Raw genomic sequence first — 144,179 nt, forward strand, 5'->3', positions numbered from 1 at the left:
AACGGCTTCCTTTTCTTTTGGGGTGGTATGTTGGGATCCCTCCAGGGGATGTGTCACAGCCGTAAAAGGGGCTTCAAACTCCCACTAGCGACAATGTCTCTGTGTGCATGAATATATAAATGAGCCCTTATGCTGGATCTAGTTGACTGGCCAAACCGAAGTCTCCAGAAAACCAACAAAACAACATCCCACTCCTGTTGCTTATCTTCTAGCAGGTGGTTTCAGTGCTAGCTTCTCTCTGAATCTGGAAGTTGTATATATCTGTAATTTAAAAAAGGTAGAGGTAAAGGACCGCTAGATGGTTAAGTCCAGTCTAAGGTGACTGTTGGGTGTGGTGCTCATCTTGCTTTTCAGACCGAGGGAGCTGGTGTTTGTCCACAGACAGCTTTCCGGGTCATGTGGCCAGCATGACTAAACCGCTTCTGGCACAATGCGACACCGTGATAGAAACTAGAGTGTACGGAAACGCTATTTACCTTCCCGCCAGAGCGGTACCTATTTATCTACTTGCACTGGTGTGCTTTCGAACTGCTAGGTTGGCAAGAGCTGGGACAGAGCAACAGGAGCTCCATTGTGGGGATTCAAACTGCTAACCTTCTGATCAGCAAACCCAGGAGGCTCAGTGGTTTAGACCACAGTGCCACCCGCGTCCCATGCAATCGCTGTCAATCTTATTCTTCTCTTCCAAGAATTGTTGTCATCCTCTTATAACCCTGTTGCAGCTAGTAGTCTTTGCCACATCTTGGATATCATAAACCAATTAAGACTTATGTGAAGGAGTCCCTGCCCACGTTTTAGGTGACCTGAAGAATCTCCTTGTCTATTTGCTTTCTCTCCAAGCCCTCGATCCTCATGGCTGTCTCCTTTCCTAGTTGTTCTGATATCCTACAGTTCAGTTAACTGCACAGGGAATGCATGAAATCAAGGCTACCATCATTTCTGTTCCTGCTATTCTGCAATAATTCTTTTCCATAACCCCCTGGTACATGAAATAAGGCTAAGACAGGGTTTCTCAAACTTGGGTATCCATCTGTTTTTGGACTACAATTCCCATCATCCATGACCGCTGGTCCTGCTAGCTAGGGGAAATGGGAGTTGAAGTCCAGCAACAGCTGGAGACCCAAGTTTGAGAAAACCTGATCTAAGTGGAACCCAGCTCTCCATAAGGCCAATTGAAGCAATACACACTGCAATCTTTAAAAAGTGGGGAGGAGCATTAGAACATTAAGTCTAGAGGTGCTCCTGCCATAAGAACAGTGAATTCAGAGTCCAAAATTATCAAACCCCACCACAATAAGGTAGGGGGTGATGGAAGATCTGGTGGTGTTGCAGGTCAGAGTAGGTAATACTCTCAATAGTCTCATCTGGTTTAAGGGAGGTATACATAGCGAGATCCAGGATTTGTCTTTATTTATTTTTCTCCTTGTGTGTGAAGCAAGCATGTTTTTTAAAAAATTAATTGCTGTGGATTTGGTCTTTCAGCAGTGTAACAAAGAACCCGGCTTAAAATAATAGTGAGCTGCCATCTGCTGGTGTGAAAGTGTTATGTGGGTGATAAGACTGGATTTTGTTTATTATCCTGGATGTTTATTTGAGAGGCGTATTACAGTGGTACCTCGGAAATCGAACAGAATCCATTCCGGAAGTCCATTTGACTTCCAAAATGTTCAGAAACCAAGGCACGGCTTCTGATTGGCAGCTGGAAGCTCCTGCAGCCAATTGGAAGCTGCGGAAGCCGCGTCGGACGTTTGGGTTCCAAAGAACGTTCACAAACTGAAACACTCACTTCTGGGTTTGCGGCGTTCGGGAGCAAAAACATTCAACTCACAAGGCATTTGGGATCCAAGGTACAACTGTATTATGCTTTTGTAACTGGCAGGTTACACAGTGAATTAGAGGCACCTTGCCAATGTAGCTCATAGAATGAGGCAGTTGGCCCAGCAGTTTCCGTATCGTGAGGGACAGTATGTGTTACGTGAGGAAATAATGAGAAATCTAGCGAAAACAAAAGCATTATTTTTACTTCATTTTTGTCCAGTTTGGATGTAGTTCTCATGCGAAATCTCACTAAGGGTTGCAGTACAGTGGTACCTCGGGTTACATACACTTCAGGTTACAGACGCTTCTGGTTACATACTCCGCCAACCCAGAAATAGTGCTTCAGGTTAAGAACTTTGCTTCAGGATGAGAACAGAAATCATGCTCTGGCGGTGCAGCAGCAGCAGCAGCAGGCCCCATTAGCTAAAGTGGTGCTTCAGGTTAAGAACAGTTTTAGGTTAAGTACAGACCTCCAGAACGAATTAAGTACTTAACCCGAGGTACCACTGTAGTGACCAAATACTCCTCCCTTATTTGCAATGGTGGCCACCTGAGAAGCGCCAGAACTGATTTCCAGTGGCTTCCAGCTGAAAAAAAAAAGCCCTGGCGATATGTGCGTTTTAAACCCATTTTTAAATTTAATAATATTTAAACCTGAAACGCGGCATTCACTGCGTGGTTTATATGAGTGGCTACAGAGAGCACTGTTGTGCCTTTATTACCTTCAGTTGCAGTATAGAACCGAGGTACTGAGGTGGCTGTTGAGGGAAACTGCTTTGTTTCCCACATTTCTTTGCCTTTTGATGCTTAAATTTCTTCCCAGCAAGTGGTATTCAGAGGCATACTGCCTCCGATAGTGGAAGCAGAAAAATAGCCATCATGGTTAGAAGCCACTGGTAGCCTTATCCTCCGTGAATTTGTCTAAATTCCATTTACAGCCATAAGAGTTGGCGGTTATCACTACATTTGATGGGAGCAAATGCCACAGTTTAACTGTAGGACTCAACTGTCAGGAGAACGTGCAGGAGCCAGGCCCTGTGACCAGTAGGGCTTCGCAGGACTGGGGCCTTCCTAAGTTTGTTCTGAAGAGGCAAGGCGTGGCCTCACAGGTGAGGCTGATTGGTAACTCACAGCACGTGGTGGCAAGAGCCAGGAAGGCATATAAGGTCAGCATTTCCCTTCAGCTCTTTGCCACAGCAACACGCTTCCTGCCTTGCTGCATTTGGCTTTTTGCTTCCTGATCCTCGGACCCTTGTTTTTGTGACTCCCTGCTTCCTGACCCTTGGACCCTTGGCTTCTTGACTCCTGGCTCTCGGACCCTCGGACCCTCGGCTTCCTAACTCCTGGCTTCTGGACTCTTGTTCCTGCTCCCACCCCGCTATCTTGCCCCCGGTCCTGACGTCCTCAGCCGGGGCTTCGATCGCCTGTAGACCGTACCATGACATCAGCAAAGAAAAGGTGTTTTAAATGCGTTACAACACTGTAACACCAGATGGCGATGTTTTGCCAGCGTGATTTCCCATTACAGTGGTACCTTGGTTTTCGAACAGCTTAGTTCTCGAACAACTTGGAACCCGAACGCTGCAAGCCTGGAAGTAAGTGTTCCGGTTTGTGAACTTTTTTCGGAAGACAAACATGCTACGCTTCCAATTTGAGTGTTACGCTTCCCTTCTGAGTGCTATGCTGAGGTCTGTCAGCTGGTGAGTCCCGAGCACAAATGCAAGACGGAGGTGATATTTGGAACTTCTATTTGACGCTTTTGTTTTTGCTTTTGATTTTGCGTTTTTGTTTTTTGGGCTTTTTCAGTTTTTGTGACTGTGCGGAACCCAGTTCAGTACATTGTTTATTGCTTTCATTTTATGGATCAATGGCCTCGTTAGATAGTAAAATTCATGTCAAATTGCTGTTTTAGGGGTTGTTTTTAAAAATCTGGAATGGATTAATCCATTTTGCATTACTTTCTATGGGAAAGTGCGCCTTGGTTTTAGAACGCTATTGAGCATCACCCAAAACACCCCAACTGCTGAACAAAACTAATGGCTTTTCTTTTTAAATGCCTTCTTTAAAATGGCACAGCTAACCCTCTCTTATTTGTAGCTTATTATTATTATTATTATTATTTGTTCCTATTGTAGCGACATCAAAGCAGTTTCAAAGGAAAGGGGCAAGGGGGAAAAAATAGGTCAGCCCTTCATCTGAAATTGGAGATGAGCAGGTATTTGTAATGTTTCTCAGGTTTGTTTCCTCAGAGCGAGGTTGGCAGGTATGAGAGGAAGTTAAAGATTTATTTTTGGTACTACTTACCAGATGTCACACTTGCTCTTCGGAGACAGTTGCTTTCATCTTTCGCAGTACCTGTTCTGGGAGCGACGAAAATGTGATTTTCATCCCATTTTAAGCAGTGTAGCACATACTCTTTGCATGCCATTGAAGGCAGTGGTGGTGGGGGCCTGGATTGCTTGAGAAGGCTTCAGGCAGAGACTTTAGGTGTCATTTAAAAACTAAACACATCTATACCAGCTTTGTTGGTTCTGGAATAGTCATAAAGGAATCCTATATAGCAGGGGCTCCCAAACAATCCCTCCGATGGACCACTTGAAACTATCCGAGGGTTTTGGCAGACCGCTTAATTTTTTCCCCTTTTCCTTTTTTTGCCTGTAGTAGTAGTAGTAGTAGTAGTAGTAATTTTTTTTTATTTATACCCACCCATCTGGCTGGGCTTCCCCAGCCACTCTGGGTGGCTTCCAACAGAATATTAAAAACACGATCAAACATTAAAAACTTCCCTAAACAGGGCTGCCTTCAGATGTCTTCTAAAAGTCAGATAGTTGTTTATTTCCTTGATATCTGAAGGGAGGGTGCCACTACCAAGAAGGCCCTCTGGAGAGCCAGTGTGGTGTAGTGGTTAAGAGCGGTACAGCGGCGTAGCGTGGGTTGTCAGCACCTGGGGCAAGGCAAGTAATTTGCGCCCCCTAACCTGGGGCAAGGCAAGTAATTTGAGCCCCCTAACCCCTAACCTGCCGCCGCTGCCAGCTTCTTCTTACTGCTGCCTGGTCTGGTCTGATGTGGTTCTCTCCCGCGCTCAGCGCTGCGCTGGGCGGCTGCTGCACTGTCCCTCCCCCAGATAGTCCCTCGCTCTCTCTCCGCACCGCACGCCTGGCACCCACCCCCTCCACAGTGGGCGGCGACCTGGTGGCTCAGATCGGATTCGCACAGCCAGCACTGCAGTGAGAGTGAGTGAGCCAGGTAGGGGCAGAGAGCTGCAAGTGCGAGCGCGCCCCCCAGATGTTGCGCCCGGTGCGGCCGGCCCCCCCTGCACCCCCCACGCTACACCACTGGAGCGGTAGTCTCGTAATCTGGGGAACCGGGTTCGCATCCCCGCTCCTCCACATGCAGCTGCTGGGTGACCTTGGGCCAGTTACACTTCTTTGAAGTCTCTCAGCCCCACTCACCTCACAGAGTGTTTGTTGTGGGGGAGGAAGAGAAAGGAGAATGTTAGCCGCTTTGAGATTCCTTAAAGGGAGTGAAAGGCGGGATATCAAATCCAAACTCTTCTTCTTCTTCTTCTTCTCTGCCAGGTTCCCTATAACCTCAGTTATCGCAGTGAGGGAACCGCCAGAAGGCCCTCAGAGCTGCACCTCAGTGTCTGGGCTGAGCGATGGGGGTGGAGACACTCCTTCAGGTGTACTGGGCCGAGGCCATTTAGCAGCCGCCCTGGAGAGAGCATTCCCCAAGCGCTGGGCCACCACTGAAAATACCTGTTCTTGTGTCATCAGCCTCTGAATCTCTCCCATGGAGCGGGAAACACAAAGATGGATCTCGGAGGATGATTGAATGTTCTAGATTGGGCCATGTGGGGAAAGGTGGTCCTTGAGCTCCGAGAGTCCTAAGATCAAGATGTACACTTTGAATTGAGCCTGGAAAACAACTGGTAGCCAGAACTGATGTTATATGTGCAATATAATTCTCATGGCAAGGAGAGACAAAGGAAGCTGCTTTTGAGACTGACAGCAGTTTCGGAAACAAAGACATTCCCTTTGATACCCATACTTTGTCAGTATTCATGACAACATTAACTTATGGAGACCTTGGGTAGCGTGGGGAACGTTTAACAGCAAAAGGCCCAAACTCCAGGCATTTGTCAAAGTGAAACTTTGTGAATGACTAATATCCTAGTCCATCAGGCATTGCATGCAAAAGAGACGCTGAGCTCCACTCTGCCTGCTGATAGGAATTTGGCCCATGAAGGTGCAAGATGATTAATCGGTGAGGGATTCTTCCCCCCCCCCCCAACTATTAATGTTATGTTTGGGAGCGGCTGCCCGCAGCTCATTAAAGCGTAGAAAATTTGAATTCAAGTGTGAAGGACAGTACAAAACATATTCTCTGCGCATCCCCTGCTTGAGCCTTGGAGATTAGAAAAATGAAGTAGTGAAGGAAGCTCGTCCTGTGATAACACTGACCCAGTGTGGTTTCGTGTGGGTTTTTTGTTTTTTTTTAAGTGTCAGGCCTGTCAGGAGTTATTTAGATAGGTATGGGCAAAAGGCGATTGACTATAAAGCTGTCAGGAACTTGTGAGGACAGGGTGAAGGTAAGCAGCTGCTAATATAAAAGCGGGTGATTTAGATTACATTCATGCTAGAGGAAGAAGAAGAAGAAGAAGAAGAAGAAGAAGAAGAAGAGGAGGAGGAGGAGGAGTTTGGATTTGATATCCTGCTTTATCATTCCCCTGAGGAGTCTCAAAGCGGCCAACATTCTCCTTTCCCTTCCTCCCCCACAACAAACACTCTGTGAGGTGAGTGAGGCTGAGAGACTTCAGAGAAGTGTGACCCTAGGTCACCCAGCAGCTGCATGTGGAGGAGCGGGGATGAGTATGTGCCTCTTTGAAAGGTACAGCTAAGTGCAATTTTAAATGGGCTTTGTTCCATCTTAACTACAATAGCCTCTCCCAGAGGACCCCATTCTAGCTGGGGTGCCAGCAATGATGTTAGAGATCCATGGATCCTGTAAGAAGTCTCAGACTATGGTCTCCCTCACACACATACCCAGGAGTATAGAATGGAGTATATTAGGAATGCCGTCAGACTGCAGCATACCCTCCAACATTTCTCCAATGAAAATAGGGACGTCCCATTCCATAATGATAATTTTACTATTTATACCTCATACATCTTACTAGCTTGCCCCAGTCTCTCTGGACAGCTTCCAACATATATAAAAACATAACAAAACATTTTTTAAAAACCCTTCCCTATACAGGATTGCCTTCAGACGGCTCGGGGGTGGGATTACTCCTTAACTTCCCGTCTAACATTTCTCCAATGAAAATAGGAGATCAAATTGGAAACCGTGATGGCTTCTCTAAATCAGGGACATCCCTGGAAAATAGGGACACTTGGAGGGTCTTCTGCATTTCTCATAATCCCTGACCATTGGCCATGTTGGTTGAGGCTGATGGAAGTTGGAGTCGAACAACATCTGGAGGGCAACAGGTTGCCGAACCCCTGATATATGTGAACAGGGGTGCCATGCGGGGGGACAAGTCCCCTCAAATTTTCAGGCAGGGGGTCAGGTCCCCTTATTATTCTGCGACCCGTCAGGGCTACCCTATGGCTGCGACGCGACACACCCAGTGTTAGAAACTGAGATATGAAAGCTAGGAGCTAAATGGCACCTTCAACCAAGGTTATGGGCACAACAACGGAACGTCTAGTCACGCTTTTTTATAACAAGAATACAAAGCTGAAAATGAATGAACTGGAGCTAAAATATCATGTTCATTTTTCACATGTTCTAGTCCTCCCCCTGCTCACCCCCCTACTATTCTTGAGGGTCTCTTCTCCAGTTCGGAGAGTGACCGGAAGTGGGGAGGCAGAAAAAGGTCCTCCTTTCCCTTCCACTCTGCAGTTTTAATCTGAAATCTTAGGCGCAGTACGGCTCGCGCTAATGAGATTCCCTGTTGCAAAATGCACGTAGAACAATGGGAGTTTCGAACACTGGCCCCGTCAGGTTTACCTGCAGTCATAATAAGCCTTGAGGGGCCTACCCACAGCTGGCCCCATCGGTCCTCCACCCACTGCGTGATGTCACATGCATGCTGCCCCCCCCCAAATTGAGCAGAACCTAGCGTGTGCGAATTAGTTATATTTATATTTACACCCCATCTTTCTTTGATGTAAATCAGGGCAGACATTGATCATGCTCAGACCCGCTTAGCTTCAGCAAAGTATCTAGGTATGCCTCAGGTGCACCAACTCTAGGGGGGCGGAGGTGTTTGTCAGCCCCCCTCCATATTCCTTAGTAGTCTCCTCCCAATGATGTGTGTTAAATGTTTGGAAAAAGTCAGAAGCCCAAGGCAGTATAAGTTCCTCAACTTCGTTTATTCAACATTTGTCAGTGACAACAGCTCACTGATATGAAAACAAGAACCGAACTCACAGGACTACACAATGAAAAACTGCAGCATGAACTGGCCGTTGACAGTGGATAGCTGAAAGTCCATGCGCTTACTTGCAATTAGAACGTTCATCTACCAATGCTTATACAATTGGTTAGAACGCGCCTTGTAACATAAAAAGTGTTAAACCCAATACATAACCAATAACAACATGCCTCCTCTGGACAATGCATGCCTGTCACAAGTGTGACATCACAGATGTACATTGGATGTGTGACGCGCCACTGCCCTCCCCATCTTCCGCCCAAGGCGGCCCCTCCAGTATGCCTCGTGACCTATATGGTGTAAACTAAGCCACTCAGGACTCAGCTACAATAGTCAAATGACAACGTTATAAATGTGTTATAACACGGTGACACCAGATGGTGCTGTAGAGCTGAAATCGCAACTCAATTCTATTTTCCACTATGAGCTTTAAAAGGGATTTGTTTTTTCCTCAGAGTTTTCAGAGCATTTTTTATATGTAGATCTAGCCCCAGACTATATATGCATTAAGGAAATGCTGGGAATGAGAGACACGTCCAAGTGTCTCCAGCGTGCTGTGTGCATGTGTTAAAGGATGCCTGAATTTATAGAATTCAGAGCATTTGTTCAGAGGCAAATTCTTTGTCTTAGTGCAGGGGACTCTTTTTTTTAAATGTATCACATAATTAATTATTAATTGATTATATTAATCGATGTTATTGTTACGGTGTTTAAATTAATTCCCCTCGTTCATTAAGTTAATAAATTCCCTGCCTCCTTGCAATTCCTAATCCAGACTTTCACACTCTCTGATCTGCATTGAACGTTAACCTAATTCACTTGATATATTCCTATTGCCGTTTGTTCAAACCAGCCTTAAAAGCCACACACACACTTCCAACTTTTTATATTTGATTTACTGTTTCAAATTCTACCATGCCAATTAAAGAGAATTTAGGTGCAATATATACTTTTCATCCCAGACTTATAAAACAATAAGACAGAAGCGATTATTTTAAAATCTCTTTGTTTTTTCTTTTATATATGTTTTTATCTTTGATCAGTTGTAGATAAAATAACTATCTAATGTGGCACAGAGCCTTGTCATTTGGATTGATAAAATTATAAAGACATTCAAATAAGATATTAATTTCTTATCCTGATGCAGTCACAGGTTGCTTTGAGAAACTCAAAATGCACCTCTGAAACAGCAAAGAAAGCCTCCAGTTTTGACTGTTCTGATTTGAAATTTTCCAGTCACCTAGCAAGATGAAATCCTCAAACTATTTACTTAGATGAATTGATATATCCCTTTCTGAAATAGTGGATATGCAAGATTTAGCCATTAAAGTGTTGGGGTAAAATTAAAATCCTCTCCAGTAGTAACTAAAGACAGAGAAAATCTTTCAAGAAAATTAAACACTTCATCAAAAAGAAGGAAGGGTTATTGTTGAGATTATAAAGATTATATAGGAGGGTTTTTTCTGATGATAGCCACCAGCTATAAATAGAAGACCCTTAGTAAATCTGCTCAGGGAATCTTCTTTTTCTTACAAAGCTATGTCCTTTAACACAAATATACAACTACATTTCATTCAGTCAAAGTATAACATAGCTCTTTCTCTCCATCTATGGGAGGAAGGAATAAACCTTTTGGGAAATGTAAATTATTATATTCTAACAGGAAAGGTAGGTTTGATACAGGAGCTGAAAAACAAACAATTAGTACATGTTACCAGTAACTTCATGTATGTGTGTATCTGTGTCCTCTGATTTGTATGTCCATCTGTTCTGAAAGCTCATTTCTATAGGTGGGTTTACATTTTTTAAATTTTTGATTACCTATTGACACTATACTTTTGTGCTTTTAACTCTGAGTGGCTTTAAAAAGAAAAAAACAGGAATAAAAATTAAAGTGTATAAACCACATCACAGACCCTCCAAGTGTCCCTGTTTTCCAGGGACATCCCTGATTTTGAGAAGCCATCCCCGTTTTTTAAATTGATTTTAATTTTATTTTATTTGAATGTCCCACTTTTCCTTAGGATGTCCCTATTTTCATTGGAGAAATGTTGGAGGGTATGGAATTATCCGACCTCCCCAGCTGTCTGAAGGCAACCCTGTATAGAGAAGTTAAAATTTTTTAAAATGCTTTTAATATATGTTGGAAGCTGCCCAGAGTGGCTGGAGCAACCCAGTCAGATGTGTGGGGTATAAATAGTAAAATTATTCTTATGGCATGGGACCGCCCCTATTTTATTCGGAGAAATGTTGGAGGGTATGACATTAACCTGAGCAGGCTTGTAAATGGATTTAAAAGGGCTTGGCAAGTGAGTGGCTTAGTGGTGAAATGAATGATTTATGATAAAAGAATGCAACATTCTAAGTGACCCAAATAAGTGTTGTCTTCACTCCTCCTGGTGACTTCACTAGAAATTCTTCACTAGCAATTCACTACAGTGGTACATTGCTTCTCAAATTTAATTCGTTCCAGAAGTCCGTTCCAAAACCAAGGCGCACTTTCCCATAGAAAGTAATGGAAAATGAATTAACCCATTCCAGACTTTTAAAAACAACTCCTAAAACAGCAATTTAACATTAATTTTACTATCTAACGAGACCATTGCTCTATAAAATGAAAGCAATAAACAAGTTACTTCAGTCGCACAATCAGTCAATAGCTGAACTGGGTTCCACACAGTCACAAAAACGAAAAAAGAGCCACAAAAACAAAAATGCAAAATAAATAGCAAAGACAGACAGACCTCAGTGTAACAATCAAAACAGAAGTGTAACACTCAAAATGGAGCATGTTTGGCTTCCGAAAAAGGTTCGCAAACCGGAACACTTACTTCCAGGTTTGCAGTGTTTGGGTTCCAAGTTGTTTGAGTACAAAGGCGTTTGAGAACCAAGGGACCACTGTAGTAACATCCTTCACTATCAATTGTGATGGATGCTTTCCACTTCTTTGTCTATATGCTTTTAAAAAAAGGTCTATTCTGGGTGCCATTTTCCAGAGCAGATAGGATGATTAATCTCTGGCTCTGTGTGGGTATTGTTATAAAACGGGGATGGGCAACGTTTGGCTCCAGAGCCACTTGTGGCCATTGGCTTAATTTCATGTTAATGAGGAGAATCTGAAGGTAGAGAAGGGGAGGGGAGGAGGAGAATGAGAGGAGGGGAGAGCCAAAATGGATGGAGAAATTGAAGGAGGTGGTGGGGCCAGGGGGAGAAGGAACCTGCCTGTGATCAGTTTAAAAAGATAAAGGGACCCCTGACCATTAGGTCCAGTCGTGGCCGACTCTGGGGTTGCGACGCTCATCTCGCTTTATTGGCCGAGGGAGCCGGCATGACTAAGCCGCTTCTGGCGAACCAGAGCAGCGCATGGAAACGCCGTTTACCTTCCCGCTGGAGTGGTACCTATTTATCTACTTGCGCTTTGACGTGCTTTCGAACTGCTAGGTTGGCAGGAGCAGGGCCAAGCAATGGGAGCTCACCCCGTCGCGGGGATTCGAACCTCCGACCTTCTGATTGGCAAGTCCTAGGCTCTGTGGTTTAACCCACAGCACCGCCTGTGTCCCTTGTGATCAGTTTAGAGCTCAGCAAAAAATAAAAATAAAATTTATGTACCGGGCAGCGAGGAATGTTGGGTGGTGAGAGAGAAGGTAATAGTCTTGCTCAGTCCTATGCAAACTCACCTGAAAATCATCCCTAGGAAGAAATTGTTTCAAGAAAACATTTTAAAATTTGGAGTCTATACGCATCTTTGAAAAATAAATAAGGCAGGAACTTGGTTTGGACAGCGTTATGCTGGTTGGCTCACACAGATTTTTTTAATAAAAGGTCAGCCTAGAGCAAATGTGGAAGTGGTAAAGCGGTTAAACTTTTTAAGAAGTTTGATGCACAAAACTGGAGTTTGGTCTCCATTCCGGAGTGTTTAGCTAACCACTTCTGCATTCAGTGCAGGCTGGGAAAAGTCACAATTGAAGAAACGTCACTCTGAAAAGTTATAGGTGTGAAAGCGAGTTTATTTGAGCTGCGTGTTTTGTTGGTCATCATTATATTCCAAAATTGTTGACACCTGGCTTGTGCTTAAAGGAGAGGACAGGTAATAATAATAATAATAATAATTTATTTATTTATACCCCGCCCATCCGGCTTGGTTTCCCTAGCCACTCTGGGCTGCCTCCAACAAAATATTAAAAATACAATGAAACATCAGACATTAAAGACTTCCCTAAACAGGGCTGCCTTCAGATGTCTTCTAAAAGTCAGATAGCTGTTTATTTCCTTTACATTTGATAGTTCAGTTGGTTGAAGCCTGGGGCTGAAAACACCAAGGTCACAGGTTTGATCCAGCTGCATATTCCTACATTGCATGGGGTTGGACTAGATCAGGCACTCCCAAACTTGGCCCTCCAGATGTTTTGGGGCTCCAACTCCCATCATCCCTAGCTAGCAGGACCAGTGTTCAGGGATGATGGGAGTTGTAGTCCCAAAACATCTGGAGGGCCGAGTTTGGGGATGCCTGGACTAGATCATCCTCAGGGTCCCTTCTAGCTCTACAGTTCTAAGATATACATAGAAAGCATTTTAACATTCCTATTTACAATAAACACATATTGTCAGTTTCCCAAGGTTCATCTTGGAACAGGGACGTTATTTCTTCCCAGTAGTTTTACTACAATTGCAAAGATTTTTAAACAAAGACATAAAAAAGAATCTGCTCCTTTTGATATCTTTGTCCTTTGACAGCGAGAGTACTGTCTGATAGACTGACAGTGGTACTATCGCACTATCAGAAAGAGCTGCGGCGCCTGGGCATATTAAGATGCAGCAGGAGAGTCTGGAGAGAAACCCATGCTGTGTCCGGTGTATTAGGGATGAGAGTATACTCTGATTATATTATATAACTAGATCATCTTTGAAATTTAGTGAATTTCAAAGCTACTTTCAGTACTGTTTGCTAAGCTAAGCTGATTATGGATCCCTAGCGCTTACTTGGGTTTCTGCTACTACACTCTCAAGAAGTGGAGGTTCAGAATGTAGTCTGCTGCTTTCGCTAGGGGCTTCCGTTCATTCAAATCACAAGGTTATTGCAACCCTCAATGGCACAGATTAATGGTCAAGTTAAAGTTGGCACGAAAGCAGCACGAGACCCAGTGTGAGGCCTTTGGTTGTGATAGTTGTACCCCCATCCTGGCTTGTTTGTACAGGTTGTGGGGAGGTGTGTACATCGAGTGGTGGTTAACGCATCCGTGCAGGAAGGAGCCATCCTTTCCCTTCTGAAAGAGGTGGCAGTATGTCCACTCCTGGAAAAGTCCTTGCCAGTGTGGTGTAGTGGTTAAGAGCAGTGGACTCGTAATCTGGTGAACAGGGTTCGCGTCTCCGCTCCTCCACATGCAGCTGCTGGGTGACCTTGGGCCAGGCACACTTCTCTGAAGTCTCTCAGCCCCACTCACCTCACAGAGTGTTTGTTGTGGGGGAGGAAGGGAAAGGAGAATGTTAGCCACTTTGAGACTCCTTAGGGTAGTGATAAAGCGGGATATCAAATCCAAACTACTCCTCCTCCTCCTCCCTCTTCTTCTTCTTCTTCTTCTTCTTCTTCTTCTTCTTCTTCTTCTTCTTGCTGGACTCTGCGGTATTTGACAACTACTGCCTGGTCACCAACATGCCCCAAATTATTTTATTTATTTACGTCTTAACATTTATATACTGCTTGATTGTAAAACAAAAACAAAAAACTCAAAGCAGTTTACAAGAAAAGGAGAATAAAATCATCAGTAGAAACAGCTCAAAACTCAAAACTTCTGTTTAAAACATTCAAATAACCAGTGATTTTTTCTGGGGGGGGGGGAGGGACGCAGGGGTATGCATACCCCTGAACATTTTATGAATCTAAGTTTGGCCTCATTGAGGGGCAGTATTTCAATATGAGTAGGAAAAGGAGAGTACCCCTAAACATTTTTTAAAGAAAAAAAGCACTGCAAATAATAATTCAAATCTGTAATAAGCTGAACAAAGATGAAAACACATGCAGGCATTCCACATATAAAGGTAGGCTTGTCTAAACAAAAATGTTTTTAGCAGGCTCAGAAAATAGCACAGTGAAGAAGTATGGGTGCTGTTCCACTGAAAGACCGATTCCTTACAAATGATGTGGTACTTGTAACAGTGTTAGGTGTGCCAAGTGGAAATGCTGTATATAATAATATTGATGTGTGAAAGGCTGATCATTTGCCATCTGACCTCCTTTACCATATACGGTAATTGTATGGCGGAAGAGGCAATGATAATGTTCATATGTATAATGGATTATAAGTGCGTTATCTGCGATTTGCTCAGGTTAGCGGAATAACTCGAGTAAGGCAAGTAGTGATTTGTACACATTGTGTAATACAGCGCCATTGATGCCAGAACTATGAGGTGTGGACAACTTTTACAATGCCCAGTCATTTCAATATGTGCTGGGCTATATAGATTTGCCCATATGTGTTGTACACTACACTGAAGTTCAAGGACATGTGGTGACATTCCCCGAGAACCCAGAATAAGCGTGTACGCAATGAAGTTTTCTTTCTGGAATGGTTTGGCATTTCAATGCCAGGAAATATTTCCAGACATACTGGAGACAGAACATCTTCACTGATCACATGACAGCCAGTGTGGATGGTCGAAAGATTTATATATGGGCCCAATTCAACAAGCTGGTTAATATTACCTTTAAATCCCTGAATGTCTTAGATGAGGTTACCTAGAAGTCTCCCTCCTTCCGTATGAACTGTATTATGACCTTTTCTGGGGATGCCTTGCCTTGTGTCTTAACAACAGAGAGTAGTTGATGGGAGAAACTCATGGGTAGGCAAACTAAGGCCCAGGGGCCGGATCTGGCCCAATCGCCTTCTAAATCCGGCCCGCGGATGGTCCGGGAATCAGCATGTTTTTACATGAGTAGAATGTGTCCTTTTATTTAAAATGCATCTCTGGGTTATTTGTGGGGTCTGCCTGGTGTTTTTACCTGAGTAGAATGTGTGCTTTTACAGTGGTACCTCGGGTTAAGAACTTAATTCGTTCCAGAGGTTTGTTCTTAACCTGAGGTACCACTTTAGCTAAGGGGCCTCCCGCTGCTGCCATGCCGTGGCGGCACGATTTTTGTTCTCGTCCTGAAGTAAAGTTCTTAACCCGAGGTACTATTTCTGGGTTAGCGGAGTCTGTAACCTGAAGCATCTGTAACCCGAGGTACCACTGTATTTAAAATGCACCTCTGGGTTATTTGTGGGGCATAGGAATTCGTTCACCCCCCCAAAAAAAATATAGTCTGGCCCCCCCACAAGGTCTGAGTGACAGTGGACCCAGCCCCTTGCTGAAAAAGTTTGCCAACACCTGCTCTAGAGATTATGGAATACCCTTCCTAGAAAGGCCCAGTTGGCTTCCTCCCTGATGATTTCTACTCTCTCGAAAAGCCATTTTTCTCAGCAGGTACCCAGCCTTTGGAACTGCTTGTTTTTTTGTGGTGTTCTTACATTCCCATAAGTGGTGTGAAGCTTCATCTGCTGCTTTTTTTAAAATGTAAACTATTTTAATTATTTTATTGCCTTGTTAGGTGGTGAAGAGTTTTCATCCGCTGTTGCGCCGGCAACGTTTTCTGGCGACACCCCAGGTGCCTCTTGACCCCATCGCCCCTGCTGCTGGAGATGTGAGGAGAAGCCCTGGCAGCACCGAGATCTTGCCAGAGGATCACAAGATATCACTGGAATCCAGAAGCTGCCACTGTCCCTGCTTCTCCAGTGCCATTGGACCCCTCCTGCCCTTCCCTTCAAAGTGTTGGTGCTGACCTTTAAAGCCCTAAATGGCTTTGTCCTAGTATACCTGAAGGAGCATCTTCACCCCCATCGCTCAGCCTGGACACTGAGGTCCACTTCCAAAGGTCTTCTTCTGGTTTCCTCATTGTGAGATGCGAAGTTACAGGGAACCAGGCAGAGGGTCTTCTCCGTAGTGGCGCCCTCCCTTCAGATGTCAAGGAGATAAACAACTATCTGATGGCAGCCCTGTATCGGGAATTTTTTAATCATCTGATGTTTTATCGTGTTTTTACTATTCAGCTGGGAGGCGCTGCGACAACAGCGAGATCTGTGGAACTCCCTGCCTCTGTGTGCTTCATAGGCATGCTCACATTGCAGCCCAGAAAATTGCTTCCGGCTCCTTTCAGACCATGATATCCAGCTGAGATTGAACTTCAGGGGAATTCGGTCCTGAGCACCAAACCAGGCAATTGATCCTTGAGAAGTTATGGCGTGGGGAAGACTGTGGGCCTGCCTGACATCCGCTTGATGGGTTGCCATACTTTGAAAAGTGAAAACCAGAAAGCCCTGAAAGTTGTCTTTAAGCCTTTTTTAAGGAAACCACCAATTTTTTTATTTTTACAAAAACACCAAACACACCAAATAACCCTTGATGGACTCGCCTAAAATTCAGGGCAATTTCCCCTGAACGTCAATCCCACCTTTGAAATGCGGTGTCCGGGAACATCCGGAAGCATGGCAGCCCCCATTGTAGGGCGAAAACTAGATGATGGCATAGTGTCAGAAGAAAGCGACGGGCCAGATTCCTTCCTTCAGCTCTTTCCGTTTGCATCAACTGAGACCCAGGATATCAGCTGGTGACAGTCCTCTCCCCGACGTCGATCCGGAATCCCAGCGGCGTCCGGCCAAACCCGGACGGGTGGCAGCCCTAGCCAGGCCGGAACCCGGCAGCCCAGAGGAAGCAAGTTCGGGAAAGGAGGGCAAAAGCGGGCGAGGGGCGGAAAGAAGAAGCAGCAGCAGCAGCCTCCGCACATGCGCCTTTAGGTGGGTCGGCGTGATGCCGTCACGACGCCGCACGCAAGAGCCCCCACCTCCCCCCGCTACCTCCCTCGGCGTGACGCACGCCCTGGCGAGCCCGTGAGTTTTCCGTTATGATTATTATTCATTACGGGAGGGGTGGGAGGGAAGAGGGGAGGGGGGCGGTCCGGGAACGGGCGGGGAGGGCGCGCGCGGGAAGGAGGGAGGGGGGCCGGAGAGGAGGGGGAGGGGTCTCGTCTCCCTCCTGTCGCATCAGGGAACATGGCGGCTGCCTCCGGTGCGGCAAAGGGACTGCGGCCAGGCCGGGGTGAGTGGCCGGGCGAGAGGCGGCCTCGCAGGCGGGAAGATGGGCTCGTTCTTCTCCCCTCAGAGCGAAGCCTCGGACGGGGGGGGGGAGGGGGCGGGGTAAGCCGCCGCTGCCGGCCTCCTCCTCCTCCGGCCTCCTCCTCCTCCCGCGGCTCCGACTGGGCCGGACACCGGAGCGCCGGGGCCTCCTCTGAGGAGGGTTTTCGCTCGGAGGAGGCCGCGGGCGTGGGGAGAGAAAGCCGGGGCGATCCCCCAGCTCAGGAAGGCCGTGGAAATAGCGAGGTCACCCTGGCAGCGGATGGGGTGGGGGAAACGGCCAGGTGAAACCAGGGGCTCCTTCTCGTCCATGGGGCGCCTTGGCTACTTTTGTTTCCCCACTCCCAGGCCAGGTGAAAGTACCTGGGCCTCTCGGGCGCCACTTTTTCCAGCCCCCCCCCCCAGCTTGGTCCCCGTTGCAAACGGCTCCAGCACAAGGCCGCCGAGGCTCTAGCCCCGCTGCGCCCTTGAGTTTCGCGATCCGACCGAGTTCCGCGGCTTCTCGCCGGTGGAAGCGGAGTGCTTTCTCTCCCCTGAAGCTCCCCTTTCAGCTCGCTGGGTCGGTAAGGCTCGCCTCGTCCCGCGAGCTCGGCAACTTCTATCAACGTGCCAGGGAAGTTCTGGAACTGGAACGTGTGAAAACGCACTAGGGACAATAGTAACCGTTGGTACTAATCGGCAGCGGACTCCCTGCACTGTCCAGTTGCCTAGGGATGGATGGTGTTCCGAAATGTTTCCAAGCTCTTGTACACACACTTGTTGCTCTTCTCTTGGTCTGGCGCTCACATTGCAGGGCGAGAAAATGCCTCCACCGGCAAATCTTGACGAGGCACTTGCGATGTAACTGTTAGGCTACCAGAATGTGTGAGGGTGTAAATCACCTGCGTTGTGTTTTGATGGGAGAACTAACGTTGGGAATTCCTTGTCCCCAGGTTGATGAATTTCAAGATGTGAAAGAACTTGGGCGGAAGAATTTTGCTGCTTTAGCGTAGGTAAGGCTTCAGGAGACTACGATTCTACGCAGAATTAGAAACGGATATATGAAAGCCTGGAGCTGAAGGGCGCCTTGAACCAAGGTTGCAAGAGCAGCAACAGAATGTCTGGGCTCACTTTTTTTATAATACAAAGCTGAAAATGAATGAACGACGGCTAAAATCTTACGTTCATTTTTCACATGGTCTAGTCCTTTCCCTGCCCGCCCCCCTAATATTCTTAAGAGGGTCTCTTCTCCAGTCTTTGGAGAGTAGCTGGTAGTTAGGAGGCAGAAAAAGGTCCTCCTTTCCTTCCACACTGCGGCTTTAATCGGAAATCTTAGGTGTAGTACTGCTTCAGGAGCTCAGAAGCTGCTTGCACTAAAGAAATTCTCTGTCGCAAAATGTGCCCAGAACAATGGGACTTTTGATCACTGATTCTACGTATTTCCTGGTGTGAAAGTCCTACGGCAAGGAGGACTTGAAAACACTTGACAAAACAAAATAAGCTAAAATGTAAATTAAAAAAGCTGTCAATTCACCAAAACAATGCAGAGTACAAAGAAAAGGTCAATATGACAATCCTTTTGCAACAGTAGAGGTGGTACTAGTAGATCAGTAGAGTTTTTAACATAGGAGATCTGGTTCATACTCAGGTCACTTCATGGGCTTGGACACACTATTGGGCAAGTTACTGTTTTCTTTGCATGTTACTTTACCCTAAGTAATATAAGGTGTGAGATAAGAAGTGGAAAAGTTAAAAAAGGGGCTGAAAACATGAACCTGTATCACATCCATATTATCAGGAGTGACACATGAAATTTGCCAGTCTTTCAAAAGTTAATTCAAGAAACGAAAAACAGTCTTAATATGTAGCTTTTCAGTTATTTGTAAAATGAGAGTAGTGGTGAATCTTTCTCTTATTTACATTTTGGGGATTAATTTAATAATGACTGCAAATAAGGTAATACTATTTAAAAGCAGTATGCAAAATTAAGGCTCAAAAGTGATGTGATATTGGGCCCATTTGTGGAACCTTATTCAGAAATACAGGACACAGTTTCAGATTAATGTATAAGTAGCACACCTTAAACCAATGACTTGGGAATATTGTCATGGTTCCCGTAAGATGGCTGCTAAAGCATGTGCTTGATTGTAGTTTATCACATCAAATTGTCCCCAAGATATTGAAGTTCTTAAGACCCTGGATGTACCAATACTCTTGACATATGAGTATATTTCAAAATACTGGTGCTGCAAGGAAAACTGCTTTTCCATACTTGATGGTGCTTTTATTTTTTAATTGGTCTGGGCAGGTAAAAGAGATAGCATTGTGCAGCATTAATGTGTCAGAAAGGCTGTATTAAAAGTAAGAAGAGTTGTCCAGAAGTAGGGTAGATAGACTAGGTAGGTCTGGATTTGAGTTCCCACTTAGATACATAGAGATGTGATTGGGAAAACATACATCTCAATTACACTTTTACTTACTGAATCATTATTCATTTTGAATGTGAACAGAGCCTGCTTTGCTCTTAAGAACATACGAATGTAAGAACAGCCTGCTGGATCAGGCCAGTGTGTGGCTCATCTAGTCCAGCATCATCTAGTCCAGGCCGGATGCCTGTGGGAAGCTTATAAGCGCAAGATGAGCACACAAGAACTTTACCTTTCCATTTCCACCAACTGACATTGCTTTCTCCAACAGTGTAGGTAGAGCATAGCTATCATAACTAGCAGCCATTGATAGCCCTCTCCATGAATTTAATTCTATCTTAAAGCCATCCAAGTTGGTGGCTATTACTGCCTCCCGAGGCATAGTTTCACTATGCACTGCATGGAGAAGTACTTTCTTTTATCTGTCCTGAATATTCCATGAAAGTGACAAAAATATTTGAAACCTGCTATTCCAGGAAAAGTCATCACTGGTGAGGCTTGCTGCCACCTTGCTATCTGCGGCAAAGTCATGATTTGCCTTAGTGTTGTGTCTGCATCTGGGTTTGTAGTTTTGCTCCTTCAGAAAAACCACAAATGATACACACGAAACAAACTTCATGGTTTGTCTTGAGTGAGATAAGCCATAGGCCTGAATTTGGATGTAATGCTGAGCTAATCCATGACTTGGCTCACATCAGTGAGGGAGGAGTGGGAACCCACATTTGCTTGTTCTCGCTATACCATGATTTTGCTTAGTGTTAAATGTGAACGGGGCCAATAACTTTAGCATGTGTTGGGATTAGCAAAAACCAAACCACAGAACTAGTGAGCGCAATCGCCAGATAGGCTTAGTACTAACAGTATTGATATTGCCTCTAGAAGGTAAACCAAAAAAGCAGTTTAGGAGTCATTGTTGTTGTTAATGTTTGTTATATCCCTCGTTTCCTCATAAATTATTGATTATTTATCCCTAGTGTTCAGAAGCATTGGAACATTCATTACATTTATGGGACTGTGAACCAATTTTTCCATATCGTTAAGTCAGGATTTGGTTAAAGTCATGTGATTTTTCTTTAAAAAAAGAGGAGCATCAGAAGATCATGTTTTCAAATTTGCATGGCTTTTAAAAAAAGTCAATTAGCATTTCTAAGAAAAAAATAAACACTCTTTGTGACTTTAGTGCTGATAGGTGCTTACTTACAAGCTAAAGTATTAATTACTTCAAATGACAAATATAACGCTGATTCTTTTATTTCAGTGAAGGACCTGAAAAAAAATATTAAGACATGGCATATACTTTCGGACAACTTTGTATTGCGCTGGTGGACTTAAGTCTTGCTTAAGTATTCCGCCAATACTTTACAAGCTGACATATCTAGGAAACTAGGAAGTTACTGATAATTCACATTTAAAATTCTATCTAGAAATTGGTATCCCACATACTTAGGGCATACTGTTGGCTGACTAGTTTTGTTCAGTATTAATCCTTGGCCATGTTGGGGCAAATTATGGGACCAGAGGACAAAATTATGTGGCGTGTAGCAAAAACTTATTCAGTTAAGTGTTGTAGCACCTTGGCCCAGTTCCATCCTGGCTAGCAGCCATCTGAACACCTTTGCCATGCACTCTGCAGCTATGCTTTTCTTCTGTATGTAGAGAGGGGAAATTTGCTGAGGATCCAGTGCAGAAGAACTTGGGCAGCTGCTACGCCCAAGCACCAATGGTGGCCTTCTTGGCAGTCTCCGTGCTCTCCAGATTAAGACAAGAAGGCATAGAGAAGGGGAAATGGTTGTAGAATTAATTGCTGGGCATCTGTCTCCATACGTCTTTAACAGGAAGAGGGAGGGGACAAGAGATGCCAGCCAGAAACTCCATGCTGAGGCAGCTCCTAGCCTCTGTGTTGCCACTTTCTTTTCTACCTGAAGCAGTTCCTCTGTGTATGAAACTTCGCCTTTTACTTTCTTAACCTTTCACTTTCAGGCGTAGACTTCTAGTTTTAGGACTGATAAGAAGAAAGAATCACTGTACACCTGTAATAAAGGGGTGTGTTTTGTAGGTAGGGCTCAGGACTTTTTTTCTCCATCGCAGAAAGGGAGAGAGCCTGGGATGTAGTCTTCTGGCATGCAAGCAAGGAGTTCTTCAAGGTTCAGAGGAAGAATTGGGACACAATAGTTGATTGCCTGGGGACAATTCTTTTTCGCCATTGACAAATGACTGTCACAGCTGTGGTAAGGCAGTGGCAGCCAGAATAACGGAAGCATCTATGTCATCAAAGGAGGGCAACCATGGAGAGAGGCTTGGATCAAAAGTGCCATTCACAGTCTCCTCTTATCTTTGGGGGCTCATTGGTTCCCCCCTTCAACAGTAGCCTCTTGCACCTCCTGAAAAGAGCTTTTGAGACCCTCCGAAGGAGGGCCCTGTGAGGGGCCTCTATCACAGGAAAACAGGCAAGCTGCCTCATGGAAGTGTTTTTCCTGTGTGTAGAGACTTTGGTTCTCTGCCAGAGACTTGAATGCATGCATGTACCATGTTGGTTTTGCTGCACGCTCATCAGAGCTTAATATTTATAAGATTGTTTTAAAAGCTTTGGCTGTTATAAAAAGTACTAAATACATTGTCCAGGAACATCCCACTGTTAATAACAAACTGTTTTAAGTTGCAATGAAATGTAAAGCTTTATACTCTTAGGCCAAAATATAAAAGCTGAATAGCTAATCTCCAAACTTTCCATCATTTTATCTGCTGTTGTGTTGTCAAGGTGTCAAGTTACCTCCTGCCTGGAGGCTGGAATGGAGCTTTTTATGTTTTTTTTTCTGTCTCCCAGCTGCTGCTAATAGATGGCAAATGTATTTTCAAGAATCACACAATTTGCAGATGACTGCTTTGTGGAAAGGAGGAGAATGATTTTCTGTTGTACCACTTTCTGTCCTGTTCTGTGTAAATATCCCTTCACTGAATAGCTCTAGAGTTAGGCAGTGTTTCTGATAGTATTTGTAGTGATTGTCTTGATTCTTGAAAATTTCAAGCCATGGCTGTGTATTCAGAAGTAGCTACAGTGTTAATTAGTCGTTGCATATACTGTAGGTACTATGACCAGTTGTAGTGGTTACTTGTGGTACTTTATGCCTGAGGTTTTCGACTTTTTTGGGTCCACAGTTCCCTTGATGAACTGCATTCTTTCTGCGGCACCCCTGTGGGGCTCAGGAGCCCAGTTATGTGTCCCCCTTTGTCTGCAGAGCTGGCAGCCTCTCACCCTTTTTCAAACACCCTCCCTTGTGTGTTCCCTCAGCCTCCTCTTCCCTTTCCCTTGTGTGTCCTCTGGGCAGTCCCTGGTGTCTGAGCTGCTCCATCCCACTCCAAAGAGAGGTGCCTCCTCACAGGGCATCAGAGAAATGGGGGGGGGAAGGAAGAGGGACAGAGGGATAGTATTGCCTGTGGCACCCCTGACCATCATTCAAGGCACCCAAGGGTGCCTTGGCACACTGGTTGAAAACCAGTGCTTTATGTTTATAAATCTACACTTTAAATTTTTTGTTGTTGTTTAGTCATGTCCGACTCTTCGTGACCCCATGGACCAGAGCATGCCAGGCACTCCTGTCTTCCACTGCCTCCCGCAGTTTGGTCAAACTCATGCTGGTAGCTTCGAGAACACTGTCCAACCATCTCGTCCTGTCGTCCCCACACTATAAATTACAGGATGACTAATGACTATCTCCTGTAGATCTGTGATGGGGTGCCAAAAAGAGAGCTGGGTTTGCCTCCTAGAATTGTAGAATTGGAAAGGACCCCGAGGGTTATCTAGTCCAAGCCCGTGAAATGCAGGAATCTCACTTAATGTTCCCATGTCAGCTGTGGAAAATTATATTGGCATCCTTATTCACTTTAGAAATGAAGAATCCTTGTTGAATCCTTTAATGAAGATACAGCTTCAGGAACACCCATCCTTTTACCTGTATATATTTCTGGGAAGAGGTCTCCCTTTCAGTGGTAGTAAATATAGATGACAGTGGTTGGAGATGGCACTTGCCTACCAGTCATCTCACCCTGCAAACACTGAGCTTTCATCATTGCACACTTAGTTTTCATCTAGGCTTTTGCAGCAGCTATTTGTTGGGTGTGGGGCAGAGCTGTAGTAGCTGTCTTACGCAGGACAGCAAGATGGGTGAGTGCTGAAAGTGAATTCCAACTGCTAGCATTTGTACAGGTGTTGATGGAAGGCAGTTTGCTTACTTCTTCTAGAGGTCAGACCTTGGTTATGTAGTGAGTTAATTCTTCATAAGCTGTGATTGCAGGTTAGTCTAAGGTTCCCAGATTTTTTTCAATGAATCCAGGGACACTTTTCAACTTCCTACTAAATAGATGGATTTTGTCAGGGGACTGATTAGTAAATCCGGGGACTGTCCCCGGGAAACGGGGACACTTGGTAACCTTAGGTTAGTCTTCTACCATAGACAAATCTTGGAAACTTTTCCAATATAAGGATAGTATAAAAATCTGATAAATGTCAGCAACTAATTGCCCAGTAAACTAGCAGTGTGGATAAATAAGAATTCTTCTTCAGCCCATTCATTTTCTGTTGATCATTAGCAGCCAGAGGTGATTTGACATTTACAAATACTATTGATTTCAAGATTCAGATTTTTACTGCAGAATTTCATCTTTGAAATGGATAAAATTTAAGTGTGCCTGACCTAGGAAAAGGTGAAATCAGGCCTTTGCTGGGAAGCCTCAGGAGACATTTATAGTACCCTATTTGGCATCATGGTGCTTTCGTTATGATACATGGATATATGGAGGCCTGGTTTGATTGCCAGAGCAGAGAAACCTGCTTGTGTGGCCTGCCCACTTTTGGCAGCCTGGTACACAATTCATCATGATATTCTTGCTTCATACTATATTGGTGTGTTTTTATAGCTAAGTAGGAATGAACTCTGAAATCTATGTTTAAGTTAATCATATAGTTATTGAAATCTGGGCATTAAAATGTCAGGAATTGTACAAGGATAAAAATGAAAATAAGTTAGGATTTATTTAATCAGATATCGCATGTATGGTTGAATTTAAAAAAAATACTATCATTTGGAAGGGATAAACATCAAACTAAAGCTTAATACAGAATAAGCACTGGTGATAGAATCTATTCACAGCTCAGCAGTATCTAAGGTGGAGTGCCTTTTGGAAATGAAAAAGAACATTTTTTGTAGTAGTTTTTTCAGCAGTCCAAGTTGGTAATTCAGTTGAGAGAAGCTGAATTTTAATATTTAGAGCAAAATAAAGTCATGAAGTGTTTTCTTCTACTACAGATAAAACATTAGTTAAATCTTGCTTTGTCTTCTGTTGATTTTGTAATGAATTACTTTCAAACTTTACAAACTTTTGTCTCAAGCTTCCTACAGTTTTTAGATCCGCTGCCTGTTGTCTTTAGTGTCTTCTGGTTGCCTCATAATTTTCCACTTTGTTCTCTTGCTTGGTTTTCATTTTTATATTTTTATTTTACCTTCTGATCAAACTTATAAAGCATTTTTCTCATCGCTTCACCACCTTGTTCATCACATTCCCTTCACTCTGCTGACACTCTTCTACTTATCAAGCCCAATATTTCTTCCTTCTTGCCATCCTTTTCGCTGTTTCCTTCCACTCAAATGCCCTGCTTCCTGATGTAACAGACATCTCCCTTGGTCTCTATATTTTAAACAGCTGCTTTTATCCATCTTTGCTCAGAGTTGTCCTTCTCCCTTCTCCTCCATCATTCTCCCTTTATCTGATTTCTGTTACTCTTGGGTAGTGCGTTTGTAGGCAAAATATACCAGTTTTGTTTGTATTCAAATGCAAAGTGCTGTACAGTTAATGCATATGATTAATAATTTCACTGTTGTTACAGCACATTGGAGTGTTCATAGCACTCAAGATACATTACCTTGTAATTTGGATAGATCTGTATCTTGTGTTAGTTAGCTGGTAATACTAAATACTAATACTGAGTTTTTGTGTTGTTCCTGGGTGTTGATTGGAGGAGTTACTTTGAGTGTAGGAGAGTGAATGTGGTAGCAAATATGGCATAGACTTGCATAAAATGCTGCTTGCCAGTCCCCTCTCCCCAATTGTGCTGGGCTTGGGCATGCTACAAGCATTTCCAAAGGGATGAAGCATTCTCTTCAACTCAGAGGGAAGGGGTGGGGCCTCAACCTTGCAAATATGCTGGGACTTGTAGGCATCCTGAAGACATTGGCTGAGCTGTTGGAACATGTCAGAACAATCTGCGGAAATCTCATACCAGTTAGAGATTGATGGGTCTATTTATGGCTAGTGGGAAGATGACTGGAGAAGCAGGAAGGCCTGAAAGCATAGGAAACTTATATGGATTTTTGCAAGCTTCCAGTTGTAAGTCAGATTTTTGAGGGGTAATTGTAGCCTACAATAGGGTAAATGAATAGTTATCTTCAAATTTCCTAGTTTACCAGAAGGAAGGAAAGTGGGTTCATTTTAAAATTGGAGTAGTTCTGTTCTGCAGTAGTGCGTAGTTGAAATGCAGATGAAAGTTGCGTTCGATGGCAATATTCTTTGGTGTAAGCTTATAGAAAAATAGAAAAGAGCACAAGTTAATTATTGCCACCTTCAGGTTTAAAGGGAGAGTGCAGTAAGAAATGCAGAATCGTCAGTGTTTGATACAAAAAGAAAATGGCTACCAGAAATGAGTGCTGGTGCAGCAACATGGCTTGCTGTAGTTTTTTATGTGCTGCTTCTACATCTTTCTGATGGTTTTGTTGTAAATTCTGATATAATTTGAAAAGAATTACATATATGTTTTGGTATTTTGAATTTTGTAATAAATGACTGATTCTACTGTAGAAATATCTGATTCAGATTCATTAATTTACATAAAGTACAAGGATTTAAGTCTCAACCCTGAAAGATGCTGGATATCCATTTTTAATCCATTGCTCTGAAACAAAGCTAGATGCTGATCTTTTGGACACATTTAAGTATCTTAGGAACATCATAAAGTTTCTGTGGCACTGTACCTAGTTTATTTCAAATATATAGTTAAGCTTAGAAAATGTTGATGGTGAAAATGAAGTTACTTTACATTACTACAATCAATGAAATATCCTCTTCCTTACTTGCAAATGGTGTAACCTACCGTTCAGTGCCTTCCTTCCACCTCATTGTTGAGGATTTTTTTCTGGAATATTTTCCATTGATTCATTCCCCCCCCTGAAATATGCCCACTTCTAAAAATAAATGAAATCCATCCATAACCATAAATATGGATTCCAATACAATATTAGCAAGCTTGGCAGCTTCCAAATTAATAATTCCCAAGCAGTTATTCTTAGGAATTTTGTGAGAAAGTACGTGTGTGTGTGTGTGTGTGCGCGCGCGTGTACTTTTTGTAGATATCTAAGCAGGGATGAGATACACAGAATAATCCAAACCAAGTAACGAACTCTCAGGACTGGCTGTGCAGATAAAATGAGAACCAAGTGGAAACTATTAAAGTGGTGCCTCGCAAGACGAAATTAATTCGTTCTGCGAGTTTTGTCGTCTTGCGATTTTTTTCGTCTTGCGAAGCACGGTGTCGGGAAAGTTTTGGAAAAGCTTCAAAAATCACCAAAGTCTTTAAAAACCTCAAAAAAGGCTACCACACCGCGTTCTATGAGTTGCTCCTCGAAGTCAAGTCGCAACTGTATTAATGGTGTTAAGAAAAAGGAAACAAACTTGCAAGACGTTTCCGTCTTGCGAAGCAAGCCCATAGGGAAAATCGTCTTGCGAAGCAGCTCAAAAAACAAAAAACCCTTTTGTCTTGCGAGTTTTTTGTCTTGCGAGGCATTCTCTTGCGAGGTACCACTGTAACAATTTCCTAACTACAAGTGAAAGCAAAACTGAAACTAAATTTGTGATTGCTATTGCTTTCACTTTCAGCAAACACCATGGAAAGAAATTGACATTCCCAGTGTCTCTCTTTAGGGCCTGTCCCCAGACTTCCCTTTAATGTATTTGCTGCCACCACCTAAAGACTTTGGGAGCTCCAGGACTTTCACTCTGTAATATTACCCATATACCTTTTGAACTATTGACATAAGTTGAGACATAGTTTGGTTTAGAATCTACCTGGACTAGAGCACAGATCAGGAAACAAACATTTATTCAGTTAGTGAATGCAATAAGCAGTCATTAAATGCAGCATTCTTATAGCTCTAGTTTTCTGATTTAACCAACTAAACACGCTAGCAGCTGTTGTCATATATTTTATATCTATCCCAGTTACCCCAACTCTCCCTTAATTAGCCCTTGTGCTAGCCAGCACTAATTAACTGTCAATTCCTGCCTGCCACTCCCTGCCAGTCATTCCCTTTAGCTCTGCTTAATATTTCATTCCTCCACTGTTAAGTCAGCCTTCCACTTAGATGTCTGGTACAGAAACTGCTATGTGGCCATGCACATAATTCTGCAGGTAGTGACTGTGGATTATAACTCTGAAGTAGAATTGTGGACAACCATGATACATCATGCACAATTATTTTGGTGTGCTAAAATTGTTGTGTTAGTAGTTTTCACTGCCTTCATCCCTCCCCCTCTTAAACAATGTAAGGGAAGTGCAAACTATCATCTTTATAATTTTTTTCAAGTTATTCTTTGTAAGGTTTTGAGTTTCTTTAACATTTAAACCACTTTTAAGTATAATAATGTGCCTGATAAAATATGTTGATTCAAAAACTTAAGAATTACCTCATGCTAATTTTATAAGTCACAAGATGTTCATGTTAGAATTATGAATTTTCCAATTCAAACTCCCTACCACTTTAAAAATCCGTTCTATTTTAAATTCAACTATGCAAGAAACTGGATATCTCTCTGTTTGCAAGTTAAGTTTTTCATTATTGATGCAAAATAAGCATGTTTTAAGAATGGAGATGCCAAGAAAATATGCCACTTTTAAGAGTTTTAAGCACAAACATATAGATGCATCTGCTTAGGTAAGCTGACTTTGTGTAGATCAACAGTGGCCACGTGGGCATAACACTAAACCATCGTTTCATATTTTGTGAAGAAATTAGCTGTCTCATCTCACTTAGCCAAGAGTTTGTAAGCTTTTGCCTTGCATTACAAGAATCTTCTGATGTTGTCCAAATTGGGGGTAGTGATTTAACACTACATATGGTTAGTTTTAGAAGACTCTATTACAGCATGTTTTAGGTAACTCTTGCTATAGACAATGGCCATGTTTGGATATAATGCTAAGCCTTGGTTTAGTGCTACATGAATAAATCTTCCAGACTTGTGTGATCTCCACTTTGTGGTTTGAAGTTAGCTTTTTCTAGAACTGGTTAGTATTTTAAACCATGGTCCTTGGTTTTGCCAATGAAGAAGTTACACTTAAGGGGAAGCGGTAAAAGTTTTGAATTTTTCTAGACCACAGAGGTGATGGGAGGAGTGGAGGGAGAAGGTAAATTGACATTGATAGTAGGTTAATTCATGTAGAACAAAACGGGGGGCAGGTAAAGATAACTTTCAGATGGAGGACTGGATTCAAACCTGTGGGTAGCATTCTTACGGTGGATGGAAACTGGGGGGCCAAAAGAAATACATACGTTTTATGTTTAGTCTTGAGGGAAATGTATGTAAAATATATAACATTTTAAGTCTAACCAGCTGCTGCATCAAACCATGATTTAGCATTGCCGCCAAACATGGCAAATGTCTATGGCTAAGTTACCTAAATCATACTCTGATAGATCCCTTTAAGTCATAGCCAACGGGAAATAGTGTTGCCTTAATGGGCACAGTAAGATGAGAGAATACTATACAGTGGAAGCTTGGTTCTCGAACTTAATCTGTTCTGGGAGTCTGTTCGACTCATGGAACCATTAAAAAACCAAGGTGCGGTGTCCAGTTGGCTGCGGGAGCTTCCTGCACTCAAGCGGAAGCCGTGTTGGACGTTCAGCTTCCGAGAAATGTTGGAAAACTGGAACACTTCTGGGTTTTTGGCATTCGGGAGCCAAAACGTACGAGAACCAAGGTACAACTGTATTGCATACTCTTTATTCTCCATGTATATCGGGAGTAGCCAGTTTGGTGTACAATTCCTGTCATTTCTGATCATGGGACTTGCTGGAGGGGCTGATGGGAGTTGTAGTTCAAAACATATGCCGTATACCGCAGTAGCTGTCCCTGATCTGTAGCTTCAGTCTCGATCCTCTGCTCTGTGTCAAAGCAGGATTATTGCTGATTCACTGAATAAAGCTTTGAAAGGATTTTAATTCTGTTGTTGCCACTGGTATCTTGATTCCTTTGTTGCATTCTGGAACATTGTGGTTTTTTTCGTCCTAGCATTTGGTTAACAGGTTTCAATTTCAGAAAAACTCTGAAAAGAAGTACTTCTGTTTGTAAAGAAACGTGTATGTACTTCAGCAGGGCTGAAGAGTGATGGGTACTCAGGATACTTGAGCATTAATCACCATATTCTTCTATAAAGTGTAGTCATTGGAGAGTTGGAGGACAAACGTGTATATAGAGGTTTCAATAATGGGATAAATGTTTAGGTATAAATATTAAGAAAATAACTTATGTGGTGTTTCATTGTTGGTGAGATTGAATGATTGCATATCCATTTGTACAGCCTGGGTGCCTATCAGGGGTATAATAAATTTGCTTTCAGACAACTTTATCATAGTCTTTTATTTACTGCTTGTAGGTTTGTCTTGGTATTGGATCCAAACTTGCAGCTTGAAGAGGGAGAAGGCAAACACAGGTAAGCAGTAAAAACTTCTACAGGTTTGTATCTCAGTTGGAATAATAACTAATGATTATTCAGAATCATAACTGTAATTTCTTTTCTCTTGTATGATGTTATATTTTAGGTTTACAGATTTCCCCTTTTTCATAAATAAACCATAGTGAAGAAATCAAAATGCATGAAGTTTTCATTAAAGCAAATGTCCTTTCATATGATCATCTCTGCAAGAAAGCCATTAGTTTTCATTATGTGATTATTTGTATACTGCCCTTTATGAAGATACAGGGCAACCCAAGCAGTTTCTGTGCCAAAATGGTGCCTAAACCCTGATTGTAATGGATCTAAAAAATCAGTTTCCTCCCAAGAGTGCCTGGGTATGGTCTGCGACCACCTGTTCAAGAACCTTGCCCAAGAAAGGGAAATTGGCCACTGGGCACTAGTTTCTTAGATTTTCCAAATCCAGGGAGGGTTTCTTGAGCAGTAGTTTTACCACTGCCTCCTTCAAACAGGCAGGGACCACCCCCTCTTGCAAGGAGGCATTAATCACCTCTCTGGCCCAGCCAGCTGTTAGATCTTATCTGTCACGAGGGACAGGGATTCAGAGCGCATCAGTCACCCTGACTGATTGTCCACATCCTTGAGCCTTGCTAACTAAAACTTGAAACAACACAACAGGACTAGACAGTGTTCCAGGTACCCCTTGAGATTAATCTGCTGCCACAGCAGATTTACAATCCCAGTGGATGCAAGCGATTTAATTCTCACAGTGCTTTGCAAACAAGTCACAACACTACCTCCAATTCTGCCACCTCCTTCAGACCAGACTGTAAGCGGCCCACACTACCTGGAAAAGCTGTGCCAGAAGGCGCAAAGAGGATGCTATGGAGGCAGCACAGTATGCCTTCTAAAGTGGACTCTATAATGAGCCCTCTCCAGTGTTCAGTTACATTTGACTGGAGTATACCTCCACTTGTGTTCAAGCTGTCTCCCAGCTTGTTTCCTTGCCCTGAGCTCTGGACTATTACCATGAAGCCAAGCGGGCTCCGTGAAGTGGGAAAGGTCGCTGAGAGGTCATTGTGTCAGCATCCTGAGCAATTTGGATGTTCCAGAGGTTGGCCAGGGCTTTGACAGGAGTGCCAGTCATATCAGCAGGTAAACCCTACAGACATGTCTGGAAACCCATTGGCTCCATCAGCCTCTGAGAGTGGAATAGCCTAATTGGCCCATTGCAGAGGGGAAAAGGTGCTGAAAGCCTAAATCTTGCAAGAAGTGATCTGACCATGCCGAGGGACTGATGTCAATATCCCCCGCTTTCAGATCACCCCCTTCCTGCCCGGTTGAGAAAACGTCCCGAGTGTGGCCTGCTGCATGCTTTGGGCTGGTGACATGTTGAGATAGCCCCATGGTCATCATGGCAGCCGTGGAGCCACCCCAGAGCCAGTTGTCTCAGCATGAATGTTGAAGTCCCCCGAAACCGGCAGTCTGGGAGTCCTCAGCAGTACCTCTGAGACTGGCTCTGTCAGCTCAGGCAGGTTGTTAAACAGCAGGGTGGGTTGTAAACCAGCAGAATCCCTAATCTGTTCCAGTTGCCCAATGCCAGGAACACACACACAAGATTGCCTCCCCTCCACTACCCAACTGGACAGTGAGCCTGGAAAGAGAAAGAGAGAGAATTTCTATAGACCACAAGAACTCCCTCTCCCCAACCTTCAAGCCTACCCTGATGCTGCGTTGAGTACCCAGGTGGGCATAGCTGAGTGAGACTTGTTCCACCCACCCAGGTCTCTGTGATACAGACCAAATCTGAGCTAACCTGTCATTCAGCAACAACAGCCCAGTCGCTGATCCAATAGCTGGCTGATAGGACAACCACAATTCCCCATGTTGGAGAAGGGACTGGCACACAGCACAGTCACTAACTGCCTGTGCTTTGTGCCCCTTTCCCACCCTCCACACCATACCTTCCCCCAGAACCACTGTGATTGGGGTTGCTCCTGCTCTTTCTAGCTCCTCTTTCCATGCAGATCTAATGTTCCCTTACTTTAAAAAACAGCAAACCCTCAAATGTAACAACTTAGAAGTTAAAAGCAGTTAAAAACAATTTAAAACATTTTAAAGAGGGCAATAAAAATAGCAATAGAACCCTGCAACAAAAACCCCTGTTTAGCCACTTTTCAACTTTTTGTAGCTGCCTCCTCCAGCCAAGGAGCAGGTCATCCAGGACTCACAGCAAGATGGCAATTTGCATTTGGATGGCAAGTGCAAATCCTTCTGCAGCATCGTCTTTCAAGCTCATTAACCATGACACCTGCTTCCATAAAACTTACGTCAAGCTATAAGTTCTGAGGTGTTCCAACAATAGTTAATGTGATAAAGCAAAATAATAAAATTAAAAGCCAGCAGTGCTTAAAATGTGTAGAAAAGAATAAATAACTGGGGTGTGCGCCCCAAAATAATATTTGGCCTGACACCCATGCATTCAGCAGAATGACCTCTACTAGATAGCATTTACAGTGGTGCCTCGCAAGACGAAATTAATCCGTTCCAACGGCTTAGCGGCTTTAAGAAAAAGGAAACAAACTCGCAAGAACTCGCAAGATGTTTCGTCTTGCGAAGCAAGCCCATAGGGAAATTCGTCTTGCGAAGCACCTCAAAAAACGGAAAACTCTTTCATCTAGCGAGTTTTTCGTCTTGCGAGGCATTCGTCTTGCGGGGCACCACTGTAGTTACATATTGCTCTGTGCTTTGCTTTGGCACTGACCCATCAGTGGACCCAGAAATCCTTTTAACCTGGAATTGCTGAAGTAGTGTACTTTTGAACATACCCCCCCACCTTAGTTATAAATGCCAATAGTTATTGATGCCATCCAGGAATTTCTCTAATCCCTTGTTTTACCAACTGTTGTTAGAAAATTGATCGTACCAATTTGGTATTGTAGTGAAAGGTACCCAGGAGGGCCATCCAAATAAAATAATTGATGGAAGTTATTAAGCCATTTGCATTTTTAAAAAATCCCTTTATTGAGACCTTCCTTTGTCCAATAAAACAGTCTAGTTATGAATAAGTTACTGTGGTCAACAAGGCTCAGAGTAAAGTACAAAAACCCACACAAACTATGGAGGTGTCTTAGTTATCTCAGTTGTTAAAATGTAACATATTGTGCCATAAACCATGCATATAAGATAGTTATAGCAGCTGCAAAAGTATAACAGTGCAGTAATCTTGAGTGTAAACTTTTAGTGACAACAGCAAATCTAGCATACTTTGCAAACTTATTGCACATGACCTGAGCATTGTCTAATCACCATGACTGTTTGAGCTGGGTAGACAGAATTGTTAAATGAAATGCATTATTGCTGTGATCTTCTCATTGCATTTTCTGAAGAGACATCATCTACCCCTGTCCTTTATATCGGCGGCGGCAGCAGACTTTACCAGTTCTGAGGCTATCTCTCTTGACACCCTAAGAAAGCTATGTGTGTTGACTCAATCTGGTTTTGATCTACCGTAGATCTACTGGAAAGAGACTTCTTTTGAGATCTTCACATTGTGTGTTGTCTGGCTTCTATAGGCATGAAAGCAGGCCTTGTCTACCAGTGTTGCTGCTGCTGTATTTATAGTGTGTAATGATTTTTATCTTTTGAAAGCTTTTGGTACTGTTTTACAGTTTTTCATAATTTGTGTTTTCTTCAGATTATAATGTTTTTATATATGGTACTGGGTCACCATTTGAGGAAGGGTTGTTTAAAAGTTGAATAAATAAATAAGTAAATATTAAAACAATATGCTGCTTGATCATGAGCTTAGAATTGTTTGTGGAGACCATTTGGATGCATGAGTCCATATCACCATTAGTTTTATTGTAATAAAGAAGTAGGCAATTCTGATTTATTTATTTCATAAAATTTATACACCACTTGATTGTTAAAAAGAACACTATCAAAGTGGTTTACAGAAAAGTTAATCTGAGATTGCTTGTATACACTACCCTTTATTTATTTGCTATATTGCTTAAAAGGGTCAAATCTTTTTGAACTTCAAAAATGTTGTAGTTGGCACTAGGATTTGAGGGCAAGGAACTTTGGGGATATTTCTGTTTTTTTGATGTGCTGAGTTAGGTTTTTCTTTGCTAAGCCTCTGGCATACTGGTGATGTTATCAGTTGCTATATTCTATTCAGAAAATAATAAATCTGCTGTTAGATCTTAGCCTGTGTATGGCCTTGTTTTTGAGCTTATGGGGCACTTTTCTTCACCACATTTATGTCTGTAAACCAGTTATGTTCAAGATACAATCACAACACATGTATGACGTACTTTGTGGGTTTGGATGGTATGTACACCATCATTTTCATTCAAATGGAACAAATCTGCTCATAAACGGTAACTCGCAAAGCATTGTGGGAGAGTGCAAACTTGTCTCCTGCATTGGCAGTTTGGCATTGACGATTCTAATAAAATATGAGGACTTTCTCTATTGTTTCCTTTGAAGGATGCCAGTGACATTTGGCCCAGAAGTGTTCAGGTCAACCTTCAACAACACATTTTGCAATGATCTTTCTGTGTGTGGAACAGAGAAAGATCCTTTACTGTATTAGAAGTTGCCATTAGGTCTGGCTTTCAGTTGAGGCGAGTGTGCTGGTTGCCCAAAAACATCTTTGCAGATACAGTTACATTCTTAAGGATTCTAAAACGTGGATCAGCACGTTTTGCACAAAATGAAAGCCATGATGAAATAAACCCCAGTATTGCTGGGTCAGAAGGAAGGTTGTAACTGGAAAAAGGTTTGTAACAGGTTTTATAAACCCATGAGGTATAGATTAGAAGGTAAAGGTACCCCTGCCCGTATGGGCCAGTCGTGTCCGACTCTGGGGTTGCGCGCCCATCTCACTTAAGAGGCCAGGGGCCAGCGCTGTCCGGAGACACTTCCGGGTCACGTGGCCAGTGTGACAAAGCTGCTCTGGTGAGCCTGCACCAGCGCAGCACACGGAAACGCCGTTTACCCTTCCCGCTATAAAGCGGTATCTATCTACTGGCACTTAAGGGTGCTTTCGAACTGCTAGGTGGGCAGGAGCTGGGACCGAACGATGGGAGCTCACCCCACCGTGGGGATTCGAACCGCCGACCATGCGATCGGCAAGTCCTAGGCGCTGAGGTTTTACCCACAGCGCCACCCATGTCCCTAAGGTATAGATTACTAGTAAATAAAAACTTTAAATACATTTCACAGCATCACTTTGACCCAGCACCTGATGTGCATGGTGTACACGGGTAAAATTGACCTCAAAAATCACAAAAGTAAAAGCTTCAGTATTTCACTGAAGTATGGAGACTCCACCCGCCCCCCCCCAACACCACATGTAATTATGTAATTCCCAGGTTCACATAGTTGAGGACTACTTGAAATATGGAGTTGTGGAGAACAGACACAAAAGCTTTATGTAATTTCCAGTTCTATTGGGATGTATATAGCCCCATCTCTTGGCCAAGGGGTAAAGCTCTGTACGCTAATGGTTATCTCCACATTAGTCCTTTTCACACATTATTAATGTGTCGGGCTCTCACAGTTTCAGGGTGGAGTGCAGCTACTCATTTTGCCTTGCCAGCTCTGTCCTCTGATTGTGTGTCTGCAAGGAAACCCCCTACGCTTCATCAGCTTCTCACACATAGGAAATCCGTGGGATTGGGAACACTGGTGTCCGGAATGCATCAAGCCTCTGTGAGATACTGCTTTTGCATAGAGATTCCTCTGCATACAGCCATTAACGTGGTCATTGAGGGCATTGCATAGTTAGAGTGGAGCTTGAAACCATGATTTTCCTATTTGCAAGTAATATGCGAATAGGGCTATTGTGGTGGGCAATTCTGTATGTTAAGTAAACAAATACAGTAATTAAAAGTAATCAAGTAATTCTTGCTTTCATGGCACCTATTTCATAGGATGATATTCTAAGGGATGTGTTGGTGGAGAAGGATACATTCCTTTCTTTTCCTTCCATTGTATGTATCACACTCCTTGTTCCTTTTCTCCCATCCAAAACAAAGCATTTGTTTTTCATATAGAATGTGCTCCAGTTATGTTTATTTCCCCCTTTTCTAACATGCATCTAACACCATGCATGGCTTAAACTGTATGTTCAAATGTGGCGAGGGCAGTAAACTTTCCTGTTGAGAAGAACTATTGGTGAAGATTTGTTCGTCCAGTGTTGGAGCATGAGTCTCCATAATCATGAGGTCTTGCAAGATCCATTTTGGTTGATTATCTCAGTGCTTGGGAAATAACAGTTCTGATATTTGTGAACATCGGTGAACTTCAATTAAGTCTTGATAACAGAATTAACATGCAAGCAGACCTCCATCCAAAAGGAAACTACTTTGGGAGTGTGTACACAAATTGTAAGTGATTACATGAAGAGTTTTGTTACATCAGAGCTTTCCAAACTGTGTCGTGACACGTTAGTGTGTTGGCTGCAGTGTGTAGGTGTGTCGCACAAATGCTCCCCACGCTCTTCCCGGGGCTGGAAAGGGTTAGTTTAACCTCCAGCTTGCTAGTCAAACGGAATCACTGTATCGCAAAATGATGCAAAACTGAATTACTGTGTTGTGAAATGGTACATGCCCCAAAAGTATGTAACCAACTTGAAGTTTAAAAAGCTCTGTATTACATGAATGTAGTTGGTTTTTTAATGGAACAACTGGTGACTTTTAACTTAATGGGATGTGGTTGAGAGAGAGAAAGATGATTAGTAGATGTCACAATACAGCTTGATATTGCCTGCTACTGGATGATCACCTTGAGCATTACTGCTACTATTTTATATATTATTATGGGGCTGGAAAATAGTCACAAATACTTGTTGCTTTCCATTCTACATGGCAACATTTATGTGTTTATTTGCTGTACCACCCTTTCTTCCTTTAAACCTTTGCATAAGGTCTAAGATCAAGTTGCAAGTTGAGAAGGCCTGCCTTATGTTACACATTTCTGGTTTTTTTTAGTTTAGAATGCTTTGTTATATCAAATTCACACTGCTGCTCTTTTTCAGAAACAATTTTAGGTGGGTGTTAAAATCATTAACTCACTTTCTAGGGTGTTTATTTCTGAAATGTTGCTAGTTTAATTTGTAAGAAATTTGTCTCAAGAAGCATCATAAAACCTTAGCAGTCAGAACAAAGATCCATCCAGTTCATTATCCTGTTAACACCAAACATCTCTGGAATTCTTTGAGGGCATTTATAACAGTATATTACTACTGCTGTAACTGCTACTATTTTGTTGCTGACATTAACTAAAGTGCAACGTCCCTTGGGTCCTCATTGAGCTCATTGGGGAAGCCAGAGTATCTAGTTGTATAGTTAGTTACCCGGCCTCACCATAAAACATATCCATGGTAAACCACTGCAATCACTTGCAGAACTACACAGCAACAAGACTCTCCATAAATATGTTTGCCTTTCTAGAAATGTGGGAAAAAACCCTTTTACCAGTACCATATATACTCGAATATAAACCGAGGCACCTAATTTTACCACAGAAAACTGGGAAAACTTATGGACTCGAGTATAAGCCTAGGGCGGGAAATGCCGACAGAAGCAAAGGTGGAGGAGGAGGAAGGAGCAGCCCGAAAAGGCTGCTTTCGGGCTGCTCCTTCCTCCTCCTCTGCCGACAACAGCCTCTGCCGCTCGCAAGGGCAGGCACAGGAGCTGCGCTTGGCAGAGCGGCGGTGGTACAAGCGGTGGCAGCCAACAGTAAGTGGGACCCTCACTCAAGTGTAAGCCGAGGGGAGCTTTTTCAGCATAAAAAATGTGCTGAAAAAGTTGACATACACGAGTATATATGGTAATTTTCAAATCACTTTTTAAAGATTTTGCAGCAAAACTGTGTTTTACACACCAAATCCAAATTTGAAAGCTAAATGAATTCAAATCATAACAAGAGCCGCTCAGATACGCATTTTGATGTGAATGAAATGCAGAGGTGATGAAATATTTAAAATGAAACGAAATAGAAATGTGTTCAAGAAAAGCTATGAACATATGTATTTTCCAAAACAGTGTAGTTTTCAGTTTTATTTAGATTTAAGAGAGTTGTTATAACATGATCTACCAACGGTATCTTACATGTTGGAAAAATAAAAATATACAGAGACAAAAGGTAAATGTTAATCTTGCTCCAAAAGCAAAGGGAACGTTATTCAATTGTGGATATGTGAAAAAGGAGATGATTTTGGAAAATCTTTATAGATATTGTTTAATATTTGAAACCGTTTAATATTTAAAACTAAACTAATCAGTCAACTGATTGTCATCTAGAGCAACTTCCTTTGGTGCTGAAAACATGTCTTCAATCAGGATTGGTGCTGGAAGTGTACCTTTGAAGAGGCTAAATCTCTCTTTAACTGATGTGCAGTTGATTGTTGGTTGGAGGGGAGCTCCTTTGAAGCATCTGCAGTGGGGAAGATATTCCTTTAAAAAAATGGAAAAAAATATTTCCAAAGGAAGCTTGAAAGTCTGGTAAATTTTATGAGCCACTTTGCTAAATATACTAAATATATAAAAAATATTTTTAAGACGACTTAAGATAATATCAAAGCACAGAGCATACTGTAAACAATTGTTTTATTTATTTCCCCCAACAATTATGACATTTAAGTTTAAAAAGCAGATTCACTTTACAGATAGGAAAAAATGTAAAATGCAGTGGCCACAAGCAAAAGCAGCGTTGAGTTGGATGAGAGCCCTACATATAAATATTATTGAATTGAAATCAAAATTAATTTAAAATTGCCCAAACTTCCACTGCAAAAGGAACTTAATTCACCTGGAAATTATAGGAACTACTTTCAGGTGTAAATATTAGATTTTTGAATTCAGTGAATTAGTTAATCTAAATTAGTTCATCGCAAGCCCTGCTCATATCTGAGAACTGAAAAGCCAGTTAATGTATGTGGTGCTTAACAAACAGTTTATTGGCAAGCGCTGAAGTTATGCAGTAGCAATTTCAGTGTAGTTAATGCAGGAACTACACATGTATGAAATATAGGGTAATTTCAAGAGAATATCTTGTTCTGTCAGCTGACTTCCAGCTTCTGAACACATTGACTGGGATCCGAAGATCCATACCATTAGTTCTGCATGTCTCAGCAAACTTGGGGGTTATTTTTCCTCAAAGATCAGTCACCCTTTTCATGGCACTGGGCAAATTACATGAAGCTGAAGGGACTCTCGAAAGCTGTTTGATATGGCTGAGGAGTCTGCTACTAAAAGAGAGAGAGGTCAAATATAATTCTGGATGTGCCCAAGCTGTTTGACCTGCTTAAAGTAGTTATTTGGATAGAATAATAGAATTGTAGAGTTGGAAGGGACCCCAAGGGTCATCTAGTCCAACCCCTTGCAATGCAGGAATCTCAGCTAAAGCATCTATGACAGACGGCTATCCAACCTCTGCTTAAAAACCTCCAAGGAAGGAGAGTCCACCACCTCCTGAGGGAGACTGTTCCACTGTCAAACAGCTCTTAATGTCAGAAAGTTTCCTTATGTTTAGCTGGAATCTCCTTTCCTGCAACTTGAAGCCTTTGGTTTGAGTCCTACCTTCCAGAGGGGGAAAGCAAGCTTGCTCCATTGTCCATGTGACAGCCCTTCTGATATTTGAAGATGGATCTCAACTTATGTTCTCAGATTTAGGTTTACTATACACTTAGTACCAAATCAGCCTATTAGACAGTGCTATAGTTTAATGGTGATAGTACAGAACATGTCATAATGTACAGAATATGTCATAATGCAGTGTGTCTCAAAATTTGGTCCCCAGCAGTTGTTGGGTTTCAACTCTTTTCATCCCTAGGGATGATGGAAGTTGTAGTCCAACAACAGCTGGAATTTGAGAAATAGTGTCATAACATTCCCTTTGTGTTTTTTCCTGAACCAAGTTGTCAAAGATTCTAAGTAGTAGTGTCAGTAGAAAGATTCTAGCCGTATAGTAAAAGGACAGGATTAACATGTAAACAGAAAATTTAGCTTATGCTAGGGATGAGGTATGTCATCTTTTTCACTTTGGATGTTTAAACAAACTGATTTAATTTGCATTTTTCAAACATGGATTGGAATGCAGTTTTCCTTCAGAATTTTGAGGTACAACTACACTCAGCTCAAAAAAGTTCAAAAATGCATAAAGCAACTATTTTGGAGTACAATATGTCTAGAAATTGATATATTGAGATAAGATAGATATTTAAATATGAATGTTCATGTGGACTTAAAAAAAATCATTGCAGCTAAAAGGAGAAAAGGTACTGAACAGATTTATGCAAAATTGACAGACTGGAAATAGGCTGATCCAGTCATCCATACTTGCCCCTTGAGCTAGAGGCGGTGAACAGAGTTGGCAGTTACAGAATATGTTGGATGAGGGAAACAGATACTAGAAGTAAGATTGTCTGTTAAGTTAAGAGTAGAAAATACAGTCGTACCTTGGTTTTCAAACAGCTTAGTTCTTGAACGTTTTAGCTCCCACCAAATGCTGCAAACCTGGAAGTGACTGTTCCAGTTTGTGAACTATTTTTGGAAGCTGAACATCTAATGAGGCTTCCAGGACTTCTGATTGGCTGCTGGAGTTTCCTGCAGCCAATCAGAAGCCGCACTTTGGTTTCCGAATGTTTTGGAAGTCAAACGGACTTCTGGAACGGATTCCGTTCAACTTCCGAGGTACGACTGTACATTCATCTGATTATTCTGTGTTCAAGTGGAAATTTTTGTTGGCTAGTAAAATTTGCATCATTTAGCTATTGACTGTGATATGGAACAGGAATTAAAATTTTCAGCAATGAGATACTATCAAATGTAACTGACTGAAATATAAACCTACCCAAATTTTGGTATACCTTTTTGTATGCTAAAAGACTGATACCCTGCTTCTTGTTTTAGGTACAGTTAACATCTATTCCAATGAATTACAGTGGTGCCTCGCAAGATGAAATTAATTTGTTCCGCAAGTTTTTTCTTCTTGCGAGTTTTTCGTCTTGCGAAGCACGGTTTCCCATAGGAATGCATTGAAAATCAATCAATGCGTTCCTATGGAAACCGCCTTCAGACCAGGTCCGGGGACAGTCTGTCCCCCGACCTCTTCTGAAGGTTGGGGGGGGGGAACAAGGGCTTTTCTTCCCACCGCCAGCCTTCAGAAGGCTGTTCTGAAGGCTGGCGGTGGGAAGAAAAGCCCTTCTCCCCACCTCCCACCCCGCAAGCTCCGGGGACAGGAGGGCTTTCCTCCCGACTGCCAGCATTTTAAAAGCCCCCAGGACAGCGGAGACTTCTCCGCTGTCCCGGGGGCTTTTAAAATGCTGGCGGGCGGCAGCGAAGCGTTCGCTGCCGCCCGCCAGCAGTTTCAGATCGCCCGGGACAGCGGAGAAGTCTCTGCTGTCCCGGGGGCTTTTAAAATGCTGGCGGGCGGCAGCGAAGCAAGCCCATAGGGAAATTCGTTTTGCGAAGCACCTCCAAAACGAAAAACTCTTTCGTCTTGCGAGTTTTTCGTTTTGCGAGGCGTTCGTCTTGCGAGGCACCACTGTACTGACACATTTAGAGATCAGTCATGTTATGAACATTTTAGTTGGGCCTTCTAGTGTTCATTGATACTTTCTTATGAAAAATCCCTAAAAGCTATTTAACAATCAGAAAATAATAATAGAGTATTAGCCACAATAATATGTAAATTAATGTTGGCATTTTAAAAATAATTTTGGAGTGAATGAGCCTGATAAGATTTTTTTTGTTACAACTACTGAAATGTCATCTATTTGCATCTATTTAACTATTGGCTTTCCCCTTAGAGGCCTTCTAAATGAATGTTTTAACTTAGTGTGTCTATCTAACATGTATGGCTGTTTGATGTCAGATTGTTAAGGCTGGTGATGAAACATTTTCAGACTTAATTTGCAGAAGGTGAATTCCACTCTGTGAGGTGGTTTGAACTGAATGTTGGATACAGAATGTGACTACCACTTGGTGGCAGTGCCTTGCTTCAAGACACAAGTCTTCATTAACATTTTAATTCTGGAACTGAGTAGTGATTTGTGCAAGGGGGAGTTAGATGTAGGTTAAAATAAAACCAATATATATGTTAAAAGTGCAGAATTCTGTGAATTCAGAGATGGCCTTGAACATGCAACATCATGGCCACACACATACACAAACCCCAGTTCTAGGTATAATGGAATTTGTGGCTTATCTGACTTGGTAGTCCACCTCGTATGGTTTCCAGGTGTGGTATCTGACTAAATAGAACTATCTGAAGAAACAGCACCCCGCCCCCCCTGCTGCCCAGAACTGCCATGATAAGGAACTGGTTCATGTTCCACAAAGACTTAATAATCAGCATGGTCATTTCTGCTAGTGCTTTACTATCATTAGATGGACGAGTTTTTGTAAATTGCTTAGAGGTGTATTTTTTAAAGAAATATAACAATCAAGTAGTATATAACTTTTTAAAAATAAACAAATTAAATAAAATTGGGAAGCAAGTAGTCTCTTGTCTGGGTATGTCTGGCAAATGAGGCTTAAAAGTAACCTACCAGAACATTCATACCTCTTACAAGTCTTTTTTCTGATTTTCCATTTCTGATTAAACGTTTAGAGAGAAATCGTTACAGTGGTACCTCGCAAGACGAATGCCTCGCAAGACAAAAAACCCGCTAGACGAAAGGGTTTTTTTGTTTTTTGAGCTGCTTCGCAAGATGATTTTCCCTATGGGCTTGCTTCGCAAGACAGAAACGTCTTGCAAGTTTGTTTCCTTTTTCTTAACACCGTTAATACAGTTGCGACTTGACTTCGAGGAGCAACTCATAGAACGCGGTGTGGTAGCCTTTTTTTGAGGTTTTTAAAGACTTTGGTGATTTTTGAAGCTTTTCCAAAGCTTTCCTGACACCGTGCTTCGCAAGACGAAAAAGATCGCAAGACGACAAAACTCGCGGAACGAATTAATTTCGTCTTGCGAGGCACCACTGTATTTGCGTATGCAGGAAGTTTGGGTTGTCTGCATCTGCAGGAAGGGCTGCTTTCCTAGTGGTAACAGGCAAAATCACACCTGCAATAAGTTTTCAGTACCCCTTCCTCCTTTGGAAGCCAGTTTGTGATCAGTATTGTAGTACAGCGCTAACTAAAAGCAGTTCTCATGTTCTTTTCCACCATTCTTTGCAGTGGCTGTTTCACAAGAAACATTTAATTTGGACATGGCGGTAGTAGAACTGATAAGTCCATAGAAGTTATAAGCATTCCCTACCACCACCAAAATAACCCCCACCTATTTGTCTGTTGAGGGATCACAAAGATACTTCACATTTTCCCCTTGCCTGTTGCTGATTGGCACCAACATTTAGCATCTTTGGGCAAAGCTGTCAGTGTTGCAGCACACTGACAGGGTTTTATAATGCTGCATGCTCTGCCCTCTGACTGAGAAGAACTTGGTGGCTGGGTCAAGCTACTAGTAAAATTTCTCACAGTGCCTCTATGTAGCATCAGTCAGGGACTATGTGGAAATCTAAAATGGCAGCCTAGCCAATCAACTCTGCTACTGCCTGTCACTGCTGCTGGTTAGGGTTTGCCATATGTCCTCTTTTTCCAGGACATGTCCTCTTTTTCATGGGTAGAAGCGTCATAGTGGCCCATAGTTAAAAGTCGAAGTCTGCAAATTTGTCTTCTTTTTTGCACTTCAAAATATGGCAACCCTAAGTTTGGATCCACTGACAGGAGGAAGAGGTTGAAAAACTGGGCGTCTTCTAAAATAAGTAGCACTTCATCAATAATTACAGTTCGTCAATATCCAGACATTTTAGTATGGACAGAACAAATGTTTTTAGATTTTTGGATATGCCCAATAAAAACAGAATGTATACGTACATTTGCTATGTATACGCACCCAAGAATGAGTCTGAAGCTCAGTTGAGTTTACTTCCGAAAACAAGGTTGAATTTTAAGTCTATCAATAGATAAAAATGGGATTTCATTATAGTAGTCTTGTTTTTTGTGTGCCATTTTCAAAACTAGAGCTCTGCACTGAATCAGGATTTTTGTGTGGGGAGCAGTGTCTATTCTGCTGTTTTCTATGTAGGCTCAGAGGTTGGCTTTGTTTACAGAAATTCACTATCATGAATTTCAGTTTTCATGTGAAACAAGTATCTGGCAAAGATAAGGTTAAAATGTAAGGATATTTTTTGATAGGAAAAAATAATTAATTTGAATCTCAGCAGTGCCATTCATACATTTCTTCATAAATTTTTATCAGTAAATATTTGAGTATACAATTTCAAGTGGGTATCAGTGCTAGTCTGTTGTAGCAAAAGCAACAAAGAGATGTGTGCTACCTCTAAAGGCTAACACATTTTATTATGACAAGCTTTTGTGTACTAGAATATCAGTCACAATATGATTAAGTGGACTCCACTCCACAGAAACTTTTTTTCAGAATTAATTTTGTCTTGAGTATAGAGGGCTTTTTTCTCTTGACCCACTAGTAAACAGTAATATATACATTCCTGGATTGAAATAATTTAAGCAAAGACTTCTGGAAGATAGATATCAGGATGCAGATTTGAACAGCAGAGGCCATCAACATGCGCAATTGCTTGGCTTGTCTATGTATTCTTCCTCTCCCCCTTTACTAATCTACTTACTGTATTTATAGGCTTCTCTATTACAAAGTTCTCAGGGGAGCTTACAGTAAAAATCAAATTAAATTACAATCGAACAGCAATAAAAAAAATGGCAAAAGGATAAACACAGCACAAAATTATTCAGAGAGCATAAACGGCTTAAAACTAGCGGATTAATAAAGCCAGAGAAAATAAAAAAGACCTTTTTCTGCTGCTGAAATGATACCCAGGAAGTAGCATCTGACAGAAGTATCACAGGAGAACATTCTATCATGAGCCACCACTGAAAAGGCCTCTGTCTTATACAGTGTTGGAAATTGGAATAGAAAAGCTAGGAGCCAAATGGTTCTTGTGGGAGCTTCCGGGTTGGTGCCAACGGATCATGGCTGCGCCCCTCGGACTCTCCGAGGGACGAGCTCCGTGAGTTTGGGTCCTGACCGCTACGGCGAAAGCGGGGACCGTTTTAAAACACAGGCGGGAGAAGCCTGTGACGTGGTGACTCGGCTGGCACCTTCAGTGCCCCCTCCCTCCGTAAGGAAACCCCCCTTTTTGGGAGGTTTTTCGGAGCGGAGAGGAGAGAGCGGCGCGGTGCTGCGAGGTGATCGCTTCCTCACGGAGCGAAGCCGCATAGCCGTGACCGGAGAGCGCCAACTTTTTTCCTGTAACCAATTGGATTAGCAACAATTACCCGTGAGTAGAACAACTTGAAAGACAATTAAGAACCTGTTAAAGACTATCTAACTCTGGGAAATTACATCCATTCAAATTCTAGTTTGGAGCTACAGCGGGAAGGTCTAAACAGGAAGTCCGCCTCCTGCTTTGTAAATAGACTAAAGCAAAGAGACTACAGGCTAAAATCTCTGAAACTTTGATTTAAAGATCTAAATATCCACTGTTTTGAAGAAACTACCCCCCTTTTTTTTTCTTTCGAAGAAGAAGGGGGGGACTTTGAACTTGATAAAGCTCTGAGATCGGGAACCTTACAGCTCAAACCTGGGAATGAGCTGTCTGATGTTAAGGAATTTTTTTCCCCTCAAGAACTTTTGACAGGTGGACTTTTGAAAATTAATGGAAAATATACATAATTCCCTCTACCCTTCTGATTTAAAGATGGCGTACGCAACAATGTTATGTCTTCATATTTAGAAGCTGAGAAGTTTCTTAGAATGTTACTGTTGGAAACTATATCCCTCTAGTGGGGGAATTTGAAACTGTGGCATGTACAATTGAGAGTTGCAGATAAACAAGTCTGGAATTTACAGTTTGACCTTCAAATACTCAAAATGCAGATCTCGGAAGCAATGTTGAATGCATTGTTAAGAACAAATTTTTGTTGGAGGAACTCCACAGGAAAGTGGAATTCCAGGAATCGATTTTGTTATCACAACCGGTGTCAAAAGGAAAACTGGAAGAAGAAAAACTGGAAGAAGAGGAAGAACTGGTGCTGGACGATGAGTCGGGGCAAGAAGAGGGAAAATTTAACTTAACTGAGGACTATAAATCAAATTTGTTTGTGGACCACAAGTTGAGACCATATACGACGGACTGTGGTACAGACCAGACTGTAATGGTTGGCCCTCAGTTTGAACTGAAAGGATGGAAGGATGCCATTATGCAGGGTTCTTTGGATTGTTGGAAGATGGATATGTGTTTGGAAATGTATGAAGGGGTTGGGGCTACCAGATTTAGATGCACTGGGAAATGTTTTTGGGAAGAGCTCTTAAAATACAAATCTGAAAATTGGGTTGAAGGGTTCAGATGCAGCAGCTATCACGTGAGAATGGGATCCCACAGAGAGGGGTTCTTGACAATTAAAGAGGATGAACAAAACTGCCGGAAAGGGTTTAGGGGGGACCCAAGAGCCTCTGACATTAGGTTCCCGGACTAATGAGCTTGAGGCCATCAACGGAAAGGACTGGCAATTTTTTTTCTTTTTTGGTGTCCAGGGGAGGAGTTGTGGGGAGAGGTTTGGGAAATTTAAAGTTTTTATTGTTACAAAGTTATAAAGTGTTATAAAATTTAAAAATTATTTTAAAGTAAAACAGGTTGTAAGAGAAATTGGATAATGGTGGATAGGTATCCATAGGTTTAAGCAGAAGTTTGTGGAAAAAGTTATGTACTTATAAGTTAAGAATTTAAAGTCAGTAAGGTTAAGGGAAGTATGTTATATATATGTAAAAATTTGGAAAGATGGAAAGGATTTGCTAAAATATCAAATTGAAGCAGAATACAAAAAAGGGAGGTGAGAGGAAGTCAGAGAACTAAGCTAAAGAAAGATACATTATTGAAGTGTATTTGATTTCTATGTAATGTTTTGTCTTTTTTCTTTTTTTCTTTGTGTTTGTTGTTTTTGTGTGATTGTTTTACCTTTGTTATATTGTTGAAAATCTAATAAATATCATTTAAAAAAAACAAAAAAAATGGTTCTTGTGACCTGGATTGTGGTGCCAAAACAGAATGTGCAGTCACCATTTGTGGGAGTGGGGGGTTGGCAGTGCTCTTTATTTCTTATTTTGATAAGCATGAACTAATACGCAATTCACATAAGTGACACATTGTTAATACCACATTTTTAACGGAAATTGTTTACACATGCTTAAATTGGTGTTTACAATAAAAATATTGGTACCATACTTCAGTTTTCAAAACACTCTACTCTTTATTGTTAAACTCCTTAACATATTGTCTACCCTTAGCATATACTTCGAGGCTTCAAAGCACATACATTTAATTGTTGAGTGTCAACCAGGCGTAAAAAATGGCATCCATACTTTTGGAGGTGCTTGCAAATGGAGAATCTTTAGGCGCAAAATGTGCCTGGCGCCCTGCTAATTTCGAACCCTGGTCTTACAACCTTTTGCCACATCTTAGTTGGTGGAGGCATTCAGGGAAGAGCCTTCAGAGAAGATCTCATGGTCTCGATAGGGACCATGGTGAAAAGCCTGAAGGTCCTTGCTCAATTGCACTTTTACTGAACTGAAAAATAGCTTGCTTCTGGGGATGCCTTGCTACACAAATAGTTTTAGGTTGCTTTTGGTAGCTCACCAGGGAGTAAACATTTTATATTGTTATATCAAAACTGTTGTTTTTATACCTCTTAGAAGTCAGACTAAAGCTTACAATGTATAAAGTGTTGTTTTTTTAAAAAACATTTTACAAGAATGAAACCTCATTCAACTTCTTATTTATTCTATAACCATTGTGAAATGTGGAGGGAGGGAAGTTACCTTGCAGAAGCATAAATATCTGCACTGACAGGAATCTTTCTTAGCATTGCATTGGATACAAACCTAAAACTTCTATTTTCAATCAGCTTTCTTCTTTAGCAGATCAGATTACTTACACATTTGGCTGGTCTAATAAAGGTATTGCCCTACTGGAGTTTTTGGAACATTACTACATTTGGGGTTTTTTTTTTATCGCTGATCATGTTTGTTTTTTCTTTCATTTTTTGTGAACTAGTACTATATAGGCACTATATAAGTATCTCTTGTTTTGATCTTAACAGCGGCTGATACTGAAAATTCCGCTTCCGTTTTGGATGTTTTAAAATTAACATAAAGAATGGATGTTACAGAAACATCTAGGGATGTGGCCTTAAATTATTGAAATTTATACTAAACGGATCTCTCAGCAATAGTAAGTGCAACAAAAATTGAGTATGTAATAAGCAAAAACTTGTTAGCAGCTTTAATGAGTGTTGAATCGCAGCTAGAGGAAACTGCTGGTTATTTGCCACTGAAAAGATACTCATTTTAAATATAGTCATGTGACAAAGGTGCATACTAAGTAAGTTCTTAGTTCAGAAAACAATTTTTTTAGTTCTTGACATTTCACTACTCTAAATGGAAAACTCTATAGTGTTAATTTAGCTTGAGGCACTTTTACCTTTTACAAATAGGTTGGTTTTGTTAATGGAACATACATAATGCATGCTACTTAAGTTCAAAGAGAAGAACCCATCTTTTTATAGTTAAACTTTAAAGGCTCTGGTAATGTTGAGTTTTAAAGTACTTGTACCTGTTGTTAAGAAGTGCTTAACTTTGTTTTATTCTTAATGCTACAACAACAAATGAAGTTTTCTGGGTAACATCTCTGGCAATTAGAAGTATGTAGTCTCGTTTTTGGAGGTCATGGAAATACTTCATGTATGCTCAAAGGAGAAAAATTAATTTGACAAATGCTCTAGGGATTCTTAAGTGAACTATATATATTTCTCATGCCAAACTACTTCCGAAAACGAATACTACTTTATGTTCAAAATCTTTCTTGCATATTAATCACTGACTTGGAAGTCTGCCCTCCTTATGTTAGCTGCTCCTGATTCAAGTTTGCAGTAGAAACTGGCATGTTTTCATAGATTTGAGACCTGTTTTGACGTAGTTGCATGAACACCATAACACCATGGGAAGTATTCTCATATAAACAAGACATTACAACTTTTTATTTTATTTTTTTTAAATGATATTTATTCAAAGTTTCAAAAATACATAAGTATGAAAAAAAGAACAGAAAAATACAACAGAAAAATATATCAAAAAGAAAATACAAAAAGAAAAAACAAGGAAAAAAAGAATACAAATCCCATATTGCATATTTTCATTTGCTTGTTTCTTGGACCTCCTCACACCTCCCTTTTTGTATTCTAGCTTAATACGTTGTTTCAGCAAATTCTTCCCTTATTTCTCAATTTTTGTTTAAATAATTTATCTTAACAGTCTATCTTATTTCTTAACTCAACATATCCTTCCCATCTTTTGCTATATTCTATTGTTCAATTTACATTAATTTCTTTAACCTTATCTTGTCTTAAAGATCTTGAAATTCAAATTTTAAGCCATATTTCTACATAACTCCTTAAATCCTTTTTACTAAAGCCAATTGGTTCCATTCCGGCATAATCCCTGATATTTCATTAGTGTTACACTAATTCCAAAAATAGAAAGAAATTTTTCTTTTTATAGACTTTTCACTTTTCTCTAGTTTTTAATCCAACGTCCCTTCTTCCTGGTCTCGGGTTATGTCAGTCCTTTCTAACCATTGCATCCAGTGCATCAATCTGGTGATCTTATATCCGAGGCCCTTAAGTCTCTTCTATGCCCCTTCTGCAGATTTTTTTGTTCTTGTTTGTGCTTACGCTCTTCTTTGTCTTTTGTTGGTTTCTTTCGTAGTTTCTTTCCTTTCTCCTTAGGGAGTGGGTCTCCGGGGAATTCCAGCCGGTAATGATCTCCATTTTCCTTCATCAAACTAACCCATTCCCCGCAGTCCCACTCCCCGTCATCGTCATTGTAATCCAAAAAGTGGTTATCCAAAAGATAATTGTCAACCTGTTTCATAGTCCCACCAGAGTTAAGAGCTTCCTTGACTCCAGACGCTTCCAGCCACACTCCAAGTTCAATCTTCCAAAGCAGCGGCTTTTGCTCCTGCAGGACTTTAGGTCTCACCATTTGTGTTGCTTGGGGTGCAGTCGCAACCTCTTCCTTCTTCATCTGCCCTTGGACTTGCCCTGTCAAACCAGTTTCCTGAATTGGTCTCTGTATAGTTTCTTTATCCTTGTTTCCTGTTAAATCATATTCACTGGCTACAGCAGTCATCAAGTCCAACTTTTCATTCATCAAGTTCATTTTCTCATGCAGCTGCTCCAGCAATGCATTTGTCCTGCCAAGGGCAGACACCAAAACTTCCTCCCAGCACATTTCTGTTCAAGGTCAAACGACTGGTCCCACGATCTCAATCTCGCAGCCGTGAAGTCACCGAATAAACTGCAACAGCAAACTGACAAACTCCCTCTAGGGGACACAATTTCTATTTGTATCCATCTTTAAAAACGTATCCAACAAAAGAAAATTACATTCGATTTTGAAATACTTTGTTTCTTTGAAATGCAGAAAGCAGCGTTGAAGTTAGTTTGTTCCACTTTTTTTTTCTATCTGTCAAGTGCTCCACTTTTAATCAATGGACGTCTCCAACGATTTCTGTCCTAACACCCCGCTCCCAGGTTTGGGATGATGGAAACTTATATTCCTTTACTCTCTCTCCTGCAGGCTTAAACAGTCAAGTCCCCCCCCCTTTTCTCCTGCTTCAAAGGGGGTTTTATTGGTAGTAGATGCAGGAAATTTCAATCTTTAAGACAACTTTCCAGGCTATTAGATTGCAAAGTTTTTGCTTCAGTCTGTTTACAAAAAGTGGAAGGCGGACTTCCTGTTTAAACCTTCCCGCTTCAGAGCCTAATTCACAAATTTCTTAATCCAATTTCCGTTTTTACTCACGGGTACTTTGTTTAGAGTCCAATTGTCATCAGGAAAATGTCAGCGCTCTCTGGCGATGGCTGTGCGGCTTCCCTCCGTGAAAGTAGCAATGGGTTCGCTGCGCCGCGCTGCTCACCCCACTTCGCTCCGGAGCCCCAAAGGGGGTATCCCTGCGAGTAGGGGAGGCGCTCTTGGTGCTCTGCCGAACCCCATGTTCCCAGGCTCCTCCGCCTGGGATTTCTAGCGGGTCCCCGCCTTCGCCGCGGCGGGAAGGCCCAATTTCCACGGAGCCCGTTCCTCCAGTCGGAGGAACTCCACCATTCGTCGATGGCGCTGACCCGGAAGCCTGACATTACAACTTTTTAATCCTTTGTGCCCTGATAAGTTGAAATTGAATTTTAATCCAATTGTTAGTGAGCACCAAATCACTAACAGTTTTAAACCTAGTGGCCTTAGTCCATTATCGATAATGTGCTTGAGTGCTGTGAGCCATCACATATTTAGTGGGGTAGGAGAGCTGAAAATATTGTCAATGTATTTCACATCTGGCAACCAATGCATCCCTTTAATTTCAGATAAGTACATGGGTAGCTGAGTCTGAAAAGCTTGGGACACATTTTTTTGCAGCCTTCTAGCTTCTATGGTTGGTTCGTTTACCAGAAGCAATGTATTTAGTGTTAACTCTGGAAGTGTATACTCGATTTTGACCAAACGAAGCCTCGTCTGCCCATGTACTTTCTGAAACTAAAGGGGTGCATTGGTTACTAGATGTGATTTTTTTCCTAGCTCTCCTACCCCACTAATTGAACCTTTCCTAGAATCAGCCTTTGAGGATTCTTCTATTGACACACTCTTTTGTCTGACTACACTCTGCATAGTCACCAAAGCTGCTATCAACCTCAAATCCCCCCACCCACACAAGCATAATTTAGAGCTCAAATTTCTTACAGATTATTGTGCTTTTGTTAGTGAATTACCTGCTTGAGTAGTGAATTACCTGTAACAACAACAGCTGCAACATTTTTTGCATACCAACTGCATTAAGCAGCATATGCGTAATCACCATATGCATGAGTTGGTCAGACAAAACAGTTACATGAAATGCATTGTTACTGTGATTCTCGTGTCATTGACAGAGATGACACCTGCCCCTTTTCTTGATGGCAGGCCCTATCATTTCTGAGGTGTCTTCTCTCAACTTGTCCAAGACCAGTTGGCTGTGATTCTAGAGTCCAGTTAGGATTTGATGAACTCAAGTCCCAGGTCTGCGAGGAAGAGAGAGGTATTTGGGGATGTTCATTCCATTGTGGTTTCAGTTTCCAACCAGTTTCAAAAGGCATTTGAGCAGGCAATGTCTAATAGATTGGAAAAACAAACTTTGGTTGCTGTTTGATTATATATTTGGAAGTGTATCATTACAGGTATTTACACCACCTTTAGTTTAAGTATAATATAGGATGATCTCAGGCTTAGGTTTGTGGTCTGAGATTGCTGCTTCCTCATTTATTTTGTATAAATATATACCCCAGCCTTCTGATACCTGTGCACCACTTAAAGTGGTGAACAACAATTAAAATCAGCCATAAAATACAGTTTTGAAGAAAGTGTCCGATTTTACAAAGCTGCTTAACCAAGTCATGCTGTTGATCTCTTTAGGTTGGTATTGTCTACACAGATTCATAGCAGCTGTCCAGGGTTTCAAACAGGTATCTTCCCCAGTCCTACTTGAAAATGCCATGGTCTCAACCTGGAACCTTCTACATACAAAGCACTTAACCCACCATTGAGTAATGGCGTGCTGTTGAGACTTCAGGATTTGCAAGGAATGTCTTAGGCCTTCTTTTCCTTCCTTCCTTCCTTCCTTCCTTCCTTCCTTCCTTCCTTCCTTCCTGATGTGCCAACCATAGTCTGATTTCCTCTTAGCTAATCCCATGAACAATTAAAATGTTAGCAATTGTTACTTTCCATCCAGAACCCTGTAAATTTGGTGTTGGTATCTCAACCATTGTCCTGAGTTTTTCAACCACTGTCCATTCTTAAGTTTTCTTATTTACTTACTAAAAACATTTAGGCCAATCTGAGGGTGGGGCACCTAATAATTAAACAATTTGAGAAGGGATAACCCCTCTCCTACAAATATACATCAATAATTTTAAAACAGCAGAGTGGTTGTACTACATTGTTCAGCATCACAATCAACAAGTCACAATGACCTAAGAGACCAACCAGGTGTTGATCTGGTGCTGAAAAGAAAAGAAAATTAGCGACAGACATGCCTCCGGTTTAGAGCTGTTGGGCTGCTTGATTATAAAGATGACAGATGCAACTCTCAACTGCATATTTTGGAAAACTTCCTGTAAACAGAGGGAAGGGGTCATCTAAAGGTTATTGATTGAGAGCTGCCATTAAGCCTGGCCACCTGCTGAGGTGAGGACACAAGCATTTGCAGATGCAGTTAGGGTGAAAATGACCCCCAAAGCAAATCCGTAAGTATTGCTGAACAGACACTCAGCAAATCACAAAGATGAATTGGGGAGGAGGTGGGTGCACATAAAAGTTGGCTTTTATGTGATGGGAAAAACAATGAATTGAATGTTTGTAAAGGGGTGCTGTAAACCTGTTGGTTCAACTGATTCCTGATGCCATATGTAGTGAGTGATCTAAAGCAAGGATGTCCAACAGGTTGATCGTGGTTGATCGCTGGGTCCCTTTCCCTAGGGTTGGTAAACTAGAATCCGGGCCCGCCCCTTGCCCCGCCCTCCATTGTTGCATCATCTGCCAAATGGAAGGCGGAGTTTACTCAGAGGCTGTTTGTCTCCTCAGCGATCTGTTGGTGAATGTCTGTTCCCCTTTCTCCCTAAAAATGGCCAACAGCTTAGCTTTGGACTCCCCCAAAATCACTCCTCCCTGAACCACCTGAAAACGGGGGTAGTTCACCGCCAGTTTTTAATTCTGTGAGTAGATCGCAGTCTCTTGGGAGTTGGCCACTCCTGATCTAAAGGAAAGTGAGTAATTCGTCTATTATATTATGAAAAATACAGTTTTTTTTCACTCTCTGTGCACTTTTATCACAAATCAACTTCATTGGCCATGCTCTGAAATTGGTTTTCTTAAACCAATCATATTCACCGTATTTTTCGCTCTATAAGACGCACCAGACCACAAGACGCACCTAGTTTTTGGAGGAGGAAAGCAAGAAAAAAAATATTCTGAATCTCAGAAGCCAGAACAGCAAGAGGGATCACTACACAGTGAAAGCAACGATCCCTCTTGCTGTTCTGGCTTCTGGGATAGCTGCGCAGCCTGCATTCGCTCCATAAGACGCACACACATTTCCCCTTACTTTTTAGGAGGGAAAAAGTGAGTTTTATAGAGCAAAAAATACGGTAATAAGATCAAGGGCATTTTGTCCATGTTTGGACAACCTACAGTTAATTCAAGGTGGAAGTGAAAGCTTTTAAGTTCTTCCTTGTGGCTGTTTGTGAGCCCAGTGGCGTAGCGTGGGTTGTCAGCACCCGGGGCAAGGCAAGTAATTTGCGCCCCCTAACCCATGGATTTGTGCCCCCTAACCCGTGGATTTGCGCCCCCTAACCCTAACCCCCAGATGTTGCGCCAGGTGCGGCCGACCCCCCCCGCACCCCCCACGCTACGCCACTGCTCCCATCCTCTCATAGCTGGAGGTGCCGGCGACTCAACCTGGGGGCCTTTTGCAAGGAAAGCAGCGCTCTCCCATGCAGCCACGAACTGTAGTAGACCGGCTCTTTTGAGAAGCAAGGCGGCCTCGGCTGAGGGACGTTGCTTGTCTCTGCAGGGGAAGGAAAGGAAGAGACCGCGGGGTCTTTTTCTTCCAGGCATCCGTCCAAGAAGGAGCGCCTGCCTCTGCTTTAAACCTCGCTCACCAGAAGAGTTGCAGATCCAGCCGGGGCCGCGCGCGCTTTCCTGAGCGGGAAAGCAAATGCGGGGGAAAGTCTCCTGAGAGGCGCCCTCCCTGCTCTCAGAATGGCGGGATGATGAGAGGCGCCCTCTAAGGGGCAAGAGACCCGGGAAATCCACCTCCCACTGAACTGAGCTGGGGTAGGGGTGGGGACTTAATTGGAAAGAGGATCGCAGCTTCCTCGAAGGGAGCCTTTGGCCTTGAAGCTTGCTGCTGGCAGGGTGGCTTTTTGCGGTCGCCCCAATTTGGGGCGCAAATACCCGGCGGCATCGCCCCCAACCCCAGCGAAGATGCGGCTTGGGGGGCGTGCGCGCGTTTCCACCTGACTCTCACCCTCGCCCCCTCCCCGGAGCGTTGCAGTGAGAAAGGGAGAGTCTCCCGCTCGGCTGCCGCTGTTTCTCTCCACGTGTCCGCCGCCAGAGGCAGCAGCGTCGGCGGGCGGCCGTGCCTGTGCGAGCAAGTCTGGCGGCGGAATGGTGGCGAGGTGCTGCGGCTGCCGCTGGGCCCTGGCGGTGGTGCCTCCTGGCGCGCTCTGCCTGGGCGCGGCGCTCAGCGGGCTCTTCAGCTTCGGCTTCTTGGCCGCGGCCCTGGTGCTACAGCCTGCGCCCGAGGCTCTTTGAAGACTCCAGAGGCGGCGAGCGCGCCCCCCAGATGTTGCGCCCGGTGCGGCCGGCCCCCCCTGCACCCCCACGCTACGCCACTGTGTGAGCCCAAGTTTGGTTCTCATAACACTAAGGCACAGATTACTGTTGTGTCTAAATAGGACTGATAGTATCATACCTTCTGGCCATTCAAGAGCTACTTCATCCTTTATATTAGAGCATTGCATGAGAAAAGTAAAACTAAACCACTGAAGCTCGTGCGTGTGATAGCAAATCATGGGTTAGTGTTGAATTTGAATTGGGCCCATGGTAGCATTAGCATAACATTCAGGTTTGGGTACTGCTGGGTGGTTCCCTGTGGTCTGTTTATATTTTGACCTTTTTAAATGTAGGCATGGATTCAAAGGGGTCCTTACAGAGGCAGCAGGTGTGTTATGTTCATGGAGGGGCTTTTGTACTGCTCATGGTAGAGCATTGTATGAGGACAACAACAACGGAAGCATGAGAACAATAACAGAACCTGCCTGTTATAGCACTGTATCAACTTTTTTGCTAGCACTTGCACAAGCATTTACATAGCTGCGCTAGTGGCTATTTTCATTCTGCTCATGGTTCTTTGGATCCAACCCATGGTGCTTTCTAATTGAATATGACAAACCTTTAACTGTAACTGCTAGTGGGCAACTAGCATAACATTTAATTTGGTTATGTGGCTAAATGAGCTAGCATTTGAATGAGGACACTGTTATCGTTTGTGTAACCATATTACACGGAAAAGGTTGCCATTATGAAATAGGTATTCAGTGAATATTAACCTACTTGTAATAAATACAATTAATAATGTACATAAAAGAATAAAATTAAGTACATTTTGTTACAAAGAATTCTTAATGAACAGAAAGTGGGCAGCATAGATATGACAGGAAGGTTGAATCTAATCTGAATTACGAAGTGACCTAGGAAGTTTGCTCAGAGGGGATTACAGAATAATTATGTTAATATGCAATTATCACCTCATTTCTTCTGTAGTAACCTCAAGATGTAGTGCAGTAAGGGTGTTATAGCAAGTGCTGATAGTTTGCAAAAATACTGATGTTTGAGATTTCCGAGACAATGAGACTAGCCTGAGGCGGTTAAGTGATGATCTGTCATCTTGAAGACAGATCTGACCTTTGTGCTTCATTTCTTAAAGCTTACATTATATGGCTACAGGCAGCTATAGCTGCAGAACTCATTAAGGGTCCCCCCCCCTAAAATTGAAATGTTTATGCAAAAAACGAGGATATTTTAGAGAAGTTTGTTTTTAGGTTTTGAAAAGGAGAAAATAGAGAAATGGTTATTCAAGCATTGCAACACTGAGTAGTGTTACATTTATAGAAATCTGAAGTAAATCTAGGTTTGTAGTTGGAGCTATCTTCTCTTTAGGATTTTGAATAGAAAGCTAGCACATATTCAGCACACCTCAGGTGTTACAGTTACTCTTTAATGTGTCGTCCTATCGATGTTCAAAGTGCAAAAGAACCCCAGTTGATGGAAGGCTCTCAAATCCAATAGAAGCTTCCATGAGTAGAACTTGTTTTTTTGCTGCTCCCCCCTTTCTTTTGCAGTCCCCCATATGCTCCAGATCAGGGGTCAGCAAACTTTTTCAGCAGGGGGCTGATCAACTGTCCCTCAGACCTTGTGGGGGGCCGGACTATATTTTGAAGGAAAATAAAGAACGAATTCCTATGCCCCACAAATAACCCAGAGATGCATTTTAAATAAAAGCACACATTCTGCTCATGTAAAAACACCAGGCAGTCCCCACAAATAACCCAGAGATGCGTTTTAAATAAAAGGACACGTTCTACTCATGTAAAAACACCAGGCAGGCCCCACAAATAACCCAGAGATGCATTTTAAATAAAAGCACACATTCTGCTCATGTAAAAACACCAGGCAGGCCCCACAAATAACCCAGAGATGCGTTTTAAATAAAAGGACACGTTCTACTCATGTAAAAATACGCTGATTCCCGGACCGTCTGCGGGCCAGATTTAGAAGGTGATTGGGCCGGATCCGGCCCCCGGGCCTTAGTTTGCCTACCCCTGCTCCGGATCATTGAGGGGACCCTTTGAACGGCATGGGAGGTGATGGAAGAGGCCGCAGGAGGGAAGGGGGAATTGGCGAGCCCTCCTTCTGCTGGATTGGAGAACCTTTTGCCAATGAAGGTGGACACAGCTGAAGAGTGTAGGCTGAAAGCATGCTTTACTCAAATAAATCTTTACTAGATGTATTTCTCTTCATACTGAAAATAATATTGAAATGTGTTGACGTGACAATTTGAGGCATTTGCTGATGATCTGAATGGGTTGGATATTATCCCTCATAACTTGACGGAGGCAGAAGAGCAAAGAACTCTGGGAGGAAGGCCCTCCAATTTCTCTCTCTCGCCTGATGGATCAGATCCGTTTCCCCCATTTCTGGCTGACCTTTCTTTAAGCTTAAGTTCTTCTACTTTCAAATATTCTTTTTTACTGATTGCTTCTGGTGCTTTCCGGTTCCCTCTTATTCCCCTTTCACTTTCCTACTGTGTTTTATTTCTTTTTTTTTCTTTTTTTTTTTAAATATGGAACGCTTCACGAATTTGCGTGTCATCCTTGCGCAGGGGCCATGCTAATCTTCTCTGTATCGTTCCAATTTTAGTATATGTGCTGCCGAAGCGAGCACCTGTGTTTTATTTCTGACTTTACTTGTGTTTTCCTTTCCTCCGCTGAGATAAACAAAAAACATTTTAACGTGGTGCGTTGTCATATAAGATTTTAGCCAAAGTGTATTATAAATTTCTAATGGATTCAGTTTTTTTTTTAAGATAAAACGTTTGCTAAGGAAAGATAAGCATCTGTCAGTTCTACTATTTTGAAAAACAAGCAAGTTGTACCTTTATAAAAGGGAGTTTGGTGGGTTGTTTTTTTTAATGCAATCTTACCAACATGAAGCCGCATTGCACACAGCAGGACTTACTTCGATACATAGGGTTCAATGGCATATTACCTCATTCCTGGCTTTCGTGAAATGTCTGCATACTTCACTTCTTTATTTCTTCATCTATGTAGTAACAGAATCTTGTTTCGGCTGGCATCTCATTTCTTATTTTCTCAAACAGAGTTTTTCCACACAAATATTGTTTATTAATCTTAATTTAATATTCATATTGAACAACAGCTTGCAATAATACAGATTGCACATTTAAAAGTGAATCCATCAATCTGTATTTCATTATTCTCTTGCTCTACAAATTGTCAGAAAATAATACTGTTTAGTATTGGAGTTAAAATTAAACTAAAGGCACCCTGGGCCAAGAAGCCAAATTCATAATTTGTGTGGATTTAAAAGGGCAGTTTGTGACTTTTACAATCACAATTTGAATTTCATACCAATGTCCGTACTGCAGACTATTTGACATCAGAAGTGCCCTGAAAAAGTCATAAACACCATGAAGTCCTTCATGTCAATTCCACAATCTATGCTTGCCCTCTCAACCATTTAGGTTGAGTGACTATGAACTGAACTATCATGACCTATATGGACTGCAGATTGGATGTGCAGTAAGCCTGCAACTTAAGTGGGGGTTACGTTCTGGGGATCCCGTCTAAAGCCCAAATCCCTTATCATCCAAACACATTGGGTTCAGTGGTGGCTGCGATTGTCAAAATGTTTTAGCCTGGACACCCACATCATTCCGCCTACTTTTATTTTTATAGGAATTTTGTTTTGCCAAGCACGTAAAGCTGAATGCGCACAAGTTAAATGCATGTCAGTTGTGGGCTTACTGTACTGCATGTGATCCAGCACTAACTTGGTTTTGGCACATGGGAAAACATCTCTCTGTTAAAAAAAACTTCTGGCTTCTTTTGACATATAAAATCTGTTTTGATATTAAAATATTTCTGTGCCTACAAGTTTGTTTAAATTGAAAATCGGAGTCAGTTGAAAAGGCCTCATTGCTTGTGAACAAAATTCTATGTGGTTTAGACAAAAGGGTTATGTTTATTAACCTCAGACAGTATTGTTTATAATAGTCATACTTTTTATATGTATAAGGAGAAACAACATTTCATGCAGACTTGCTTCAGGTTCTCTTGAAACCTTTCTGATAATGATAATTGCAGTCTCCAAGCAAATATGATATTCTTAGTTTACCACCCTGCTGTTCAGGGGGTACCAACAAAGTTGCTTTAAATGGGAAGCGTCTGTTCTTTCTCTGAACCCCTAACACCAGAACAGATGGATAGAACATGAAACGTGAAAGGTTTTACCTCAGAGGTGGCAACAGTGAAGCCACTCATTAACACTGAATTTACCACTTCGTTAGCAACGTTGCTTCCTGTTGAGAAAAGCTAATATAGACTCTCAAATTGACTGAGCATACATTTGTCTACTTCTGTGAGTGTAATAAGTTGGAGAAAATACAAATCTTTCTACTGCATAAACATCACCAAACATCTAAAACTTAATTCCTGTACTTAAGTTTTCAAGATACCTTGGACTTTTGTTTTCATTTCTCTAACATTTTATGCTGCGTTTTAATAGTACTTTCATGCCCATTTTTAACCTTTGTCTATGTGATGTTGTAGTTCCTACTGGGTGCTGCATTATCACCATTTTAGGGTGATAACATTTAGTTCAATTTATTAGAGGAGTCTGCTTTTATTCATTCGTAAACCTGTTAATATACAAATGCAATGAATATTAAAAGCAAAGTTATTAAAACTTATGTATAGCTTTATAAAGCTTAATGAAGACTAGAGTGTAGATAAATTTCAATATATTTCAGTGCAAGATCCTTAAATATTTGACTTTGTTTTCAGCCTCTCATCTGTATAAAAATATTGATTATTCAATACTTAAATAAATTGAAAGTATTGGCCTGAATTTAATCAAATGCAAGACTGCTAAGTGCTATAACAATATTATAACAACCTTTAAATGTTTTTGTATTTGGAAAATGAGTGAAGATGATTTTGCCAACCATAAATGATTTGTCCGTTAAGTAACTGAGAAACTTTAACCTTAGTAGCGTTAAAGTATTGCTTTATTGTGTGATAATTGTTGTGCCAATTTCATTGGTTAGAAAGCAGGATAGGAGCAAGACAATTTATTGTTTGGACTCCTTGCTGACCTGTCTCACTTAAAATATATTGAGAGATCTGTACCTATTATCTTGGAAGATTTTATCTAAAAATGTATAAGAATTAAGTCACAATTGTTGAGAATCAGAGAGCCATGCTAGGCAAGGATGACACTTGCATGTAGCAGGGTGAAGCGATGTTCCTTATTCAGCACCATGAGGAAAGGATAGATGCAGGAATTGGTGTCTAAATGATGCAGCAAGACTTTTAAGAATCTGTAGGCCACAGTGGAGAATATGAAATAAGGTGGAGTGATATTAAGTGGATTAGGAGCTGAGAAACCAGTGTTAAAATCAACCATGAAACTCACTGTATGACCATGTGCCAGTCACTGTCACTCACTCTGATCTGCCTCACAGGGTTGCTGTGAGGATAACATGCAGAAAAGGAGACTAATGAATGTCACATTGATCTCCTTGGAAGAAGGTGGAATGGATACTGATAAATAAGGAACAGCCAAAATTAAAAGTTCAGGCAGCTTGTCTCTCGTTTTCAGTTGGGGGCAGGTTTGGAATCATGAAAAAGCCTTACTTAAAAATCAAATTAGGGACAGAATCAGAATATTCAGCGCCCCCCCCAAACACTGGACTTCACATGTAGGTCCTCAGCAAATCCAGTGTGTGCCTGTAGGTCCTGGATGTGTACTGAAACACTAAACCATACACATAAAGATTTCAACTATATTTATACTTAAAACATGATAGAGAAATTGGTTTTTATCAGGCTAGAAACAAAAAAGTTGAAATTCTGTTTTCTTTGATCTATCTCTGTTTTAGTGGCGGGGATAAAAATTTAGGCTTACTTAGAGTAGACCCATTGAAATCAACGGGGCCAAGATACAAGTTTGTAATAACCAAGAGTTTTGTGGCATGCTAAAAGATTGTTATGGCATAAGTCACAATGTAGTTTGGCAAGTCCGCTGTATGTCTGGATCTAACCTAATATGTTTTTCTGCTTTCCTTTAGGAGACTTGTAAAAATTGTTGCTTTTTCAGTATTCATTAGAAGTAACATAACTTTTCCATGACTCTTGAGATGTGGGTTTTTTAATTTGGCATAATTTCCCCTGAAATTAGCTTCTTTAATTAATAGTGTGTGTGTTATATATTAGTGGTCTTACAGTGAATGGTCAGTTTAGTAATGAAAATGCTTTTTAACTGATCCAGATTTAAACATAAAAATGTTTTAATATATTATAAAAACTGCCTGTCTCAGATACATAGAGAAAAGTTCTAATAAGGATTTCTTTGCTTTTATTCTAGCATAAATGTGCTTAATGGGCAGAGCAGACCAGCAGTATGGATGAAGCGGAGATCGATACTCAGATCATTGGTGCTAAAGGACTGCTAGATGACAGCAGCTTCATTTCTGAGAAGCAGAGCAGCATTCTCAAATCACAAGAGAGTGAAACATCATTTCAGAAAAATACGTTAACTCTGCCTGAAGAGCTATCAAGGGACAAGTCTGAAAAAGCCTTAAGCGGAGGCCAAACGTCTCTATTTATACACTCTAGTGCTCCTACTGTTTCAAGTGAAAACTTTCTTCTGCCTACAGGAACTGCTGTTAATGGACCAGTTTCACACTCCACTTCAATTATGAAGAAAGGCAGCATTTCATTAACCACTGCACAAACTGTGGGCCATCAAGCAGATTCTTGCTCCGCTGGGACGGTGGCACATGATCACCAACTTCCCACAAAGACTTCAGCCCAAAATTCAAGTCCACACCAACATTTGTTTTTGTTACCTGAAGCAGCTCATGCTAAGAACCTGACACATTCCATAAAAAATCTACCTCCCTCTGCTTCAGTTGCTTGTGACACGCAGCCATCTATACGAAAAAGCATAAAACCAGATAGCACTTTAGTAAGCCAAGTAGACATGTGTGAGGATAGCAAAAGCTCGCTAGAAAAAGATGGCGGTAGCAAATCACTAACAGCCACATCCTCAGGTACAGGTGACTTCAGAACTGAAAGTGATGCAAACTGGGACCCACAGAAAGAGTTTATAGAATTTCTCATGACAAATGAAGAACCTGTAGAGAAGTCACCAGTCCAGCCTAAAGTGGGCGTACCAAAAAGGAGGAAAAGAAAGATGGATGTTAGCAAAATCACACGTTACACTGAGGACTGTTTTAATGAATCAAATTATACTCATGACAATTCAGAATCGCTAGATACTGAGTTTTTGGAGCAGAGTGAGACTCTACAAGTGATAGAATCTCATAAATTTTCTTTAGCAAAAGTGAAGCCTGAATCAACAGATGAGGAATTGGAAGTTGTAGATGCCATCCAACAGTTGATTTATAACCCAAGTAATAAATGTGCAGGTGATACTTCTCCTATTCACACTAGCACTTTTCTTTCTAATACTCTGTTAAACAAATGTGAACAAGATGAATTGGAACCACCAACTAATTTCAGTACTGATGAGCCTTCATTTTATCCCTGTACAAAGTGCAATGTGAATTTTAGGGAAAAGAAGCACCTGCACAGGCACATGATGTATCACTTGGATGGCAATAGCCACTTTCGCCACTTAAATGTTCCAAGGCCTTATGCATGTAGGGAATGTGGTCGGACCTTTCGAGACCGCAATTCCCTTCTTAAACATATGATAATTCACCAGGAAAGAAGACAGAAACTGATGGAGGAAATTCGTGAATTGAAAGAGCTTCAGGACGAGGGTAGGAGTGCACGGTTACAGTGTCCACAATGTGTATTTGGTACCAATTGTCCCAAAACCTTTGTGCAGCATGCTAAAACCCATGAGAAGGACAAAAGGTACTACTGCTGTGAAGAATGTAACTTTATGGCAGTGACAGAGAGTGAACTTGAATGTCATCGAGGGATTGCTCATGGGGCAGTGGTGAAGTGTTCAATGATCACTGCAGACATAGCTCAGAGAAAATCACAGAAAAAGGCATTAGCGAAAGATTCCTTCATGGAATCGTCCAAAAAATCAGCTGACTATATGTGCAAAATGTGTCCATTCACTACATCAGCCAGAAGCATTTTGAAAAAACACATGGAATACCTGCATCCAACATCATGCATAGATCCTTTCGGTAGCCGACTTAGACTAGAAAAAAGAAAAGGTCATATTATAGAAGACCCTTTAGATTTTGGTAGCAGGACTAAACATTTCATCAAACAATCATCTGCCTTTCCAAAGAACTCTGTTTTAAAACAAGATATAAAAAGACCATTTGGCTCTGCATTCCAGTCCAGTAACTTTGCAAAACTTCACAAGAGACCCCCCAGGATACAGAAGGCTCGGAAAAGCGTTGCACAGTCAGCTGTAAGTGTGTATGGTCATAGCTCTACAGACAAGCCTATTTTGAATAGAAATAGCACTGGCCAAAAACCTAAATATTTGCATCATTCAGGAAAGCAAAAGACTAGCGTCAGAGCTAGCAATAATTATTTATATAGATACAAACATGAAAACAATAGGATTAAAAAATCTAGCAGCCCTTATCTTTTACACTTAAAAAGGGAAGCTGCAAGATCTGTCAGGTCCTTACCTTTATTATCTTCAAATAATTCTCGTAGATTTATTATGGATTATCTTAACTATGATGCAAAAAGACCAGGAGTCTATAAAGATAAGCATGTAACTGTAAAAAGGTTGGTTAAAAGATCCAAAAGTGAAGGCTCTGTAAAAGGAGATGATTTGGACAGTTATCCAGACTTTCTACATAAAATGACTGTTGTTGTTTTGCAGAAACTTGCTGGGAAAAAAGACAGCTATGAAACGGAGGATGAAAGTTCATGGGATAATGTTGAACTGTGTGATTACACTACACGGTCTGTGGAGGATGACTCTTACAGTGATATTAATCAGGAGCATGTAAACCTGTTCCCTTTATTTAAAGGTAAAATGGAAGAAGAAACTGGTGGTAAATCCTCTCTTAGATATGAGCAAAATGATGGATTTTATTTTGAGTATTATGAAGATGGCGAAGGTAGCAATTACCTGCATGATTTTCAAGATCCTCATAATTTAGAAAACATAGGCACAACATTGCCAAAGCATAACTCAGTTTTCCATTGGACTGACTTATCGCTTGAGAAAAAAAACTGTCCATATTGTCCAGCAACTTTTGAAACAGGTGTTGGATTGTCTAATCATGTCCGTGGGCATCTTCACAGAGCTGGGTTAAGTTATGAAGCCCGTCATGTTGTCTCGCCTGAGCAGATAGCAACAAGCGACAAAATGCAGCATTTCAAAAGAACTGTAACAGGAACTCCTGTTAAACGTGTTAGAAAAGGTAAGATTTTTCTTTCCTTATCCTATGCAGGGGGGAGCACGATGTATAATAATGTGGTTGTAGGTGTAGCTATGCTACATCCTGCCTCTCATAATAGCTTTTATTTCCATTCATGGTAGAAACTTTTAATGTCTACGGTTTACGCAAGCTGGGTCCTTAGTGTCTGACAAATTGATAAATGGATGCTTTTTCTTTTTAGCTATTGAGAAATCAGAAAGTTCTTCAGAACACACATGCCAACTCTGTGGAGGTTGGTTTGACACTAAAATAGGATTATCTAATCATGTTCGAGGACACCTGAAAAGGCTTGGTAAAACCAAATGGGATGCACACAAATCTCCAATCTGTGTTCTGAATGAGATGATGCAAAATGAAGAAAAATATGAAAAAATCCTGAAGGCATTGAACAGTCGGCGTATTATTCCCAGACCGTTTGTCGCTCAGAAACTTTCATCAAATGAGTTTTTATCTCAAAATGTTATACCTCTTGAAGCATACCGCAATGGCCTAAAGACTGAAGATATATCTGTATCTGCATCAGAGGAAGAAGGGCTGAGTTTCCTCAATGAATGTGATGAAGCAAAATCAGTACTACATGATGAAAAAAAAAACCAGTCAGTCACACTGATAGAACTTTTGAAAAATAAGAGGTTTGGAGAAGAAAGAAACCCTGATACCTCTCCTCAAAAGATCCATAATCAAACTGCAAGAAAGAGGTTTGTTCAAAAATGTGTTCTTCCATTAGATGAAGACAGTCCTTTGATGTATCAGCCACAAAAAATGGACTTGACTATGCAGTCAGGTAAGAGGCTTGTTACAATTTTAATAACTTGGAAATACATTACAAGATAAATCCCCCCCACCCCAATATTCTAAAAGTAATTATTTTCTTTGAGACTGTTTTTCCCCTTTGCAAGGTTCTAGACAGAGAAATATTAATGAAATTAGTTTTAACGTTAAAATTGCCTTAGTTTTCTGCATACAAATTGAGTTCTGAAAAGAGAGTAGCTTTTGCTCTAATGGCTCTTGAAGATGCATATAAAGAGGAAACGAGAACGTCTACTTAGCAAAATATGGTATCACTTAAATAGCAGACACATCTGGGAGAGCCCCTTGATCTTTCTTAGACTGTAAGTGTTGCAGATATATAATCGCTTCATATTGTTAGAATTGTTCTTTTATCTGGTGTAAGTGAATTCACGACTTACTGGTTAACCGGGTGATGTGTTGTCTGATCTATGCCTAGATTTTATCCCCTGTCAGAGTAACTGTAATGGCCATACCCCTGAACACAGCTGTTGCCATCAACACAAAATCCTTAAAAGTTTTAGATACGTCTCTTAGGAATTGTGCCAACAATTTTATTCCTTTAGACTACTCCCCCCCCCCCATTCTAGCATAGTTTTAGAATGCTCTTCTGAAAGGTGTCTTTCAGTCTTGGCTGTCATGGCTCCGGAAAGCTCTGCTCATCTCCTCCAACACCTCTGCACAGACCTTATTGCAGCTATCTTTTCTCAGTCTAGTTTGAGTGAACGATTTATGTAAACTGCTCTGCGATGAAAGTGCTTGATCTTGTCTTATACCCTTTTATAGTTTTGCTGGTACTTAAAATTATTACAGTGTGATTGATAAAAGTCTTGTTCACTGAGCATTACTTGGTTTGCAGACCCATGTGATCGTCCTGTTGCTGTGTAGTACCGCTATGGACTGTAGGTAAAGGACTGAATGTTAATATTGCCATATAAAAACCCTGGAAAAGTGAGGGTTTTTTTCATGGGGAAGCATTCATATATTTGAATCTATCTGCAGTCTGAAGTTCCTTAATATGGCAACAGGTACAGCACATGAGGCCACTAATTGTAGTCTGTCTTCTACTTTTGTCTGGTTAGGCACTCTGTCTTCACACCAAATTTTGCCTTAGGTGACCATGGTCATAGATCATAGGGACTGAAAATATCAGTTAACTATATATAGAGAGAGAGGGAGGGAGAAACTTTCCTTTAAGATCGGAGCTCCCCAATAAAGTTTATTTCTTGGACAAGCTTCACATAAACTTGGAAGATGATGTTCAACTACAGCTTGTTAAATTTGGAAGTAATGAGCTACTTAATGTTAGGTAGCCTACCTTCTAGGTTTCACTAAAAAAAGCTGCTTGCATAATACTAATAGTTACATGAATAGAGCCCTTAAGCTAATTGTGGTTAACATAGCATTTGACAATTAACTCACTCTCCTACTTCAGTTATTTAAACTTTCATAATTTTAAGTCTGTTTTTTTAATATTTTCTCAAGTATATGAAACCCATATACTTTCATAATTTTAAGTCTGTTTTTTTAATATTTTCTCAAGTATATGAAACCCAGTTTTAGTGTCTAATTATTCTTCAGTAAAAGAAGATATATTGCAGTAAATCTAAACTTTGGTTTTTTCATGTGTTGGAAGCAGCCCAGAGTGGCTGGGACAACCCAGCCAGATGGGTGGCATATAAATGTTCTTCTTCTTATTATTACCTGACAGGATTCTTGTTTTGATAAAAAAGCTTTCAAATAAATGAAAAACCTTTTCCCAATTTGTTGAATGTGTTGTCTAAGACAATATATTTCTGAGGACAGTGAAAAATTTGTGCCTCTATGAAAGTAAAGTTGAGAAGAAACCATTTTTATTGGTTTCTTTGTCTGAAACAGTGTAGTATGGTTTGGCTGTGTGTTCTTTCCTGCGATGTTTGTTGATCATTTATTTAGCACAAAGATTTTAGCAAAAACTACAAATCATTAACTTTCATTATTGATTGCGCATTCAGAGTAATGAAGATAAAATGCACCAAATAAAATGTTTTGTCTAACAGCTGTGCAGTGGTGTGTTTTACCACCTTTTCCTCCCAGCCTTCATCAGCAACCTAATTTAGTATTGAGCCTTTTACAGTCTTGTGGGTAAAACACTTTAATTACCACTTTGTCAACTAGACTTTATAATTCTCTTTATTGGGAACATTAGAAGCCTTGAAACTTCTTAACAGAACTGTGCTATTCAAATTGCAGAATTGTATTTTGGGTTTAGGAAATAATCTGTGCAATGTGAAGATAAACAGGAAAGTGATAATTCAGAGAAGCTTAGGAATGCAAATCATGCCTTCCATTTTTTTTTGTACAAAATAGCATGTTTCATGCCAAATGTCACATGCAGAAGTAATCGCCATGAGCTTGGCTCTTTCTAGTATATGAAATAATTACGTTGATGATGTAGTGAACCTGCGTAAAAGCAAGTTTTAATACAGAATTTTCCAAAACGCTTTTGAGAGTTTCACTTTTAAAGAGAGAACTGGATTATAGTTTTCTTTTGAATGATAGGTATGCCTGTGAAGCTTAGAACGTGTGTGCATTGCAATACGGCGTTTACAAGTGCTGTTAGCCTGTCCAACCATTTGCGCGCTTATGCACGAAAGAAGAGTGCTGGACTTTTGACTGGGACAGGTATGTTTGTTACAGATGTAAAATCAAGTCTGTCTGTATACGTTTTCCTCATCAGACTTGACAGATTCATATGCTAATTCAGTTGACATTTAAAATTTTCTGAAACAGAAGTTGAATTTGAGAAACAGAACTTTTAGCAACTTGTAAACTTACGTTGCTAATGTCCATTTTTTCCCATGCCTGGTTTTTATTTTCATTGGTTCATGTTAGATCCAGCATTATTTTCATGTGTACAAACAGTTGAGAGCGGAATGCCTTTTTGTTTTCTGGCTAAATGCAAAAGGAGCTGCTTTTATAAATGAGGGAGATTTTCACCAATTATTTGTTAGGTGAATTGAGAACAAGCTCGGATAAACATAGACAATTATATGTGGTACAATTTTCAGCACATCATGTTCAACAAAAGCTACTCTTATTTTCTCCCATATATTTATTATCAGTTACTTTTTTTTACTTTGGTCTTCCACAAAATGAAATAGTAACAACAAAGTGCTGTTGTGTTTTGTGTATCCATTTGGTGCTTTATACTGTACTTGGATTTTGACAGTGATGGGACTTTTATATAAATCAGATCCACCCAACTGCAGTAGTCTAAACCAATGGTCTTCAACTGATGGGCCCTGACCCACTATTGAGTCGCAGTCTGATTTAAAGTGGATTGCAGCCACAATGCATATACTTAAGAAATGGGTCCCGCAAATGCATGAGGGTTCTCAAATTGAAAATGCTGAAGACCGCTGGTCTAAACAAAAGTAGATGTTATCAGACTACTTGTGGGGTAGTCAAGCTTTCAGTGTATAAACAATCCCCTCCTTTCAAGTGCAGGTGCCCAAGGCCAGCACAATTTAGGAAAAATCAGATTCCTCAGTGGGGCTCAAATGGCTTACATGGAAGCATGATACTGAAGGAAACCACAATTTCTAAGTCAAAGCCTTAAAATATCAGTTAGCTTGATAGCTACTATTTCCATTCAACAGCCAACCAAACTAGTGTCTAATCTGTCTCCTAGCTTTCAAGCCGTCTGAGTTGTTGTGGCTATAAAGTTGTGATCCTTAAGTGTGATAAAGGAAGCGTGCTCTTTCCTAACCCATAATTGAGCTATGTTGGGACTGCCATTATCCGTGGTTAGCACAAACCGGGGCTCATTTTATACCAGAATTTGAAATCGGGTTTGAAACTGGCTTTCAATTCCTGGCCAAAAGCAAACCCTAGATCGTGCTCACCACGACCAATGTCCACACCAATATGACTTCCATTAAGGCTGCTATAGTGAAATGGAGTGCTTTAGAGTTGGGGCTGGGCGTTCTCATTCCATGATCTGTTCCTGCTCCCTTCATGGGGTGGTAACATTACATTGGCTTAGGCTCCGAGGTGGCTTATAAAAACACTGTAAATGATCAAGCACTTAATCATAAACTGTCTAGTCCTTAGAAGTATGATAGGTTCTTAATATCAGGCTTATGTTATTGTAAATGTCATACTTTGCCATAACACTTGCAAATGGATACACATTCAAAATGAATTGGAATACTTTTAATTTATTGCTTAGTTTCATAGGTTTAATTGTGTAATTACCCTCTGGCAACACTGAAGGGGTGGAATGTTAATACATAAATAGCCTGCAACATTTCCATACAGATGTTTAATTTATCTGCAAACCTGGAGACTGCAGTGGATATTGTCACAATTTTTTATGCTTTGCAAATCATAAACAGCTGTCTCCTAACTCTATGTGTGTGATCTGGAAATAAATCCCTTTCAGTTGTAGACTGTGCCTGGCTATTTAGTATTGTCAATTCAAGTGAAGAATTCTACTACCAATTTACCTATGAGAATTTGAGAGCAAAATCCTGGTGTTTGTCTTCAGTTTGACACCACTTCTTTAAATTTCATTGTTTCCTCTTATTTCTGTTAGCAGTTTCCCTAGATGAGAGAAAGCTGCATTTTAGGGAAAGAAAATATATTAAATGGTTACTCTTCTGTGACAAAAATATAATGCCCTGTGTTCAAAGGTCATGTTAATTGCTGTACTATGTAATTATTTTTCTTCATTTCAGCTTAATTTTAATACCTAGGACTAGTATTTTTCGTAGTGTTACATATTTTTGAAGGAAATGCCATGGCCATAAATTCCTTTGAGCATTTTTCAGTTTTGTGCCCTAGTTGCATAATTGTATGCATAAATGACCTTTATTTTTATATGTGACAATTGCTATGGGACCTTTTGTATTTTACTTTTGAATAGGAGAAAAACTATCAACTATCAAACTCACTGAAGCTGAAAGGAGTGTTTTTCCCAGGGCTACATGAGCTTCTGGTCAAGACATTGGCATTTTTCACTACTCTGCCTTTGTTTATTTAATGACTTGTGGAGAACACGAGCATGCCCTTTCCTCTAATGGTCAATTGAGCCCAGTGATTAGATACAGATGCTACCATGAAAAGGGTAAGATTTAGGATAGTGATGGTCATTGTCAGCCTGGAACATTGCATTCTCCCGGACCAAACTGCTTAGGGATTAGTTCCAGGACATCCCTGGTATCATTAGATCGCTCTACCCTTAACTGTCAGTTGCAACTTGAGTCTGGTCTGGGACACCCTAGTTTTTATTTAACAAAATTTATATACCGCTTGATGGTAAATAAGCAGTTTACAATGAAGAGTGAATACTCTTTATCTTCTTAATAATAACTATTGTATTTAGTCTGTGAATTTCAAGGTGTATAAAAAGGCATGGTTTTAAAAGTAACTTTAAAAAAAATCAGATATAGTAAGTTTCAATTATAACAAGGTGCACTTTTAAAATGAAGTCTTAATTTCATGCAAATATATGTCTTAAAACTGAATTTATATAATTTGAGAGGCTAGTCATCACAAGATTTCGTACTACTATTTACATAATGCTTATATTATGTCTTGATATTTGATGTCAGAGACTAGAAGGTCATCATAGGCTCTAGAATCCAGGTAATGCTATTCTGTTTCGCACCAGGATTATCCACTGAGCACACATAATCTACTTCTATCTAATGCTTTAGCTCCCTAAACTCTGCAATATGTTCAGTTCCAATAGACAGCCTTTAATTCATGAGTCTACCAGTTAAATGAAATGCACGTTCTTACTGCTTTGCATCTCGTAGAGAAACTGTGTTTTCATTTTATTATTATTATTATTATTATTACTGTATTATTGTTGTCGTTGTTATTAATTAAATTTATCCAAGGATTACAGGGCAGTTTACAATATAAAAATGCAAAAATGCACAATCTAGTAACAAACAAAAACAGTATATAGATTATAGATTATTTAATTAGCTGAAGACCTAGAAGAAGAGGAATGTGTTTTCCTAGTGCCTAAAGATATGTAACGAAGGGGCCAGGCGAGCCTCCCTGGGGAGATCATTCCACAAACAGGGAGCCACCGCAGAAAAGGCCTATTCTTGTGTTGCCGCTCTCTGGACCTCTTGCGGAGAAGGCATATGAAGAAAGGTCTCCTATGATGATCACAGGGTCCGGGTCGATTCATATGCGGAGAGCTGCTCCTTGAGGTTGAACCATATTGCGGTCGTAAGCCACAAACAGGGAGCCACTGCAGAAAAGGCATGTTCTCATGTTGCCACCCTCCATACCTCTTATGGAGAAGGCACACAAAGAAGGGCCTCAGATGATGATCACAGGGTCCAGGTAGGCTCATATGGACGGAGACAATCCTTGAGCTCTTGTGCTCCTGAGCCATTTAAGGCTTTGTGGATCAAAACAGCACTTTGAATAGGGCCCCAAAACTAACTGGCAGGGAAGTTGGCTCAGGGTTGGCATTATATGCTCAAACTGTCTTGCCCCGATAAGCAACCTGACCACTGAATTCTGCTCCAGCTGAAGTTTCCAAACTGTCTTTAGATTCAATAGCACAAAAGACAGGTGGGTTGTATGGCCTAAGATAAGATAAAATAGTAACCCCGAAATGTTAAGCTTATTTAAAGTTCTGATCAGGACTATCCTAAACTGAGGTGGGTCGCCTCAGATGGTAACACCATAGTTAATAACTTTATATTTTTGAAGGGATTTGGATTCCCTGCCGCTATCACCAAAACGTATTAGGCTGTTTCTAGTTCTAACTGCATTTGCAATGCATTATGAATCCCAAATAATTTTGGTTGACTTTACCTTTTTTTTTACTTTCTTTTATGCATGTTGAAGTGGGTTGATCAGATCTGTGGTACAGTATTACAGCATACTTTGTGGCTGGATTTTTAAATATTTGCCCTAAGAAATTTATTTCAGTTTTGTTGGCGATAATGTATTGCACTGATATTTTGAGAATTATTTTCTGAAGTCATTAGAAATAATTTAGAATCAAAACGTGTAAGTTTATTCTTTTATTTTTTGTAATCTTTCATTTATTTCCAGTTAGTGTAAGATGTGTAATCTGGTTGTGTGGCAAAACTAGAAGAATAAGCAGAAGCTCTTGCAATGGACTTCCGCTGGTTAGAGGAATCCTGCCCTAAATGGGCATGTATTCTCTTCTTTGAGTTTATTAGCATTAAGAAAATGTGATTGGATGTTAGCTGAAATTTTTGTTTCACATACAACAGTTCTTGTGACCATCATGACACCACCATGCGCAACTTACGTAGCGTAAATGTGTTGTCAGGTGTGTCATTTAAGCTTGTCTCAGCACTGCCACAATTCCTTCCCTACAACTTCAATGATTATTTATTTGTACTATACCATCACTGTAGGGTAACTTGCAGAGCTTTACAAAAAGAGAGAGTTTCCTGACCTCCTGAAGCTTACAGTTTGAATACAGGTCATAGAATTGTAGAGTTGGAAGGGTCCAGGAGGGTCATCTAGTCCAACTCCCTGCAGTTCAGGAATCTTTTGCCCAACATGGGGTTCGAACCCATGACCCTGAGATTAAGAGTCTCATGCTGTACTGATTGAGTGTCAAACAAGGGGAGGTTGAACATACATTGTTGCTTTTAGGGAGTGGGTGGAGCTGTGGTCTAAAGTCAGAAGGTTGAATCCGTGTGATGGGGTGAGCTCCCATTGCTCTGTCCCAGTTCCTGCCAACCTGGCAGTTGAAAAGCACACCATTGCAAGTAGATAAATAGGTACAGCTGTGGTGGGAAGGTAAATGGCATTTCTGTGCGCTCTGGCTTCCGTCACGGTGTCCCGTTGCGCCATAAGCGGTTTAGTCATGCTGGCCACATGACCCAGAAAGCTGTCCGTGGACAAACGCCAGCTCGCTTGCCCTGAAAAGCGAGATGAGTGCCACCCCATAGTCGCCTTTGACTGGACTTAAGCGCCCAGGGGTCCTTTACCTTTACCTTTTATTGCTTCTCGAAGAAAGATAATAGAATTACGCATTAATATGTTTAGTAGATAGATAGCTTTTAATGGTTATTTATCAGTAACCTCAACTTGGGCGTGACTTTGAAAAGTGTAGAAACATATTTTTCTACTAGATCCCCACCCCACTTTATCAAAGCATGTAGAAGCTTCTACCCGCTTCCACTCATGTATATCAGGCCCTTTCTGGTTGGCTCCTGCTAGCTGGGCTGATGCTACCATGGAAAATGTTATTCCAAAAGAAAGCACAGAAGCAGGAAGAGTCAACGAAGTTCTGCTGTCAGTTGGGATCTTCATTATTTTTGCATTTGAGAGAGGGCAGTTGAAAAGGAAATTTGTCGGCCAAGTGATGGGCAATATGATCTTTGAATATGAAAACCTCTTCTTAAAAAAGGAGACTGCCCTGACATTTGTCTTCCCTGCAGATGATGATAAATGTTCACTTGAAAAGAAACAAATCATTAGGGTGTTGCTACAACCAAGTGTTAATTCCTGCGGGTTTTGCAACATCCCACATGGACGACCTGCAAGTGTCATGTGCAGGATCTTGCTGTGGAGTCATTTGTTTGTATGTGTCTGTCAGTAAATTGCCACATGCTATGTTGGTCACAGATCATTTGTTGGAAAACTTTCTTTCCACAGTTTCCAATAAACATTACCATAAGTTTGATATTTGCCCGTGAAACATTAGCTGTTTATGTATATGACTGCAGATGGAGAATAAATTTACAGATAACTTCTTGAGGTTGCAGAACTGTTGTGTTGGACACACATGTTAAAGTACAGTAAAAATACAGCATTTAAACTTTCTGTGGCATACTTCTTGGTTATTTTTGTAAGGTTGGCTCCTGCTAGCTAGGGAAGATCATTCCTGTTAACAAATAGTTTAATGTTAATCCGAGTTCAAGTATTATTAGCTAACACATGAAATGCTATGTAAGAAGCTTACAGATTTTATGTTGCTCAGTATTGTACTATTCATTTATTTTTGATAATTGGCTTCCATAAAACTTTGTTGTGAAACAAGCAGCTTTTATCATTCTTGTAAGAATTTATATGGCTCGCTGTCAATGGTGATCCGGTAACATGCTATATTCTTTTACCATTGGAATTAGCTTTATTTTCTACAAGTTTGGTAGAAAGTGTTTAAATGGTGATTCCTTGGCAAGCTATCATCAGCCTGGCATATTCAGGAATGGCAAGGAGACTTCTCTTGTTTCTCTGAGACCTTTCCTCTGTTGCACTTCGCTGTGTTTCTTGGAGATTCTTCTCCCTTAGTCCAACATTTACCTTCTACTTTGGTGCCTTCCAGGCTCCTTTCTTTTATTTAACTCTGCTTCCTTAGATAATGCTCTAAAAATGAGAGTTAGAAGGTACATCCGGTTCAATTTCCTGCCAATGCAGGAAACTCTCTATAGCAGCGGAAGGGAACCTCTTGACTCAGCAGGCCAGAACCTCATCTGGCCCCATCCCCATTGAGTAATTTTGGCTGGCGGTGCTTTGTCCAGATCTTAGACTAGTCAATTGAAAAATAATGTTTTCTTTTCGGGAGAAAATGCCTTTCGTAGTGTTCGTAACCAAGACAACACACCTGTCAAAGTCACAGCACAGAACTTCCCAAACAAGCTGGTTATTGGGAACTTCAGTGCATGGGGCTTTGCATTGGATAATTTTACTGATCAGATAACTCATATTGGTCCTTGGGTAAAGACCAATGGAAGGGGGCACTATTGACTGGCCAGTAAAATAAACAAGGCCCGAGGCAGAGAAGGATAAAGACAAGAAGGCAGAGATAGCATAAAGATTAGTGGAGTTGAGGTGTGCCAAGTGGTCATGAGATGAAGACTCATAGCTTAAGGTAATCCTAGAAGAGGAAGGACCAGAAGGAAGCAGCTGGAGGTAGACACTTCTGGAAGATATGTGCTTAAGGAAGCAGATAGGCTCCAGCAAACAGGCCGCGTGGAATCTTTAAGATGGTGGTTCTGACTCAAGTGAGAACTTTTTCCTCAGAAAAGCATATTAGCTGTGATTGAATATTTATCAGGCCAGTGAGAAGCAAAGTGAGAGAAGATATCATTGTAGACGCTGGTCTTGCTTTCTGACTGCTGGCTGGTATAGGGAGGATGGGGAATTAAGTCCTGAATTTAAATAGAAGGAGATTCCATATTCCATTCCACATTCCATAGCAATTATACCAAGTTTAAATAAGGCATAACATTTGAAGTTGTAATGTTTTATCTTTAATAATATATTAACCTGCAGTTGTTAAATTAATCTAATTTCTGCATATATTAATGCCTGTAATATATTATTTTGTTCTTGTTTAAGCTCTTAGTTGATCAGAGCTTATGCCCACGCTTTGTTATCCAGGCTGTTATAAAAAGGTGAAATCCAGGGAGTGGTTATTGTGGTTGTAATGGGTGTTTATCAGCAGGGCTAAGTTAAAGATGCATATATTTTTCCGACACTATTCATGGTTGCATTTCTTCTACAGCCTATGTAAGCTTTTCAGTCATTTGGTACGGTTAGTGTGCTGTGACATCTAGAGTTTTTGCCTCCAGGAGGACATTCTAAATCAAAGTCCCAGGACTATTTTAGCTTTCAGTAATCTGTGCAAGAGAAGAGCTAGCTTTAGAGCAAATAGCTGGTGTAATCTCAGACCCCTAGAGCATTTGCTGATGGCAGGTCTAATAATTTGAGAATTGGGAAGAGAGGTAGATTTTATTTCCCTCCCTGAAAACTGTTTATCTTGGGAAATCAAATCTAAGAAAATGTGAGGACCTAAGCAATAGTGAGCTTTTCGCTATTCTTGGTCCTGCTGTCCATATAGTGGTCTTTAATAATTCTTTAGCCTAGTTTTGCCATTTATATATCCAAGACACACATGCAGAGATAGGTGTTATTTGGAACTGTGCCTTCTTCTTTTTTTGCCAATGCTTGTCCTTTAAATAGTAGCCAGAAAATGCTGTTATGGATGGTATGGCATCTCCAATACCAATACAATTATCATAGTTTCATTCCGAAGAGAGAATTTCCTTGGTGATGCTCAGTGGTTTTTGAGTGCAGCAATGCAATACATTTTCCATTTCTGTATTTTATTATTATTATCTAGGTGATAGGAGGAAACACCTCATCCTATAGTTTGTGGATTTTTGTTTGAAAATGTTATGTTATTTGATTTGAGGTATGGACAAAAGCTTGCTGTTAAGGTCTTTAAAGTTTACCTTGACTCCCTGGATTCCAGCATATATTCTGACTGTTAGGTTGTAGTAGTTGTCAGATGGAAACTGCAGGCTGTCCTGCCTTTTATCTTCTTCATGCCATAAGTAGCTTAGATGAGGAATTTGGAGGTTATATTATATTGAGAGCATTTTACTTTACACAGTTTCTGACATTATCCTTCTCTGTAGAAGAGGGTTACATTAATCACAAACTTAAGTAGGTATTTGCAAGTAGAATTCTTGCTTTGTTTCCAGCTCTTTTGTACTGCTGGTACATGTGCTTGGATGAAGCTGCATGCATTCATTTTCCAAAATATCCTAAGTGTTTCATGTTCAATTACATTAGGAACTAAACAGTGCATTCTTGTCAGACTAGGCTTTTCCTTTTGAATTCCCTACATTGCTTTATTTCCTTTTGTACCTCAAAAGAATTCACATCACCCTGACACAAATCAGTAATAATTCTGTAGCACATCTGATTCCAGTACACCTTATTAAAGGGACAATCAGCAATGGTTGGAGATCCTGATACTCTTCAGCCTTAAAACTTAAAACCAAAATAAAACCATTATCATAAGACTCCTTTAGCATACAGAACAGAAAACGTTTCAGTGTAATATATACAAAAGTTCTAGTTATGAAGTTTGTCAAAACATACTTTATATTTAATCATTGGTCCTTTTGAGTTATGGTTGTTGGCTGCATGATGAAAACAAATGATATTGACATTTCAAATGATCTTGAAGGCCTCTATATTGATAAAATTTACAAGCAAAGCATGATGCTTGGGTTACCAGTTAGGTAGAATGACTTAGTAGTCTGAAATGTGGTTTGGTCATCAAATATACATGTTTTAAAATTAAACTTAAACTGTAGGTGTCAAGCATGTAAGCTCATTTGTGCATGAAAATGGTGTGCACACTTCAGCTTTATGATGAATTGGAAAGTGCATATTTTCAAGTTACATAATTTAATATGGTATAGAAAATAAGTGAGAATAGAAGTATCCTTTAACATATTTCGGGGGGAGGGAGTTATCCAGTAAAGTGCTCAAAACTTATATCTATCTACATAATTTTATTTTCTCTTCATAGCCATAGATTGTAAGCAAAAAAAATCAAGATCAAGATCTGGGAGCAAGAAAAAAATTCTGCCATTACCTCATGGTGCTGATGAAGTTTACATACTCCGGTGCAGGTATGTGTGGGACTGCATTGGGTCATTTGGAGTAGCTATAGCTTGTTCCTGATTTGTAGAAATGCATCTTGTATTTGAGTGTCATGTATGTACAAAAATTATAGTTATCTAGTGACCTGTGGACCTAATGATGCTCAGCATGCATGAGTGTAGCCGGTAGCTGCCCCCCAAATCAAGTAAATAAATGAAAATACTTAACTAACTGACCAGTTGTGTTGATGATAATTCAAGAAGTCTTTGGGGGGAAATGGAAAGTCATTTGGGGAGAAACTGAGAAAGCCTTATTTTCCTTGATTCCCCCACTCCCTTAGGCCCTCATTACTTCCCTGCATCCCAGCAAATAAGTCACTGCTAATGAAAGTGAATATTAGCAAGGCTTCCCCACACTCTAGGATTTTAAGGAAGGGTAACCTAATTTGAGGAGAGGTACAGTCGTACCTTGTTTTGCAACTGGGATCTGTTCCGGAGCCCCGGACGCTAGACGAAAAGGACGCACAACAAAGTGCGTGCGTGGAGCGGTTTGTGCTTCTGCGCATGCGTGAAGTGTGATTTAGTGCTTCTGCGCATGTGCGAGTGGCAAACCCGAAAGTAACCTGTTCCAGTACTTCTGGGTTTGCCACAGGCAGTCGTTGAAATGGACGCTCAATGAGGTGGACTCAAAACAAGGTACCACTGTACTACCTAATTAGGACTTTACTTAGGTAATAACTAGCACCTTGAACTGGGCCGAGAACCTCACATTAGATTATTTACCTTCCCCCTATTATGAGTTGGGACTCACAAAACACTTTGCAGTAGTAGCATATAGCAGTTGGCTTAAAAGATAAGATCATTCCTACCCTCATGCTTATCGTCTAAAAAACACAACACAAATTTAAGAAAGATGGGGAGGGAAGAAGAAAACCAGACACCAGTTTTTAATTCACAGTTGTAATTTTAGAATTAGAGGTATAATTCGTGATATAAAGTTGTATGCTTCTGTTTTTTTGTATCTAGAGTTACTTATATCTGTGATAAACGATAGCTGAATTAACACCCAGGAATTTTTAAAAATCTATCAGAGATATGCATACTCAGGCTTAGTTTTTCTGTCGTTATTTTGTGAATCTACTGCACTTAACACAAAGTTCAATTACAATGCTAATGTGCTTTATTTGGATGATTTTAAAAACTGTGCAGGTTTTGTGGTCTGGTGTTTCGGGGGCCCTTGTCTGTCCAAGAAGACTGGATAAAACACCTTCAGCGCCACATTGTCAACGCAAATCTTCCTCGAACTGGGGCTGGCATGGTGGAAGTAACGTCACTGCTTAAAAAACCTGCCTCAATTACTGAAACTTCATTTTCTTTCCTGATGGCGGAAGCAGCTTCATAGAACGTTGGAAACACTTCATATTGCATTGAATGAACATTTTAAATATCTTTGTTAGTTTTTTTAAGGTTAAAATAAATTATCTGTTTATAAAATCTGAAGCCGGAAAATGGGGAGAAGAGTGACAGTTAACATCCAAACAATTGAGTACTTAAAACAGTTACCGTAAGTAGTCTTTATATTTTATATAGGGTGGAAGATGTGTTTTTAAAGTTTACTATGTTTTTTGTCAATTACTGTGTTCACTATTGATACAAGCCCATTACACGTAAGCAGCCGTTTTTAAAATGTTGCACATGGGTACTTAAGATAGGTTTTATGAAATGAAAACATTCTTTACAGTGTTACCAGAATCAATGCTCTGTTTATTAAACAAAAAACCCTTGCTTAGTAAAATATTATATTTTGTTTGTATGTATGTAGTGTTTTGTACAATACCAAGAAATGCTAATGCAATTAACTCAATTTAGGGCATTAAATATCATGTACTTCATAGTTCAAGAGACTGTTCCATTCAAATAGGGCAATTAGTACTACTCTTATCTAGCTGTGTAAGTGTTTTTTTTAATCACACGAGACTCTTTTGTACTAAAAGTAGAGGGAAACTTGTTAAACAAATTTCTAAAAATAATGTACATAGTACTGGAAACTCTTTGTGGTAAGGAAATAATATTCTTTACTTCACTTGCATTTCTCACTGACAATAAAATGGTGCATCCATGCTACCTCCAACTTTGTCAGCAGTAATGGTATTTCCCCTTTCCATTTGTTGCATCAAGCACTCACAGTTTTCTTTATTTTTAATCACAATTTTCTTAAGTCTTTCTTTTTATGCCTAGCTTAAGTATGAGTTGCTTACAGGACATTTTTGACATTTTTTGCCACCTCTTTTATTTAATACTGTAGAAATCTACTAAGAAGCATTGCTCACTACATGACTTAGCCTAGACTTTTCATTTTACAATTGTTTAAAGAAATCATAACACCCTTGGACAAAAAAAAAATAAGTTTCTACATATGAAGAGAATGTTTACAATTTGAATTTTAAAACTTGTTTTGGATGTAATTATATGTATGAAAACTGTAACACTATGCTCATGCTAAGGACCTATTTACAGAATTATTGAAATAAATGTGCTGTGAGGATGGAAAAAATATGGTGCAGGTGTCTTGGTCAAAATAAGTATTGGCTGTTCACAAAAATGAAATGTCACGTTTCAACAAATAAGCAAATTCCTCTTTTGAAAACTGGTTCTGTAATGCAAGTAATGTTTCATTTTATTCATGTAGGGTGACTAATACTGTAGTTAAGCCAAGGAAAAACATTGATATTGTTTTGCGTGTAAATAAAGTTATAAAAGCAGTTGAGATGTGAGGAGTATTTTGGTGGAGAATATACATACCTCACAGCCAGTGAAATTGCTTTCCTCATGGTATATCTCCTTACCAAGAATATATCTCTCTAAATAAAAAGGTTAAAAGAAAACATTAAAATGTCTGTAATGTGAACTATTATTTTACATTATGTGTGGCATACAAAGTTGATTTTTCTCTTTTGATCTTTTGAAGGATCTCAAGCAAAGTACCTGTGATGAAAATGTAATATTAGTTCCCAGGTAAAATGCATCTGACTTAAATGTATAGAAACTTCTATAATTTGGCAATGGTTTCAAGAGCAGGCAAGGAAAACCAGTGGAAAATATAGTGCAGGCAAGTCTTTTGTGTGTATGTATAGAGACGGAAGAGATTCATACCAGGATCTCCTTTATTGTACATGGTTGGTATTACTTAACAAAAAAAAGTCTTATGCTTAAGCAAATGGGAACCACAACTGCACCCAGGGAGGGAAATGGTTTTTGCCTCCTCAAAACTAAGTTTCCTAATGCAGCCAATCCCAGTTGATCATTGAAGCTGTACTACAAAGCCTGGTCAATCTGCTGACGGTTGGTTGTGGAGGGCTCTCTTCAAGCAGTGACAATCAGCTGGTCATCAGCTGATAGCCAGGGCTTTGCAGGTATGTTGATCAACTGATGGGCGGTTCCACCAAAACACCTTTGGGCTCAGCCATGACTCTTAACTATAAGGCAGGTGAATGTGGCTTGGCCAAAATGGCCTCATAGACCCAATGGGAGGCCTGGTGGGTTTAATTAGATCCATGGGCTGGGAGGTCCCTCACCCCTGTTCTCGAAGGGAATGCTTCATCAAAACTGTATAACATTTGGTGTTTCTTTTAGAAATGGCAGAAGTAAAGTTAAAGTGTTCTACCTGCTTATTCGATAGCCTAAAAATCCATAATTCATACTCAATCCTGCAGTGATTCTTGCACTTGAAAGCTTGAGGAATGTCAGACTAAGGTTCATTCTCTACTTTTCAGCCATCTGTGGCCCAAAGAAAGAACTGCAGGGAGACTTGCTTTTTGCAGTTCTGAGCAATTAGGAAACCTGCTCTCGCTGACTGCAGACCACCTTTGCTGTGCTCTCCTCAACCATCTCTGTCACATACAAAAAAATATTCCTTCTGTTTAGCTGAGAGACCATGATTTGCCAAGCTGTCAAACCAGGATTCTTAACCCAAGATTTCCTAGCCAAAGCCCAACATACTACACAACTGTACACTTTTATCTTGAGCTTTTAATCGAAAGGTGGGTGGTGCAGTATAAAGTTATTGTGCATTGCTGCTGGCCTCTACTTTGTACCTATCATTTTCTTTCTAAGTAGATGGGAAATGTGTGACCCTCCAGATGTTGCTGGACCACAACTCCCATCATCCCTTGCCATGGACCATGCTGGTTGAGACTGATGGGTTTTGGAGTCCAACAACAGCTGGAGACCCATAGGTCCCCCTTCTCAGCCTTTCTGCTTCTTATCTGCAGCTTTGCCACTCTCAATTTACCCATGGTTATTCCCCAACCTCAGTCCTATTCCTATGGACTGACAGCAGACTCAACCTTCATTTGTTCATTGGAATAAAGGTTTTTCTAGAGCGGTGACTTAACAGATATTGAGATCTGCCCCCAGCCCAATCCTTTTATTGGGGGGGGGGGATATTGCATGGGCTACACAACAAGGAGTGTCCATATTTGGATTTTTATAGAACTACAGTTGTTCTCTACTTATGAAATGGCTACTTGATATTATTCAAATATTTGAATAAACATACCCAGTGAGTTGAGATGATATGCTGGTAGAGTGATGGATTTATTTCTTTAAGATGCTACATCCTATGGACACGTCTTCAACAATCATTGCCTTTCTGATCAGTGTCAAACCTAGAGTAATTGTTCCTATTGTAACATCTCTCTTGTGCTGTGGATTTAAAAAGAAGCAAAGACCCAGAGTTCTACAGAACATCACAACATAAAGCATGCATCATAGAGCAGGTATGCATCACTTTAGATACACTATTTGCAGGACCTGAATTATTGATTCCTCAACACTCCAAAGCTTTAAGATGTACAAAAGGGCCAACTAATGTTCAATTATATCTTTCGCATTTGCAAAATGCTGTGCTGAAGAAAATTGGAATAAAACCGGAAACATGATATGCTTCTCTTTCTGTACTAGAATCATATTGCCATTGTGATTGTTCTTCGGATATTTAAGGTAGCTGCATTTATTAGTATTCCTACTGTATATTTTAAAACGGGTACAGACACAAATCATGTGTCTATATGTCTGAAACGCAACCCAGTGCAACTTGTTTATACCTTAAGTTTGTACCGCAGTACCAAATGCTACAATCTGATTTTCTCTCATTTCATTCTGACTGGAGTGTAAAAAGAATGACAAAGTAGAGTGTGAGTTAACAAGATTAAACTGTATTTTACCTGAGTAAGGATCTGCCTGTCAACATAGTATATATACCACTCACTCGAAATGCCTTTCATCTGCCTCTTTCACAAAGAAGCCAATTATATCATGTAAAAATAATGTATAAAATAGCATATCTACTTTCTAGGATGTAGAAACTGCTGGGAACACAGCTCAAAACTGTATAAGAAATGAGAATGGCATCAGAAAATAAGGTTCTGTGTGCATTTCTATTACCTCGGAGCCTCTTCAATTTGTCATCATTCTTTGCTGAATAGAGTTCACATCTTCTTGTTAATGTTCTTGAACGTGAATGCTGAAAGTTGCTGGAAGATGTTGGCTATCAATAGAGTTGACAAAAGTGTAAAATTGTAGCAACAACTCTTAATAGCAGATAAGCAGAATTTCTTGTTTACGTATTTATTTTTGAGTAAGCCTGTGAGTGGGCATTCTCTCTCTTCTGCGTGTAGCTTCAAATATGTTGGTTGACATGATTTAAGAGAAGAAGAACCAGGGCAATAAAGGATTGGAGCATCTGTCTTGCCCTGGACAAAGCATCAGGCTTGAGTGTTTCTCCTTAAGTACACAGCTGGTTAGGTTCCATAACGAAGGTAAGATGCTTTTGTTCTTCCTTTTTACAACTCCTGTACAAACTTGCAAGGAGTTCTGGTTAATAATGAATGCAGTAGATGTCACCAAACTTTCCATACAAAATTAAAAGGCAGTTTCTGATTTTAACTGGAACCGTGCCAGATAAGCTCAAACTACCACCACTAGAAGCAAACAAATTAAGCAACCTGTAGGCTAACATTATTTCTTCACAGTATGGAGCAGATGGCAAATGATTTAATTAGGGGTGAAAAAAGTGCTGGCTTTACATTTCAGTTTGCTTTAAGGTCTCGTTCTATGGAGCAGACTATGGATGGTGTGATGTCAAACTAATGCGTTTTTAGACCTTGGTGTTGAGTAAAAAGAAAATGGGAAGACATGTCTCTAAAAAATAAAAAATCTGCCCAAAGGAGCAATTATGTAGTTTAGTCTAGACTACTTGCCATCTTAGTAAGTTTTATTAGTAAGTTAGTTGACACCATGGTTTATAAGCCATCTGGATTCACAAGGATCTGCTGCTTCCACAGTACTGTAAGAGTTCTTGGAGCAAGATTTTCAAAGCTATTACACATAAAATCTAATCTAGCTTTTCTTTTAGTAAAAAGAGCAAACCGGGGGGTTATCTTGCAAAGTTACACATACTGAAGCACTTTGATTTGGGTGGATTGCATAAGCTGCTTTCATCATTCTACAAAGCGTATCTGAAAATCCCCTAATCCTAGACCTTCAGCCGTCGTGGCTGGGGCTGATCTAAGTTGGCGTCAAACTGCATCCAGAGGGCCATAGGTCCTCCGCCATGTTCTAAAACTGTTGCTGACTTGTATTGTGGTCCCCTCTAACAGTGCTGACTATCTGTTGCAGGGTGCTGAATGCAGTGTTGCTATGGTACCACTCAGCGTAAAAAACGCACACCATCCGTACAAATCCAGTGTTGCTACTTTATTCAGTGCAATCCAGAGAACCATGAAGATTCTCTTAGGCAGCTGGGTTTTTGTCTTAACAGCACTGGAGAGTCACAGGTTTAGACAATGTACAATATATACGAGTCAGCAAGGGTCTGTGTGTGCACTGGATGTAGGCTGTTTTACATTGCACAGCTCCATTTGTGCACGAGAGCGTAGGTCATATATTTCATTAGCAGCTTGCTATAATGCTCTATATCAATAGTAAAAAGGTACCCCTGCCCGTACGGGCCAGTCGTGTCCAACTCTAGGGTTGTACGCCCATCTCCCTTAAGAGGCCGGGGGCCAGCGCTGTCCGGAGACACTTCCGGGTCACGTGGCCAGCGTGACGAAGCTGCTCTGGCGAGCCAGCACCAGCGCAGCACACTGAAACGCCGTTTACCTTCCCGCTATAAAGCGGTACCTATTTATCTACTTGCACTTAAGAGTGCTTTCGAACTGCTAGGTGGGCAGGAGCTGGGACCGAGCAATGGGAGCTCACCCTGTCGTGCGGATTCGAACCGCCAACCATACGATCGGCAAGTCCTAGGCGCTGAGGTTTTGCCCACAGCGCCACCTGCATCCCTTCTATATCAATAGACCCAGTACCAAAATAAAATAGGTTGATAAAGGATTATCCATAGGTAAAAAATGGATCCTTTAAAAAATAATTCATTACATCTGGTAATATAAAGTATGATAGTTTGATCCAGTTCAGGGGTGATTCCTAGTTATTGAGCAGAAAGATATGGTAAGTTACATATAGTCCCAAAGAAAATCAGATAGCTCTGTGTCTTATGCTTTGAGGGGGTCACCAGACTTATGGGTGATGATTAGCCATAGAGTAGCAAAATCTTTAATACAAACTTTGCCCCATTGTACTTTGTAATCGATTTGAAATTTTTTAGAAACTGCCATAATGTTCTCTATACTACATTGCCAGGTGCAATTTTGTTTTGTTTTTGCCTCTTTCTGATTCTGAGTTATAATTAAATTTGCACCCACTATAACAGAATTAACCATCAGTTTTGGATGGAGATCATTGGCATGATCAGGGAATGCAGATAGCAAACATAAAATGGGATCATGGGAAATATTATATACTGTACCCATCTCTTGCAATATTTGCATCCATAGAGAGCAAATCAAACATGATGATCCATGTGTTGTTGATGAAATGCCAAACTAGGTAGTTTCTGATGCAGTTTATCGTGTGTGTGTGTGTGTGTGTGTGTGAGAGAGAGAGAGAGAGAGAGAGAGAGAGAGAGAGAGAGAGGAGATACCTGATGAAAGAGTTGCTGAAAGGCTGCAACCACACAACCTTGCCTGTTATGCTCGAGTTCAAGCCCCTGAGAGTTCGTTGTTGCCGGGGGTGAATGAGAAGTCGTACCTGTAGATTTATCCATCTGTTTCTTTCTTTTTTTAAAGATATTTATTAGATTTTTTAAAAAGATTTATCCATCTGTTTCAAACAGAAAAGAGCCACAGTGCAATTATAGAGCACATGCATTGAATGCAGGAGGTCACAGGTTCAAACCCTGACGTATCTGGGTTGCTATAGGACTCGTTTATCAAACTACAAAGAGATGCTGCTCAGTGTAGACCACAAGTGGGGAACCTGTGGCCCTCCGGATGTTGATAGACTCCAGCTCCCATCAGAACCTGCCAGCAAAGCCAATGGCCAGGGATGATGGGGCGTTTCAGTGATTGGCTCATCCCGCTCAGTATTGCTTACTGTAAGAGATTTTTCAGTAGATAGATAGTCGGGTTCTTCCAAGAACAAAAAAGAAGGAAGCTGGTAAAAGCACACAATTGCCCTGAAACTAGCAGTGAGCGTGTAGTCAGACAAAAATCACAAGGGGGAGGCAGCATATAAATTTTAAAGGGCTTTAATGTGATTTAAATACCATGATGAAGTTGCATTCAGCAACTGTCTGGTCACCAAGTACAGCGTAAAATTATTCTCCACGGAGACGCAGTCCTACAAACTACTTTACCATCAGCCATCTGGCCCAGATTTAATAAGCGCAGTTCAGTGAGTGATATGTAACCCAGGGGGGTGTACTAAATTTGCCTAAACATAAGCATATAATCAGCTCATAATAAAAACCTGGACGCATCTCCAATTTTATATTGCGTTGGGAGGGGTCTTCAAAATCCAAAAAACCATTGCTTCCTTGTCAGTAAAAACCACTGTTTTCTCATTCTTCTGTTGAAGTAAGACACCTTCCGACAGAGAAAGGGAACCTCTGGGTTCTCCTATGGGGTTTCCTTGCTGTTGGCTAGAGGAAATTTCTGGCCTTGCAAGCAAAAGGAATATAAATCTCAAGTCTCTGGCCTTCCATGGGTTTCAGTTCTGGAAGTTGATAGATGGGGAACATCTTTCAGCCTGTGGGTCAGAGATGCGCAAGGTTACCCTTTTGAGGGCCTAATGGGAGGGCCAGAGGCAAAGTGGGTGGGTTAAAAATTTAAATCCTCACCTTTGATGCAAATAATGGACATGCTTGTTTTGTGTTGTTTTATTTCCCCCTGTCCTCCAGTCCTCTTTTTTTTCCAGTGTGGTGATTGCACCCTCTTTACCTTTGTGAGCCTTGCCAAGTGTGGCTGTGTGGATGTTGACGTCACTCTTGCTGCCTTTCTGTTGTCATCTGTCACAAAGATGGTTCTTGGCCTGCGTCAGCTTCGGAAACGATGCTTCACAGCAGTAGGTTGTCCCAAGGAGAGATGCTATTCTTAGTGCATGTCTCCCTAGCGCAGGAAATTCCTCCTGAGAGATGCACAGTATGCAGAATTCCAGCATAGTCATGCTGTTGCATTTGGCCTGCATTTCCGTGTTGCTTGCAGTCCTAACAGCTTGAATTGAAATCCTTGAAGGGCATCATTTGCTGAATTTTTCCTCAAAACTGATCTAGTTGTTCCCGCACTTTGGAGTCTTTGAAACACCCATGAAACTTCTCCAGAGAATTCACACACTTGGTAAGAATAGCACTGTCTGCTGTTGATTCTGGTTTCTGCTTAGCCAGAGGATGCACCCCACCCCCCCAACCTGACTCCAACACACTCAGGTGCAGCTGGCTTTTCCCTTGCACTTTTAGAGTGAGGTCTGAAAGATGGCCAGTGATACTAACCACGTAAGCAAGGTTACAGGGCCAATTGTGATTACTAAGTTGAGGTGCAGACCAGGTCTTTTCCATGGTCTCTAGCTACCTACTTGGGAATTGGCAGGCAGATAGGACCAGCGAGGCAGCAGAAGTTGAAAAATGCCTGCCACTGATAGTATGATCTAATTGATGGAGGCTCATTGATTTGCTGCCCTTCATCAGTAATAGTTCCAGGGAGACTTACAATAGCTGCACAAAAGGTGGACTACAGCTTCCATCATCCCTGACCACTGACCATGTTAACTCAGGCTTTGGAGAGTTCAGAGTACCAACAACATCTTGGAGGTCACAGGTTCCCCATTTCTGGTCTAGAACCTTAAGAGAGGCCAGTCTCAGAATTGGAGCCATTGTTATGAACCTTCTGAGCAAAAGGAACATATTTGAAACTATTTGGGAGTTTTGTTTCTTTGCCCTGGAAGTAGGTTTAACACTTTCTGTAACATGAAACTGCATTTTGGGAATTAGGAGAGCACACTTTTCAAGACATGAGGATACCACCTCAAGTGAATCATATTCCAGTAAGCAATGCCAAACACAACAAATATTTCCTATCCTAATTTTATCACAATCGCCAACAATACATGCTTTGTTTTAACACTGCTTTGGATTTTCCCTCTTAAAATTAATAATTAGAAGTCTGATGTGTTGCTACAAAGTTAACACAACGTTCAAAATAAACTGCAGCTCTTGTTAGGCATCTGTTGACATTTTAAAAATAAATTAGGATAAATAAGAAGAGGTGATGGAGGAATTAAAGTTCCCTTTGTTTCAGTTCCATGGAAATGAAATCTGATAGCTTGATAACAGACTTGGGCTGAATAAGCCGCTGTGTATTAAGTTACTCAAGGACTGGGAGCAACAGCTGACCAACTGCAGTTCATTTACTGTTTGCTGTGAGGAGCCTTACTGGAAATTTATGGAGCAGATGGTCAAGCAATATTCATGGCCTTATGTGCCCGAGTTGTTTTAAAACCCAGATAGGAGCCTAAGGGAGGTATTCAACGTCATGCTAATTTAAAGTCGCTTAGTGGTGTTCTAGTTGCAGCTAGTAGAATGTCTTGCGCAAGAGGAGGTGCAGAAAACCGCCATGGTTCTTATCACTGGTTGTGCAACAGGTTGCTGCTGTGGTCCTGAAGCTTCCACCAGTGTTATTGTCATGCAGCATTTTGTATTGCACAACCTTTTATTTTTGTGCTTACACTAGTGCAACAGGCTTTGCCCTGGAGGCTGGAGAAGGTTGAATCTCAGCCTGAGTCTGCTTGACATCTTTTGATCTCTCTTGGGTAGTGATGAAGTATACATTAAACCTAAGCCACAGTGTTCCTGGATTAATGTATATTTCAATTTGATCACATTAAAACACTTTTCTAGTGTTTAAAGTTATCCATTTGACTAAACTAAATAAAGAGATTGGAGGAACTGTTTGCTCTCGATATGCCAACAATCAAATAAAATTTTGTAATAAATGATAAAAATACAAATAACGAGCTGTTTTCTTTCCTTCTCTGCCTTCTCCACCTGCTGCTGGGAGCTCTGCTTAAGAAGGCTGAAGCCAGCTGGTTCTCGTCAGCGCCTTCTCCTCAGAGTCTTTGAAGCTGCAGGAGAAGTCACTCCCCCTTCTCCCCCTTAAGTCTGCTGTTCAGCAGGTGAAGCTGATTTCTGTCCCAAGGTGCCCCTCCACCTGCCAGATGGGTGCCGGCTTTCGGGGAACACAAGAGTGGAAGTGTTGGATCAACTGGGGGAAGGGGAGGCATGGATATGTGAGGCACCTTCCCAAGAGAGTTTAATGAAGTCCATGAAATTGGCTGTAGACCCCAAATCTCATGTTCTTTGGCAATCACTCATAGCCAAGTAAGATTGTCTTCCATGAACACGGTCTTAACAGTGAGTCCATAAGTGACTGTGGAGGCCAATTCTGGATCCACACGTCCTTCCACAGTGGGGACATAGGTTTCCATGCAGGAGTCGATCATGGCGAGGGTTTGCTAAGCATGCCTTCCTCATAGCTCATTTCTCCCTTCCATCCTGAGTTTGAGTGTCTTCAAAGTCCATGATACCTTTGGTAAAGGCTGTTCTCCAACTGAAGCACTTGCAGGCCAGTGTTTTTCAGTTTGTCGGGACCAGCCTTACACTTTCCATTTTTAAGTTGCTTTGGAAGACAATCAGGCATAGCCCAGGCCTGTGAAGCTGCTTTCCAGGTGCTTGGAGGGGTTGCTGCGAGGCATCCGGGCATTAGCAATGCTAGCCAAGCCCTGGCTCCGTGGCCCACCTAAACCGAGGGAATTCTGTTTCCCGCCCCTCTTCGCTGGACATGGGACTGCCACATGCCCTGGCCTCCATAGGAGACTCATAGTCCCTCTCTGCGTCTCTATTCCTTTTTGGCCACTATCAAACGAGGGCGATGGCAACTGCCCTAATGATCCTAAGCTGAATAGCTGCCCAGCCCAGCTTCAGGTCCCCCTCCAAGTGCCCCCCCCCACAGAACCCACCGCTCTCAACCAACTCAACTGCCTCCCCCCCAACATTCACACTCCCTTTCCAAACTTCCTCCAATCTACTCTCTCTCCACCAGAATTCCACTCACTCTCTTTCCCGCTCCCTCCCTGCTTGACATTCCTTAAAAGGTAAAGGTAAAGGTACCCCTGCCCGTACGGGCCAGTCTTGACAGACTCTAGGGTTGTGCGCTCATCTCACTCTATAGGCCGGGAGCCAGCGCTGTCCGCAGACACTTCCGGGTCACGTGGCCAGCGTGACGAAGCTGCATCTGGCGAGCCAGCGCAGCACACGGAACGCCGTTTACCTTCCCGCTGGTAAGCGGTCCCTATTTATCTACTTGCACCCAGGGGTGCTTTCGAACTGCTAGGTGGGCAGGCGCTGGGACCAAACGACAGGAGCGCACCCCACCGCGGGGATTCGAACCGCTGACCATGCGATCAGCAAGTCCTAGGCACTGAGGTTTTACCCACAGCGCCACCCGCGTCCCACTTGACATTCCTTAGTAACTCTAATAGCATTACCTCAATTACAATATTTCTTATAGATTTGTGGGGGGACCCCACCAAACCCTGTGAAGGGAAAGGACTTTGTATTCTCCTGGCAGACGTGGGGAATGGATGCGCAGTGCACCTGCCCTGACATTGCTCCCAAAGAAAGCTTGGCCCACCCACTTCAAAGACGAGAGCACCTCATTTGCGCTCTCATGCAGGAAGGTTCTTCTCCCATTCTCTGTTTACGCTCAACTTGTATTCTCCCCGCCCTATGAAAATCTTTCTTTCCTCTGAAATAGGTAAGAGGAAGGGATATTTTCTTGATTTACAAAAGTACGTGCATTGTCTCTTTTTTCAATTTGTGTTTGGGGTGTGGTAGCCCATTCACATGTTCAGGGATTCTTCCCTCAAAGCAACCCATACCATAGAGTTCTGCCATGCTTCAAGGATACCTTCTTCCTTCCTGGATCTCCATTGTTCACCATTGTGACTCCTGCAGAAGCGCTCTGTGTAAAAAGAACAGGTAATTGATGATGATGGGCTGGGTACAAATAATAAACGTTCTACAAGTGAGACCAATGTCAACACACCCTCCATTGATGTCATGTGGAAGAATAATAAGGAGAGTTTGCTCCCAGGTCCTTTCTTTGAGCAAGACCCAGAACATGCATGTAAATAAATGTAACTCATGTTCATGGCCTTTCTACCAACCTAAAAAAAGTAGTAAAGGACCCCTGAAAGTTAAGTCCTTTCACAGACGACTCTGGGGTTGCGGCGCTCATCTCGCTTTATAAGCTGAGGGAGCTGGCATTTGTCTGCAGGTTTTCTGGGTCATGTGGCTGCTTCTGGTGCAATGGAGCACCGAAACCAGAGCGGCGCACAGAAATACCGTTTACCTTCCCGCCGGAGTGGTACCTATCTATCTACTTGCACTTTTTGGTGTGCTTTTGAACTGCTAGGTTGGCAGGAGCTGGGACCGAGCAATGGGAGCTCACCTCGTCGCAGGGATTCGAACTGCCGACCTGATCGGTAAGCCCAAGAGGCTCAGTGGTTTAGATCGCAGCGCCATCTATGTCCCAACCTACAGCTACCCATAAAGTCTTGCCTCTGAAAAACTACGGGTAGCTGTTCTACCTACCTACAGCTACCCATAAAGTTTTTCAGGTGTCATTTTCATTATCATTAGAATTTATTATCTGCACTTCACCCTAAGGTCCATTTTTTAAAAAAATGAGTAATAGTTAAGCGATATATGTAAAAACCCTGTCCACTCCAAATATGCTGGTCCATTGCCTTGATGTGGTAGTGGACTGAATGGAGGCCAACAAACTGAAGCTGAATGCAGGTAAGATAGGTGCTGTGCGTTTGGGGTTTTTGGATCTGGGAAATGGGGAGCTGGTTACACTGCCTGAAGGAGCCAGTGTGTAGTTTGGGGGTACTCTGCGATTCAGCACTGCCACTTAAGGCCTGGATGGCCTCCAGGGTTAGGGTTTTGCCAGCTATGAGCCTTCTTGGACAGAGAAAGCATGGCTATTCAAGCGCTGGAAATCTCTCACCTGGGCTATTATAATGCTCTGCTCATGACACTGTCCTTGAAGACTGGATGCTACAACTGTTGGCGAGCAGGATACCAACTGGTGTCACAGGTGGAGCGCCTGTTACATCTGTTTTTAAAAACCTGCACTCTCAACCAGTTTGTTTACAGACCCAATTCAATGAGATTTTTCTGATATACAAAGCCCTAAATGACTTGTGCCCCAAATATATCTAGAGGAGTGCCTTCTGCCACATTAACCTGCCCAAATGTTGAGATCTGAGGGCAGGGACTGCTCTTGGTGCTGCTGCCTAACAAAAATTGAGTGGTGGGAGCACAAGAGAAGGTCGTCATGGTGGTAGTCCCTAGCCAGAGATGAACCTTGTATGTTGTTTTGTCAGCAGGTCACGGCATACCTCTTTTAGCCAGGTCTTTGGAGAGGGAACGGGCAAGATTAGTGCTATCTCCTTTCCCTTACATGTCTTGAGATTACTGTGTAACACTTTCACAGTGTTACTGTGGTTTTATTCAGTGTGTTTTACCTTACTGATTTTGATGTACCCTGCCCTGGGACAGTAGGTGAAGGCTGAATAATAAACACAGACAAATCCAGCTCTCTATCTTTCCTTGAAATATGTAACGCAAGTTAAAATTTTAAGTAGATAACCGTCCTAAACTTTGTTGCTTGAATTTGACTTGATTCCTTAGCATGCACTGATACGACACAAATCTCCTAACAACGATGAATAAGTTTTTTATTTCTTGCATGTAGTTTATTAGTGATGGATAGCATATGAGATAAAGGTCATTGTACTTTCTGTAGTTTTGGATTCCTAGGCTAATATCCTTCTCAAGAAGGTCTGAGTAAAAACGAACAAAAACCAGAGTTGCCAATTGTTTCAGGGTGGGGGGGACGACCCTCTTTGTTTGCTCTATCCTGTTTGTTAATTTCTGTGGGGTAATCTATGCAAAGAAGCATTCTGTCCTAGATTCTCATTCTCTGCTGGACACCAGCTGTCGAGCGTACTAAAGATGAACTTGAATCCCTGCAATTGAAGGCTCAGAGGCTAGAGTAAGCAGTTTAAGACAGTATTATGCAGTCCATGGCCACATGGTGGAATGTTGTTAGAATCTGATCCCTTTACCAATCCTCGGAGCCAAGAGAAGAGAGGACTGGCATTTTCCACAAGTAAGAGAAAAGTGACTACTAACTGAGAGTCTGCCTGCTCAAGGAATCGCTGCCTCCTTTTGTAAATAAGAGTTGAGATTGTGCAGCTTTGTGCGGGCATTGTTTTCCATTAAATATCTAACCCCCCAAGAAACCATTCTTTATCAACTTGCAGTCATTGTATAGATCACACAGGTGTATGGCTATAGGTTTCACGTTGATCCCTAATGCCAAACATTGAAAGTCTTCACTAACCTGCATATGATCGGGGGCTTACTGAGGCAGCAGTTAACTTCTTGTGCCCTGAGCATGACTGAGTACTGGGGCAGAAATTTCAGGGGACAAAAAGCCACCTCTTCACAGGAACAAAGCAGCCTTGCAGAGCAAGGCTTGGCTTCATGGTGAAAATGAGGCGAGCTGTGGTGTTGCACCAGCAAATGTCGGCAACCATAGGAATCAGACCTTAGGAAGTAGATGTGGCTCTTTTTCCAGCTAGGGTAGCGTAGAGTGTCATAACCATCCAACAGATTACTTGATTAGGACTTGCAAAGGAATAAAACTTCCAAGAAATGATTGGGAGGCTTATGAGGCAAAATTACAATGTTTTGGACTTTTTAGTTTCGGGGGGGTGGAGATGAGTTTGGGCGGGGGGAGAGGCGATGTGATAGCAGTGCATGGTGGGAAGAAAGTGGAGACAAAAGGAAGGACTTCTTTGATGAAGACTAGGGCTGCCATGTGTCGGGCAAGTCAATAGGAAAATCACTTTTTTTGGCGTTTGTCTAAAACAAACAACTCAACAATGTTGTGGTCTTCCTAAAAAAAGCTCCACAACGTTTGGGGTGTCCTTTTGAAATATGGAGTTAATGTTTGGAATTTGCTCCTGCAAGATGTAGTGGGGTGGGGTGGGGGCTGCCAACTTGGATGACTTTAAAAAGGGGTTAGACAAATTAATGGAGAATAAGAATGGCTTGCTAGTCATGGTGGCTATGCATTCCCTTCAGGATCAAAGGTATCGTGTCCCTGAATAGAACTTGCTAAAGAACAACAGAGGAGGGCTATTGGGCACATGCCTTGTGGGCTTTCTAGGGGTATCTGATGGTCAACTGTGGAAACAGGATGGTGGACTGCATAGGCCTTGGGATCCATGCGCTCTTATTTTATGCTCTTCCAAAGACCCCTCTTTGTGCTTGCTGCAGTAAGCGATCGTGTCTCTACTTGCCAAACGTAACATGGGAAAAACCTCAGCTATTCGATTGCTTATCCTATTGCAAAAAGTAGCGTGCGACTTCAGCCCTTATTGTTTAACTGGGGGCTGATTGCTCGTGGTTTACGTCTGGGACAAGCTGATAAAGTCTAGTTTGTGTTTTTCACCAGCAAACTGTCAGGCCGGGCAGAAGATCTTTGGTACTCTTGTCTATCAGACTCCAAGGCAATTGATGACATTACATCGGTTGTTCGTTTCAGATCTGCTGAGCCCCATGAAAATCAATAGTTTTCCATTATCAGGTCTGGCTGGGTCACTGGTCTGTCAATGAGCTGTTACAATTGGCGTACAAGGGTGAACCTGACCAGTCAATTGCTGCTGACAAGAGGAAAACATGCTGACAGCCAATAGAACAAGTCAGAACACAGATTTGCACTTCATCGAAAGAGGCTCAGAGCAAGGCCATTGTCGAGATGTAGGGCACACAGATTTTCTGCTCTAGGAGAGACTATGGTGTAACCTTTCTAGGGAATAAAATCCTGGTCTGATGCAAGCCATGCATAGGTGAGCTAAGATTCAAATAGAGACATTTGCTAGCAAGTGAACCCACAGGCCATAGACCCATGAGGTCTGACATCTCAATTTTTGCCCCACTCTTTAACACCCTCTTCCAAGCTTATCAGCAACCATTTAAAAAAACGAGAGATCATCCCAATATTAGGATATTAATTATTTTCAACCTTTTATTAGCTCCTTTCAAGTATTAAATCCCGGGCTTCTCACATTATTTATGCCTTTGGTTCTGTTTGATTCTTCCAGAATTCAACGTTCAGTTGTGTTCTCTCATGAAACAGGAAGAGGAGGGGAGGGGAAAAGCACACACAACTCTCTAGTCATCACTGGAAGTCAAATTAGCTGGGGTGGAGACCGGACTCCTCTAAAAAGAAATCTTGTGGATTTTAAATTTTTTTCCTGTGGTAAAGAGGGAAAAGCAGAGCTGAGTGAAGCCGCCTTGCTTGGGAATAATAATAATAATGAGATGAAAAGTTGCCGTTTGACTTGCAGCATTTGGTAGCTCGAAACCCCTATCAGATCCCTCATAGCATTAATTAAAAAGAACTTATTTTTTTAAATAAAATGATGCACGGTTTAGACGCCCCCTCCACCTCCCCCATATCTATCCTCCGCCTCCTCTTCTCCCATGTGAGTCTGTGGGCTGAAGGGAATTCAGGTTAATATGTTGACACACTTAACAATGTAGGGTCATGTTGCACCGCATGCTTCACTGGTTTGCTTGAGCGCCGCCTCTGACAGGTTCCTAATCAGCCACTGCCCTAAAGGCAGAGGCAAAAGAGAGGGATTTTAATTACTGCTCCAGCCCAGGCTTTGCCAGCATTAAATTGAGACATAATTAGGCCTCCGAATTTTAATAATTGTCCTAGCTAATTGGGCAGACAAGTGCGTTTCAGCAGCATGGCGTGATTAGATAATTAGTATTTCCAAATGACAAAATTGGGCTCTTGATTACAAAGTTGAGAGAAATGAGTTAGGGGGCGGGTAACTGGTAAGGAGTGGAGGGATGGGAAAAGGGAGAGAGGACAAGGTAGCGCAGGAAAGCGGCTCTTTACGAGTCTATTAGGAGGGAGTTTAACGGTGCAGGTAATTTGGTAGCCATTCAGAGATGTCGGAGAGCTCACTTGAGAGAGATGTGAGCGTTTTGGCTGCAGAGGGCAGCAGGCTGAGGAAAGCCGGCTTTGAAACTCTCTGCAATGATATTATTTGGCGCCTTCATGTGTTTGCTGGTGGTGGTTCACTAGGCCCTTTCCTGCAGGTGGTGCATGAACCTCAGAAGGAGCATCTCATGGGCCTCTTTCTTCAGCAGTCTTAACTCACCAAGCTTCCTACGCAGCCTGCTGTGGCATGGAGGAGGGTGGCGAGAGGTCCTGCAGAGCAATGGCCCGGCAAGGTAGCACAGCTGCCTTGGGACATTGAAAGGTCAAGGATCTCATGATACCTTCAGCAGAGAGTACCTCACAGCAGCTGCAAGTAGTTCACAAGTGAGGCCTGCAGCAAAACCTTATAGTCTGGAGTGGTCCCAGACCCTTCAAGTGTCCAGGGACGTCCCTGATTTAGAGAAGCCATTCCCCTTTCTGATTTGACCCTATTTTCCTTGGGATGTCCCTATTTTCACTGGAGAAACGTTGGAGGGTATGTGATCCTGTGCAGGATTACAGCTTTTCCAGAATTCTGCATTCTATCCCTCTTTATGGTCGTCTCTCCTAGCATCTCACTAGTCAGTATTCTATGGGCACTGAGCCATCCTGGTTTCCTCTCAGGATTTCCCTCTATTTTTTCAACCTGTAAACCTTGGGGTCCCCTCAATGCCTGCTCTTAGCACCTTCCTATAATTCCTCACTTATAGTCTACCCTTTCATCCAAGTCTTAAGGTGACATACAGAGTTCTCCGTTGCCCCATGTCTCACAACAACCCTGTAAGGTAGGCTAAGCTGAGAGACGGTGAGTGGCCCAAGTTTGCTAAGTGAGTCTCTTAAGTCCTAGTCTGGCACTTTAACCGTGACACTGGTTAAATAACATTTAATAACATTTCTGCTGGCCCTCTGCAAACTGTGGTTGAAGACATCCATTAGAAAGCCATAGGTATCTTCTGACATAGCTAATGATATGGACCTACTAACCCTCCCTCCCTCAGTAAAAAAAAAGTGTAGAAAATATCAGTAGACTCTGAAACAAAAAACACATTATTCTTCTCTCCCGCCCCAAATGTAGCACATGATGACAATGATTGTACACTCCAAGGGTTATCACAACATACTTGTAGTACAAGTGTAAGTAGCACATTGCTACTATTTAACCTCCATGTGCTATGGTCTTCCCACCACCAGGGGGCATAACAGCGCACAGAATAACTACCCAGCAATTCTGAGCCTTCTGCATTGTAGCTGGACAGCTTGTTGCCTCTTCTCCTTTGCTTAGTTTTTCTTCCAGGTCAATGGGCAACAAGATGGCCAATGTGGCACAATGTAGTTAAGTGTTACACATTGTTTTATGCAGTACATATTGTCACTTGGGTGCTGCTAACACAGAGGTTTGACCTCCCTCCCCCCCAGGTGGCCTTCATTGTCTCTCGAGACAGATGGATGCCAACAACAATATATTGTTGCACACCACTCCAATCTCTGAGCGGTGTGAGATGCAGGGGTCCAGGTGCTTACCCAGGGTTCGTGTATCCTTTTTGGAAATGAGGCACAGCAGAGACTGTGGTGCCTTTATGATATATGGTTTATTTACACATATATATCTGAGTCTACAATGGAGAGTTTCCCAGCATGACACTCCAAGAGGGTCTCTTGCTCTGGGGGATAGGAAATAGTTTGATGAAATTATGTATACCATGGAGAATGTGGAATATAATACTAGTACTTGAGATCATCCAAGATGGTCTCTTGCTTCTCCCTTCCAGTAAAATCAAATGCCTGTGTATTTAGGACAGGCAAAAGGAAGTCCTTCATATATAAAGATGTGGTGGTAGCCACTGATTTAGATGGTGTTAAGAGAGGATTAGACAAATTCATTGAGGATTGGTGTGTCAATAGGTAATAGCTATGATGGCTAAATAGAAGCTGCATGTTCAGAGGCAGGGTGCAGTTGAATGCCAGTCACTGGGGAACAGCAGTAGGAGGGGGGTCTTGCTGTCAAGCCTTACTTGAGGGCATCCTTGAGAGATCTGGTTGGTGACTTTGTGAAAGAAGATGCTGGACTAGGTTCCCACTGGTCTGGTCCACAAGGACCTTTCTTGTGCTGCATGCCACTTCTTGCAGAAAGGAGTTGGCTATTCCTTAAGTTGCCTGCAAGATCAGAGATGAAGGTAGAGTTGGGCATTTGCCAACACCACTTGTTGAATGAGAACAATGCAAGTCTAGCAAGAACGGAGGACGTGAATTGTGTGCTCAGGATTACTTCACATTTATCCATTTTAAGTTTCTGTTCTCTAGTTTCCTTGTTCTCTTCTAGGACCAGTTCACCCACACCTGTGGTTACATCATCTGAAAAATGAACACTGATTCATCTAAATGAACACGTTCCTTTTAAGAGTGAGCTGAGCTGATATGATATGGACCAACCATTGCTGTTCTGCTTTAAGTTGGAAATGGAATAGCAACTTTGCTTCCAGACTTCTGGAATCCAAATAATATTCTGTAACCAGTTGGACACTTGCCCTTTATCCAGACCCAAATTTTGTCTGTGTGTAATTTTCATTAGGATGGAGAGGGTTCAGTATTCCCTCTCACTTTCCCCCTGCACTGCAATTTAGGGAAGAAGAATAGAAACTGATATGGTAATGCTACTTAGAAAAGAAAAGGTTAAGGAGATAGAGTTGATTCCTAGAGAGGAGGAATGACCCACAGAGGAAGAAATGATAGAGCAAATTCTATATTGGCCATAACCAGCCAGGAAAGCTGAATAGCTGCACAATGGATCGGCTACACCTGAGGAAATTATGCAGTGGTTCCGTTGTGGTAAAAAAAGCCCACATTTGCTTACCTGTGGGGTTGGGAGGGTAGCTGAACAGAGAAAGCACAGGTGCATGTTTTGAACCTGATGTCATGCAGATGCCTCATAAAAAAGTAAGCGAACAAAGCATGGCTATTCTACAGTAAATGCCCAGGGTAGAAACAGCCATGGAAGGTCTACCTGTGATGTTTGGCCTGTGGTGGACTCATTACCCTGATAAGTTGCTGTGATGCTGATGTCAAATGATGCATATGCAGTAGTGGCTGGTGTCCATTGGGAGTGGCAGGGCAGAAGGGAGGACAATAGTAGGTAGAGTGAGAGCCAGGGGTGAACTTTGGTAATGTGGTGCCCTTAGTGAGGACAAAAATTGGCGCCACCCCCAACTTTTAGTAGGTACCCCCTTGGCAGCCTTTGAGGAGGAAGTGTTCACAGCACCCTGACTCTGGCACTGCCAGAGCCAATGAGATCCAACTAATTCTAGTTTTGTTTCCATCCTCCTCCCTGCTTGGTTCTGTTGGGGCATCATGGCAGCAAAGGCAATTGAGACTGGCAGCCAGTGCCATAGCCTAGGCTGGCTGCAAGTACCATACCTTATTACAGACTATTTTTTGACAGTTATTTCACATTTTTAAAAAATGGTTTTTGTTGTTGGCATAATTCTGTGTTTTTGTTCTGATGAATAAATACTTAAAATAATATCTGAACCAATGATTGACCGCTTAGTTAATCAAGTTTGCCTCATTTTTAAAAATGACTAAATAGATGCCAAAGTTGCTGGGTCCAGGGCAGGAGAGGAAGAGAATGGCTATTAAGTCACTCAAGAGAGGCTTTTCCGAAGGCACGGGTCCGCTGAACCTCTTCCAAAAGCAACAACTTTTCCATACGTCCGGATTTTCCCAGACATTATAGGCATTTCAAGGGCAGGATTGATGTCCGGGGGAAAATACTGAAATGAGTCAATCGAAAAATCACGTCTTGGGGTTCGTCTTTTAAAAAATGCTGAGCAACTTTGGGGTTGTTCAACAATTTACAATTTGGATGGTTTCCTTAAAAAAAACTCAGCAACTTTTTTGGGGGGGGGGCAGGTTCTTGGTTTTCACTTTTTGAAATAAGTATGGCAACACTATCTGTTTGGCAGTAGCTGGGCTCCCATTTTGAGTTCACTTTTTGCCTTCCACAGATAAAAATCTAACACCCACGGAAGGAAGGTGTAATATCAGACTGTCACAAAGATTTCGCCTGCCTGTACACAATGCGAGGGTTTCTCTCCCCTCCCTGCCCGCTTTTTGAAGAATTTCTTTTATGACTGATCACTCAACACCTTGTTGGCTCTGATTGCAGAAAACGCACCTTATAAATATATGATAACCACCCTGTAATAGGGAGTGTGACAATTTACTTCACAGTGTGTTTCAGGCTGCTAATTGATCGTTTCAGTCCAGGGACTATGCAGAATAAATTACAGCCATCAAAAGGATATCACAGTTCATTTTTGTAGAATGGTGCCTGTGTCGCTTCTTGTTCATCTTTTGTCGAATAAACCACATTAATCCGATGCGCTTGTTATTAATCTGACTATTCAGACGGATCTGCGCGCAGCCACAAGGGGGCGCTCGATTCGCATCCTTTGGCAAGCCATGCCTGTTTAAACCTACCTTGATCAGATTCCGGTTCTTTTGTAGAAGGGCTGGATTATGCAAGACAGTGTGACTACTGGCTGTGCTCCACTATTTTATAAATTAGCAGGAGGGGGAAAAATACATAGAAAAATGTTTTTTTTATGAGATTTTTTTTTCCTTCTTCAATTTTTAATTCCTCATTGAGCGATCAAAGAGCTGGCAAGTGGGTAAGAGATTAATCCTGAGCTGGTAAGCCCTTTAAATAGAAACTGTTTTTTTGTTTCCTTCCAGTCCTCTTTAATTTCTTTATAAATGGTAATAACAACAACAGCAATAACAACAACAACACAATCAATATATGACCTGGTTCAAACCAACAGCCTATGTTTTGAGAAAATGTCTGAATCTGATCAAAAGCTCAAATAAAATGTGATGAGATGTATTCCACTTATAGGTAATTCATCAAACACTCTTTTATTATGATGATTAAATAATAATAAAATAATAACAGTATTATTAGTACAGAAGAACTAATTTCTTTCTTTAAAGAAAGCAAAAGGGCTGAGTTACTTCTTTCCAAAGGCTTTAGAAGAAATTATTCCTTTCTTAAGGCTGCGATCCTATACACACTTTCCTGGGAGCAGGTGAGGTTTACTTCTGAGTAGAGAAGGCTAGGATTTCATTGAAAAATCACAAAATGAATGCAAATATTGTTTCAAATGAAGCGTACATTTATCAGATATACGTGTGTGTTTTACATTTAGTCTATCTCCCGTTCTACTAGTTGAAGAATATATTGGAATTAGAAGAACTATTTTGTTGGCTAAGGGATGAAGTAGTGGGTTTTTGGTCTGCTTGAGATGATGAAAGTTGACCAATGAACATTTCAGCCATTTGTTTTAGACAGCTTTGCAAGCAAGTACCTGTAAAGACAGTTCTTCCATTTGAAAAATAATAATAATTGGTACCCACCTTCAGTAGAAGACTCTGCCACCCCCCAAGAAGACTTTTTCTTATAGCTTTCCCTAAACAAATCAGATGCTAAAACAAAAGTTTTTTCTCTGCCAGAGCAGCCTCCTGCTTGCATTGCTCCTACTCCCTCCAGAATCACATCTAGGAAAATCTGTTAAGACCATGGTGCCTAATCCTGCACACTGGGATGAAAAGCAGTGCCTGAATTATGGGGGGTTGTGTGTGTGTGTTGATCCCTCAAGTCTCTTGGATAACACAAAGGGTACTCTTTGCAGCAGAAATAGGAGTACTTGAATGTACATGTACTTGAATGTATGTGCTGAGTATCAGGATAGGACCTCTCGTGTTGAGACCCATATTATGCGTTTCAGCCGATACCCAGAAAAAAGACCTCCTGAGCTGGTAGGGATAATCCTTAGTGCATCGCTAGTTGTTCTTCTTTTCACTCCGGTGACATGCTCGTTGACTTAGTGTTGACATGTACTTCAGTCAAAAGGCTGCTGTTATCTGTATGTATTGTCAAGATACATAATTCCATCTCTGATCATTCGTGCTGTGCTAATGAGAAATTATTCTCTCTAGAATGCAGTAACTCCAGAGCGGAGCAGTGGTTGCAGGGTTTTACGCCTGTGAAATACCCGGAAGATGAAAGGACATATATGCATATAATTTTGCAGCCATCAAATCTGCATTTGCAAAATCCAAACATTTTTACACGGTATGTGTGTGTGTAAGCATAATGAGACTTGTTTGGAGAAGAGGGAAATTTAGAAATCGGATTGGTGGCAGTAGATTCTCCCCACTCAGAGACAGGAGGCATTTTGATGCATTGTCAATGAACCCATGTAGCCCTGTATGTTTCATAGATTGATTGAAACTGATAGCAAGACATTTCTATCTATTTCTACTATTGGCACAGTGTGTGTATATCTAGCTATATCTGTATCTATAGGATAGGGATGATTTCATATTTCTTTGTTGGATAGCACCTTGCAATTATTATTATTATTATTATTATTATTATTATTATTATTATTATTATTATTATTATTTTACTATAGATTTGCAGTTCAAGACATTGTACAATCCTAAGTCTGCTCAAGAGTAAGCCCAATAATAATTGCTATTGCTATTGTTATTATTTACTATAGATTTTCAGATCAAGACTTATGGTACAAAAATCCCATGTGTAAGTAAGCCCTGTTGAGTTGAATGGGACTTAGTACTATGTAAGCATGCATATGTTTGCAGCCTTATACATTTGTAATCACACCTTAAAAGAGTTGATATGCATATGAACATGAATGAAAAAGGAAGGAGATGCTCTCATTTCTCTTCATTGCATTATAACTGAAGCTACAGTATAAACTGAGTGAAAATGACCTTCTGAAATTATTCTGTTTGCAGGTAGTGAGGTTGGGGTATTTCTCTGAATATTCTCCATTGGGAGAAGAAAACCTCCAATAGGTTTTGTTTTTTACAATAGGACCACCTATTGTGCATCACAGCATCTCTCTTATTTCCCAAGATACTATTTTTCTGCTGCTACAAGCCTCAACTCTATTGGTAACTTGGCCACCATTTTGCATCTTCCAAATTGTCCCAGGCATAATATTGTTCTGGGGTGTTATGCTTGTGTAGGATTGGAGGAGAAAATTGATTCTGCTCTCATTCAAAGGCAAATCTACCCAATTCACACTACCTAATCCACACTTTCATGAAACAACATGTGAAGTGAAACACAGGCATCCTACGAAATTTGCATTTTGCAGGAGCTAGCAGGAGTTCCTATGATGAGCACAAAATTTATTGCAACGCCACCAATAGGAAGTAGATTTCCGCCCTGCCTTCTATACCTCTCCCTTGCTTATTTTTTTTTTAACCAGCTAGTTAATACATACAGTTATATCAATGACATGGAGAGCACCTGAAATTTAGAAAACTAATGCTAAAACATTGAAATAGGTGTGCAATTTCCCAAAAAGGCATTGTATAGCGCAGGCATCCCCAACCTGCGGCCCTCCAGATGTCTTGGCCTACAACTCCCATTATCCTTAGCTAACAGGACCAGTGGTCAGGGATGATGGGAATTGTAGTCCAAAACATCTATTGTAGTCCAAAACTATTGTAGATATAGTTTGGCTGATATCCAGGGGATCTCTTAACAAAGAATTCTCTGCACTCCTGCAAAACTACAGTTCATTGTTTCTTTGTGGGAAGCCACAACAGTGAAATCTGTTTTCAACCCTCTTTCAATTGGCAGAGAATATTCCGTTCTGCCAGAGATTTGCAGAAGCCCAAATCCGCCTTTATACTCCAGGGACTGTAGAAGACCTTGCAAAAACAATCTGACTGGACATGTGCACAGTTTTGGTTACAAAACTTATTGCATCAATTAACATTCAGAAATCCCTACCTCCTATGAGAAGCATCAAAAGTCTATTTAATTACATTAAACTTTTAATTCATTTCAATTTTTAAACAGAGGCAAGTTGCCATGCCCCTTGGAGATGCAAAGCCATGTTATATCGATGTTGCATATGTAACAAAACTACACAAGGTTGATTGAGTAATGGTTTTCTTGCCTGGTCAACTCTCCCGGACGTGGGTTGTCAGTTTGTCCATAATATTAATGGACAATATTAATCTTAAGTCCCAAAGTTGTGAGATCCAGATTTCAAGCTGGTCTGCACTGAGAGTCTTGCAATAGTAAGCTGTGCTACAGTCATCAGATGAGTGATGAGATCCCTGTGGGAAAGTTGTTGAACAGTTTCTGAATAGTACAACAGGAGTGGTATTTTAGGATCCAAAGAGATACTTTGTTTTGTGACAAGGTCTGCTTCTTGAAAAACCTTTTTCCAAAACAAAAAGACTTGGGGGGCATTGTCACCACATGTGAACTAATGAGATAGTAACATTACATTTTCTCTAATGCATAGCTGGTACATTTTTAGTCGGCTTTCTTGATAATACTGGGTATATATACCATCAATATGTAACTTGGAGTGCATTTTCTAAGATTCTTACTGAAATGGATTTACAGGGAACTTTTAGCCAGATTCTGTTGCAGAATGTATCAGCTAATGGCTCACTCATCTCTTTTTCCCATCGTGCCTTTAGAGATGTGAGAGGCGGCATCATTAGAAAGTTTAATGCTTTGTCAGGAAATCTCTGTTTAATGTCTGGACAAGATATAAAGATTTGCTGGAAAGTAAAACCCCAAGGTGGTTGTCACCTATGGAAGCTAAGTCTCAGAAAAAGCTCAATATGGAGGCCAAATGGCCAAAATATTGGGAAATTTTGGAACAAGAAGGTGACAGATTGAAACTGCAGAGTTTTGAGAAATTAAAAGACAAAGTGTGAGATTGGCTTCATTATTATCAAATAAGAGAGGCCTACAATTTGGACAAAAAAATTGGCTTCCAGGTGGAGAAATCAAAATTGGAAACAGAACTGTTAGAACCAAAAACTAAGATTTTGTCAAAGATGTATAACTTGCTGTTGAAATGGAATACACAGGATGAAACGGTTAAATCAGCAATGATTAAATGGGCGCAGGACATAGGTCATAACATTATGTTTGCTGACTGGGAGCAGTTGTGGACCACCGGTATGAAGTTTACGGCATGCATTGCCTTAAAGGAGAATATTATGAAAATGATTTACAGGTGGTACATGACCCCAGTTAAGCTTGCAAAAAATTATCACCTGCCTGACAACAAGTGCTGGAAATGTAAAGAAGCTGAGGGAACATTCTTTCACCTTTGGTGGACATGCCCAAGGGTCAAGGCTTACTGGGAAATGATATATAATGAACTGAAGAAGGTATTTAAATTTACCTTTCCCAAGAAACCAGAGGCCTTCCTTTTGGGCATAGTTGGCCAACGGGTGCCAAAGAAAGACAGAATATTTTTCATGTATGCAACAACAGCAGCAAGAATACTTCTCGCCAAGTACTGGAAGACACAAGATCTACCCACCGTGGAAGAATGGCAGATGCAAGTGATCGACTACATGGAGATGGCTGAAATGACTGGCAGAATCCGGGACCAGGGAGAAGAATTGATGGAACAGGACTGGAAAAAGTTTAAGTACTATTTACAAAAATATTGCAAAATGTTTGAGTGTTAACATGATGTGGGAAGTGAAGGTAACAGGGCATGTGGGATTTGGTTAAATGTGAATGAAAAGTAAATTTTCAAAAAGGAGAAGGGGGTTATGAACAGAATAAAATTATGTCTTAGTATATAAGATGAGGAATGGGCTAAGATAATGAAAACTTGGGACATAATAATTAGAAAAACATAATTTGTAAGCATGGCTTGAAGATGGGTTTCAATTTGCTGAATCAGATTGGAATAAAGAGGAACACAAAAAAGGGAGATGTGAGGAGGTCAGGACAGAGGGATAAGGAATTTTGTAACTGTTTAAAGTGGATTTTTCTTTTTTCTATTTTTCTTTTTTTGTTATATATTTTTGTTTTTTGATTTTTCTGTGGGTTTTAATTAATGGAAAGATTTATGTGAAATGATGAATTCTTTGTTTTGTAAAACCTTAATAAACATTTATTTTAAAAAAGAAAGAAAGTTTAATGCTTTGTAGATTTGGGAGACAAGGCCTTTACCTAGTGGTTTGTAAATGGACAGTATCTTTTCAAAAGGAATTTGGATTGTTAATTGCCTTAGAAAATGCAGGACCTGGTACATTGCATACAAATTACTTGGCACTCTAGCCAATTTTTGTTGTAACTCAGGTCCTGTAAGAAGTTGTTGACCTGTAACACAACATTTGGGCCAAAAGAGCCTCTCTCCCATTGTAGTAGCTCATTATCAAGTTCATTAATTTACATTTTTTCTCTCTTTAGGTTCTTTGGGCCTTTAAGTTTAAAGATTATAATAGCTGGGAACAATAAACCAAACAATTAATATTCCACGTGTGTATTCCATGTTCATGTTTTGTTCGTCTTCCTAAGTAGATTTTATACTTCAGCATAGCAGTTTGTAATGCTCTGAATGGTGGAATTTTTATTTGGGCAAGGATTGTTTGAATGAACATGAATTGAACTGTAAACTGTGTGTACACTGAACTAGTTCATTTTGTAAATGTGTGTTGGAATGAGTTCCTTTTGGGTCATGTTATACTTGAGCTAGAACAAGGTCCTTCTAAAAATGAACTTCCCAAGCTCTGTTGAAATTGCATCAGGATTTTCTATGGATCGGGGAGCTCCAGTGTTTATCGTAGCTCTATGTCCTTTTCCATGAGCCATGGAAGCAGAATAATTTGTGCAAAAGAAGCAAAGCTATCCAAATGCACATAATTTACACAGGTTGTTCATTGGTGGTGCAGAAAGGGCTAATCTGTTGGACTCTCATCCTCAGCCAGCATGCCCAATGGTCAGGGGTGATGGATGTTGTAGTTCAGCAACATCTGAAGGTTGCTAGATTAGCCAACCCTGTTGTAAATTTTAGTATTTCTTGACCCCACCGCATACTATATGGAGCTTAGGATATAACGGGCTCTTCCAGGCAACCTGCTTAAGCATTCATACTGATTTTTATATATGCTGTAAACCAACCAAAGTGGCTGGGGAAACCCAGCCAGATGAGTGGGGTACAAATAATAAAATTGTTGTTTTCGTTGTTCTTGTTTGCTTGCACAGAGCTTACACAGAAGTTAGACTTTATTAAGCATTCATTTATATTGCTTTGTGGGGAGATTGTACAACCATGAACATTTGTCCTGGATTCTTTGCTTGCACAGTGCTGATATATCTTCCTGTCAATCAATCGTTCATCCCACACACTGTCACATTCCTAACTGCAAAAAGTCCATAAAGAAAGAAGTTTCTTGGATCTCTCTCTTGCAAAATACTCTCTGCCTGAGTGGTGAGCTGGCCTGAGTGGTGCAGAGGCCCTGGAAAGGTGGGATAGATTTCACATATATATGAAATCTCCCTCTGTGCCCCACACTGAGAGCCAGTGTGGTGTAGTGGTTAAGAGCGGTAGTCTCGTAATCTGGGGAACATGCAGCTGCTGGGTGACCTTGGGCTAGTCACACTTCTCTGAAGTCTCTCAGCCTCACTCACCTCACAGAGTGTTGTGGGGGAGGAAGGGAAAGGAGAATGTTAGCCGCTTTGAGACTCTTGAAGGGGAGTAAAAGACGGGCTATCAAATTCAAACTCTTCTTCTTCTTCTAACCCCTGGCCAGAGAGAGACCATGGCTGTCTAGAAAGCCCCAGAGAACGTATAACTTGAGAGCCAGACCCCAGCTTTTCTGCCAGGCTGCCTGCCTTTTCATCCTACAAAACAGCACCCCTGGCGCCCCCTGTTGTTCACTGCGGGGTGTATCATGCTAGCAGACTGTTTTCCAGGCGTTTCCTAATGGATGTGAGCAGAGACGGCTGATGGGAGCTAATTGCTTTAATTGGCCGCTGCGCCATTAAAATTTCTTTTTGTAATTATAGGATTTTTTAATGTGATTATTATTTTACGTCAAGTGAAAGCTATTCCACACACCCCTCCCCTCTGGAGCAAAGATTGGGAGATGTTTCAGGCACTTTGAAATAAATTATTCAGGCTTCTCTCTCATCCCCATCCCAACCTCTGATCTCTTCCCTCCAGACCCCTCATTCAGGAATGGTGAGTCCCCAGCCTGTGTTCCCCCTCCTCTCCTAAGGCAGATTGCAGTCCCAGGTGGTGGGGTAGAAGTGAGCTAACAGGGAGTATGTTGCTGCAAGCTTCACCGCCATCTTAATGCCACAGTGTCATGTACAGTGGCACCTCAGGTTAAGAACTTAATTCGTTCCAGAGGTCTGATCTTAACCTGAAACTGTTCTTAACCTGAATTAGAATTTGGATTTGATATCCCGCTTTATCACTACCCGAAGGAGTCTCAAAGCGGCTAACATTCTCCTTTCCCTTCCTCCCCCACAACAAACACTCTGTGAGGTGAGTGGGGCTGAGAGACTTCAGAGAAGTGTGACTAGCCCAAGGTCACCCAGCAGCTGCATGTGGAGGAGCGGAGACGCGAACCCAGTTCACCAGATTACGAGTCACCACACTGGCTCCTTTAGCTCTACTTTAGCTAATGGGGCCTCCTGCTGCCGCCGCGCCACCGGAGCACCATTTCTGTTCTCATCCTGAAGCAAAGTTCTTAACCTGAAGCACTATTTCTGGGTTAGCGGAGTCTGTAACCTGAAGCGTATGTAACCTGAAGCGTAGGTAACCTGAGGTACCACTGTATTATACGAAAACTCCCTCTAACAGAGAAGCTCACAGACCTACTTCTCCTTTACATCTGCAGGTGGGGCAGAGCATGTGCTGGACTGTTGTCTTGCCTCGGTAATGGACTGGATGAGAGCCAACAAACTGAAGCTCCATTCTGATAAGACTGAAGAAACTGTTAGTGGGTGGTTCCCAAGACCGGGTGGCGTGGGGTGGGAGTTTGCTTGCTCTTGATGAGGTTACAACTCCCTCTGAAAGAGTGGGGACTCAGCTTGGGGGTTACTTCTGGACCCTTGGCTGTCGCTTGAGGTTTAAGTGGCCTCAGTGGCACAAAGCGCCTTCCGTCAGCTTTGGCTGGTGGCCCAGTTGCGCCCCTCTGGGACAAGGAGAGCCTAACTTCCATCGTCTATGCTCTGGTAATCTCTAGGTCAGATTGCTGCAATGTGTGATAAGTAGGGCTGCCTCTGAAGATGGTGCAGAAACTCCATCTGGTGCAGAATTCGGCAGCCAGGTTACTCACCAGGGCTAGAGGTTTGAGCATATTACACTGATCCTGGCCCGACTGCCTGGCTGCCAGTTAGCTTTGGGGCCCTATTCAAAGTGCTGGTTTTGATCCACAAAGCCTTAAATGGCTCAGGAGCACAATAGCCCAAGGATCACCTCTGTCCATATGAGCCTACCCGGACCCTGTGATCATCATCTGAGGCCCTTCTTTGTGTGCCTCCTCCATCATGAGACGTCTGGAGGGTGGCAACACGAGAACAGGCCTTTTCTGTGGTGGCTCCCCGTTTGTGGAATGCTCTCCCTAGGGAGGCTCGCCTGGTGCCTTCATTATACACCTTTAGGTGCCTGGCAAAAGCATTCCTCTTCAACCAGGCCTTTGGCTGAGTAACATCCTGTACCTTTTTAGATGTGTTTGTGGGAATGGGTTGGGAGAGGGGGTTGTTGGTTTGTTCTTGTTTTTATTACCTTGTGTTTTTATGCTGCCAACAGCCCTGAGATCTACAGATGAAGGGCAACGTACAAATTTAATAAATAATGATTATGATAAATAATATGGGACGCGGGTGGCGCTGTGGGTTAAACCACTGAGCCTAGGGCTTGCTGATCAGAAGGTCAGTGGTTCGAATCCGCATGATGGGGTGAGCTCCCGTTGCTCGGTCCCTGCTCCTGCCAACCTAGCAGTTCGAAAGCACACCCAAGTGCAAGTAGATAAATAGGTACCACTCCAGCGGAAAGGTAAACGGCATTTCCGTGTGCTGCTCTGGATCGCCAGAAGCAGCTTAGTCATGCTGGCCACATCACCCAGAAGCTGTACGCCGGTTCCCTCAGCCAATAAAGCGAGATGAGCACCGCAACCCCAGAGTCGGCCACGACTGGACCTAATGGTCAGGGGTCCCTTTACCTTTATGATAAATAATATTGACGGGCTCCTGGTGCCCCAGAGTTGGAGACCTTAGCTGGCCCAGTCCAAGTACCAGATGGCGAGTTGGGGGCTGCACTGATCACCTGACCTCCCTTTGGTTGTGTCTCTGCAGCAACCCAGGATAGACTGTGGGAGCGGTGAGGCAGTAGTGAAGTTGTAGTTCCAATGCAACAGCAGCTCCGCTGGCAAGTTTTCGCCGTGCCAACCTCCCTGCCACCTGCCACCTCCCCCTTTCCATCCTGGTGTGTTGCAGCATCCCAGTGGGAGGGAGGTCAGGGGAGTAGCACAGCTCCAACACACCATCTGCTACTCTAGCAGACCCTCTGCTCTGTACTTTTCGAGCTGCTTCTTTAGCTGCTGATGCTCTGCTGCCAAAACAAATCTCTCTATTATAGTGTCTTGGGTGTGTGTGTGTGCTTCAGGGCTGCCCTCCCCCCATTGAACTGCCTTCAGTGTTAGACTGATCTACTTAGGGGTGGTGACCTCGCTTCTTCTCCATGCCAACCTTGTGAGAGGAGACATCTGGCTCAAGGTATTTCCTACCTTAGTTAGAACTCAGATTTTTCCTATCAAGCATGTATTTCTTGCAATAAACATAGCTTCCTCATTCCCCCAAACTCGGGAGTATTGGATTAAAGGTAAAGGTACCCCTGCCCGTACGGGCCAGTCTTGACAGACTCTGGGGTTGTGCGCCCATCTCACTTAAGAGGCCAGGGGCCAGCGCTGTCTGGAGACACTTCCGGGTCACGTGGCCAGCGTGACATCGCTGCTCTGGCAAGCCAGAGCTGCACACGGAAACGCCGTTTACCTTCCCGCTAGAAAGCGGTCCCTATTTATCTACTTGCACCCGGAGGTGCTTTCGAACTGCTAGGTTGGCAGGCGCTGGGACCGAGCAACGGGAGCGCACCCCGCCACGGGGATTCGAACCGCCAACCTTTCGATCGGCAAGCCCTAGGCGCTGAGGCTTTTACCCACAGCGCCACCCGTGTCCCAGAGTATTGGATTATATCCCGGGTAAAGTGTGCTTCTCCAGTGAATAGTCAGTGCTCAGTTCAGCTTCACTCCAAATGTCAACCTGAGCAAGGATAGAGCTGTACAGAGAGGTGTTAGCAGGGCAGGCCTCACTATCACCCTCCCAAACCCAACCAGGTAAGTTGCAGTGATGCCAAGGTCAAGCCACTACTGATATGTCAGTTTAAAGTAGTTACAGTAGATTGCAGATAAACGGCTCAGGATCGCAATGCTTCAAGGACCGCCTCTTTCGATATGAACCTACCCGGGCCCTGAGATCATCTTCTGAGGCCCTTCTTCGTGTGCCGCCTCCTCTAGAGGTCCGGAGAATGGCAAAACGAGAACGGGCCTTCTCTGCAGTGGCCCCCTATCTGTGGAATTCTCTCCCCAGGAAAGTTCGCCTGGCACCTTCATTATACACCTTTTGGCACCAGGCAAAAAACGTTCCTTTTTACCCAGGCCTTTGGTTGATCTGATTGACATCCTGTGCCTTTGTAAAATGTGGGTTGTTTTTTTGGGGGGGGTGGAGGGGGCTATTGGGTTGTTTGTTTGTTTGTTTGTATTTTTATTATGTATTTTGTGGTTTATATCTTGATTTTATTCTGAGACCTCCGGGTATAGGGTGGTATATAAATTCAATAAATGATGATGATGATTGAACGGATATACAATGCATCTCACCATCAAGGGGAAGACGGTGACCAGGTGACCTGGCTGAAGTGCTATTTTCCTAGAAAAATAGGTACCAGAACTCACCATGAACCTCTCCCTCGATCTCTTATGATGGCAATAGTGCCCACCTGAGAGGGGCCGGGACTGAGTTCTGGTGAGTTCCGGCTGAAAAAAGCCCTCCCTGTGTGTCTGCTCAGTCTGGTGCCTTAAGTAATAACAGTTGATGGGGAACTTCAAGGCACCTCCCTCCCTCCTTATGGTCTTCATCTTTAAATCAGACTTGGATCTGATGGACAGCCGTTTAAGTAGAGGACTCTTTCAGGCAGAGGACTGTCCATTGTAAGGTAGTGCAAGCAAGCAACTTAGTTTGTGGGGCTCTCCTACTGGAGTGCTGGTTTCCGCACCGGATTCCATCTGGGTAGCAATATTTATATGAAACTCTTTAACGATGAGCCGCACTCCATGCGCCCAATTCTGGATGTGCGTATCCCAGCGTGTGGCGTTGCATATGCTGCTTGCCTTAAAGCTTCTTCCACCCCGATTCAAAACAAACACTAAATAAAATCCAGCGCCAGACATGAATCCTGACATCCCTGTGCCCAGCCTCTGACTGTGCGGATTCGGATTCTGAGAAAACGCTGTTTCCTTATTGCAAAAAGAAAAAGAAGAAGAAAAGGAGTAAGGATGAGCAGCTGGAAGACCAAAAAAAATTATTACTTTGGAAGCTCTGCGACTCATTTTTTATTTGTAAAGATTTATGAACAGAAGAAGAAGGTAAAGTTTAATACTTCACAGAAGAGGATGGTGGCAGAAGGGATGCCGACAAAAGAAGGCAGCGGAATAGCAAATACGCTTTATGCGAAGGGAATTATTCTTTAAACATAAAAAAACCAGAGATGTGGCAATCACCCGTCCAACTCTGCGGCTTTCTGATTGGGACGCAAGGGTGAGATCTTGCTAACAATGCGCAGATCTGTATATTTAATTGCGACCCGCTTGTATGTTCCTGTTGAGGGAGGATGCAGATGACAAGCGCATTTTATATATATATATATATGTATTTGAAGTTGACAAAACCAGGAAGGAAATAACTGACAGATGAAAAGACAGCCAATGCTGAGCTAACAGGCAAATACATCAGTACAAAGTCACCTGCTTTCTGTGGGGAGCAGGAGTTTGTTTTATTCTGCATCTCCAGAGTTTTATCTTCTGTCTGTGTGATGGGCAAGAGAGAGGGAGGGAGGGAGCTGGGAGAAGAGAAAAGCTAATGTGCCCAGTTTAGGATATAAACATGCAGATGAGATGAGAGATCTGACATCATGTTTCACTCAGGACTTTAAACAGAGGAATAATACAGGTTTTCTCCTGCTGTGGAAAAGGGGGGGGGACAGAGAGAAAGGGGGAAAGATTGTGATCATTAAAAAAGAGAGAGCAACCTAGCAGCTGGTTCTAGGTGTGTTTACACAAAGAACCCACTCAGTTCAGTGAAACATACTGCCAAGAAAGTGTGTGTAGGATTGCAGCCTTCAAGCCGTTTGCACCTAAAATGTGTCTGCCTGCAGGGACGGCCCTACCATTAGGCAGAGGGAGGTGGTGACCTCAGACAGCAGTAGGCAGGGAGTGGTGCTGAGATATTTGGAAGACAGGGCTGTGTGTTCCCCATGGCCTGCTGCCTATATCTGCAGCCGAGTAGGCTATTCTGTCAGCAGGAGTGCAGTAAGATTCAATTGCTGCACATGCAATTGGGAGGGGGCATCTTCTCCTTTGCCTCAGGTGGCAAAATGTCTTGGGCTGGCTCTGTTATCAACATGCATCTGCAAGAAAAATGCTGTAAGTATACCCTGTGGCACAAAGACTTTGGGTATGCCAAGCATGGATACCTATTTAGAATTGCCTGTTTCCAGATGTGCCTTCCTACCCATACATTAATGTTGTAGGTGGGAACCTTCAGCCTTCCATATAATGTTGGGACTACGACTTCCATCATGCCTGACCATTTGCCATGCTGGCTGGGGACCATGGGAGTTGGAGTCCAGCAATTTCTGGGTATTCACCATCTCTGCATTAAACTCTTCTGCTCTGAGGTGGGGCAGAGAGCTATCAGAAGGACAACCTCAGTCATGGTGCCCCAGCCATGGAATTTTCTCTGCAGAGAGGTCTACCTTGCTGTCCTTTTTGCAGCAGGCAAATACCTCTTTATTTTCTCAGGCCTTTTACCCTTAATTTACACCCAAATTACGATAATTCTTTACCTATAATGCCATGTTGCCTTTTAGTCTTTGTGATTTTATAATTATTTTTTATTTCTATTATTCACATATTTAAATGGTTTTTTTCCTGGTAGTCTGCAGTTTTGTTTTGTTTATTTTTTAAAAAAACCAACCCGACGCACAAATTCTTATTGCAGGGCATTATAGATATTTCTGTATTAAGTGAATAACAAACGTTAGACAAAGTGAGCTGAGTTTTATAGCATTTCCTTTATTCAATAGTGCGATCTGTCATCAAGGCATGAGGCAGGTCCCGATAGACTAAGTGGTAAAATGTTGCATTAAAATCTGGTGAACCTCATTTACAATCTAAAAAACTCTGTAATGTTAAATGTTATAAGCATGATATTTAAACCACCACTTACTGTGTTAATCAATAGTTTCCCCAAAAGCTAGCCCATTGCTTTCAAAAGACCATTAACTCCCAAAATACACTCACTCCACAGACATATGTATTCCTCTCTCTCTCTCTCTCTCTCTCTCTCTCTCTCTCTCTCTCTGTTGTATGTGCAAAGGACCTGGGTGGCGCTGTGGTCTAAACCACTGAGCCTCTTGGGATTGCTGATCAGAAGGTCAGTGGTTCAAATCTGTGTTGCTCTGTCCCAGCTTCTGCCATCAAGCAGTTTGAAAGCACACCAGTGCAAGTAGATATTAATAATAATAATAATAATAATAATAATACCCCACCCATCTGGCTGGGTTTCCCCAGCCACTCTGGACGGCTCTCAGCAGAATACTAAAAACACGATAAAAGATCAAAGATTAAAAACTTCCTTAAACAGGGCTGCTTTCAGATGTTTTCTAAAAGTCAGATAGTTGTTTATTTCTTGGACATCTGATGGGAGGGCGTCCAGTTGTATCCACAGGGCAGGCGCCACTACCGATAAGGCCCTCTGCCTGGTCCTCTGTAAATAGGTACTGCTGCGGCAGGAAGGTAAATGGTGTTTCCATGCACTCTGGTTTCCGTCATGGTGTCCCGTTGCTCCAGAAGCGGTTTAGACATGCTGGCCACATGACCCGGAAAGCTGTCTGCGGACAAACAGTGGCTCCCTCAGCCTGAAAGTGAGACGAGCGCTGCAGCCCCATAGTCGCCTTTGACTGGACTTAACCATCCAGGGGTCCTTTATCTTTACCCACCTGCAAAAGCAGTTGGCGTTCACCTGTACAAAGGTGATAGTGCTTATAGGTGTGTGCATTTGACTTTACAGCATTGATCTGCAGTGGTTCGGGGCCTGGAGGCACATTTGGAAATAAGAAACTGCCGTGGGTGCTACGTAATACCCACTGCACAGGAGAAAAAACAATTGGTGATACTCAGACCAGCCAGCAAACTTGGCAAAACATCCTAAAACACAGACAAAAAAGCATGCAGTGGCCCTGCAAACCAAACTCTGCACCACCACCCCAATCTCATTCTTTTAAAAAAAGAAATTAGTAGGGAGAGAGGGCATTGGTACACACCAAATGGGGTGTATGTTGATGCCACTGTACTCATGGGTGTTACATTGGGGGCTCCAGCTGTGCGGTGTACACTCAGCCTCAATGAATAAGCCATATAAAGATATTATTAATATTACCGTATTTTTCGCTCCATAAGACGCACTTTTTTCTTCCTAAAAAGTAAGGGGAAATGTTTGTGCGTCTTATGGAGTGAATACGTGGTCCCTGGAGCCGAATTGCCCAGGGGCAAAAAGCAGATCATGCTTCTTCTTTTTTTGAAAGAGGGAAGTGGGTGTTGAAACAAAGCCGCTGATCGTTTGCGTTCGGGGAGTGAGATACGGGACGCTAGAGATAAAGGAGGCTGCCTGGGAGGGGGGAGGTAAAGACAGCAAACTTGCAAAGTGGGGGGGGGACAGGAAGACTAAAGCAATAAGGAGAGAAATTAGAAGAAAATGAGGAGCAAAAAACTGCTTCAGCTAAGGAAAAGATACTACACTAAGGCAAACAAGAGGGAAGGGTGCGTTGAAAGGAAACAGCTGATCAGTGGGATCAGAAGAGAGATGAGGGACGTTAGCGGAGGCTGCCTGGGAGGGGGGAGGTAAAAGCCCGTGGATTCTCAGGATTTTTGCATTGGGTCACCCCAAATTCACCATCAGATCACATGTCTGTGGTCACAGTATGAACCACAAAAATCATACAATCCACTGTTTTGTTCAGAATATTTTTTTCTTGTTTTCCTCCTCTAAAAACTAGGTGCGTCTTATGGTCAGGTGCATCTTATGGAGTGAAAAATACAGCATTATTTGTATACCACCGTATACCCACAGGTCTCGGGGCAGTTCGCAACATAAAAACACTATATAAAAACACAAAATACATCATCATCATCATCATAAAAAATTCAATAATCGTCCCTCCCCAACATATTTTAAAAGGGCATTGAGTATCTATCAGCTCAAAGGCCTGGTTAAAGGAACGGTTTTGCGTGGCGCCTAATGGTGCAGAATGAAGCTATGAACAAGAATGGTGTAATCAGAACCCACCCAATTGGCCTTGCATATTTATTTCTATCAGCATTGTATCTGGCGTTGCTCGGGACTTCTAAGAAACCCCCAAAGCCAGCTCAGTTTTGAAATGGGTGGTTAAAATCAGCGCGGCTTTGAAAGGTTCCGCCCGCCATTTTGATTCAAAATGGCGTCCAGTTGTATCCAAACATAGACAAAAGCCTGCTTGCTTGACCTCCGGAACCACCCTGCGAAACATGCTTATGATACCTTACGAGGTGTCCAAATGCGTAGCGAGCAGGCGAATGACTTTCCACAATATATAGAGCCGTTGCGTGTCTCTGTATAGCCAAGGTGATCAGAGCTCACCTGCCCTGGAGAAAGCCTTTGTTCTCTCTGCATCGACTTTGTCTGCTCCTTTTGAACCCAGAGGAGGTTCCGGTGGGGGAGGCCTTTTAAGCTTTCAGCTCGGAGATGTGGGGGTGAGGCCTTAACCCTGCTCCCGGCTCCTTTGGGGGGGGGGCGGAGAGAAAAGAAACCACAGTGGCCTCTTTGCTTGGCGACGAGTGGAATTAGGAGGCGTTTAACTTTTTGCCAGGCGCTTTCATCGCAGCTCCGCCGCTTGTCCCTTCTGCTTTTAAGGGAACTAATAACTTTCACAGTGAGGGGCAAATCCTGTTAATGAACAAATTAAAGTTCAACCTGTTATTCAAGTTCACAGCGACGGGCCCCACTCACTGCTCTTTTAATAATAAGAGTTATACATGTTACTTTCTCTTTCTCTCCCCTGCCCCCCCAAAAAACCCCCTCACGTTGATTAACTTGGTCAGGCTTTTCAGATCTGTCCCCCTGGCTAGTAGAGCGATGGCTTCTGGATGGAATCTGACCTTAATCCGAGCTTAATTTGGCAACTTTTGTAAAACACATAAAAGCCCCTGTGCAACTTTTGTGTGCTCAAATGATTCCATCAGAGACAAGCGGACCCACAGGAAGGGGCTCTGTTGCCCCCAGCGTCCCAAGCAAGATCTCGTTGCAGTCTAGCCGGCTAATTTTTCATTGGGTTTCGAAGGAGAGGGTCCAGTTTACATTATATCGATTTCTTTGAATGATGGGTGTGTGAGAAAGAAGGAATTTCCTCATCTCCAAGAGAGGGCTGTGCTGCAAAGGAATTTGGAGGCCAAGAGGGAAGGAATGTTGCTCTCTGCATGAGGTTATCTCCCCGGCCACCACCCCCAACCTCTTTTCTCTAGCCTCCTCCATTCAGATTTGGTTTTTGAGGCCTGTTGTAGTAAGCAGTCCACACCAGGCCCTGAAATGTTGACACTCGCCAAGCGCAGGCTCCGTGCCTCCTCAAGTGGCCTCTAAGATATAACTCCAGGATCCAGAGATTTGCAGTGTGATGCAGGGATGGTTGGAGAAATTTGGTTCAGTTCACGTGGAATACCAAAATCGAACCTGCACTTTCTGAAACCACGTGAGGGGCAAAATGCAGCCATCCTTCAAAATTCGCACTTCTCTGAATTGTGCAATGCGGTTCTCCAACCAAACAAATGCATATATTAGGGGAAGTGTGTGTGTAAAAATGCATGTATCGGTGAAAATAACCTACGAAAATACATTTTATTAGAAGTTGCTTGCAAAAATGTGGACATCAGCCAAAAGTGCTTACAAAAACGGGTTTTATTAGGTGAAATTCATATTAAGTGCTGATGAATTTTCATGGTGAGTTCTTAAATTAAAAAAATCACTAATCGTTGAGGAAATGCAGTGAAATTAAGAAAGAACAATTCAAAACAGGAGAGAATTGACATTGACAGATCCTTCCGTTCCTAAAGTGACAGCAGAACGTGTGCTTGGTTAGTTTGGGATTATTTGCCAGTGGAAGATTGTCTGTGGGTGGCAAAATGAAGAACATATGATGCTGTCTCATACGGAGCCAGAACATTAGTCCATGCAACCTGGTACTGTTTGCTCTGACTCACAGCAGCTAGCCCTGTTAGGTGGATTAGATTGGGACATAGTGACTTACCAAGGTGACCCAGTTAGCTGCATGCCTGAGCAGACATTTGCATCCAGATCTCTGTGGCCTAAGTCCAGGGCTCTATCCATTATACCATGCTGCCTCTCAGCAACTCTGATTGCAGCAGTTCCTCCCTGCCTCTGACATGCTCCTGCTTCCAAACACTGCAACTGTGCTCTCTACATTCTTCCAGTGTGCATTTCCCAAAACAGTACACAAACTTAAAACTTGGCTGTCCTTAAAAAGCAGTGCTTCTCTGAAGTTTGCAATGCTGCTCTCCGCCCAAAGTAATGTGTACCAAAAAGGGGGAGAGGGCTATTGGGGGAAAGTGTGAAAACAGCATACAGAGATGCCTTATGTCCGGATAACTGCTTACTAAAAGAGCCAGTGTGGTGTAGTGGTTAAGAGTGATAGACTCGTAATCTGGTGAACTGGGTTCGTGTCTCCGCTCCTCTACATGCAGCTGCTGGGTGACCTTGGGCTAGTCACACTTCTCTGAAGTCTCTCAGCCCCACTCACCTCACAGAGTGTTTGTTGTGGGAGAGAAAGAGAAAGGAGAATGCTAGCTGCTTTGAGACTCCTTTGGGTAGTGATAAAGCGGGATATCAAATCCAAACTCTTATTCTACTACTAAAATGCATGCAAATATGCACAAAATTGTGCACAATGGCCTATATGAAAAGGAATGCACATTAAAATGCTGGTGGTTTTCACATATGTTGCAAACTGGTGCAGAAATGTGATGAATGGGACTTAAGAAACCAAAACTCAGAGATTTCTCCATCCTTCGTTCCCTCTCTTGTTCTCTCACTCCCATTTGAGAACCTTTAGCTTTGCCTGAGCAGGATGGAAAATGCCTTTCTAGAGCTTCTCATCAGAAAAGAACACACAGAACATCTAGGCAAACATGAGGCATCTGGTGGAGAGATCACTTGCTCTTTCCCAAACACATCAGTCTTGAAAACCACATGTCAGAAAATGTCGGTGAATGGCTTACTGATTTGAATGGCATAATGGTTTGAATGGCATACTGGTTTGACCTCAGTTGAATTCTTATCCATGCCACCAAATTAACAAATGCTTCTTAAAATTGGATGCTATTTGATAATTTGATATAGGTATGTGTATGAACTGGATGAATAGAACTGAATATACATGCTATATGACAGTCTTTCTTAAACTTGGGTCCCCAGATATTGTTGGACCACAACTCCAATCATCCCTGACCACTGGTCCCAGTAGCTAGGGATGATGGGAGTTGTAGTCCAACAACATCTGGGGACCCAAGTTTGGGAAAAGCTGCTGCTGTATGATATAATAGCTCTGAAGATGCAGTTTTCTAGGCTCCGCTGCAGTCTTCAGCAATTGGGGATGTAAAAAGAGGCTTTGGGGCTGAGAACTCACTGCTAGAGTCATTGCAATCAGCACCCTGTTCTCAATTGTGGGTTAGGACCATGAATTAGGAATGGGCGAATCGGACAATTCTGATTTCTTTCTGTTTCTTATTCTTCCAGTCTTTGGGTCAGTTCTCCACATTTCCACATCAGAATCCTGCTGATTTATTTATTTAAAAACACCCTGAAAATTCACCAGCATTTCACTGCAAAATTATCCTAATACGTGCATCGATTTGTGCGTAGTTTTGCCTAATGCTAAATGGTATGTTAACTTCATAAATATATGCTGTTTTATGCACACTTTATGAACATGCAGATGCGGGTGGCGCTGTGGGTTAAACCACAGAGCCTAGGACTTGCCGATCAGAAGGTCGGTGGTTCCAATCCCCGCACCGGGGTGAGCTCCTGTTGCTCGGTCCCTGCTCCTGCCAACCTAGCAGCTTGAAAGCATGTCAAAGTGTATGTAGATAAATAGGTACTGCTCCGGTGGGAAGGTAAACGGTGTTTCAGTGCGCTGCTCTGGTTCACCAGAAGCGGTTTAGTCATGCTGGCCACATGACCCGGAAGCTGTACACTGGCTCCTCGGTCAATAAAGCGAGATGAGCGCCGCAACCCCAGAGTCGGCCACGACTGGACCTAATGGTCAGGGGTCCCTTTACCTTTACGAACATGCATCTTTATGGCCAGAGAAGCATGATGCAAAATTCAGTGAAGCACAGGTTGCAAGAGATCGCCGTTTCTCAGCCGGCTTGTTGGTTCGGGCAGCGCGAATGAGGCAGGATCGCCTTCCAGTGCGAAGTGGAGCAACTTCCTCTTTGCATCCGGACCGTGACGTCAAAGGGTGAGCGCTGGTTCTTATCAGCTTTCTAAAACCAGCGGCTTCCTGCGGCCAGCATTCGATAACCCCCAGAAACACAAGAAGCGCCCTAAAGGAACTTGGCTAGAGGGGTGGGCTGGTGACTGATACCCTCCTTGGGGCAACATGGTGGTCTTGGGGGGCTATCGGGAGCTATTGTGGTGATTAGAGAGTCCCGCCTCCCCCCCTCAGCTGATCTCGAGGGATTGGCCAGATGGGCTGCCCTTGTGCTTCGCTTCCCTTTTTTATTTTTTTTAAAGACCTCTGGGCTGCAGAGAAGCTTGATATAATCACCATGACAACTTGCCATCTATGAGCATACAAATCATGGAGATGAAATAGACAAAAGATTAGGCCTGCCCTGAAAAGTACAATAAGTTTCTTATTTAGCATTTAGATAACTGCCTTGCCTTTCGGAGCAAGCTTCAAAGTTGAAGCCAGTTTAGACCAAGAGGATTAATTCTTTCTCCCGCATGCTTCATTGAATCTCTCATTACCAAACTTTGTCTGTATTGATGTAAGATTTGATTGAAGATTAGAGCATTTAGCAAATCTTGCTTTTCTGCATGTATCAGGCCTTTTCAAGCACAGCCCGGTGCTGCCCCAGTGGTCAATACCCTTACTTTTATCCAGTGTCTGCTTCATTTAAACTTAATCAACTCCATCAATGAACTGGAACAGGGAAACGTCCCTGCGGTAAGAATGCGGTGCTCTTCTTAGATAATTCTTTGCTCCTGTTCCCCAGTCTGTTGGTGTTAAACCCAAAATTGCACTCTGATGAACTTCATCAATATGATAATGACAATTGGGGCTCGATAGCCGTCCTGGATGTATGCGCATGGTTTTTGTGCATGCATAGGAGAATGGAACGTGCATCGTGAAAACCAGATACAGTGACTTGTACTTATTGTTCCTGCTAGCTTCTGCTTAGCTTGCCTTTCTGGGTTTTTATTTATTTGCTTTTTTTTCAGGGGGTGGTGTCCTTGCTCCTTCACCAGATCCCTTCCTTGGTGATTTTGGAAAGAATCTTTTTGGCCGCCCTTATTTTCAGGCTTGGCACAGGCGACGTAGCAGTGAAAACGCTCCTGAAATGCCCTTGAGCATTTCGTTCCAGATGAAATGTGTGGCTCTCCCAGATTTTCATAGAATTGTAGAGTTGAAAGGTAACCATGGGGGGCATCTAGACCAACCCTCTGCAATGCAGGAATCGGCCATGCAACCTCTGCATAAAATACTGCAAGAAAGGTGAGTCCACTGCCTTCTGAGGGAGCCTGTTCCATTGTCAACCAGCTCTTACTGTCAGAAAGTTTTTCTGAATGTCGGAATCTCCTTTCTTGCATCTTCAAGCCATTGGTTCGAGTAATACCCTCCGCAGCAGGAGAAAACAAGCTTGTTCCATCTTCCATGTGACAGCCCTTGAGATATTTGAAGATGGCTTCTCATACAGGGGGTGATGGAACTGCCACACCTTTGCTGCTCTGGAGGCTGGAGACTTGATATGCTATGCCCTCAGACATAGGAGTCATCTCTGAGGGGCTGTGGGGGCTTTGGCCCCAAGAATAAAATATCTGAGGGGGCTGGGCCCCTGCAAAGTTGATGGACATTCCCATTCAAATGGTGTGTGTGCACTGCATCATGTGATTGATTATGTGGGTCGGGGCTTACCTGGACCCCCACAATATTTTATTCAAGTTGGCACCCCTGCCCTCAGACTAGGTAGCCAGTGGGTTCCTTCCTGACGCCATTAGACTACATCAGCCTCCCATCAGCCTCAACCAGCACAATTGGGAATGTTGGGAGTTGTAGTCCAACATCTGAAGGACATCACATTGACAACCCTTGGATGAGAAGCTGGCTGTGGTTAGTCAACCAGTGAGGGCAGAGCACTTCGTACATGCTCTGAGAACCTCCTTTCTGCCACTTCCAGGAATGAGCTTGATAGCTTAAAAATAGGGCTCTTCCAGGCAACCTGTTTCGTTGAACTTTCATTCTGATTTGCTTGCGCAAAGCACCTTATGTGGAGGTTAGATTACAGCTGGCCTTTATGGAGCATTCCTTCTGATTATGTTGTGGGGTGTTTAAATGTCTTCCCCTCCATCATTCCACACTTTCCGCTTCCATTTCTCATCGCTTGCCTAACTGCAAAAAGCCCCTTCTTTTTTGAAGTGGGTTTGCGGCGCTGAAGCGAGCTTTGATCCACTTCGATCTGAAGAAGTGTCTCCACCCCCACCGTTCTGCCCGGACACTGAAGTCCAGCACAGAGGGCCTTCTGGTGGTTCTCTCACTGCAAGAAGCCAAGTTCCAGGGAACCAGGCAGAGGGCCTTCTCGGTAGTGGCACCCGCCCTGTGGAATGCCCTCCCACCAGATGTCAAAGAGAACAACAACTACCAGACTTTTAGAAGACATCTGCAGGCAGCCCTCTTTAGGGAAGCTTTTAATGCTTGATGCATTACTGTATTTTAATATTTTGTTGAAAGCCGCCCAGAGTGGCTGGGGAAGCCCAGCCAGATGGACGGGGTATTATTATTATTATTAATAATGATGATGATGATAATAATAATAATAATAATAATAATAATAATAATAATAATAATTTCAATTGCACCAACCAAAATTTCCCAGTGCTTCAATTCCTTGTGCAAAACACCGGCCATCTAAGAGCCTAGAACTATGTGGGGTGTTGTTTTTAAGTGACCAGGCTCATCCTTGCAGGTGATAAAAAAGAGTTTCTTAGAGCATGTGCAGATTGCTTTGTCTCCACTACCGGCTTTCGTCATAGGGCACAGCATTCCACATTTCTTTTCTTTTTTTTCCTTTTAGAAATTAACCTTTGACTATTCAACCTTTGCTGAGAACAATTAGCCACCGCCCGTTGGCAGGGATGAGGATTTGTTCCCTGGGGCCAGACTGGTCAGGTGAATGCTTTGGCTTGGGGCCTTGAATTATGTGCCCGCTTTCTTCCCCTTGTCAACAAGTTTCCCCAGCAGTAGAGGACAGATCAATCAAAGCTGACAGGGTGCATGTGAAGCTTTTACGGTGTAAATCTGGAGCTCTCGTCCCAGCCCAGCGGCTGCTGCATCTGTATATCATTTTTATACGGCTACCAGTAGAGCAATTTCCAAAGTATTTGCAAGGAAAATGGATGTCCCCATCTGTTCGCAGCATCATAAATGTGCCACTTTTGGAAGCTTTTCCCCGGTAATCATATCTTTAATGATGAACAAACTTGTGATATATACCTTTCCATAAAATGGGGTTTTCTTTCACTTTATTGTGATTGGCTGGAATAAATAGCTTTTCCATATGTTAGGGAGATAAAATATAAGGATTAGCAAGGCTCGTTTGCTAGATCGTAAACAAAAGAAACAATTCATCCCAAAGACTCCTTAAACAGAAACAACTACAGAATTGAGAGGTGTTAATGAGGGAGGTCCGGTGGCCTTGGCCATAAAGAGAGGAAGAAATGCAATAGAACAGCAGTTCCCAAGCTGGTGCCCTCCAGATGGGTTGGACTACAACTCCCATCATATCTTTGGGAGAATAGCATCTGACAGGGAGAGCCTGCAGCTTTGTACATTGTTCTGTAGTTTTCTGATGCAGTCAGCCTTATCCGACACTCGGTCATTATTCTTGAGAAATGTTTTAAATGTTGTTATGACATACTCTCTAACATTTCCCTGATGAAAATGGGGACATCCTATTCTATTATTATTATTATTATACCCTGTACATCTGACTGGGTAGCCCCAGCCACTCTAGGCTGCTTCCAACATATATTAAAACATTTAAAAGCTTCCCTATGCAGGGCTGCCATCAGATGTCTTCTAAAGGTTGTATAGTTATGCAACCGGCTGAGCCAAAGAGATATCTCCATACCCTTTAACATTTATCCGATGAAAATAGGGACATCCTAAGGGACGCGGGTGGCGCTGTGGTCTAAACCACAGAGCCTAGGGCTTGCCGATCAGAAGGTCGGTGGTTCAAATCCCCATGACAGGGTGAGCTCCCGTTGCTCGGTCCCTGCTCCTGCCAACCTAGCAGTTCGAAAGCACGTTAAAGTGCAAGTAGATAAATAGGTACCGCTCTGGTGGGAAGGTAAAGGCGTTTCCGTGCGCTGCTCTGGTTCACCAAAAGCGGCTTCGTCATGCTGGCCACATGACCCGGAAGCTGTATGCCGGCTCCCTCGGCCAATAAAGTGAGATGAGCGCCGCAACCCCAGAGTCGTCCGTGACTGGACCTAACGGTCAGGGGTACCTTTACCTTTACAGGAAAAGCAGGACATTCTGAGATCAAATCAGAAACTGGGACAATAGGAGGGGCTGTTATGAGCCTTGATTTTTAAAAAATCATTTTTTTAGTCTTTCTTGTGATTTTGCTGTGACTTTATCATTGCTTGGGTCTTCACTGTGAGACAAGGCAAATGGTTGTGGTGCAATGGTAGCTAGGAATGTTGGGCCCAGGAGGCTTAACTTCAAAATCTCCCACAAACCATGCACCCTCACTGTGTGATCACGGGCTGGTTCTCTTTGGCGCAGGACTATTGTCAGCACAAAGTGATATGTCTGTGTACGATTCTGCCCTGAGCTCCTTGGATGGTGGGCCGAATTACGGAGGTGAGAAATGAAGACCTCTTGAACATCGAAACCAGGCTCCCGAAGTTCTACGAATGTCAAATCTTCATAGGAACTGTATAGGCAGCTGCCTTCTCCGCTGCTCCTACCAAGCTTTGTAAAGTTGTGTTAAAGAACATAGGGCAGGAAGGAAGCAGCTGGAATACAACTCCCATCAGCTCCACCCAATGGTCAATGGTCAGGGATTGTGGAAGCCATAGCCCAACAGCTTCTGAAGGACCACAGATTCCTCTCTCCTTGCATTAGAACAGTGTTTCCCAAATGTGGGTCTCTAGCTGTTTTTGGACTACAACTCCCATCATCCCTAGCTAGTCAGGGATGATGGGAATTGCAGTTCAAAAACAGCTGGAGACCCACGTTTGGGAGACACTGCCTTAGAATGTGGACTTCCTGGGGTGAATAGCTAGGTACTTGGTTGATTATATGTCAATATCTTCAATGTATTGCATAAGTTTACAGCCCCTAATGGAGGCTTTATCAAGCTTGTGGGTGCAGGGACAGACTTTGGTCTTTCAAATTTCAGCAGTGCCCTGTGCGAACCCAACAACTCATGCCCCCTCATCTCTTGTCTCCTGTTCTTGCTCAATTCACTACATCATTGCTGCGATGCCCTGCAGCGCCCCTTAGGCTTGGCACCCATTGGCATGAGAGCCAGTGTGGTGTAGTGGTTAAGAGCGGTAGTCTCGTAATCTGGTGAACCGGGTTCGCATCCCTGTTCCTCCACATGCAGCTGCTGGGTGACCTTGGGCCAGTCACACTTCTCTGAAGTCTCAGCCCCACTCACCTCACAGAGTGTTTGTTGTGGGGGAGGAAGGGAAAGGAGAATGTTAGCCGCTTTGAGACTCCTTAAAGGGAGTGAAAGGCGGGATATCAAATCCAAACTCTTCTTCTTCTGCGTCAGAACCAGTTGTGCTGCCCTCAATCCATCTCTGGCAGATGTGCACAGATACATTGCTCCTTGTGCCATTTCTGATGGGAGGCCAGGATTAGGCCATGTTGTGCCAGCAGCCCCTAACCCATTGAATTCAGTGGCTGGACTCGGGCTGATTTAATGAAGCCAGCTCAAGACCTCTATGAGACAATAGAGATCACAACTTCAACTCGCCTATATTTATTAATACAGGCACCTTGTACGCTGCCGAAAGGGAGATCCTGATGTGGTGGGGAGCCAGACCAGTACCTCAGGTTTTCATGTTTTAGTCTGCCCCCAGGTTTCCATGTTTTAGTCTCCTTTCAAAGACTTGTAGAATTCCAGCTGTGGAGATTCTCTGATCTTGCTCCTCCTGTTACGAACAGTGCAGGTCCCTCACTCCAAGTGGAACAGCGGTTCATCATCCTCTGGCAAGATAGCGATGAACGGCAGGTTGTATTATCTGCCTTTTGACTCTTAACAATGCTTTAAACTCATGCAGGCTGCACAGAAACAACTTCACCAAGCATCCAAACTACATAAAATATATGTAATTTTATTTGTATGCCGCCTTTCCACAGTTCAAACCATGCTCAAGGCGGCTTCCAGCATGAAAAAATTACAACAGGAACAGAAGCAGTCATCAACAATAAACGGAGAATTAGAAAACACAAAGCCAAACTGACAAATTTCCACATCAATCGCAACAAAATCGAAAATAAATTTACCAAAAACCAACCTTCCCCGCCACAATACCCCAGCCCAGCAGCAGGAAATGTTCCAAGTAACAAAATATCCCCTTGGGATCCCAAGGCAGCTTCAGAAATAAATGCCCTTTGCAGTTCCCCACCAAACACATGTTATTCAGTGCTTTCTGAGGTGCTGCCATCAGAACAGAGGAAGCTGCCTTAACATTGAGTCAGGCCATTGGCCCATCTAACTGGCAGCAGTTCTCCAGGATTTCAGACAGGGTACTCTCCCAGATGTTGGGGACTGAACCTGGGGGCTTCTGCATGTAAAACGGATGTTCTACCTCCCAAGCTTTGGCCCTTCACCATTAGGTATGGAAATATTTCTCCACAACGGTGAATTTCCCCCACCCTTCCCAACAGCAATTTCATGGAGGCCTTTGCCCTGTTCTAGCAAATTTCCTGTGGATGCAAAGGCTCCCAAAGTACATACAAACGTCCTGTGAGCTGCCCATTATTTCATGGGCAGAACATCTCTGCATATGTGTCTCTTTGCACATGCAGAAAGGCATCTTCCAATGTTCCTGTACACAGACAAGCCGTGTGCAAGGAGTTCCTGTGTTTTTGGACTGCAGTGAAGGAAGCAACTCCAAGCGCGCTAAGGAATACACACACAGGGTGTGTACACACCACCCATTTAAAGCATACGGCTTCCCCAAGGAATCATGGGAAATGTAGTTCACCCCGCATAAAGCTACATGCCCAGTACCAGAAACAACCTGCAGTTCCCAAGATTCTTTGGGGGAAGAGATACGCCTTAAATGGATGGCGTGAAAGCAGCTCAAGACAGATGTCTGCTTTTAACATTTCAGATAAACTATCGTAGCCCAGGATTCTGACAAAAACCTGGAGAGTCGCTTATTTCCTATCCCCTATTGACAAAGCAGCCATATTGGCTAATTGGCTGAGATTTTAATAATTCATGCTAATTGAAATATTTCATCTAATTAATGACTGTAGCTATGATAGCTGGCCTCAAGAGTTGCAATGACAATAGCATCAGTACATCTTTTTAAGGTTTAAAATCTTTCTCCCCCTGATTCCCTTGGCTTGATATATGGGCTAAGAACACAAACATTATCTTTTAGGAAAACGCGACTCGGTGCCATCTCAGAAGACAGGCCTATGATATCCCAATACTCCTCTCTTTTCCCGGAAGGTTTACCATTCAAGATGCAGAAGTGCTGAGATGCAGAATGAAATAGAATAAAACGCAATACATAAAATGCTAGCAATCTTATTGCCGCCTCCCCATTCTGTGACATGTTTTGGGAGGAGGGAGGAGAGAAGATGAGCATCTCATCACCAAAATTGCATTGAGCAGCAATTTCATGAGGATTGCAGAAATGGATTTCTCATCCTTCACCAGGGATGGGGTACCTTTGGTCCTCTGCATGTTGTTACACCCCAACTCCCATCAGCCCCTGCCAGCATGGCTAATGCTCAGGGATGATGGGAGTCGCATTCCAACCTTTGGTCTGGAAGGCTTTCCCATCCTTACTCATCACACCTCCCTAGAAGTAACTCCCATTGAACTCAGTGGGACTGTCCTTTGCAAGGACTCTGCGTTGGGTTGTGCTGTCCAAACTGTGGGATATGATACATAAGTAGCAGTCAAGTACAACATTCCTTGTTTTCCTAGAGTGGACATGCAGGGGAATGTTTAGTCCAGCCAGTCGAAAACTTCCTGTTTCCTCCTGGCTGGGACATACTTCCTTTTCATGTGACTAGAGGTGGGTGTGACCTTACCTGTCCAGGTAACAAAAGGGCAAGGCATGCTCCCACACTCTCTCTTCCATCTTTTCTTTGTCATTGGAGCAGCTTTTTAGCTAGAAATGCTCTGTTGGCTTTCAGCCAATAAAGGACACTGGGATGATCCCCATATGGGATGGATCCGCATGTATCTACTTTGTAACTAAGTCTGCCTTCAGGGATCCAACGCTGAACTGATGATGTGAGTAAACTTCTTTTACTGACTTCAAATAAGATTGTCGTGTCTTTATTCTTTTAAGAGGGATAAAAAGGGAACTTACCAGGAACATACAATTCAATTACACAAGCCTGCAACCAGCTATCTGCTGTGTGTTTAAAAGGGAATGTAATTGTCATGAGTTGGCTCGCACATACATGTTTGCCACTTAGACAGCATATCACCACAGACGTGTTTCAGTGGGGTCAATTCACACACTCATCTTCCAGTCATCAAGTATTCTGTATTCTTGATGACATAGGAGCCAACTCCTAGGGACCAAGGTCTCTTTGCCCCCCCCCATAAAATATTGGAGGGGGCTGGGTTGCCCCAAAGTTGATGACATACGTTTGGGTTTTCCTGGACATGTCTGGGAATCTGCCAGCAAAATGGCGTCTAGGCGGATTTTTGCTGAATCGGTAAAATGTCTGTGGAAGCCTGAATGTATGGCAAGTAGGGTGTTTTTTTAAAAAAAATATATAATAATGATAATTCTTTAAAAAGCAAAGAAAATCCCCCCCCCACCAAGAAAGCTCCACAACCTTGTCTGGATTTTCACTTTTGGGAATATGGCAACCCTATGTATGTGCACTGCGTCCTGAGATCGATTATGTGGGGCGGGGCTTACTTGCCCCTCCCTGTTTTATTCATGTGGGCACCCCTGTTTGATGAGTGGCATATGGGCATGTGAACATGAGGAAAAGGGAAAGTTAGTGATGTCTAAACATGTGGGAATCGGACCAAAGAGAAAGAGAGAAATATTCTGTTCCTCTTGGTTCCAGAGAGCAGGATCCGGAATAAACACGGGCAGCACATTCGAAAGCAAAAACGTATGCAGCAGCGGCGACTTTGATACACCGTTTCCCTGAGTGCAGGATCAGACCCTAAATCTATGCCAAGAATGACATGTTAAAAATAAACCTGCTAGAGCTCTTGGAATGCAAAGAAAGCATCAGCAAATGTGTGAAAGTGTGAAAATGCCGCCCCCCCTCTTCTCTGGGCCCAATCCGATCATTTCTGAGCTCCCACTCAGTTCAATGGCATATCTGCACAGAGAGCCTTCACCACCAACCTTTTTTTAAAAAAGAGCAAAATAGAATATTTATTCCTGTCTTTGCCAACAACTGTAAAAGAACACCTTTCGGCTAAAATGATGCTTGTGAAATATTAGCCCACGTAGTTCTCTGCCCCCCCCCCCGCAAGAAGCTGCTGTAATTAAGGTTTCATAATGAAAGCCTGCCACCTATTTATCACCCAGAACTTAAAACCTTGTCCAGAATCGACGCACAATTCAGCTTTATTAAGAGTTTGGTTTGCAGGGGTCTGGAGGGAGAAGAGGCAAGGAATTGCTAATTGTAGGCAAGCCTTAAATTTCCGGGTGTTAAATACAGTAAAAGGGATAAATAGGGTGATAAATAAACCCTTGTAATATGTTATCTATATAAAAAGGAAAAGGAGAAGCTCAGGTTTTTGTTTTTAAGCAAGGATGCCTTCACCTTGAAATCGGTTCTGCTCACTGGTCAGGTACAGCTTGATTAAACTGAGATATAAGCTGCTTATAAAATTAAAGGCAAGAACACATCTAAGTGGAAAGAAGGGCTTTAAATATCCCATACACATGCTTACTTTTGTGATATAAACACTGGTTTCTTAGAACTTTCTTTGCGGGCTGTCAAAATGCAACTGGCTTTTCCTTAGAAACAAATAAACAAGATATATGAATAACTTAGCATGCCTTGCGAGTTGTGTTGCACTTCTGATGGAAAACATAGGTCCTCATCTAGCAAAGGAAGTGACTGCCTATCTGCCGATTTAAGTTGCAATCCTAGAATCCTAGAACAATAGAGTTGGACGGGATCCAAGGGTAATCTAGTCCAACCCTCTGCAATGAAGGAATCCTGTTCATATTTAGCTGAGAGTAAGTCCCATTGCCTTTTGAGCAGACATACATCAGGTTGCTGTGTCAGTTGCACACCTGGAAGCGGACATCCCCATTTGAAATTCCCCGCTGCAGAGCTCGCCTAAGGATGAATCAGGAAAGTAATCTGTTAACACTGAGTCATGTAGAAACACTACTAACAGTATGGATAAAATACACCCGTACTTTTAGAACAAATGTGCTAAACAGGTTCATTCTGTTTCTATGTAAGAGCCCGTTCAGACATTTGGCGCCTGTGAGACAAATGCTGAAGACATTCGTTAAAACAGATCATGGTTCATTCAAACAGATCCCCCAACATCGTTAGGGTCTACTGACGATGTATTCCCATAGCAAACCGATCACTCGGTTGACACTCTAACTATCACAGCTCAGATTGGGCTAAAACATGAATTGTCCAAGGTTCACAAATCAAAGACTGGCTGAACAACATAAGGGCAATATTATACACAGCAAAGCTTTTGCATTTAGAATGGTTTAAAGACAAGGAATAGGCAGCGAACCCTGTGCATTTATTTCAACCCTGTGGCATTTATTTGTTCCTTTTTTCAACCTTCATTTTCAACAAAACACGACCATAGATGTGTTGTGTATATATACAAGAACGAAGGCATCTGAGCTATCAAAATGCTTGCTTTTTGTATTATTATGGAACAACAGCTGTTATTATGCTCATAGGCGACACCAAGATTCTGGATCCAGTCAGCAATACATTTTCATTGCATTGCATTTTTGCCTCTGAAACTTTAGAGCAGAAGTAGCTGACAGGACGTTTCCCAGAAGTGGACTCCAACACCCTCTGGAGGGCACCGCAGGCTAACCCCATCTCCAGGAGTTTGACTGGCCCTGGCACTAAAAGGGACATAGGCATCTGGTGGACAGCAGAGGTGGACCCCTAGGTCTGGTTACAGCCTAGGCAGGCCCACTGTCAGGAGTGGGTGTCAGGAGCAGGTCAGTAATAAATCACATGGCATCAGTGAAGCTAACACTTTATTCAAGGGAACCAGGGAACCAGGTTGACTCAGGAGGCCAGCAACTTGGCCCAGTAGATCTAGCCCCAATGAGGCAGTTGTCTGGACTGAATGTCCCCACCTTCCCACAGTTTCCTATATCTCCTCCCCTAGGTCCTTCCCAAGCAATCTGAGACTTAGTCGTTGTGTCTGTCTTTGCTCCTCCCTCTTCATACCTCTTCTGGTCCTGGAAGACCAGGGGAAAGGGGAGCTGGTCACAGCAGGAGTGGGAGACTCCCTGGCTTCTTCACCAGCCAGACTCATCTCTGCCTCTGGGCCTCCCTCCCCTCCAGCCTCCACTTCTGCCTCTGATTCTGGACTGCTCTCTGCCACAGATTCTTCCTGCTCACTAAACCCTGTTACTTCTTCAGTTCATCCTCCTAGGCTGCTTCCTCTTCTCCTTCTGAACACTCGCTGTTATCCTACCACCAGTCTCCGGGCTATGAGCCTTCTTCCCTTGGGGGTTCCCCAGCTGGCACCAACCACCATTCCTCTGTGTCCAACCAGTCCATGAAATCCGCATCCCTGCCTGTTTCTCTAGGAGCTGTGCTGCTAGCTAACCCACAGCTCAGTAGGCTAGGGGCAAAGCAACACACCCCAAAGACCTGTGTATGCTAGATGCATATAAAAGTGACACCATCTTATACTGAGACTTGTGGCAAGCTTTCCAAAAAGCTTAGCCAGCACTACTCTAGAGCATGCTTAAGCCAATGTAGTGCCCTCCAGGAGTTGCTGGACTACAATTCCCATCATCCCTGACCATCGGCCACGCTGTCTGTGGCTGATGGCAGTTAAGAGTCCAACAACGTCTGCAGGGAAACGACATTGGCTATCCCAGCTCTAGAGATACCAGACAATATTTAACAACATAATTTTGCCCCATCAATAACTATTATTACTTTTGATCTCACAGCGCCCTCCCAACTCCACAATCCTATGATTCTGTATCACACAACTTTTCTCCCTCCCCCAAAGCAGAGGGAGCCTTTGATGTAATTTGCGCTACACTGTTATTTGTGTTTTGAGTTTGCCCTGTGTGTACGTTGCCGAAATCCTTCGGCTTGTGCCCTTGGCTTGAATTCTCTCTTCTCTGCCTTTTCTTTGACACCCTCGCCGGCTTCCCTGCGCTACATATTATGTGTTCTATTTCACAATATTGATGTTCTGCTTCGCCGTGTTGTGCAGGTGAAACCCGATTTCCGTTAAAGCTGTGTCACCGACTTCAATGAAGCCGGGATTTATTACGACGATTCTCCTACATGTTTCCGTGGAGCCTGGCTTGATCTTGACTCGGATCTTTGGGGAGTTAACATAAATAACAACAATGATCACAATCCCTCAGAAGCAACGCTGGGCTTTGTTCACCGTGGGCTTCAGTGGGAATTGAGACCTCTGAGCAAGTGGCTAGGCTCCAAATGCGGGGGGGGGGGAGATAGGAGGGGGAGCTTCCCTAAGTTTAGGTTGCCTGACTTTTCTGCTTCTTGCCTTTTAGGATGTCCTAGACTTGAATGCACAGAAGTGATAAACATCTCCCATTGATCTAACCATCTTTGAAGTTCCAAGCATGAGGTCTTAAGCTGTGTTCTTAATTGTTATTGTTGTTTTTGTTTTTACAAATCATGTCCTAGTCTAGTAGCCTAGCACAGATCTTTTTTTTCAAAGGGGCTCCTCTCCTGCTGTCCTCAAAGAACATGTTAAACCCTCCTAAGCTGTGATTCTAAATACACATACATGGAAATAAATTCCCTTGTAAACCACGGGGATTACGTTCCAAGTAAGGCTGCTGTCATAAACATGCTTACTCAGTTGAACCACTGAAATAATGAGAAGTAAACTTGGTTAAAATCAGACGCTGTCTTTGAGACTGACATTCTAGAAGGGAGAAGACAGGAGAATTGCTGTAAGTCTTTTTCCCAGCATGGAGATGCAGGGATAGTGAAAAACTGAGGCGTGGAGACACAATGAAATTCTGCTATGTGTACCGGATTTCTGCCATTCTTGCAGCTTTTAAAGGTGTCGAACCTCTTCAAGGAAAAAAGTGGGTAACTTTAGCGCAAGTGAAATGCACAGGCCCCAAACCTCTGCTTATGGGTGTCTAAAAATTTAGAACTTGCTAGACAATGTTTTTCAGTTTTTTGCCCAGTTGTTGCATGGGCTCCAGATGTTTCACCTCTGCCAGCACTTCTGTTGTAGGGAAATGTGTGTCTTCCCATAATTCAAATGACTAGATCTTGATATGGGGAAAATGAAATCCCCCCATCTGGCCCTAGCTAAGGTCCCTTATTATAATCTGAGGTGTCCTAGGCACATATAAACAAGGAGGAAACAAGCCCATTTCTTATTCCTTTGTCTTTTTCTGCTCTTTTAAGAACTTTTGATATATTTTAGCCATTAGAGGTGTTCCCCTGTTTTATTGTACAGACAAGAGAGGACCACACTTTTTCCTCCTCAGCAGTACTCTTTAGGAGGAGAAGTCAACGTGGCACTCTCCAAATTTTGGGCTTCAACTCCCACCAGCCTCTGCTAGCATGGTCAGTGGTCACAGATGATTGGAGTTGTAGTCCAGGAACATCGAAAGACATCACATTGGCAACTCCTGCAGTCTTTCACTTGCCATGGACTTTTGATTCCACCTTTTTCTCTCCCCCTCTTAAGGTTTCTCACATCTCCTTCCCAGTTCACTCTTTCCCCCCCTTTAAAAAAAAAAGAAGATAAACAGCCAGGGCAATTCCACCTTTCCACTTTTCATAGCAGTGAAGTGACAAACTGGATTTAGGATGGAGAAAACGGTGTGTATCTAATATGACTGTCCTAAAACAAGACTTCTTTTTGGTAGCAAAACAACCACCTACCCACCCCGACCTGTCAGAGACTGATATAACAATACAAGGGAATTGTGGGTCACTTGCCCAAAGGACAGAATAAGTATGGGGCAAACTTTGGATAATTTTTTTAAAAATCAAATATTTAGAGACAGTATATGCTAAGTAAAGCCTTGTGGTTTGGTACTTTACTCGAGTGTAACAGTTCAGACTGGAGGTTGGCAATGCTTCCTGTGTTCCAAGAAATCCAGCTTGGATATATAAACATAGCATAAGAGGGTGAGGATATTCTTGCTTTCCTTATACCTAATGTGTTCCTTTCCTGTGTAGAAAGGTTTCTTAAAACACATGGAGCAACATTCAAAGCATGATCATCCAGCAGGAAACTGAAATAAGGTAGCTGCAGGAAGTTTCTACAACATGGTTTTGCTGAATTGGGTACCTAGACCTTTTTAGTTTTGTTGCTGGCTTAAATAGACTGCACTCACTGTTGTTACCTATAAGACAAGATGGATTTCCAAGCAGCTTTGGCAGATCGTAGACTGTGTACACACTCCTCCCAACACTGGTTTTGGAAATGGTGTACACATAACGTTAGCCACAATTCATACCTATCCTTTTCTCATATCTGTTTTTTTTAAAAAAATGAAACACTGCATTTTGATGTGGTTCCCACTTGAAACCATATTTGATCCGAACCGAGAAAAAGAACAACCTAGCTACATTTGGAGCTAGCAATGTGTACACAGCCTTAGTCATGGAAGTTGAACTAAATTTCCTTCCCCCTGCTCACGTCGAGACCTTGTGCCACTAACAATTCTGTGGCAGGAGTTCAACAGGTGCAGCCTCACATCACTGCATCTGTATGGAAGGGGGGAAAACCCACACCTGCCAACCATGCAAGTATAAAAGGCACAGGAGCCTTCCTAGCAGAAAAGCAGCAACTGGAGTCTAGAGGGAGCTCGCCATTATATTCATTGTACAGATAAGGAACTAATATTAGCTTCGCAGTAAGGCCACAGCCAAGCAAGGATCTGGATCCAAGGATGAGCTCAGTACTTTTGCCATTGCGCCCATTGTCTTCCTGCAGCCGAAATGAATACAAATGTCTCCATCCGGCTGGTATTAATTCAAAATAAAACAAATCTGTGGCTCAGTAACACATGCATATGAGAACTTCTTTGGAGAAGGCTTTGTCAGAATTCATGAGATCTCCTCCATCAGCTTTTAACACAAGACAACCACCAGCAGCAGAAGAAGCCAAGGGGGAACAGATTAATTTGGCACTGATTATATGCCCGCGCGGCGGATTATGGCCCTGCTGCTGGTGAGCCCTAGGCCTGGTTTGGAAAACAGGGGAAAGCTTGGCTCAGGCAGTTGTACCTCGCATTTGCAGAGCGCCCCCTGCCGGTGCCCTTCACGGATCAATGGAGTGCAGGGCGCTAATGAAAGGAAGATTGGTCAACAATATATTTTAATTACTGTACGGCTTCTCTCGCTTCACTGGCCTTGTGTGGTGATTGCAGGGCTTTGCGGTGTCCTGATTGACACTTGGCCTTTTTCACACACACACACACACACACACCGTCCCTCTCTCTTTCCCTGTGCCATATTCTAGGGTTGTCATATTTCAAACAGTGAAAATCCGGACAGAAAAGTTTGTTTGTTTTTTGGCCAAAGGTGTTGAGCTTTTTTGGGCAAGATTTTTTAAAAAAACAATTGCTGTTTTTGAGCTATTGTAAGGGGATATTGGCACTGCCGACATGAGATGCGTCTGGTTTTTTTCTGGATATCTGGATGATTACCGTGGACGGATGCGGAATTCCGTGTATGTCCATGGAATTCCGGACGTATGACACGCGTTCTCTGATTTCATTCCCTTGTCACTTTTGTCTTAAGAAGCTCCCCATCATCCTTGGCTGGTCTTATCTCTCTCTTGCTCTCCTTTCATTCTCCGAAATACACCCCCTCCCCGCACCGTCGAAGCCACCCGGCGGGATCCATCCGTCGCGGGCAGCCCAGACAGTTTTCTTGTACTTTATTAAAGTGTAATCAAACATCGGTTAAGTGGAAAATAAATATCCAGATCTAATAAGCTGCTCAGTCAGATCGTGTAAATGCAAATTGCAAGCTGGTTCCCATCTCCCCGCCAGGGGACTTGGAACAAGCCGCAGCAATGGCTTCATCCGCCGCGATTGTAAATCAACGAAAATAATGGCTGGATAATGACCAGTTTGCGGTTTCAAGCAGATTGAATGATAACAAACGGCGTGTGTCGCACCAGCTTTTCATTTAGCATCTCATCATGGAGCGAGCAGCTCGCCTAACAGCTTGCCTGCCTCATTAGGTTGTTGTCGGCGGCTTGTAAATTCCTGGCTGCAGCGAGCAGATTACCTGACAAAGTTCCGGAGGAGGGGAGGAGGGATGCGAGACAATTCAATCCGGCCCATCCATCCCCTTCCTTGCAGAAGGGAAACCGCCTTGATCTATTGCTGAGGGCTGCAGTGAATGGATAGCAATATGATGCTTTCCTAATGGGGCAATGGGAAAGGGGGGGGGGAGAGATACACACGCCGTATAATATAGAGAGACGAGGGGAGAGAGAGGAGGGAAAGGAGTCGCAGCGCTCTGCTAGGTGCCCCAGCGAGCTTTCTATTTCTTGTTTGTGCTGATGTTGATTTAGCTGCTAATTGGTGACAGAAATTGTCAAATAAGCGGCAGAGAGCGACTCCCCTCCCCTCCCGGAAGGTGCGAAAACCCTTTCAAAGATGAACTGCTTGCCTTTAGAAAAAGGGGGGAGAAGGGGGTAAAAAAAAAACCACAACCAAAGAGAGAGAGAAAAAATGCAGAAAGGGAGGAGCAGGAGGAGGAGGCGACGGAGTTTTGCTAAATTTCTCCCGGATATTTATTGCGCGCATTAAAAAGACAAATCAGGCAGCAGGCCCCATATTACAAAGATCTCTCTCGTCCTCCTCGAGAAACGCGGATCGGGCGCGTGTTTGTTTGCGGAATGTGTTTGCTTCCAGGATGTAATTTAACAGAGTCCCACTCAACCTATTTAAACAGAGAGGCGGATAAAGGGCTTCCTGGAGATCTCTGGGGGAGCTGCCAGAACCCTGCTTTGACTCCTGCTTTCCCCAGGAGCATCCGCTGAACAGTAATTAGGCTTTGATACTCTGGCAAATGAACAGTAATTAGAATCTGCTACCTCCAAGTCCTTTATGCCGCGTTCCCGGCTCTGCCGCTCCCTCCCCATTATGGAGCATTTAGATGAGGCAGCTTTCCACCATGGCGAGCCTCGCCACAGCCCCACAGATGGCCCAGGGAAAGGGAGGCCGAGCGAGAGGCTCTCCGTTGGAGGGCTCTGGGACCTCCGAGGGGATTTTCTGGTTATTAGAACCCGACTAGATCAGGGCCAATTATAAAGAAAACTGTCAGTCAAGGGGAAATGGCTACATGATTAGTGAAAAGGACAAAATCAGGTGAAAAGTGTGAATCATTCAGGCAGCTTTGATTTGCTAATCAGGGGAAAGGGAGAGAAGAGGGGAGTCCCCAGCTGCACCTCTCCGGTTTACTCTCTTCGTTTTTTATCGTGACCTTCTGAGCAAGTTGCTGATTTAATCTGTGGATGTAGAAGAAGAAGGGGGCCAAAAAAAATCAAAATACACACGCACAGAGACAGAGAGATGAAGGGGGAACAAGCAGCTCTCTCGCAAGCCCGCAGAAACAAGCTCCCAAGGAGCCATGGCGGGGTCAGGCAGTGTAAATTGAGACGAGACGACAACCCCGCCTTTTAACAATGGCTGCGGCGGGAATAAGCGAAGCCCCCGTCGTTCTTAGGGGCAGGAGCTTCCTAATTATGTTAATGGTTTTTAATAGACTAATTCCCACTGTAAAGCTTCGGGAGACGGCGTGCGCTCCCGCCCCTTCGCTTCTCCGTCGAGAAGGGCAGCAGCAGCAGCAGGGCTGTCTCTTTTGCAAGCGCGCGTGGCGCCATTTTTTTTCCTTCTCCCCCTTCAGGGGCGCACACACAAGAAGGCGCCTCTCCCTTCCCGCCTTCCTCCTCCTCCTCCGCCGCCATGGTTTTGACATTTGAAGGGCGTGGCGGCCCCTTTTGTCAGGTCTAGCTAGGCCTTGGAGAGAGAGAGAGGAGGCAAGCAAGCAGCAGCAGCAGCCGCCGCGCGCCAGGAAGGGAGCTCTAATGAAGATGAGCGAGAGGAAGGAGCCTGACAGTTCTGGCAGCTGCGGCATCGGGGCCGCCATGCTAATTTCCCTCGCCGGGGAGAGAAGGGGCCGCGATGATGGATCCCCATCGCAACCCCCTCCCCCGCCAAAAAGAAAGAAAAAAAGAAATCTTGACCACCCGTCCCATTAGCCTCTCGTCGCTGACAGTGGAAGAGAAAGAGACGGGGAGAGGGGAGGGGGGAGATGACGGAAAGGTGGGAAGCAGTCAAAAGAGCCGCGCTGAAAACCTGAAGCTTCTCTTCCCAAAGTAATAAAAATAATAAAGCCACCCCCGCTCTCTCCTCCCAAGACGCTGCTTACTGCCAAATTAACCTCTCGACCAAGGAGCTGGTGGGATTTGGGGACTGACAGGAGGGGAAATAGTTGAAATGTGTTTTCAAACCCCCCACCGCCCAGCCCTTTCGAGGTCTGAAACTACTTGGTGATACTCTTTAGGTGCGGCAGAAAACAACTGGACATTAAGGAAAAGTAGTTGCCTTCCTCCAGACGCTTTGATGCCCCCTTCCTCAAATGCATTGATGCCTCCTTCCTCCAAATGCATTGATGCCCCCTTTCTCCAGACGCATTGATGCCTTCTTTCTCCAAACGTATTGGTGCCCCCTTCCTCCAAACGCATTGGTGCCAATGGATGAGCACAAATACTGTGCATGGAAAAGAGAGGGTTTTGTCTCAAAATGCTGGAATCTTAGGCTTTTAATACACCATAACTGGGGTAGGTGGGCAATAATTGCGTAGTTGTCACTCACTGTGAGTGATTCAGTTGCCTCTGCTCAAGATAGTTATTTTGCTGGAGGTACTGGATGTTTCTAGCACCTCTGCTGCTTGTTGCTGGGAAAGTGAAGTTCTCTGGCCAGATACTGTCAGTATTGTGATTGCCACCTTGCAGAAATGTCACAGGCTCTTGTGGATTAGATCTAGACTCTATATCAATTTTCTTGAACCTGCTGCCCTCCCGATGTTGCTGCTCTACAACTCCAACCATCCCTGACAATTGGCCAAGCTAGCTAGAGCTGGTGGAATTGCCAATCCAGCAATTTAGGAAGATGACTGTAGATCACTGATGAGTGGCAATGTGCCTTTCTCTTCGAAATTTTCATCTTTGAGTTTGTTTTTTAAAAAATATGTTAAATGGGCATAGGACCACCTGTCTTATCAATCAAGTTGTTCCATCAAGTAGCTGTCTTGTCTCCATCGAGCAGCAATCTTCCTTGAGCTTTCTACAATGCTTCATGCCCAACTGTACATTTTGGGTGCATGGGCTATTCTTTCTCTCCACAGCCTGCTCCCCCTATGGTTATTTTCCTGCATCAATTCTAGACCCACGATTCCAGTTCTGGATAACCTCTAGATAACAACTGTGTGAATACAGTACTGTAGGAAAAGATGGCTGGATTACACGTTGTTTACAAACTTTTTGCAACATTTGTGGAATATGTTTGCAAAATGTCAATTTGATGGGATCTTTTTGACATGCATCTTTTTTAAAAATTACATCTTGAGAGTGTTCAAGCCCCAAACTATTATCAAAGGTCTCTTTAAGTTATTCAGACACTTTCTGCTGCCCCCTTGTTCCCTCCATTAGAAGCATTTCTTCTAATGCTCAGCTTAACCCTTTCTGGGCACCTTCTTGGCTACCTGACAAGCCATGAAAGATAAGAGATTTGTGTGCATTGCTATTGAACTGGGGAAGAATGAATTGGCACACCATATCCTTCAGCAATCAAGAAATGCAAATAGTGAGCCAGAAGGAGTTGTAGGACCTTGCATCTCCCCTACCAACTTCTTTCACGTCACTGTTAGGCAGGCCAACCTTACACTTCGAGAAGCATGACAGCAGATGCTGTGCGCATACAAAATCCATCCATCAAGCTCCTCATTACAGCAATTTTTATTACCGCCTTAGTTTTCAATTTGTATACCTGTGAGTTTGGATACCTTACGGCTTTGCCATACTAAAGGAATTTAGTATTTAGAGTATGACATTGGTACCAAATGACAGAGGCTACATTTCATCTTGAAAAACTGGCAAAATATGGATGACTTTTGCTTTCCTCATGAAAGGCTAAGGCTTTAGAATCACAGCCCTATGATGAAACTTAAAACACAGGTGTATCTTTGCTGCGAATGTTATTGTGCGGATCAGGCTAAAAACTGTTGACACATCCCCTAAAATACAAATGACCTCCGCTTCGGACAAATAGAAAAAACCAGTTTGGAGGGGATGAAGCACAGGGAAGCTTCTACACAATTGTCAGGGTGATTTTTATTTTTTTAAGAGCGAAAGGGAAAAAAACCCTGTGTCTCCACTTTACAGTTGACAAATAGTACGGTGTGGAATGCTTGGGAAGGCAGAGGAAGAGGGTTACCTTGACAGACAAGAAGTACAATTATCACAATATGATGAAAGAGTTTCCACGAGGGTGTATTGCACCGTTAATTACTGTCCTTTTTCTACAGGCTTCTAATGTGAGGAAAAACACGCAATGACAAGTGTGGAAAAGAGCAAGCACTAAATTACTGTCAGAAAAATAAACGGAGTAGTGTGCTGCTGCACAGTGATTTACGGGGGCAATTAACCACCACCCCACAGAGCTGCTGAGGACAGCACTGCTGCCTGCGGAAGTGTCAGGCGAAGAGGAAGGAAGAGGCATGCTTGGCCGGGGCTTACCAGACAACTTTGCAAAATAAAATAAAATAAAGCAAGGAGCCGAGGAATGTGAGGGCTTCAGTAGCATGTCTAATCCATGGGCATCTCTCCTTGCCTTTCTGTCCTTAAAGGTTGAATGCAGAAACAGGCTGAAATGAATGCACAGATCCAGAGTGTTTCACTAGCGGCCAGAGGCTGCTTCTAGGAGTGGTCTGCCTCTATCTATGACCAACTTCATGCCCATGGGAAACTTTCAAGTAGGACATCTCTTGCTGTTTTTTACCAGCACCTGCTCATTGGAGGGATAGGGCCTCAGAGTTCCAGTCTTAGACACACACTATAGATAGCTATTTTTTTTAATGCGCCCTGGGCTAGGGGCCCAACTTCATGCTTCTGATGCAGTGTTTTGTAGCTTCGACTGTATGGAAAGTGGATGCAGTGATATCCTTACCATACTTTGTCAATTATGTTGATCTCTTCTACCCAAATCTCCAGAATGATTTCCTGTTGTGTGGTTCTAAATTTGAAAAGTGGTGCTCTGTTTCCTTTATCATCAAGGTTTCCTGGAAGTATTCCAATCTACAAATTAAACATGAAAGAGCCAAATGCAACTTGGATTTAGTAAGAATTCAAAAGGGCTCTTCATAGTGAATGAGGGAAAACCCCCTACATATGAATTAACTCTGGCATATACCTACTAAAAAGGTAAAGGTAAAGGGACCCCTGACCATTAGGTCCAGTCGTGGCCGACTCTGGGGTTGCGGCGCTCATCTCACTTTATTGGCCGAGGGAGCCGGCGTACAGCTTCCAGGTCATGTGGCCAGCATGACTAAGCCGCTTCTGGCGAACCAGAGCAACACACAGAAATGCTGTTTACCTTCCCGCTGGAGTGGTACCTATTTATCTACTTGCACTTTGACATGCTTTCGAACTGCTAGGTAGGTTGGCAGGAGCAGGGACTGAGCAACGGGAGTTCATTCCGTCGCGGGGATTCGAACCGCCGACCTTCTGATCGGCAAGCCCTAGGCTCTGTGGTCTAACCCACAGCGCCACCTATGTCTCATATACCTACTAGAGAGCAACAAACACACGCTGCGCTATATATAATCTTGGGTTGGAATCAATCTCATTCATCAGGATTTCATCAGGTCCATGGTTAGGCCAACTTAACCGAAACAGAAAACCAACCTTCCACATTTGCTGCTGCTTTTTCTTTCTGCAAGCATAAAATTGTGAATGGATTTTCAATTGTTTCTCCCATTTCACCCTAAATTGTGCCAGTTCTCATGCTGCACGCCTGCTTTGTGCACGGAGAAGGAAACAAATCTCCCAGAGCTGCGCTCGGGAGCTTGTGTTCTTCAGGAA

At 42.5% G+C, this 144,179-nt stretch overlaps 1 protein-coding gene and 1 non-coding gene across 10 annotated transcripts; one reads left to right on the forward strand and one right to left on the reverse strand.

The window, feature by feature from the left end:
- Positions 1 to 17,070: 17,070 nt before the first annotated feature.
- ZNF644 (zinc finger protein 644) lies at positions 17,071 to 81,529 on the forward strand. Of its 9 annotated transcripts, XM_053391811.1 has the most exons (9): positions 17,072 to 17,178; positions 18,354 to 18,413; positions 30,523 to 30,579; positions 62,419 to 64,455; positions 64,882 to 65,428; positions 65,628 to 66,230; positions 68,777 to 68,899; positions 78,564 to 78,666; positions 79,846 to 81,529. In XM_053391811.1, exons 4-9 carry the CDS (start codon positions 62,455 to 62,457, stop codon positions 80,036 to 80,038), a joined length of 3,570 nt encoding a protein of 1,189 aa, XP_053247786.1. In that variant the 5' UTR covers positions 17,072 to 17,178; positions 18,354 to 18,413; positions 30,523 to 30,579; positions 62,419 to 62,454; the 3' UTR covers positions 80,039 to 81,529. The 9 variants fall into 9 exon arrangements, with proteins under 9 accessions (XP_053247785.1, XP_053247786.1, XP_053247777.1 ...); XM_053391802.1 differs by having other exon boundaries at positions 62,419 to 65,428; XM_053391804.1 differs by having other exon boundaries at positions 18,354 to 18,409; positions 62,419 to 65,428.
- LOC128416782 (U6 spliceosomal RNA) lies at positions 58,589 to 58,695 on the reverse strand. Its single transcript, XR_008331299.1, has one exon. It is a non-coding gene; the product is annotated as a U6 spliceosomal RNA (small nuclear RNA).
- Positions 81,530 to 144,179: the final 62,650 nt, after the last annotated feature.

Source organism: Podarcis raffonei, chromosome 6, assembly GCF_027172205.1.
Source record: "Podarcis raffonei isolate rPodRaf1 chromosome 6, rPodRaf1.pri, whole genome shotgun sequence".
Lineage (NCBI taxonomy): Eukaryota > Metazoa > Chordata > Lepidosauria > Squamata > Lacertidae > Podarcis > Podarcis raffonei.

Excerpts from the sequence above, each read along its gene's own strand:
- ZNF644 (XM_053391802.1), top strand. The coding sequence starts at position 62,455 with ATGGATGAAGCGGAGATCGATACTCAGATCATTGGTGCTAAAGGACTG. Across the intron at positions 65,429-65,627 it reads TGTTAAACGTGTTAGAAAAG|CTATTGAGAAATCAGAAAGT; the intron begins GTAAGATTTTTC and ends TTTTCTTTTTAG. Across the intron at positions 66,231-68,776 it reads GGACTTGACTATGCAGTCAG|GTATGCCTGTGAAGCTTAGA; the intron begins GTAAGAGGCTTG and ends TTTGAATGATAG.